The sequence below is a fragment of the Glycine max genome, chromosome 6, assembly GCF_000004515.6.
Source record: "Glycine max cultivar Williams 82 chromosome 6, Glycine_max_v4.0, whole genome shotgun sequence".
Lineage (NCBI taxonomy): Eukaryota > Viridiplantae > Streptophyta > Magnoliopsida > Fabales > Fabaceae > Glycine > Glycine max.
Window position 1 is genome coordinate 44,051,479 of NC_038242.2, and position 144,179 is coordinate 44,195,657.

A 144,179-nucleotide genomic window follows, 5' to 3' on the forward strand; every position below is an offset into this window, starting at 1 on the left:
AACCCATCAAAGACCTAGAAAAATATTTTTTTTAAAAATATTACAGTTAAAAATTCGCAACAAATTTTAAAAAATAGACTAATCAGTTTGGTTTCCAACATCAAAAGGTTTTAGAGAATGTAAATTTGTTATTACACTTATCAATTTAGCAATTACACCACCTTTAGTTCTTATATTTTATTATTAAACATATCTTTTTTATAAAAATAATAAAAATCCTATTTTTTTATAATCTTCGTTACTTTTCAAACCTTTTTTTCATCCTAATTTAACATAAAAAAAATATTAATACTAAAGTAATGAACAAATTACATAAATTTCTCCATAAGTTTACTCTAATTGTACATGTATTCTTTTCATTAAAATAATTTTTTGTACAGTCCTCATATAAGAGTGGAGAAAGTCTTGCCTACACACTGTCCTAAAACTGACGTGTTAGATACAGCCAATAAAAGGTTGCCAGCGCATTAAAATACTTTAAAAATAATTATTAGTTAATAAATTAAAATAAACTAACAAAAACTGCATTTTTCTCTCTCTATAATCTGATACTCCTTCTCCCTCTCTTCCGGCAACTGAGCAAGGGTGATGGACTGCAAATTGACTAAACAGAATTGGTTCATCTGCAGAAGGTGGGCTTCTCATGCGGCATTTGATACACATTTCGGATGAAATTTTCAATGACGAGGGTAAGATTGCACATCAATTCAACCACCAGAGTTAACTCTTCATAATTGTATTCAGATTCTCTTTATGAAGACAATGTGAATTAAAGCAAGAAAAATGTTTATGGGACATTTGGTGAAATTGAATTTTATTATCACCAAGTTATCAAAGAAAAGTCAAGAATAATACAATTTTTGTCAAAGAAAAGTCAAGATAATAGTACAACTTTTGTCACATGTGATTGTCCCATTTCTCCTCTGATTATTATTAAAGATATAAACAACTTCCAGCAAAATATTATCTAATTTTATCAAATTCTAATCATAATTTAATCATAAAATTAACTGATTGAACAAATAAACCAATATCATGAGATCTTCAAAACATTGCATAAGAGTATTGAACATGCATGTCATTTTTTTTTTTTCAATTTCTGTTAAGTGGCCAAGACAAAAGAAGAAAACAAGGATGTAGTGACTCATTCTACAGGCTAAGATTTTCAAATTCATTTAGCAATAATCTCCCTTCTGCTGAGATTATTCCTTTCTTTCTTTTTCCTTCATTTTGTTCAATTTATCCAAATTTGTGCTTCCTGGCCAACGATTCTATATCCCCTTTATATACCCAGCAGCGATATCCGAATTTCTTCACCTCAGCATATGACTCTTTCCTCTCTCTCTCTCATCCTCTATCATATTTCAAAAGAAATCTTCCAAGATATTTGTGCTTGAGATGGAATTTTTCAATGAACGTTTCTCGATCAAGAAAGAATAGGCACATGTGATCTGATTTGTCTAAAACAAGTTCTAGATCTACATCTCCATAAAAATCCACTGGAATATCACCAGAATCAGGATATCTCCGATCTGGACCTGAAACCCCCATCGCTGAGATTGTTTCTTGAGGTACAACGAATATTGTACAAAACGCAACGCCAATCCAATTATGGTGATGCATAACAGGAGATGCGTCTAAGCTTACACAATTTCCCTCATGCTCATTATTGAACCACCTTGGTATTTCACTTCCAGGACTAACACCTCCACTAACATGGTAGAAAGGATATGTGTATAACACCTGGTACAGCAGAGACATCTATATGTTATTTCCTGATTCCTATTCACAAAAAAGGAGAGAAAGATATGGGAAGAGCAAAGGAGGAACATGCAAACCTGAAACAATTGCATCATCCATGAAAAAGCCATGTCAATGCAGCGTTCCCTATCAATTAATTCTGGGCAGTTACACATGTATAATCCTGCTCCTAGTGCACCAGTTTGCAAGTCAATCCGTGAAGGGAGCTCAGGCAAAGATTTCAACTGCTTGCAATGTTGTAACTTTAAACAGACCAGTTTGGAAAGCTTCTTGAGGTTGGGAAGTGTAGCAAAATTGTTACCACTTAAAACAACCATATTAAATTGTTCATTTTGGATTACTAGGTTATTTCACACTGTCTTTTATGAGTTGTAATTATATTTAATAAATTAATAAAAGATTCCAAACTTTTATCTTCATTATTTGTCTTATCTTGTACCTTTAAAAAAATTTATTCCTTCTAGTTTTAGTAGTCTATATTCTAATGTAATGTCGTTTTGTTTAAGTATTTGGATTTCTTGTTTAAGATTCTTAATTTCATTTTGTAAATCCTTTACAGTAATTTGCTCACTTTGAGTTTTAAACCTAATGTATATTTCTTTTATATTTATGGGTTGAATTATTTATTTTCACCTTTCCTCATCCTTTTGAATTAAATCATTTAATTGGTGGAAAAACTCATTTTTTAATGGTGACTCTTCCATCTTATCTATTATATAAATTAGTGTAGATGTTTGATTCTTTTACAATTTGTACAGTTACAGAGTAGGATATAAACGGTAACCTTCTTTGTGACTGTCTTGGTTACTTTGTTATCCTTTGCTATACTATCCAACTCCTGCAATGACTTAAGAATTTTTATTTATTTATAAACCAAAAAAGAAAGGTTGTTGTACTTAGTAAATTTAGTCCCCGTACCTTCCTAAATTCAAATCAAAACTTTATTGGGCCTAGTCAAGGAAAAATATAAAAAATAAAAAAGCTTACATGTAAATAAGTGATACTTATAAACAAAGCCTCTTCAACAGCAGCCACCCAATTTCCAATCATTGTAATTTATAAGGCTTCAATTTCCCTCCATTTCATAATTTCCAATTAAACAGTTTATTTCATTTAGCTAAGAATTCTAACCAGAGAGAGAGAGAAAGAGGATCAACAATGGCTGTCAAAGTTTACATTGTGTATGCATTTTTGCTCTTTTTTTATTAGAAAATATTTTATTGCTATACTCTGTTATCCTTCTCCAATATTTCTCTAATTTTCTTTCCCTCAATTTGTCTTTAGTGTTATTTCCTGCTATATTAAAAATGATTTTTTATTCACCGGGTTTCTTTTACTCTTTCAACGGGTTCTTAAATTTGAAGTCTTTCAAATTTTAAAATTCTTTCCACCTCCTTGGATTTCATGCATTTTTTTTAAATCTTGTTCCTTAGTTTCATTTCGTGAATGAGTCATTTGACTTGAAGTAGTACAATATTGCATGTCCAAAACCATACAAAGTCTTATTCAATGATGACCTTTTATTTATATAGATAACAGAATAAATCACTAACACATTTGTTTTATTTGATTGATTACATTAGTATTATTTTGTTTATATTATTAATTAAGAGTTATTAATTATTTTCATATTATAAAAATTTATTAACTAAAAAATATTTAATATATAAATCTTTTTAATTTTATTTTATACCATTTTATATATTTTTATTTTGAATAGTTTACATGTTTTTGTTTCTATTTTATGAATTTATAATTAAATTTCATAAATTAATAGATAAATTATTTCCATATTTTTTTTAAAATTTATTTTAAGGTACATACTATTTTTATTCTAATTATTAATGTAAAATTAAAAATACTTATATATAAAAAAATTAATTTATAAATTTTGTTAATTTGAGAAAAAAAACTTGAGTAATGATACATAAAAAATAATGTTAATATCCTTAACTAAAGAAAACAACTGTATTATTGTCTTTCTATGAATAATTTTTTGTTAATCATTAGAGTAAAAATAATTTATATATTAAAATCAATTTACAAAAATAATTATGTACAAATTTGCATATTGATTTATGAAATTTAATTATGATTGGTAGAATAAAAAAATGTAAATTATTAAAAAAAATATATATATAATGCTATAAAATAAAAATTAAAATATTTATATTAAATACTTTTTAATTTATAAATTTTTGTAATTTTTTTAAAAAATTAATAACCCTTTTTTAATGATAGATAAAAAATATAAAAAATAATATTATTTTTTATTAGTAAAGTGATGAGTTCAATTTCTATTTAGAAACTTTTTATTTTTTACTTTATTTATCTTTTTCATATAAGTGTTATCAACAACCTACATAAGTTCAACGTCATCTTTAATATGTCACATCAAAGTCAATATTTTACTTTTACTTATAAACTCAAATTATAGTTTAGCCTACAAGAAAAGGTACTCCTATTTTTTCTTTTAATTATTGGAATTTTGAAAAAAATGTTTTTATTTATTTATTATCTGCAAAGTTAAGTATTACATTAATTACTTTTTATCTATTATATTTTTACTTATCTGTTATCTTTTAATTTTTAATTAATTTAATCATACATTTTATTTGTGAAGTGAAAAGAAAAAGAGGTAAAATAAAAAACTTCACAACTATCTTATTAGATTCAAGAAACTTTGTTGTATTTTTTTATTAAAATATAAAAACCTTAAAAAAAACATATGAAAAGGAGTGGAGAGAATATAAAGATAATTATCATCAATAATAACACTACATCAGTGGTAATTGATATTAAAATTTTTAAAAAAAAATATAAATAATTTTATGTTTTAATATTACAATCACGAGTAAGGAATAATAGAAATTAAGATAATATTATAAATTTTATTTAAAATATCATCATAAACAAGTTGATTAATAAATAATATCACAAATCATATATATAAACTAATATTATATATAATCTTCAATCAAGTGTAAATTGAATAAAAGTAACAAGGAATAGTGAATACAAATAATACTAATTTAACATAAAAACAAACAAACAATACTACTAAAGTAATACTGTAGTCTTATGAAAAAATATTAATATAATATTAAGATAATACTCTAATGTAGAATGTAGGAAAATGATATTCGTATCAAATGAAGTCATGCTATATTTTAATACATTAATTTGTAAACTTATCCAAAAAAATTACATTAAAAATTTTAAACTCATGAAAAATAAAATGGGACTTGATTAGTTATACGATTATTGATTATAAGAAATTTCTGCCAATACAAATACTATTAAACAGATAATTCTTCATAATTGTATTTCGATTCTCTTTTTGAAGACAATGTGGATTAAAGTAGGAAAAAATGAAAATGTTTATCACACATTTGGTGAGAATGAATTTTAGCACAAAAACAATTTCCGGCAAAATATTATCTAATTTTACCAAATTCTAATCACAGTTTAATCATAAAATTAATTGAGCAAATAAACCAATATCCTGAGATCTTGCGGTTCAATTTTTATTTAGTCTACAAAACATTGCACAAGGAAGAGTATTGAGTATGCGTGTTATTTTTTCTAGAAATATATTTTAAAGTGACTAATTATAAAAATAAATAAATTTATGCATAGATAGTAATATTAAATTAGTGTAAACTTTTATATTTATTTTATTTAATAATTTTTTCTTAATATTAATTCAACATGTAAAATTAAATATTGCAAATAATTTAATTTTTCATTAATGTGAGAAATTATTGATTTTATTAAAATATACCAACGCTTATTAATGAGTGTTAGTTCTAATTAATATGGTAATAGTATAATGATCTCTTTCATCCCCATTACTAACTTTGTTAACGTGACTAATGAGAAGTTTAATGTATACTCTTTTTTTTTCCTTCAAATCACTAATTTTATTGACATGGCAACAACTTGATATTAAGAAGATCAAGTTTTATATATTATAAATAGATCCAACTTGTTCTAGTCATTTGTCAAAGTAAGTTCAAATTATCAAAATTTAACATATAAATCTCTTTAATTTTATTTTATATCACTTTATATGTTTCCATTTTGAATAGTTTATAAATTTTATTTATATTTTACTAATTTATAATTAAATTTCATAAACTAATATCTAAATCTTTTAAATATTTTTTAAATTGATTTTAATGTACAAATTATTTTTACTCTAATTATTTATGTAAAACTAAAAATATTTATTTATTAAATATATTTTTTTATTTAACAATTTTTTATAATTTTAAAATTATTAAATCTGGACTAATGATACATAGAAAATAATGTTAATATAATTAATTAAACCAAACAAGTGTTTTATTACCTTTTCTATGAATAATTTTACATAAATAATTTGAGTAAAAATAATTTATATATTAAAATAAATTTACAAAAAAATTATCTACAAATTTTCATATTAATTTATGAAATTTAATTATATATTGGTAACATAAAAATAAAAATATGTAAACTATTCAAAATAAAAAGATATAAAATAAAAATTAAAAAGATTTATATATTAAAAAAATTAATTTAAAGATTTTGATAATTTGAAATAAAAAATAACTTGTCTAATGATATATGAAAAATAATATTAATATATTTAAATAAACAAAGCAAATGTCTTTATGATTTATTGTTTTGTTTATGAATAAAAAGTTACTAGCTAGTTCAATTTATATTTAGATCTTTTTTTTATTTTTGACTTCATTTAATTTATTTCAAAATAAGATCCAGGTTAACATCAATATGTCACATTAAAGTCAACATTTAACTTTTAATAATCAACATACAAAAAGTAGTAAAATTACAATTTAACCTATTATAAAAGGTACTCCTTCAATTTTTTATACAAAAAGGACTAAAATTACAAAACATCGTAGGATTTTATGTAACAAGTAAATAATCCTATGATTCGAGTAATAATAGTGTGAGGACTTTTGAGAATAGATATAAGGTTTTGTTTTGCTAGGCCACTATGAAGTAGTACAAGATTGTGCCCACAACTATTTTGGATCGTTGGGCTCCAAGTAAGCTCAAAATTAACTTCAAATTTGACTTAGACTAAAAAAGAAAGAAGAAAAGGAACTCAACTATATTGTTTGGTTAGGATTTTTTGTTAGTAGCGCCAAGGTTTCAAGGTAGACATTATTTTGGAATTATGTCTTGTTTTTGGAGTAGTTTTGTCAATAAATTTAGAGTTTATCAGATCTATTTCTTGTTAATCGTTATGCTAAACATATGAAATTTTTAGTTTCTGTTTTGTCAAGTTAGTCTCATTCCTTGTTATTATTGAACAGTGAGCCATGCAAATTCAATAAAATGAAGAGATATGACATTTTCTTTGTAGATGAACTCCTTATGTGTTGACTTTCAAAGTTAAACTTGTGTCTATCAATAGTTTTTGTTAGATAATATTTTCAATCATCACACCACTCGTGAGCTTGATAAGTGTCGCTTGCTAGCTATCATTCATTTCCAATAATTCTTGCTTGATGTCCAAGGCCCAGCATTTGTGGCCTAGGATGGTTCTTGTGAATTGAGAATAAATCTTAATTATAAGAGTGTAATCTTTGACCAAACAAAAAAACAGTGAAATATTCTTTCAACAAAAATAAAAAAAACATGAAATCTTCACGCATAAAAAAGAGAGTGAAATCTTGCTTGGAAAATTCTTATTTCATAAGACTATTTTAGTAATGAGAAGGTTTGATTATGTTTTCATTCTCTTAATTTGAGTTAATATGATTTTAATCCTTTTTAAACTTTGTTAAGCTAATTCAATCTTCATAACTTTATCAAGGAAGTTTAGTTCAATTGCTTAAGTATAGTGTGTGAGTTGTTGCAAAGCCACTAATACTTGTCTTTGTCTTTGATTCTTACAAATAAAAAAATCTTTATAACTTTAAAATTAAAGAAAATATAATTTGTCATAATTTTTTTACAAACCACATATATTTTTCATTAAAGATAATCTTGTTCAAATATATAACTTTATTATGAACAAAAAAAATCTCTTTCCGAATATTTAATGTAATTGCTTACTTAAAACTCAAATTTAAGAGTCATGACCACTAATTAAACTAAAATAACCCAAATCCAATTAATTCTCGTATTTAGTGGTAATTCATCTATTAATTTTTCATTCTTTTGTAACATTTTAGAATTGAAAATTTATTTGATAATTTCACGCTGCTTATACCACATAGGATTAAATAATATATGTGTAATGTCATGATTTTATTACTTGTCCCAGTAAGTGTTTTATTTTAATTTCAAGATAAAATTTAAATGTTATTTTATGTTAATTGAGATGTTAGTTAATTTAATTTGTATAACTTTGATGTTTTATGAGTGTTAGTGGGCTTAGACAATTCTCGGTCATAAATTTGGTCACAAAAACATGTAAAGGAGGGGTGGGAATAGAAAAAATAGGTAGTTAGATTGGAAAATGGATCAACCACATTTCTCAAAACCCCTTCAAACATTGAAAGAGCTCTCATTTCTATTCATTTCTCTTGGGTTTTTACGCTTGATGTTTTATTCTAAGATTTAACAGATTGTAGTTAATACTAATAGATATAAGATTCAATTAAGCTTTCAAGGGACAGCATTCTGAATCTAGATCCCCTGAAGTATAATGTGAATGATTAGAAAAGAGTTATTAATTTTTTTCAAATTATCAAAATTTAATATATAAATCTCTTTAATTTTATTTTATATCATTTTATATGTTTTTATTTTGAATAGTTTACAAATTTTATTTATAATTTATCAATTTATAATTAAATTTCATAAACTAATATCTAAATATTTTACATAATTTTTTGGTAAATTGATTTTAATGTACAAATTATTTTTACTCTAATTATTTATGTAAAACTCAAAAGATTTATATATTACATATATTTTAAAATTTTAGTTAAAAAAATTGATAATTTAAAAAATAATAACTCTTCACTAGTGATAAATAAAAAATAATTTTAATATAATTAATTAAATAAAAAAGTGTTTTATTACCTTTTTTATGAATAATTTTACGTAAATAATTAGAGTAAAAATAATTTATATATTAAAATTAATTTAAAAAAATGATGTACAAATTTTCATATTAATTTATGAAATTTAATTATATATTGGTAACATAAAAATAAAAGTATGTAAATTATTCAAAATAAAAATATATAAAATAATATAAAATAAAAATTAAAAAGATTTATATATTAAAAAAATTAATTTAAAATTTTTGATAATTTGAAATATAAAAAAAATCTTGTCTAATGATAGATGAAAAATAATATTAATATATTTCAATAAACAAGACAAATGTCTTAATGATTTATTGTTTTGTTTATGAATAAAAAGTTACGAGTTCAATTTCTATTTAAACACTTTTTTTATTTTTCACTTCATTTAATTTATTTCAATATAAGTTTCACGACAACATTAAGATGTCACATTAAAGTCAACATTTGATTTTGGATAATCAACATATAAAAAAGAGTAAAATTACAATTTAACCTATTATAAAAGATACTCTTTCTGTTTTTTATTTTAATTGCTGAATTTTTTAAAATAAAAATGTTTTTATTTATTCATCATCTACAAAGTTAAATATCACATCAATTACTCTTTTGTTAATTATATTTTACTTATTTTTTAATTTTTAATTAATTTATCCATGCATTTATTTGTGAATTGGAAAAAAAAAGATAAAATAAAAAACTTCGCAACTATTTTATCATATTCAAGAAACTTTATTGTATTTTTTGATTAAAACTTAAAAACTTTAAAAATAACACAAAAAGAAATAGATGGAATATAAATATAACTATCATCAATAATAACACTACATTAGTGGTAATTGATATTAAAAATTTAAATAAATTATAAATGATTTTATGTGTATTACTATTAAAGTCACAAGTAACAAATAATAGAAATTAAGATAATATTATAAAATTTATTTAAAATATCATTAAAAATAAATTGATTAATAAATTTAAATTTTTTATTCCTTAGTTTGACTTCCTGATTCCTGGATCGACTGACACGAGAATTTTAAAAAAAAATTATTTGTACTTTTTTTTAGCTGTCATGCACTAAAAGTAAAAAGGACTGAAAACGAGAAATTGCATCAGTCTCTGTTAAACATTACTCAAACCAAACAAGAAAAAAAAAAACAATATTCTTAACCAACAAAGACAGCTACACAAGCATCCCATAACAACCAAAAACCTTATTTTACGCCACCAAGCTTATTCAAAATTTGAAGGACGACTGAAATGAATAAAATGAGAGAAGAAATGATTCTACAGGCTAAGATCCAAGTTGATTGTGTTTTCCTGGGAGGAGCTTGCATCATCTTTTCTCCCTTCTTCTGACATCATTCCTTCATTTTCTTCAATTTCCCCAAATTTGCGCTTCCTTTGTTCATTATCCCCTTTATATACCCAGCGATATCCGTATTTCTTCACCTCAGCATATGACTCTTTCCACTTTCTCCTTCCATCACATTTCAAAAGCAATCTTCCAAGATTTTCGGGCTGGAGATGGAATTTAAAAATGAACATTTTTCGATCAAAAAAGAATAGCCACATGTGATCTGATTTGTCTAAAACAAGTTCTTGATCTAGATCTTCATAAAAATCCACTGGAATATCACTAAAACCCGAGTAGTACCCATCTGTTTTTGAAAAAGCCATCGCTGAGATTGTTTCATGAGGTACGACGAATATTGCACAAAACGCAACGCCAATCCAATTATCGTCATGCATAACATGAGATGCGTCTAAGCTTACACAATTTCCCTCATGCTGATTATTGAACCACTTTGGTATTTCACTTCCAGGACTAACACCTTCAGATCTGTAAAAAGAATGGATCACCTGCAGAGACATCTATATGTTATTTCCTGATTCCTATACACAAAAAAGGAGAGAGAAAGAGATGGCAGGAGCAAAGGAGGAACATGCAAACCTGATACAATTGCATCATCCATGAAAAAGCCATGTTACTGCAGCGTTTCCTATCAAATAATTTTGGGCAATTAAAAATGTATAATCCTGTTTTGTTTCCAAAATAGCTTTCACCAGTTGGGATTTCAATCCGTGAAGGGAGCTCAGGCAAAGATTTCAACTGCTTGCAATGTTGTAACTTTAAACACAACAGTTTGGAAAGCTTCTTGAGGTTGGGCAGTGTAGCAAAATTGTTACCACTTAAATCTAGCCATTCTAAGCAACACATATTTCCAATAGCATCAGGGATTTCAACTAAATTACAGAAACTTAGATCAAGTTGACGCATACATGGAAATATTGGGGAGGAAGGCATTGAGCAACTAACTGATTTTTTATGTTGTCTGGAGTAGGAAGATGTTGATTGGAAATGAATAGGAGCTCCATCTATACCAATCTTCTTCAATTGCCCTGCATCCCTTAGTTCATATAATAACTCGGTGTTGTACAGTTTTACACAGCCAGAGAGATTCAGATATTTAAGAGAATTGAGACCTAGTATGCTATTGGGTAAGCTTTCTAGATTTTTGCAGTTTTTCAAATTCAATTCTCTGAGCTTTTCTAGTAAACCGATGGATGGATCAATGCGTTTGAGTTGTTTGCAGTTTTCCATATTCAAATGATCGAGGTTTTTTAGAAAACCGATGGATTGATCAATGTGACTGAGACTTTGACATCCTTCGAGATATAGCTTTTTAAGAATTAGGTCCTCTCCAAACTGTGGCAACTTGATAAGACTTTTGCAATTTCTCAAATTCAGAGAAGTAAGCTTTCGTGAAAGAACGGACAGACCGATCTCTTCGAGTTGTATACATCCTTCGAGATCAAGCCACTCAAGATATAGGGCATCTCCAATATATGGCATTTTTATTAGATTTTTGGAGCCAGAGAGATCCAAATGCCTCAAATTGGGTAGAGGCTACAATACAAGACCAATAGTAGGAAACAAAATTAATAATGACATTCAGCCTTTCTTTTGTTTCTTTAATTAAATAGAGAAAAAAGGATTATCTTAAGAAAGTTTGCCTTTTTATTTGTTTATTTAAATGAAAACAATATAGAAAAATAATAATAATAATAATTGATATTACCTTTCTATCTTCCCAAAGTTGTTTGATGTTGCTTTTAGGTAGAATCAACTCAACAAGTTTGTCCGGCTCAAAACTTGGTGGCAAACACTCAAAAGGATACTTTACCCAAGTAAGATATCCTAATTCATTGGAAAGCTTAGTAAGTGTTCCTGAATAATTGATTTCGTAGCCAGCGTATCTAAATTTGAGAAGTTTAAGGTTACTCATTGTTGATAGAGCATCCACCCTCACTGTTGGAAGAAAGTGAGAGTCTTCTAAGTCAGAGTCTTCTTCTAAGTCATAGTCTTCTAAGTCAGAGTCTTCTTCTAAGTCAGAGTCTTCTTCTAAGTCATAGTCTTCTAAGTCAGAGTCTTCTTCTAAGTCAGAGTCTTCTTCTAAGTCAGAGTCTTCTAAGTTAGAGTCTTCTTCTAAGTCAGAGTCTTTTTCAATGTCATAGTCTTCTTCATGAACTATGGCCTCAACATTTTCTGTTGCCTTGAACATTGAAAAGAGGAAAGAACTATGGCCTCAACATTTTCTGTTGCCTTGAACATTGAAAAGAGGAAAGAAAATATTAGATATTTAAAAGTATTTACAAATTCTAGAATAATAGTAGGACTTTATATTTAAAAATTATTTTACCTTATTATCCAACGAAACTATGTTGAGATCTTTGAAATCCCACAACCTACTCCACTTCCATGGATTCCAAGGTGATTTTTCTCTAACAATATACTTGCCCAAATTGCGCAAAACGTCATGCATTTCAACTATCCTACGCATGGTTATAAGTGATTTATCAACGAGAACTTGTAGGCCGTATTCGGGATTAAATCCACGAAAATCTAGAATTTCCTTCACATATATCACATCATGATCGTACAAGAAACATGCAATATCTAGAAATATTTCCTTGTGTGTATCCTCCAATTGATCAAAACTTATTCGCAACACATCCATAATACTTTTACTTTCTCTTAAGGAAACCAATGCACTCCCCCAATAAGAGACATCTTTACCAAACAAAGATGAGCCCAATACTTCAATTGCTAAGGGATGACCTTCACAATGTGATAGTACATGAGAAGTCAACGTTTTAAAATCACTCATAATATAATTATTTTTAAATGCATTTTTGCAAAACAATCGAAGAGCATCGGTGTCATCCAATGGCTTCACTTGGTAAATAAGATCTGCTCCACGTGCCTTCAATATTTGTTGATCCCTAGAAATTATAATGACTATGCTTCCTCTACCAAGGCGTTCACGTAACAGATTCTTTCTATTCGCAGTAAACATATTAAGCTGTTTATCTTCTTCAACATTGTCAAGAACTATAAGTGCCTTTGCATTGTGTAGCCTCCTCCATGCCAGTTCTGTTCCATAAGATAAATTCCAAATCTTTAGATTTGTTTCATTTAGAGACTGAGAAAGTAAGTCTTTTTGTACACCTGCTGAACCTTCCAGTCGATAAAGTTTGCTTACGTCATCAATATAACAAGAAGAATTAAATTGATGAGAGATTCTTTCATATAAAGCTCGACCAAGAGTGGACTTTCCTATTCCACCCATCCCAGTAATTCCAACAACTCGAACATCATTAACCGGCCCCAGCTGCTTTGATAATGTAGAAAAATGAGATTCCATCCCAACTAGATTATCATTTCGAAGAATAGAAAATTTGCAACCCACGATTTTTTTTATCTTCTGAACAATTTCATCAATCACTGTAGGTTGTTCCCTAAAAGTTTAGAGAAAACAAAGAATGGCAAATCATCACCTAAGGGAACCAAAACAGAGCGTACATGCATAGAAGAAGATAATAACATATATAGTACTTTTTTCATTTTTAAAATATTATTTGTATTAAACATGTATCTCCAGTTTAAAGATTGTAATAAGTAATACATTCAAGATAACAGCATTAGTAAGAAATGATAAAAATATATTGTATATGCACGTAACAAACCAACAGAAGATTACTTACTTATTTCTGATATCCCAACCAGAGAGACTGGCTACTCGTTCCAGAACTTCTCTCCATGTTGTAATTTCCTTCTCTTGGAACCTGGAACTTTGTTGGTGTTGGGCAAAGGCTTTCTCATAGTCTCCACTCAGTTTTCGCACTTGTGATGGATCAACATCATAGAAAATAGGCAGAAGATGTCTGGTAGATGGTTGAAAGCAATTCCAGATATGTGCTAGTTCACGCAGGCACCAAGTTGAGGAAGCATAGTCCTTGGAAAAGACAACAAGGAAAACATGAGACCCTTCAATGGCTCGTATTAGCTCTGGTGCTATGGATTCGCCTTTCCTGATATCTTTATCATCTTTGAAGGCCTCGATGCCTTGTTTTTTCAGAGCTTCAAAAAGAAAAGCGGTGAAGCTGTTGCGTGTGTCTTCACCGCGGAAGCTCACAAACACGTCATACTCAAACGAAGAAGAAGAAGAAGAGGTGCATTGGATGATGGCATTAGAAGCAGAAGCCATTACAATTGCAAAACTGTGAAGGAAGAAGAACAAGTGTTTGTGGATAGAAATAATGTATGAAGAAATATAAATACGCAGAGTTCAGAAATTTCTTGGCAGCTGCGAGGGGTTGTTGTGATGAAGGGAAAATTGTAGGAAAGTGGTTTTGGGGGCATGCATGTGAAAGTGTCAGCTAATAATTGAATGTCAGCTAGTGTACCCACTTGCTATTGAATGAAGACTTGGTTGATGTTGCTGCTTCATCATTTCGTCGGGGCTTCCTATCAAACTATTTTTTTTTTATATTTTTATGTGTTTTGTGACGAAGGGCATTCATGTGAAAGTGTCAGCTAGTGAACCCACTTGCTAATGAATGTGAGAGGGCTCATGTGACATATCTAACGGTGACGAAGGGAGGTTCGTGGAAAACGAGTTATGAATTTCCCCCTAATAATTGAATTCAGACTTCGTTGATGTTGCTGCTTCATCATTTCGTCGATGCTTCCTATCAAACTATTTTTTTTTTTATATACTTTTTCTAATTGTTACCTTCTCAAAATATCTGGTTATTGAGTTTGTTACTTAAATTTAGGTTTTTTGTTCTTAAGCCATGAAATATTGAAATGTGTTATTAAAGGAATGCTGTTAAAAGGATTATCAAAGATTTTTTTTAAGAGGAGGATTATTAAGATTATTTATTATTAAATAAAAATTTTAATTGTGTATAACCTGTTAATGTAATTTTGTAAAAGACATTATTTATTAAATAATTATTTAATATAAATTCAATATTTAAATAATTACAAAATAAGAAAAATATTTAGTGTGTGTTTAGTTTTAGTTGAAACATTATTCATGAGTTTAAAATTGATTTTGGATATATTCTTAAATTGGTTGGTTTAATATTAGAGAATAATTTAAAATTGATTTTAAGTTTAGAATTAATTTCGCGTTAAAGTAATTTTTGGTAATTTTTGAGTTAGATCCAAAATTTTGCCGCAAGTGTTACTCTAACTTGATTTTTTAATAAAAACATCAAAACATAAATTCAAAATCAATTTTAATTAAAATAAATTATATTTAAGATAAATTTTATCCATGATCATTCAAACATACACATTTAGTCCCCCTTCACTGAATTCCTTCTGGATTGGTCCCTCGTCATAGATGACAACAAAAATATCATGTAGGCAACTCCTTTGATGTGTTCTTCCTTCATTTTAATGGGATAAAGTTGGTCACACAGGCAACTTAATAATGTGTAACTTGGCGCACATGACAGTTAAAGTGAGAAGGGAATGTTTAGTAGGGGTGAAAAATAAAATTGGTGAAAATTAACAGAAGAATCATTTTGTGGTGAGTTTTATAAGTTTAGAAAAAAAAATAATATACAGAGAATTCAAAGATTAATTAAATGGCTAGTCAATAGGAATTTCACGGATAAAGTAATTATTAGTACTAATAATGTAATTAGTAGTAGTACGCATTATCAAGTAATATAATAGTAGTGTTAGCACATTTTACCAATAAAAAAAGGTAACAGTAGTTAAAATCACATAATATAATAAACAAACAAGTTATAGACTCGTACACGGCATGAGTGCAGTAAAATTGTACAAATAATATAATTTTAGACACTCTAAGAGATATTAGTCTCTATAAGTGAAAATATTCAACAATTCCTCAAATATTAATAAAGAAAAAGGGAAATGTTAATTTTAATCACCCTCAAATAGATTTTGATATGCACTTGAGAGAAACATAGTAAATTAGTAATTGTAAATTACCCAAACATAATACATATTTAGTACCCAAAATTAAGAAGCTAATGACAAGCATAATTTCTTATTTGATTACCCAAAATTATATAATATTTATTTTAAAATTAATAAAGATATTGATTGACTTGATGTTTTTTATTTGTCTAAATCATATGTTAAGGGGGAATAATTTTATAACAGTTAGATGCCCACGTTTGATAATTTATGTTTTTATTTAAATATTCCTAAGGTAGAGTTTTTTTTACATAAATAAAGATATACAGAGATTTGTTTCTTTTAAATGTTAGTAAAAAATACTGTTTTTCTTACCTTTTCAACTAAAAGCATTAATACAAAAAAAATGAAACAAAGGTTAAGGTCTTGTTATCCATAAACATTTATTATCTCAGTTTTTGAGTAATTAGATGGAATAACTTCCATAAAATTAATTAAAGTACACGAGTTAATTTTAACATACAAAAAATTCAATTCATTTTTATTCTTCTTTTTCATAGAGTGTATATAGAGAATTTACGGGCATATAAGAAAAGAGTTGTTTTAGAAGAAGAGGACCCAACTTGTAAATTCAACCTATTGCGCTTCCCGCCATTTCAATCATCAACTTCTAACTGTTCATTTCATTTAGCCAAAAGAAAGAATACCAACATAGCAAGAGAACAAAGAGAAGAAGCAAAGAGACCTTCTACGATCATCAATGCCTGCCAAAGTTTATATTGTGTATGCAGTATGCTCACATTTTAACCTTTGTTGTCTCCTTTAATTGATTCTTTATATATGTGTGCACTCGTGTGTTATAATTATAACTTGTTAATCATTATCTGACATGCATGATGCATGCTTCTCAGTATGGAATTTCGTTCATTGGGTTTCTTTTATTTCTTCAATGGGTTCTTAAATTTGAAATCTTTTAGATTTCAATGTTCTTTGAAGATCTTGGTGTCTAACTTTGAAAGATATGATGCATTCTTGCTCTGATTCTGTTTTTCCCTCTGTTCTGTAACGATACAATGGTTTGTTTGATCATTGGGGATGTTGAGAGATTTTCCATAGGAGCCATGAATGCTGAAAGTCTTGTGCTTTTCTATTTTCCCAATTTGCAAGAAAACTTGATTGTGTTCCTGATTCATTGACTTTCTGAATCATTGAACATCTTCTTTGGCATTCCATCATTGCCATTTTCTATAATGAAAGCACATTTCAAAATTGTTACTCAATTAGAAAATAGGTTTTCAGAGCTTGACAAGTTGTAAGCTGTGTACAGATAATATCCATCTACAATGATTTGCAAATATAACAATCAACTAGTTCTTATTTGATATTTAACTTTCCTTTTGTTTTTATCCTTTTACTGATAAACTATAACCTTGGTGTTTGCAGTATCTACCTTTTCATAATGTGATTTTCATTTCCTCTTTCTGTTGTATTGTCCCCAATAATATTGCTCAATTTCCCTTTTCATTTTCATCTTGTACTGAATTATTGACGATGTTTCTATCACCTTCATTTACTGAACGATTTTTTTTTTTTTTTTGCAGGTATTACTCAATGTATGGTCATGTGGAAGCACTAGCTAGGGAAATATTGCGCGGGGCTAATTCTGTAGAGGGTGTTGAGGCCAAACTGTGGCAGGTGTGTATATTTGTTACATTTATCACAATTCCTAATTCAATGCATTCTATTTAGTTATAGCATAAAATTGCAAATAGTAACCAACTAAAGTCCAGTGCTAAACCTTATTCCTCTGTGCCTCTATGGAGCAGATAAATTTCATGAAATTAATCAGCATGTATTGCCCCAGTTGCAGTGGCTCCACTTTAGGTTGATAAATAGTTTTAAACTTAATATCATTGTTGCTGCCATCTGATCTGAATGTCACAAAGTTAGATTCAAACTTTCTGTTAGCTTGGTTCCTTCACTATAACCATATTTTACAATGGCCTTCTGACAGGAGAATTCAATGGCCGTAAGCCCTTGACTGATCTAATAATTTCATGTCCTAAGTTTTGCTATATGTTTTAGCACATAATTCATTTAGGGAAAAATCAATTTTTCCTGCCTTAACGCTTGATGTAACAAAACTTGTGACTGTAATTAATTTGGACACACATTTCAATCATGTTCAATGATTCGAAATCAACTCTATCAAATTTTAAACAAAGTCATCTAGTCTCTATGAATCATAGTATGAAAAAGACTTCCCAAATTTGCTCTTGCTAAATTCTAGAAGGGGATGCAAAATCCTGTTTCACATTCTCCTTTTCAAGAAGGCAAGTAAACATTTGCTCTTGCTAAATGCTGACTATATTGAACATTTCAACCTATGAGCAGATACCTGAGACACTGCCACCTGAGGAGCTTGTTAGGCTGAGAGCACCACCAAAGAGTGATGTACCAATCATTAACCCTTTTAAACTGCCCGTGGCTGATGGTTTTGTCTTTGGTTTTCCAACAAGATTGGGAATGATGGCTGCTCAGTTCAAGGCTTTCCTGGATTCAACTCAATATCTATGGAAAGCGCAAATGCTTGCGTGCAAGCCTGCTGGAATCTTCTATAGCACCAGTTGCCAAGGTGTTGGACAAGAGACTGCGCCGTAAGACCCTCTCTAATCTCAATGTAGTTTCTTAATCAATTCCTATGATATGATTGATGACTGAAATATTGTTGTTAGAAATTTAAGGGAATTCCTCTTGAGCATAGGAAGCCTCTTCTTTTCTAATAATGTGATGTCATACATGATTAGAGGAACAAAACATTTTATAATAAGTTCACATACCTTAATGAAGAGAATGAATTTTGAACTTTTCTTATTTCTATTTGAAGTCATTAAAACAGAAACAAGATTTTTGTATCTATAACTTCAGAAATGTCAACAATTCCAAGAAATTCAGTCTTTTAAGAACACTTCAAAGTGGTTAATTCTTTGGATAAGTTCTAATGTATGTTATTAATGACATATGTAGACTCACATGTTGAACAACAATATCTTACCATTATGCACTAATGAGATTAGAAAATTCTGGAATCTATGACAGGTTTACTGCTATCACTCAACTGGTTCATCATGGAATGATATTTGTTCCAATAGGATACACATTCGGTCCTGGCATGTTCGAGATGAAGGAGCCGAAAGGTGGAAGTCCTTATGGTGCAGGAACTTACACTGGTGATGGCTCTAGGCAGCCAACTGAGCTTGAGTTGCAGCAAGCATTCCACCAAGGGAATCATATCGCCACCATCATAAAGAAGTTCAAGGAAGATGCTCACCCAATTTTTACTCTACACAATAGAGGATATTGATTTGTGTTCTCTGTGCCTGAAATTTTCTATTTTCAGAAGAAAATTCTATGTGCTGAGTTCTATTTTTGTGTTATAGATACACTGTTTAGCGATACTTGCTAATGAGAAGTTTGTTTGTCTTTTCCTTTTGGTTTTAGGCTTAGAAGACACTTGTTCCCTTTTTATGTAATCCCCTCATGAATGTTAGTGCCAACAAACTAGCACATATACATTGAGACATAACAAAAATTGCATAGTTTGAGGAAATTAAACTAGACTACAATATGCTCTGTGTATGCAGGAAGCCACTTCATTTGTCCTAGCAATTGAAAATATACTATGCTAATAATTGGGATATGTATCATTTCAGGTCTAGTGATATAGATTATTGGTTATGTATATACTATTCAAACGTTCCCTAAAGCAAGTTCACTCATTGGAACAAGCAAAGCTAGTTTTATATGAAAAGAGCAAACCTACTTTACCATGCAGCATAAATTTTCATGTCCTTCATTATACAAGTTAGAATATTACATAACTTTTAAACTCGATATTGATTCTAAGAGATAGTTTGCCTATTTTGATATCTACCAAATGAAAATGGCACCTTCTCCCTCAAATTCTATCAGATTCATTTTTGTTAATTTTGTCATCAATTCCCCTCTGCATAGGTTCTCATCACGTGTGCTGTTTAGCAAGTCCTTCTTAAACCTATACAAATATATATAGGCATGATTTAATTTTTATATACTTCATTTTTTATATAAAAAAATCTTTGAGAAAACTATGCACACACACATCAGTATATAATTGAAACGATACTGATTAGACAGTCCATGCGACATAAGTAGGCAGCTGTCACAAAGAAGAGAAATATTCTGATACACATTGATTTTTCTTCACCTTTGATATGAAAAAAAATCCAGTGTCATGTGATTCTCAAAGCTTTTTCGTATTCTTGTCCATTTTTTCCCTTCCTATCATTGGTTTGTGTCCAATTTTCTACTTCTAGCTTTGCGGCATCCAATTCCACCGTTTCTTGGCAAAAGTTATTTGTCTACCCTCATATCTTTTCTCAGCTAGCTAAACTAGCCACTCTCTTCAATTTAAGCAGCCAATTTTTCTGTCATTTTTTTTTCTTTTTCTATATTCCATTGACACAGTCCTTTTCAAACATGATGAAAGTAGACAAGACATACACATGACTAGCTCAGAAAACTTGGAATAGAATCTACAGAAAAGTTTGTTGTGACCTTGTAGTATAACTTACTAGAGCATGTTTGGATTAGATATTTTTTTCTTACACTTCAGTTTGATTGATGGAAAAGGACTGATGGAGTTACTGTTTAAATATCTTTTGTAATTTAGATTATAATTGTTAATATAATTTTAACATAATTTAATTTACATGCGCAGTCAATTTAAAAGTCTTTATATTATCAATTAGATAGAAATACCATGAGAAATATGGCCTTTAAGGTAATTACTGCATGTCAAATAAATAAACTTATCATAAATGTATGATAATTTGTGATTAGATAAGAGAGTAAAATTCTTTTAATCATACATTATTTACTCATTTTAAAAGAGAAAACATTTTTTTATAATAAGTAAAATTTTAAAAACAAAATCAACTATTACAAGTAACTTGATACCATTTTTGTAATTATTCTATATAAAAGCAATTTTTTGAGACGATTCAAAGAAAATACATCTTATAATCAGTTTTCATCTAATATATACAAATATAAATTAAGTTCATTCGTATAATCAATTATAGCAATAATTGATTATATCTGTTATCAATTATTGAAATTATTTGTTTTTCACCGCAGTGATTAGATGAACTTATTGCTCGTTCCTCTGCTCAAGTGCTTATATAAATGCTATACATGATTAGAGTAGAGAAGTGAAAGTTAAGCAAATGTATCTCTCTAGAGTTGCAATGGATGCCATAAAAAGTTGAGAAAAGGCATAGGAATTATGGAATCTATAGAAAATTGATATAGGCCCAAATAATTTGAAGATTCTATTCCTCCTCTCTTTTGGTCCATGTACTGTGGTATCTACGAAATTCATATTGATTAGCAATCATGTTTTAGCACTATGCGACAGAAATTATTAAAAACAATGAAACAATATATCTTATACCAGCTAAAGAACAAAACAGCTCCAAAATAATTTTAAAAAATAAATATATTATTATTATTATTATTGCTCTTGAGTGGCATATTCATGAGAAAAAGGTGCTACAGAATGCTCTTCAAACGGTTAGAAAAACTATATTTATTTTACCATTAATTATTTTCAAAATGAATGCGCTCAATATACGGTTCATTATGTACCTTATAATATATAATTATTACTCCACTCTAATGCTATTGGAGAAGTATAAAGATGGTAACTAATTAAGAAAACAGTTATTGCTAATCCCTCCCATGTCTCTTATTCACTTCTAACAGCTTCTTCCATACTATATACCTTTGTGCCAAATGTTTTCCACATAAATAAGGGAATAGCTTATTCCTCTCATAATTTATTTAAATTAGTTGAATAAACTTTGGTTGATGATGAGATAACCCCTGAAAACATAGTTAAATCATGTACGACAGTTTCTCTAGTGAAGACAAATTTTTGTAGAAAATAATTATTAGACTTGAATATAATGTGGAGCCCCATGACAGACTAGCTTTGTTCACATAATAATGGCTAATGCTTAAATGCTTTATGTTAATTTGAATTAGTTTATGTTCTGATCTTGCTAGAGAAGTTTGAAAGTGAGATTTGTTGGTAAAGTACTTTTTGAGCTGAAGGGGTAATTCTTCCTGGCCCAAGACAAAATAGTTTATAATACTCTCTGGCCAATAGTGTCCAAGTCATACCAAGTGGCAAGGTTTGAAGATATGCCAATCTAGTAAGTTTATAATTCTAATATTATGTCATTATAATATGCCATTCTATTATGCCCTTATGAATTTTGTTGTTATTATGTCTCAATTTTTCTAATATACAACAGCAAAAAGAAGAATAGCATCGGGTCTTATCCCCAACAACCTTTTCCATACATTGTATTAAACCTGAGATATAATTTCTTTTTTTTTTAAAAAAAAATCCTCACTCAACCACCACTTAAGTATGTAGATAAACCAGTTATTTATCAACCAAAAAAAGGTGCGGTTCACGGATTGGTTTATTTTAAAGAAATAATTATTTTATTGCCGATTTTCTTGAATTTTTTTTAACAAATAATTATCCCTTTAAATTTAAACTTGATCCAAAGATTTCATAAGTTAACTTAATTAAGTTTAGTAATTGATTATCCTTTAACAAGGGACTAATTTTATCATTTCAAAGTGGAATCTTTTTATTATTATTATTATCTTTTTACCAAAACGTATATCTTTATTATTAGATATTAAATATTATATGAACAGAGGAGATTAAATATTAGATTCGGGTGACTTTTATAAAATAATCATGTAAGCTTAAAATAACTTTTAATTTAGATTATTTAATTATGTATTTTTTGTTTATCCAGGGTGATAACAAGTGTCTCTTAATTCAAGTCAGACTAATTTTTTTTTATGTGTGATTATTATTGGTAAAAAAGATTTACACATAATAAGAATAAAACATAGATCCTCTTATTTAAATAAATCATTTTTCTTATTAAAAATAAACAAACCTTACATTTCAATCTTATGAGTTACAATTTTTACTTATAGATTAATTAATAATAAGAGAATAAAAATAACATAATTTGATTTCTTATCTTTGTTTTCGCAAACATATGATTAATTTAATTTATATATCATATATATGCTCATTTGAATTGATTAATAGTACACAATAAATAGAAATTCTACTTTTTATTTTTATTTTTATTTTTTTAGTAATATTATGTATTCAACAAATTTGTTTGATTAATAGGGTTAATTTTATATTTTGATAAATTGAGGAAACAATAATCGATTTGATAGCTGCTTCAGCAACTGCAACAAGCTATAACAAAAATTGAAAAAATATTCCCTATGCATAGGTATATAGTCAAAATTTATTTCTTTTATTCTTAAATAAAAAAAAAGCTCTCTTTCTCTTTCACTTAATATATTTTCATTTTCGAGAAAATAATTGATTATTTTCATAAAAATCTTAGAAAAGCTAAAAGAATATATTTATTAAGCGAATCCAAATAAGTACTAATTAACCTTGAAATTATTCCAACTAGATAATAAATTAAAATCTATGTTCAAATTTTTTTACTTATGTGGCCATTAAATTTCTTTTTTAACCATGATATTAGTATAATGTTGTTTTTACTAAAAATAGTAATAATATTTTGTCAGATAACTTTAAACATATATAAGATGATGAATATTTTTCTTTCAATATGATATATTTCATATCTAATAATTAAGTATGATTCGATCATTAATCACTAGATTAAGAAACATAAATTTTGTAAGTTTTCTACAATTTTAATTCTTTTTAGGAATAAGAAGGGAGAATAATTACGTATGCTCACGTCATTTAAAATCTGGACCATTTGCAGAACTTTGCTGAGGATAAACACTTGTGGGTTTTCTCTTTTTACATGTGCTTCCAATAGAAGCCCCTGTATGTGACCATTCATCACAAAACACAAAAGCATGTATGCAAGCATCTCCAAAATATATATGGTAAATGTAAATTAATGTTTAATTTGAACACAATTTTGAAACAAAAAATGAAAGGGGCGCAGTGTGGGCCACCCTCTGACTTCCACTTACATATTCTAAAGAAATAAACAAATCAAAAGTGAGATTTCCAATCAAATGACATATCCCACACTCACTCACTCTTCTATATTTCAATGATACCTCCAAATTAGTTTTTTACTTTTCCTTGAACTAAAGCGGTAGTTCCAGCTCTATTCACAAGAAAACAACAAGAAGAAAAATTAACAAAGCTCCTTTATCATCTTCTGCTAACAACAATTTTTCTATCTAGAGCTTAACCAAGAAAAATAAACAAAGCTCCTTAATTTATCCCTTGTCACTCCTAATCCCCCACGACCCCCTTGTGTGCATGATACATAATTCAACAATTATTAAAAACAACTTACAAATTAATATATATTGTGCTCCAATGGTCCCAAAAATTGGCGGAAATTAATTACCTTACCCTTGCATCATTCTTCATGTAGTTGGTCCATCAATATGACCCTTCTTGTGAAGGGTCATTTCCCTTTCTTCCCTCTCTTTTCAACTCTATATCCTTTTTTTATTAAATAATATCTTTAATTTCCATCAGAGGAAGAACTAACTATACATATTTATGTGTGGCCTTTTTTCTCTCCTGCTCCATATCTTTTTCTTTCATCTCATCATTCCCAACTTGGCCAGGGTTTGATATGACATGCATGTTGTTGTTGTTGTTGTTGTTGCTGAGAGTACTCCTTCCGTGCCACTTTTTGCCACCCATTATAATTAATTAATGAAGCTAGCTATCTGTAAGTTCCTCCAAATGTTGGTGTCCAATACTCAACTGTGGGTTCGTGAGTCACTGGAAATGTACTAGAAACTGGCACCAGACATAGCCCTCGGCTTCTAAGATCCTGCTTTGGACCCTCAGATTCCTTAGATTTTCCAGAACTCTGAAATAAAAAGGACAAACAAAAATACATTATAAACCCTTTAAATTTGAACAAAATTATATATAACCATTAATGCATATAGTGGTTATATTTATATTTCACTCTTAAAGCCTAGTAAACTAACAATACTGTAATACAAGTATACAACTATGAATTTCATGTTTATAATTAAACTGATTTCGATAATTTTTCTATAAGAAAAAAGAATGAATTAAACTCCCCTCATATACTAATTAATTTACGCACTTAATTTTATAAGAGTTATTTCTCATTAACTTCATAAAAAGCAAAGGTATTTGAATCTGTGATAGAAGTATAATGTATTTTATCTTTTTACAGTAGAAGTAAAATTGGACTAAAAAAAAAATCAACATAACAATATCGCGAAGAATTTGACGTTTAAAGATTCAGTAAGTCATTTTGAAGTTAATTTTTAGGAAATGTATCAATCTACGTATACTACCTGCTGATGCTGTATGGGAGCACCACTTTTCATATACGGGGTACTTAGCACCTACAAAAGACAGAAAATAAACAAGATTAAAAATTCGCTGATATTATAAGCTTTCTGAATAATCAAATCATTAATGGGAATTTGATGGGACTTACAGTCACTTGTTCATGGAGGAATTTGATATATTCAATGGCTTCAGAGAGCACTGACGCTGTATCAGTCTGACACAAACACAACATAGCAAAACGATTTTTAAAAACCTCAAATCAATAAACAACATTAGTACAATCACACTTGCCATCATCATCTTTTTTTTTTTTTTTCTTTCTGCTTTCTCATATATCATAAATACACGCAAGAAATCATGGTCATCCACAAAAGATATATTGGAAAAAAGAATCATAGATGATGTTTTTTTTTTTATCAGAAGCTCTCTCACCTTTCCGAAAGGTGAAACCAATTGTTGGAGTGCAGTGATTCTGTCCCCCATCTTCTCTTTTCTCACCTAAGAACAACAACACAAGGGTTCATATATCCAATGTTTAAGGACTCAAAAACCGAAAAAAATAAAAATATAAGGGAAAAAGTGTATATGATAAAGAATAAATAAAGATAGGGAAATTAAAGATAAAAAGTTTAAAGCTAACTTCCCCTTCTTGTTAAAAGGTTAGTTGCACTTATTGTACCTTAAAAGCTGGCAAAGGTGATGGGGTTTCGTTCCTGGGCCTTTTGGGTGCTGCCTCACTTCCACTTTTCTTTACCACACCACCGGAATCTCTAACTTCAGATATATTCTGCAAAACCATGGATGAACAAGATGAAAAGAATTAATTAGACACCAAATGCACTAGTGCCTCATTTCAACCCTAAATAAAATACAAACTTCATTATTTATGTATTTAACCCAGAAAATACGACATTTTTTTCAAAATTGGTATCTACTTAAGTTTTATTTATTTTTAATCCATATAATGAAAATAAAACATATCATCTTCATTTTTTTATGTATACATTATTGTAATTAAAAGAAAAAAGACGAGAAAAAATAAATAAGAAATTAATAAAACAAAAAGGTAAATAGATTTTTAGAGGTTTAATTAAAAGTATCTCAACATATCATCATATATCATGGTTATGAACTTATGATCTACCAGGATCCGCGTAGTGATGAAGTGTTTAAACAGTTTGTATCAAGTCATAAGTTCGAACCTTATCAATATGATAGAACATAAAAGAAAATCATAGTGTTATTTACATGTATGTGCCCTATATGTATGCAAAAATGAAATGCAATACCTTTGATTGTACATCGAAATTTGATGTGGAGAAGGGTGGATGCAAAGAAGGGATGAAGCTGGATCGAGAATCCTTAATAGCAGGCTCAGAATTCGCGTTCCAAAAGGGTGCGTTGTTGGTGAAATGCAACTGATTATTGGGTTGTTGTTTTGGCGGTGAAGCTCTCAGAAACTGAGGAACTTTGGACCAAGAACGCACCAACTCAACATTGGAGTTCAAACCATAGCTTGCTGCTGCTGAGTAAGCAAAATTCATGGCACCACCACCACCACCTTGGTAGGGTTGTTGTTGTTGTTGGTTGTTGTTGTTGTTGCTCTCTTGTCCCAAAAGTCCTTGCAATATTGAAGAAGGGTTCCCAACATAGTCCATCTGAAAAGAACAAGGCAAGCCTTGGCTTGTGACAGTGCTGTCCCCAGAGCTGTATTGAGGAGAAAACTGTGTTTGGTCCAAGGAGAAACCCCTCTTGAATTCGTTGCTTGATGACTCGGCAGAGAACAACTTTTCTGGCCTCCAATGAAGTTGTTGATGATGATGGTGATGGTGGTGGTGTTGAGACAACCCTATATTGCTCCCACTTTCTTGCGGCTGAAAATTGGTATTTGATGAGCTCAAATTCTCTTGCAACATCGACCTGAAACTGCTTTCTGAACCCTTCTCACCTCGGCTATATCAATCAAAACACACACACAAAAGTTAGTTACAACTTGCAAGATTTTTTTATAAAAATAAAAATAAAAAAAATGAAAAGGTTTATGGCCATAATTTCAGCCACAACATCAAGATTTTTGAAGTTGACACGACCATAACAAGACTATAGTTATGGTTGCATCGGCCGCATCTATAACCTGCTTTATATTTTCTTCAATATTATTCCATTATGGTAAGGTAGAAAGAAAAACAGAAAACGAAAGATCCAAAAAAAACTTTATCTTTTTTCTCTTTTAAATTTTTTTTTTGGGGGGGGGGGTATTACTTTAGAGTAATATTGTTGTAGAAGTCTTTGTCTTTGACACAGACTACACTTACAGCTGCAAAGATGCTTGATTCCAGTCCATGGCCTGAGAAGAGAGGCCCAAGCCCATCATGTGCAAGTTGGGGTCATTGGTGGAAGTGGCTGCAGCTGAAGACTCATGATGATGTGGCTGAACTTGTTGAAGCTGCTTCTGGTCATGGAACATCACAGAGGAACCACCTGAGACAGAGTTATTATCTATGGAAGAATTAGAAGACCTTGTTGTTGCCATGTCATGATGTTGCCAAGAAGCTTCATAGCTTCCCATATTGTTGGTGAGGCCAGAAGAAGAAGACTGTGATTCACCACTCTCAAACCTAACGTTTCTTGCTGCTGATTCCCACCAGTTTCCACTTGCTTGAAATTGATCATCTGACATAGCTGATATATATGTTGGGGGGGGATTCACTTCAGTGATCTTCACATAAACATGAAAAATATTTTGATGAAATTAAGGATGCTGGGTCAGTTTTTTTTTTTTTTTTGTGTGTGTGTGTAATGTAATAATATGTGTGGTGCTGTGTGAAGGGGTGAGACTACTAGAAAATGAATGAATGGAAAAAAGGTTCAAAACTTTGGAGTATTTATATTGAGGAGTGAAGGGAGAAAAATGGGTTTGGTGAGGGGAATGGGAACAGTGACAGATTAAAGAGAGGAATATGGTTGACGCTCTTTGACAATTCAGGGGGTGATTAGACAGTGGAATTAAAGGTCATTTTTTGAAATAGGAATTTGGTTTGTTCTTTATTGTTATTTTCTCTGTAGAATTTCTCTTTTTTCTTCATGGCTGGCTGCCGCCTAAAAATATACTAATTTTTTTTTCCGGTTGGGGTTGGGGTTGGGGTTTAATTTTAAAATTCAAAACTAGTTTTAGTCATGAGTTTTTAGTTTTTGTTATTTTTTAGTTTTTCAAAAGTTGTTTGAAATTGAAACCGGATAAAATGTGTCACGTGTTCTATTTATCTTGTTTTATTGTGAAATAATGTAATATAAAAAAAATAATTAAACACGTCAAAATATAATAAGATTGAAAAAATATAATTTTTTTTAAAAAATAAATATATTAAAAAAAATAACACAACCATTATTATTATAATAATAATAATAATAATAATAATAATAATATTGCATATTAGTTGTGATAATGATGACAATGATTATAAAAATGATAGTAGTTGCAAGAAAAGATAATGGTGGTTATAATAACAATGATAACAATAATGTGAATGGAATGGTGATGATGACGACAATAATAAAAATACTGATGATAGTAGTGATGATGACAAAAATAGTAATAATAACAAAAGAGATAGTGGAGATAGTAATGGTAGTGTTAATAAGATGGTGTGTTTTAAAATTAAATTAAATTTACAAATCTTTTTCTGGATTTTCAAAATAAATGTAAAAGTGTACGTTTTAAAATTATGTTAAAAATTATTTTAATTTTATTTTTGTTGAACATATTTTATTTTGGACATTAAATTTAAAAATCAAAAACTCATGACCACCCCAACAAAATCAATTTAATTTATATATATTGTGAGACTTTGATTTAAAAGGGGAGGAGAAAGGAGGAACGTTTATAAAGGGGGATGGGAAAGATTTAAATTACAATTTTATTTTATTAGAGAAAGGAAAAAAAGAGATTCTGAAAATTAGTTACTTTTAAATTACAACGTAGCAAATTATCGATTTACCTAAATGAAAAAGCAAATGAATGGAAAATAATTAGAAATAAACAATGTGGTAGAGATATGGGACGACTTCAACAGGAATACTAGTTGAGGGATGTTTGGAAACTTGGCAGTTCTTCTTGGTTGAAGCCCTCACAAGTTGGTAACAAAGATGAGATGAAGGGCAAATATGGAAGAATATAAATGGAAAGGAAAAAATAAAATTTTCCTTGTTTAGTTCACCAGAGGAGGAGAAGGGAGAAATTTTAAAATTAATTATGGCATCATTTGAATTCTTATCACACAACAATGGAATAAATGATGTAGCAAAAAATATCAATGCAAGTTTAATTAAAATAGATGCACACCAATAACAAACACTATATATATATAGAGTAGAGTATAACAATTTACCTCAACACAAAAGCAAGCAAATGGATGGAGAATAATTGGGAATAGATGATGTGGTAGAGACAGGGAATGACTTCAATGACAGTATAAGTTGAAGGATGATTGAAAGCTCTAGCAATTGAATTGAGCCTTCTTGGCTGAAGCTCTGACAGGTGGGGAATGACAAAGATGAAGCACACAAATGGAAAAATGACACAAAAAGAATAAACAAATCATATACCTAAATTGCAATGAGGACATTTTATTTATTTATTTATTTCGCCTTTTACTAATTTTATATTTTAAAATGATAATAAAGACGTTTTAATTTAGTCTGACTATTTACAATATTAATTTAGATTTGGTTTCGTTTCCCGCTAGTCGAAAGTCGAAATTTAGTGAAGTGGAATTGTTCTTCCATCTTTCATTATTTTCCTTCAACCAATCACCGCTAATATAAAACTTTTTTTTTATAAAATATTTAATAATAATTAGTTTTATCAATAATTACATCATATTCATAAAATAGATGATGTGATAAAAATCATAACGTCTTTTAAATATATGTATAAATAATATTATTTTTTATAAAATATTGACATTTAATAAAATAATATATAGTATATATATAGTATATTTTTTATTTAACAACTAAACCATTTATGTTTCTTACTTCAGCTAGTTTTAATGCTTATAAAATGCAATACATTTTTTTGTGATTCTACCGTTTTTAGTGTAATGATCTCGTTAGCCTGTAAGCTTATTAGTCTATTTAGTTATATATTAGTCTATAAATTTATTGGTCATTTTAACAATAGACTCATTAGCTTCTATGTCTATTGACTTATTTAAAAACAGATTATTTATTGACTTATCTAAAGCATTAATGTAAAGTAAGCTTTTAAATAAACTAGACTAAATCAAACTTATGTAAAGGTAAAATTAAACATAAAGAAAAAAGTTTATAACAAGTTAATAAATGAAAATATTAAAATGACACAAAAAAATGAAAATGAAAATATTAAAAATAAACATTCAACATCTTTAAGAATTTCATTATACACTTTATTTCAAACATTTTACTCCTAATTTTATCGGTAATTTAAAAATAAATATTAAAAATAATCATTCAATATCCTTTTTTTAGAGTCAATGTTTTTTTTTTCAATAGTAACATTCAATATTAAAAATATTAAAAATAATTATGTAGGAATGGACTTATATTATTTCAATAGTAACTTGCTCAGCAATACAATCAAGAATACAAAGATAGTGATGGTAACCAAGCATTCGATATCTTAAAAGCATAAAACGTATTTAACATATTTAAATTTAATTACTAAGAAATTTATTAATAAAATTTAAAATTATTTTTTTAAAATAGAAATTTAGTCACGCGCCCAAATCCAATCTCAATTTAATTACCAGCTTGCCTAATATGGGATTCAACGGGGGGAAATTCTTCAAATTACTTTTTTGCGAGGTATTTTTTTTCGTTTTTTAATCAAAATTGGGAACAATTTTATGAATTATTTAATTCAAGCAAAAGGGCCTAGAAAGTAGCAAGAAAGAACAGAAGTGTGAAGACGCTCTTGGCAATGATTATTTTCCGGCTTTGTGAGTTCACTTTCCTTCTTTCTTCACTTTTTTCCTTTATCAACATAGCCTTTAAAGATATTTTCTATAAATTTTATCAAAATTCCTTTATAAAAAATAGTTAAATTATTTCAAAGCCCTTATAATTTCATTAAATTTTTACAGTTTAATATTTTTAATTTTATTCTTAATTTTGTTAAACTATAAATACTTATCATTTTAATGAAGTTCTTGTATTTAAAAAATTTAAATAGATTCATACTTGTTAAAAATTCAAAATTTTAGAAAAATTATTTCTATAATTTTGGTGAATAACAAATAGACATGATTAGATAAATAAGCTATGAAAACTAACATTTACATTTTTTATACATTAAAATTTATGGAGAAGGGATGAGTGTAGAACATTTACATAAGTATTAATATCTACCTTATCTCAAAGAAATGAGTGTAGATTTAAATAGGTAACTTGTCATAAGTAAAAGTTTATCTTGCTCTACTTGACCAACTCCCTAGAATTACTAGCAAGTTTACTTTTAGTATACAAAAATCACATAAAACGAATTAAATGTTATACTAACCTCAAAAAAAAAAAAAAAGTCCCCACTTCATCTGAGAGGCACACAATTTGTATAGAATTGTCTGAAAATCATATAATCGATATTCTAAAGACTTAATCTTCCTAAGATCATCCAAAACCTCTCAAATATTGCTTAAGACAAAAGAAAATTGAAATCTAACATCTAGAGAGCAAAGCACAATCTAGAAAACTTTACTTGACACAAAAAAATGTGACAATAAATAGTTTAAGTTGAAGACAATAGGCAGCCAAAACAATTGTTATTTACCTGAATGAAAAACCTCGTACCTCAGCAGCGGCAGGGACCTTCGTTGGAGTTTGGCGGTGGCTCACGGCAGCGACGGACTGGGAAGAGCTTTTTGAGGTTGTGCATTCATTATTTTCTACACAATCAACAGCCATTTTCTTTGTTTCTTTTTACAATGGTAGTAATGAAGTTTAAGTTTATGATGCCATGTAAATTTTCCACACTTTTCATAGTTACAACAGTGATTTTACTTTTCATTTGAAATGAAAAAATAACTTTTCAATTCTATCAATTTAGAAAAATAGTATAAAACAAGTTTTTATACGCTTCCATTTCTATATCATGATATAATTTGTAGGACTTTATATGTGGTTCAATTCGTATATCAACGTGGAGATTTTTTGTCAAAGAAAGCTAATTAATGATCTTTGTTCATGATTCACACTTCAGAATTTATTTATTAATGGTTTATTTTTTTCATGAAATAGGGTTTATTTAATTTCAGAAAATATTTTTATTAATAATTAGGATATCATCACATTATTTTTATTTCATTTTCTACCTTTTGAATGTTTTTATTATTTTTTTCATTTCTTATATAATTTTTTTAAAGTATAAAATCTTTCAAATGTTTTTTATTTTCTAAAGAAACCTTTGAAAATAAAAAATAAAATTTTGTAATCTCATCTTTCACATAAATTTTCTCACCTATCTTATAGTTATAAATTTTAATATTCACATTTAAATCAGAGAAGTTCCAATTTCTACTCTCTTTTTCAATAAAGCATCCACATGAGTTTTTCTATATGGAGGATTTATATATATTTTTAGAGCAGTTAATATTACTTAAATCACTCAATTTGAATATAAATTTTACGTTTGTATACATCATACCATATCAATAATGAGAAACGGCACTATGCAGTAACAATGACAATGTAAAATGTTAAATTATTTTAAATAGTCATTCAATAATAAATTATTATCTATAATAAATTTATTAACTTTTACAATAATTAATAACCTTAAAAGTCTTAAAAAAATGATTTGTAATTAGATTATAATGTAAAGTTATTCTACATTATCACTGCATAGTCATTAAACTCATTAAAAATCTAAAAGTAAATTACTGAGGTTTACTTTATTTACACATGTCTCTCCTCATTTTAAAATCATTACATTAGCACCCCTTAATATAATGATATTAAACTATTGTTTGAAAATTAAAAGATATTTAAATTAAATTTTAATTCATTTTTAGAAAAATTTGAAATTATCCTTGGTTTTTAAGTGACCCAATAAAAAAAGAAACACTACTAGAAAATGTTGATTCTACGACGCATATTCTAAAACGGTTATTAATAAATGTCTTAAAATGTGACACGGTGGCATTTTTGTAATTAGGGACAATGTTTTTTGTTTTTACATCGTGCATTCTAAGACAGTCGTACATAACCATCTTAGAATGGTAGTCCATGACATTTTTGTAATTATGGGAAACTTAAACGAAGACGGGTTTGGCTGAAGGGACCATTTTTGTTTAAGTAACCCTAATTAACTCTGCAAGTGGCTCGTTGTCGTGGTCAGTACTTGAACATACTACGTTCAGATCGAGCTGGTGCACTTGTTGTAGTTCGTGTCCTCGAACAAGTCCACTTAGGCGTGTTGTTCCTGTGAGTCCCGTTGTCTTCTTCGGTCGTCGTCAGCCAAGTAAGCACTTACTCGAGCAATGTCTTCCTCGATGCCATTTTTATTTCATGTCTGTGACATTGTGTTTGTTTGTTTTCGATTTGCGGGATAAAAAGGGAAAAGGATCGATTCATTGTTTAATGATGTGTTATTCTCACTTCTAACCCTAGGTTGTTGTAGCGTATTAATACCTTCACCATCCCCTATTATCCACCCTATTCTCTCATAATGAACTCTGTATATATTATTTATGACGAACCAGTATGAATTATTATTTCCCTTTTGTTTTTCTTTTTTTTTCAATATTAAGCTTTATTATGTCTTGGCTATGTAAACTTGTTTGAGACAATTGAGTTTTGTTGGAGTCTTTTATAAATTTTATTTTATCTGGTTTTCTGGTGAAAGAAGTCCACCAATTATTCATTTTGGGATTTCTTGGAATTATTTTGACTTTTCAAATTAATAAATACAATCACATGGCAATAGAGGAAGAGAATGATAATTGCTTTTGCTTCACTAGATATGACTGAATCACACTAGGGTTTAACACATGTTTATGTGTGTGTATATTGGTCTCGTGCTACTGCTCTTGGTCTTCTTCTCCATGTAGCCAAAGGGGAGTTATGCTTTCCATGTTCGTTGTCATCGTCATGCCTTTAGTGTCCGTTGTTGTCATGCCCTACATGTTCGTTGTAGTCACACCATGTTTTCTCCTCCACTTTTTTGTTCGTCTCATATGGTGCTAGGTGCCACGCATTTCTCCTCCACTTCTTATTCTCCATCGTGTTTATGTTCGCATCTCATAGAGGCACGTGTATCCCTTGATGCTTTTAAAATATAACACATGTACCCCTTAAGGTTGTAAAAATGTTACACATGGGGTCTTTAAAAAATAATACAAGTGTCCCTTTGTTTTACAAAAATTTCACCTAATACCCATCTTCCATCTCACTCATTGAATGTAAAAGAAATACAACAGAACAATTGAACATCATTAAAAACGAAAAAAAAAAAAGAAAGAAAAACAACACCATGAATATTAACCCACGAGAACAAACTAGCACTAGTTTCATTGCATTCAACAACATTGTCTTGTAAAGATTCAACAATGGTTTGCCAAAAATAAGAGTTTTAAATGAAGAAAGGAGATGAGAATAATTTCGAGATTAAAATTTTAATAAAAGTTGTGTGCCTGTCATATGATCTAAAAAATAAACATAATTAACAAAAGTTAGGGAGTTTGTATAATGTAAAAAAAGGAGAGAGATGTGTAAATAGTGCATAGATAAGGAAAGATTACTATAATTTACTCTAAATATAAAAAATATATTATGTTTTTAATTTTGAATATCAATCAAGGATAATTTCTATCCAATAAAATATCAATCAACAATGTATCATTTATATAAACTTTTTTTATATTATGTTATTCATAATTTCTTTTAAAGTTATTAGTATATATATACATATATAATTTAAATTCTACATAAATTTAAAATATTAATATCTAAAAATATATTAATTATTGATTTTTTTTTTTGAAAATGTGCTGTCATCATTTTGAGGGGAAAGGAGAAACTGAAAATTATTGAAAATGTCCTTTTTCCACATTTTTTTTCATGATCCAATTCCACAATTCGCCGGATAGTTAAATAGTATGGATTCCAAATTCAACAGGTCGATAAATACCCAGCCCGTGATAATTTTTTTAGTATTTTGATAAAAAAAATTATTTCCATAGGAGACTTTAAAAGAGTGTATAAGAAAATATTTAAATTTATAAAAATATTTATGGCTTTTATATGTAATTTTTTTAATTTATTTTAATAAACTTCTTGATAAAATTTATTAAAATAACGTTTTTAAAATTAGTCTAATAAAATAAATTACCAAACTTATAACATAAAATTTCATGTAAAAAAATTATTGAATACGTATTTAGTTAAATAATTTTCTGAAACTCGCCCTAAATTATGTACACACTTATGCAACTTTGTGACGGTTGCGTACATGAAACCAGTTGTTTCAATTAGAGATTTCATTTATAAGAGAGGGACCTTACACAGTTGTTTCCTTTTCAAACCATTAAAAATAAACAATTTTATCTCTCGAATTGCGATGATAGAATTTCCTAATTTGTTTAATAAGTAGCCAGAGAAGTGAGAAGCACATTCTGTTCTTTCTGTTCATGAATAGTTATTTGAAATAGAATGTGCCGCACAGCATTCAAATGTTGGTCAAGTTCAGAAAAATCCCCCCAAAATAGAAAATTATATTAAAAAAAGAGCTTCATAAATTAAAAAAGGGTCATTTTTTTATATTTTGACAGCTCTATTTGTTCTATTGTTTTCTAAGCAAATTAAAACAGATAAGAGTATTTTCAAAACTAAAAGTAGTGTTTAGAAAATGTCTTTAATTGTAGAGATACATAGTGTTAATATTTCAACCACCTACACGTCAAGGAAATCATTCAGGCATCGGGCTATTCATAATTGTAAAAAAATAATTGAAAAGTTAATTGAAAGTTAAACACTAATTTTGAATAGTTTTTAATTGATTCGTTGTACAAATTGTTTTTCATTGACTCATTTTCAAGTTGATTGGCCTAGCTAGATATTTATATTACTACTACCCCTCTTATTCACTCTTCTTTTTTCACCTTAACATCTTTAAACGTGGAATTACTTTTTTTCAAACCCGAAATGATACAGATAGTCCTATAAGTAACATCATCGTATTCACTTTATAGATTAATTATAATGAAGGCTCGCAACTAGTTGCTATCATATATCTTTTCTCTGAATATTGATCTTACGTTGTTCTATCTTTCTTTTCCAATATCACAAGAATCTTTCTGAAAGGAAAAATATTGTTAGTCTTCACCACTTTCTCCATTTTTATCATCTTCCTCGTTTTGGAGCATAGTAAGTAGATTTAAAAACAACAAATTTCTCTTTTTTGGAACTTCTTATCATCCCCATTTTTTCTAGCTCGTTTTAGTTTTCCTGTGTGTGAGAAGGAGTTAATTCATACTTCCAAAAGATTTTTATTTTTATGTTTTTAGGCTTTTTGGATTACAGTATGTTTGGATTCCCAAATTGCGATTAAACTTGTGAGATTAATATTTGTAACTTATCGGGAAAAAGTAAATATATTTCTAATAATTTCTAGCAAAAGGACTTCAAGGCATTTTTTGCTGATGCAACTGAATCTTTATGACCTATTACATGCCCATCTTGAATGCCGACGTACATATTTATATTTATTTATTTATTGGTAATATTTAATTATATTTATTTCTGGCAGAATTATTTATATTTACTAAAAAATAATTATTATTTCTTCGGTTCCTATTTATAACACACATTCAATATTTTTTTTATCCCTTATTATAAAACTTTATTTCATTTCTCTTGTGTATTAATTATTTTTTATTAAAATACTTTGAATTATCTTTTTTCTCTCATAGGGAGATTGGAGAAGATAAGTAAGTTGTCAATAAAGTTAACAATAAAATTAAAAAATATTATTCTCTCAATTCCTAAATATAATTTTTTTTAAAATAATTCACATTTTTAAGAAAATTGATCAATATTAACCAATAACATTAAATTTATTAACAATTTATATTATTTTGTCAAAATTGTCCTGAAATTTATTGAGGCTGCTTTCACACCTAATTAATTCATGTGTAACGTCTTCACATCTAATTCTTATAAGAGAGATGATAATATATTTATCTTTTAAATATATAGCATTAATTGTAAAATAATAAAAAATATGTATCAGAAAATAATTAATGTAAAAAACAACTTTAAAAAAATCTTATAAAAAGAGATAACTAAAACTACAAAAAGAACCATATAATTATTGTTGAAGGGGATATTGTTTTAGATTCATGACTTGAACCACTTAAAAGGCTAACCCAGTTCAAAGCATTGTATCGCCTCAAAGTTAGAAGTGTTGACCAAGGTCAAACACCTGAATGTAGGTTTTCAAACTGGGACAAATCTGTTATAAGAGGATTGAGGATAGTTGTCCCCACTAAGTTTTTAATTTTTCTCAATATAAGATATGTGTTAGTTATAAATTACCCCCATAACCTAAAATATAGTTATTTTTTATAAGAAGGGAGACACTCAGAGGGACATATGTAGGTTAAGCTCTATGAATTGCCCCATAAGATCATTTTTTTCACTTTTACGAATTTGATAAAAAGAAAAATTCCCTTCATAAAAAAACAAGTGTTAAATCTAAAAATTAAAAGGATAAAATATTAAAATTAGCTAGTATCAATTAAATTCTCTCTTTTTATTCCTTGTATTTTTTTAAAAAAATATCTATTATTTATAAGAATAATTTTTCTTATTACATATATAAGTAAAAAAAATAGTGGGTACAATTATCCCCACAACCTAATAGGTAGATTCGTCCCTACATATAAACTACAACTATCTGGATAAGTAAAACCACAATGAGCTCTTTTTACATTAGTTTTCAATCCACCATTAAACACTTTCACAAAAACCCTCAATTTGATCGGAGCAAGTTATATTGGGTACGCGAAATAAATTCAAAATTTGATTTTGAGGAAAAGTTCCCATTTGGGGTAATACCTCTATAAGCTGGTCCTATGAAAGTGGATCACATAAGGAAGGGTTACCGACAACTTCCTTGAGAGCATTGTGAGAGAAAAAGAGTAAGAGCCTTTATATCCCATCTACCATTAGGGTAATTAATAAACGAGACAACATTTGCATTAAGCATATGATTAGGAATCTTTCTTTTGGTGTCATTATCCATAAATCTATTAGAAGTAGGAATGAAAATGAGTCAAACAGTTTGTCAAGGATTTTTGACTCGACCTATTTAAGATTCGGCTCGACTTAACTTATTTATTATAAAAAAAATCTTTTTAAAAAAATTAGATAAAAAGATCAAACCCAAACTATAAAATTTTTTTGTTAAGCTTGACAAATCGGAATATTTAAGTAATAATAATAATAATAATAACTATTTTTATTATTAAATAAAAAAACTTCTAAAACTCTTCAGATTCTTATAGCTAGAAGTCTGCACTTTAATTTATTGATTTAAGGGTGTATATCTTAAATTATATTTTGTTTGCTAGTTTTATAGCAACTCATAAATTAACGATGATTATCTATACTATTTTTATGACATTATGAATAGCATGATGAAGTGACATAAAGTGATTAAGAGTTCACTTGCATGTGAAAAATTTTCAAAAAGAAAAAGACTCAAACTAAAAGGATAATATAACAAGATTAATACTTTCAAGGAAAAGAATAATTTATAAAGATATTTTGAGACAATTTAAATATTTTTGTTTGGCTATATTAGTATAAATCATCTCTAATCTATAAATTTTTTAATATTATTCTCTTTTTTTTTCATTTTTTTATAATTTTATATTTTAATGACTTGAATTCAATATGATTTTGTTTATCAATTATTTTTGGATTTGTATATTACTTATACGAAATTTTATAACTTTCTTTTTTTTTAGTTAGTATTTCACTAGGTTTTCAAATAATTAATTAATCAAAGACGTCCTTAACCAAACTTTTAAATGGGCTCGTAGACCAAGCCAAACTTTTATGTAAGCCGAGCCGAGCCTTTGAAAAAAAAAAGCTTATGACAGGTAATGAGTCAAGTTCAAGTCTTACGTATTCAACTCAAACCGAGTTAAGTCTAATAAAACTTGATTTGACTCGAAAAAAAGAAATAGATTGGTCGTTCCATACAATCCAGTGAATTCCATTTTGAACATCTTCCCATACCTTTAGAATACTCCTCCAAATTGGTGACATAAAATATGTACTATGTACCTCTAGAATACAATCCTAACCACATTGATATGTTCCCCTTAGAACCTTGACCCATAAAGCACTGGGCAACTAATAAGGCCCTAACCTAATTTCATAATTAAGGTCCTATTAGCATCAAACAACTTTCTAAATCCTATACCTCTTTTCAATTATGGTAAATAGAACTTATTGCAAGAAATTGTATGTCATGACCTATCACCATTCCTATTTAAAATAAAAAGAATAAAAAGATGTTAAAGTGAAAAGAGATGAAATATTTGAATTAAAATAGAGTATAGAGGTGTGAGACGCACACCAATTTTGAAACTCTCTATTCAAATACACCTAACTGAAATTAAACCAAGCACTACCTTAAGGAGCACATTTTTACTCATTCCAATAAAAATCTTTCTTTTTAGCATTTATCATAAACTTAATTTTTTGGTACGTCTAGATAGGTAATATCGTTCATGGAAGGATTTGGGCCTTGCATGAGACAATTAACTTATTAACTCTGTTAAATATATAAATAATAAATTAAATATAAATTAAGTTTTTTCATAATTAATGAATTCTAATTAAATTATAATTTATAATTAATTTTAGTAAAAAAAGCCTTTATAATTAGCATATTAAGTGTACTAATCAAAATTATTAGTTAATAATTTAACAGATAAATTAAAATTATCAATTTGTAAAACTAAAGAGATTAGAAGTTACAATTAAAAATCAGAAAAGTCAAAATCGTAAATTTAAAAAACTAAAATGAAAATTATAATTTAACTAAAGCTTAAAAAAATACCTATAAGTGTCATAAAAAAGTTATGGGCTAATTCGGCTTGGATAATGGAAGAATCTAGACTTGAAGTTAGAGACTCTTTTGTCTTGACAACCTGACATAAGTGTTCTTTTTTTAGCATATCTTGAATTGTAGAGGTTGAAACAACATGAATATAGTGGTCAAATTTTAAGGACGTACACATTTTTTTTCTTACAAATTTGATAAAAAAAAAAAAAGGAAACTAATTCCACCATTTGTATAGGGTCGATTAAATCATGAAAGGAAACACACTTATTTCCTTCTTTTTCTTAATTTTATTTCCTTCTTTTTCTTTTGATGTCTTCGTGTGGAACCTCCATTGATTGGATTCTTTCCCTATTAATCTATTTTCATTCTTAAACCTTGATTGTCAATTTTCTTTGAGGAGGTGCGCATCATAATCTAAATAAGAGTTTGCATTCTTGAACGCATGATTTAGCATATTCCATTTAGGATCGATGGGATCTTCGATGCTTGATCATTGGTTTTGATATATAATCAATTTTAGAAATTAGTTTTGTGACTTTAAGAGCACATGATTATTCACACCAGATTATTTAAATTTTGGATTCTTAAGGGAGTATTTGGTTTGGTTGTTTTGTGTTTTTATTTTCACAAAAAACAGAAAATCGTGATGAAAATGTGTTTGGTTGAATTTTTGAAACATTTGAAAATGAAAAAGGAAACAACCAGACAATGAAAACAATAGAATCTCATTTTCAAACAGAAACTTCATTTTGGGTAAAATAAAAATGCAGTGACAAAGAATGTAATCTTAATCAAATCTAAAAATACAAAAAAGATAAGAATTTAATATATAATAAATTTTTAATATTTTTATTTCTTGAAAACAGAAAACAAGAAGTCAAACTAAACATATTTTTAGAATTTAAATTTTTTAAAAATGAAAATAATTTTCAAAAAATGAAAACAGAAAATGAAAATGTAAATCAAATACACTCTAATATAATAGGTATTTTATTGAAGTTGATTGATGCTTAATTGGTTAATTTTAAAGTCAAACAGCAATTGAATAGAATAAGGATTAGATATTTAGTAACTGATGATAGGTTCGATTAATTTCTCTCCTAAATTGCAATATTTTTTCTTTCTTAAACCCCTTCTCTTCTTTCGTTTTGTTGAACATTCACAATTGGTCAATAACAATAACAAAAATCCCTTAAAAACGACTAAGCTTGTTTATCTTGTATTGCCTGCAGTTTGACTTATAATTTTTTTATCACACTAATTATTTATTATATGTACTACTTTCTCTTTTTACTTTTTTTTCTTCTTCTTATCTCCCTCATTTATATCTCAATTCACCCCAAGATAAATCAAAACGTTTATCATAACTCTTATCTCCTATACACATACAAAAATAACAATAGAAAATACCAATAATGCACAATTTGAAACTTGAAAACAGAGTCAACGAGTGGGCTCCACGCGGCGTGCACGCGTGCAAAGACACTTGGGTCCCAATTCGGATCCCTTTGTAGCTGTAGGCTGCTTTGTTTTCATGAGAGTCAGAGCCTGAAAGTGACACATTTTCAATATTCTGCCGTCCTAATCATTTGTCCAACCCTACCTACCTTCACACTCTCTTCTTATGCCACATACACCTTAACCTCACACAACTCTAAATTCATACAGTGGAACCATATAGTGCAACCTAGCATGAAGGACATAGTTACCACATACTCACATATCCATCACCATAGCCGCTTGAAAAAATGAGAAAAAAAAAATCCCCAATTATGATTTGGCATAAAAAAATGATTGATTCACGTAATTAATATAATATTTAAGTTTTTTAAAATAAGGTTTTAAATTTAAAGTTGTGTATAAAAAAACGTGATTAATTAAAGATATTTTATTAAGTTATCATCATCAGTCAAGTTCTTTTAGTAAAAATAAATTATCAGCAAAGTTGGTATGCACCAATGTCATAATAAATAGTACTGGTTAATTAATTTACATAATTATTCAATGAGGGAACATGGTTGACAAGTGGAGAGGGTCAAACAAAGACATTACACATGTGTACCTATCTATCTTTTTAAGATATACTGTAGTATGCTAGTGTTACAATTTGACAAATTGGGTGTACAACGGCTACATTAATAATGTTCAGATATTTTTTTACCCAATTGATTGATTTTGTAATAACTTGGATTGATGAGAGAATTGAGTGCCTAACCGGATCCACTTTGATAATATCTGTGCAAGTCGTCCCTTGTTGGGAGCCAACACATTGCTTATGCTGTAACGTGGAAGTCACCATGATGCTAAATAGGGTTTACCTATGATTAACAGAATGATAATGGCTCCACTTAATGACCCAGATAATGCCAAAAGAAGACAAGAAAACAATCTCGGACGAATCGACTAATTAAGCACCAAGATCAATTCCCTAACTTCTGCATGCATGCTGCTAGGCCATTTGGATGTGTTGTTTGTGATGGCTTGCCAATTAGCAATCATTAACAAGTTAAAATTGCAACATCTTTTCTTTTTCTTTGAAGAACAAGCTGTATATTTTCTTAAGCTCATTAATTAATAACCTAACCCCATATTAGAGATGATATACATTAACATAAAGTATTTACGAAAGCGATAGTTTTAGTGGATTATTGTTAGGCTTGACTACAAGTATCTTTTACTTAGATATAATCTTATTTGAGTTGGATAGAATTATTATAGACAAACGGTATTATTATAGATATTAACATAAATTAAGTATTGTTTGAAGTGATAGTTTTAGTGGATTTTTTTTAAGTCTAGATTACAAATATTTTTTATTGAATATAATCATATTTGAGTCGGATAAAATTATTATAAATAATAAAAATTTTTCTTATTCAAATATTTAATACTATTGTATACTCATCACTCAAACTCAAAATCTTTAATTAAATTAGAGTAATCTTATACCAATTATTAATAATTAGGTTATACTTTGTTATGTTTGAGCTTAAACTTGATTAAAATACCTGACTTATATAAAAATCTCTTGTGGCCTAAAAGTTTTAGTGGAATTTTAACCTTAACGATATACATCTGATCAATTATATATTAAAAAAAACAATTGAAAAACTTAAACTAACAATTTGTACTTTTTTACATAACAATTTGTACCTAATTCCTGCGTGTTTGGTAAGGGATTAATTAGGTTTTTTTTTCCCCTTGAATACACTCTTTTTCTTGTTTTTTTCTTTCAATATACATTACTTCGTAATTTAATTTCCAATTTACACCACTTTAGACTTTATGCTTTGATTCACACCACTTTACATATTAATGTGGCCAAAGAGATCTGACAACTGCAAACTCAAATAATTTGAATACACTCTTTCTCCTTTTCGTTTTTTCTTAATTTAAAATATTATAAAATTATATTATATAATTTTTTTAATTGGTTTTAAAATTAATTTTATTAAATTAAATTTTATAATTTTGTTTTTTATTTTTTTAAATAAAAATATACAGATAAAGAAAAATAAAAAATGGATAAAATTATAGTACAATTTTTTAGCTATGTTGTATGTAATTTTATAGTTAAATTTATGTGTTGTTGATATTTTGTTTGTTATGTTCGTTAATTAAAAAATAAGAAAATTAGTTAGTAGTATTAAAACAAATTAAAAAACACAATGAAAAAATTATTGATGCATCTGTCTTATACAATAGACATGAAATTTCAAAGTGTGTAGTAACTCAGATGATAGTAAAAAATAATGAAACATATTAAAAAATACAATTACAACACAAATATGACAAAACTAATGATGATTTAAAATATGTTATGCAGGATACATGTCTCTTCTTCTTCTATTTCGATTGCCGACAACATGATCATAATAGAAACAATTGTCTTATCATATCTCCATTTTAAGTTTTTCCTTAGTCAAGTGTAATTGTTTAAGTATTTTATTAATAATGCAATATAATATTCTTCTATAAATAAATTGTTAAACAAAAAGTTTTATAATTTTTAATTAAATCTAATGACATAAACAAACTAATTATATTTAGTAATATAATTTTATTAAAAATAATTATATTAGAAAATTCATATTTTAAATAAAAAATATTCACCTAAAAATATTTTAAGTGAATTAAATAATAAAACAAAAATAATTATATTTAATAATATCATTTTCTTTTAAAAAATAAAAAAACAAATTTATAAAATTTAATTTAACAAATAATTAATTTTAAAAGAAATTAAAAAATTATATAATATAATATTTATATTTTATAATATTTTAAATTTAAAAAAAAATAAAAAAGAGAAAATGTATTCACGTTCATTTGAGTTTACATCAGATCTCTTTGGCCACATCATTTGCAAAGTGATGTGAATCAAAGCATAAAGTCTAAAGTAGTGTAGATTAAAAATTAAATTGTAAAGTGGTGTATATTGAGAAATAAACAGGAGAGAGAGTGTATTCACGGAAAAAAGAATGATTAATTATTTTAAGAAGTAATAATCATTTATTACCTTTTTCTCTTTATGTAAAAGCTTTTGGGATTTTTTTTCCCTTTTTACAAGACTTCTTTCAATTATCTTTTTGTTTATATTTTTTAGTTTTTATTACAATAATCTTAATTATTTTATAAATTTTCAGTCAATAAACAATAAATATTGTAAATTACTCCATCTGTTCCTAATTGATTGATGTTTTAACATTAAAAAAATTCATAATAATTGATGTGTTTAGTTTTTAATAAAGTATTAAATAATTTATTTTAATTTTGTCCTCTAATAATTATTGTTGTCTTGAAATAGTTAATATAGATTTATTGAAATTAAGAAAGAAAAAAGAGATATATTATAATAAAATAATAAATACTATTGTCTTTTACTTGCTTTTTTATTAATATGTGTGAAAAAACCTTAGAAATAATCAAAATAAAATGGAGAGAATAATTAGGAGGTGAAAATAAGCTAGGTTAGGCTTTGTTATGTCTCAACCAAATTTGATTAAAAATATATTATTCAAGTCTGGTGTGTTTATCTGCCAAAGACCTATTTTAAAGGTTTAACATAGCTTATATAAAAGTATGTTGTGATCTATGAGCTTGTTTAAGGTTTACTTTGTGATGATTTAATACCAAAATAAAAGTTAAAACATGTATTTAGACTTTATAAGAATTAAATTTAACATATTTTTAAGTCTAATGAAACATTCATGATAACTAATTTAAAAATATATTTTACAATAAAATTTATAAATAAGACATAGAGTTATGTTTCAATAAACTTATAAGCTTTTAACTTTACTCTTTATATACATCAATATGGTTTTTGCAAAACAAAATATTGTTGGTGATATATATGATTATTCTATGGTTAATTATGAAAAAGAATTAAGAAATATGAGGTCAAAATGCAGTATGCTTGAGGTGTGCAAAGTGACAAACCGATAGAAAAGAAATGAGGGTAAGACATGTGTGAAGGAAGACATAAATTAGTGAGTGATGACCTCCACCACATGAGTGTGATCGTAAAAAAGAGAGGACGGAAGGAAGGGGACAAAACCACACGAGTGAGTGAAGAATAAGAAAGAAAGAAAGAAAGAAAGAAAGAAAGAAAGAAAGAAAGAATACAAAAAAAAATGTCAAGTATAAACCGAACGATTTTTTATTCTCTCTCTCTTTCTCTCTCTTAAGTGAAAGAAGAAACAAATTAAAACAAGGAAAATATGAGAGTGGGAAGAAGATTAAGACAGCATATGTTAGCTTTCATTGGTTGAGGTCCAATGGTCCATTTTTTTTATGTTAATCCGGCAACGTGTTTGACTTGTTGCCATGTCATGTTCAGTATTTTTTTCCCTTTGAATTTGGCAAAGTCAGCCACAAATTAACAAAGGGTAAGATAATGAAACTAAAGTTGGAACACACGCATAGTTCCTTGCACGCCAAAGACCCGTAATAATTTGGTTTACTTCTCTAATTAAACATCATCATCAAACTGTCTCTGTTAACTAGATTAACAGATTCATTAAGGAAATCACTAATTTGGACACATATGCTTTAATTAATCATTTTTTAAGTGTTGACTAATTTGGGTTTAGTTTCTTTCAATGTTGTGTGCCAGATATTTTCACGGAATTGGTAGCAATTAATTGTTGCTTGATGTGATAGAATCTTTGTAGTGCTGTATCAATGAGTCATCTCATTGTTAGCTAAAGAGCTTTGTCATAAGTCAACAAAAAATATTGTAACGAATTTGCACAATTCAACTGATATAATTTCAGAGCTTGAATAACGTTGAGGTGAAGCTTCGCGAACAAATTGGGTGGCCCAGAATCATAGCCTTTGACTTCAATTAACTATAATTTTGCAAAATCAAAGCCATTCTCTCAAATTTTTGAAACCTGAGTAAATTTCTTTCGAAATTTCTTCATCGTAGAGAAGTTATCTTGTCATTTGATACGAAAAAAAATTCCAGTTGATGTTATTTATTTAAAATCATTAATGAAAGAGTGTATATAAGTCGAAGATACACAATTAGATACAGTAACTAATATGTAAAGGGTGTATTCTGTAAATAATAATAATAATAATAATAATAATAATAATAATAAATATTTATTCTGGTTCCTGAAAGTATAAAATAGTGATAAATTTGTGTCTAAAAGATAAAAAAAATTCAAAATTAGTTACTAAATGTGCAAAAAAGGTGACCAATTGATCATGCGTTAAATTTATGAGACCATTTTATTAATAAGTTGTTATGTTGAAGGATCAATTTAACAACAAATTATATTTATCGAGGATTAATTTGACATTAAATTGTAAAGTTCAAGGATCAATTTGTTATTAAATTGTTTGCAAGACCAATCTGTAGCACATTCAAAGATTAAATTTGATTTTTTTTATCTTTTAAATACCAATCTGTCACGACCTCACTTTTTCATACTAGGAATTAAATATGATATCATGGGATTTATAACACTCACACCCTGCTCAATCAACTAACCTAGACTCCATTAGTCACTGCCTCACACTTTCAGAAACCAAGATGGGTATTTACCCAAAAAATGTAAAGGGTGTAAAAGTAAGGATGACCAAAAATATCTATACTCATGTATGTCCATGAGTAATGTTGTGTTTGTTATTAATGAAAGTGGGACGGGTGAAAGTTGATGGTGGTAGAAGGATTAAAAGTGAAAAACAATATGTTTGTTACAAGGGGAAGTGGATTGAAAGTGATAAATTGTCAATTCCACACGGTTAGACTTTCATCTCAAATTGAGATGAAATAAGATGAAAAGTGGTTCAAAAGAATCATTTTTTTCGGTCAAAATTTCCCTTTTTATTTTATTCATGCGTGGGACTTGTCCTTTACCTAAACCTGTGACCAAGCCTTACTCTTTATTCTCTCTTTTGCTGCATGTGGGAATCAATTATATGGCCAAAATTGATTATGTCTTCACTTTTTTTTTCAAAATTGATTTTGATTGCTCTTTAATTTAGGCATACAATGTATTGGATGAATTTATTTAAACAAAAAAATAACTATAAAATAAACGCTTATATAACCATTGTCTAAGCGAGTGGAGTCAAATACAAGTGAATCCAAAATAGCTTAAAGTTGGGTTAGATCTAGTAGCAAACTAAGAGTGAGATTTAGGTAATAGTTAGAAAAGTTTTCATGCCAACACTATATCATATATAAGATTATGGTCTCTCATGATTGTTAAAAAAAAGAGATGGAGGGTAGGTATTCTTAGGAAACAACTAATGTCAAAATGCCTTTATAAATACAGGAATGTGTGATGTAACCAAAGTTGCCACCTAAATCAATCAATTTATTATTTTTTTAGCAATTTACTACTTTATTTACAACATTTTTTCAACTTTTATTTATTTCTTTAATTCATTTTAAACTTTGTCACAATTTCACAAGAGTAGCTTACCATAGACAAATTTAAGGCCACGACAACCATAAAGCTCTTTTGAATGAACTAGGAACTCATTCAAAGAATATAATCCCCTTCTTACGTCAACCACTTAAGGCAAATCAATTGGTTGGAAAGGATGAAAAATGTTGTACTTGGATGAGCTCATGCTCACCTCTTTATAGCCTCATTTATCTCTTTAACATGTTTTTTAATTCCTCATTTCTATTCCTTTTGCCTTCAATTTTTTCTTTTTGCTGTAGAGGTGACAACTGTTGTGTGTTAAGTCTTTGTACATAATTCAGAAAGAGAGAGGGAATATCTTAATTCTCATTACCATTCTTAATGGATTTACAAGATATTTAAGCATGAGCACATGCTATGGCTAATAGAATTCTAACAACAAACTTCTAAAATCTAGTTGAGTTACTTATTCTAACAACCCAAGGTTCTATTTATAAATAACATAGTCATTCCATTTCTTAGGCATTGAAATAACCCTCTTAGGTCTATCTTCCTCAGGATCCACAATCTAATCAATAGGCTCAATAATGTTTGGCACATTCCTATCAATATTCCCCCTTTCAAAATCAACCTTGTCCTTAAGGTTGTAAGCTTTGCACAATTCATCCCATTTTTCCCAAGTAGTACCCTCGAGAGAAAATTCCATCCACTACACAAAAACAAAGTGAGTAGGAGTGCCATCAACATCGGTCACCTTGGAATCCAAAATTGCCAAAGGTGAAACAATGGGGTCATTACCCAAAGTAAGTGGCGGTGAAGAGTCTAATTTAGCATAAAGAGTCCCCTTATGTAGCTTTAGCAAGAAAACATGGAAGACATATCAATTTTGCTTGTAAGAGGAGGATCTAATCTATTAGCCACAACTCTAATACGCTCCAAGACAAAATAAGCCGTAATAACATTTTGAAAGCTTTGTGTATTTGGAGTCAGATACCGTAGTTTGACGATGAGGGCAAAGCTTGACATACACCCACAAATCAACTGAAATAATGCAAACACAATGGTGTTTATTAGAAGAATCATTCATAGTAACCTGAGCTTTCCTAAGATTATTGTAAAGTATGACAAAGATCTCATCGTGAGTTAGAAGAACAAAATCACAAACTTCAATAGAGGATGAACCGACAACATAAACTGAAATAAAGGAAGGAGGCTTCCAAAAAATAATGTGAAAATGAGAGAATCCAGAAGAGGAATGCACAATTGCATTGTAGTTAAATTCAGTCCAAGGCAAGTAACACACCCACATGGAGGGCTTCTGGTGAACAAAAGCTCTAAGGTATTGTTCAATAATACGGTTAATCACCTCAATTTGGCCATTGGATTAGAGATGATAGGACAAGCTCATCCTGAGAAAGGTGCCAGTGAACCGAAAAAGGTCTTACAAGAAGTGATTGATGAAAACTGGATCACTATCAGAAACCAAACTTTTGGGAAAACCATGTTGTTTGTAGGCCATAGAGACAAATAGCTCAATGACACAAGTGGCAGTAAAGTTGGTGAGGAAAGCTCCCATTTGAACCCAATCTGCAAAATGGTCTACTAGAATAAGGATGATCATGAGCCCTTGAGAAGTTGGTAGTCTAGTGACAAAATCTAATGACAAGTCCTCCTAAACACCAGTAAGAATGGGCAACAGTTGGAGTACGCCTGCGAGTTTCTAAGAGCAATAGTTAGTTTATTGACACACTACACATTGAGCAACAAAATCTTGGACATCACTCCTTATGTCAATCTTGAGAAAAATTTCAATCAAATCCTTCAAAGTCTTGGAAACACCCGGATGTCCACCATAGAGGGATTCATGGAACACCCTTAAGAGAACATGGTTGAACTAAGAAGCCAAATTAAGCTAGATTTTACCTTTGTGTAATAACAACTTGTCGCGATAAATGAAGTCAGGGAGGGATGTTGGAGAAGTCAAACACTTGTCACAAAGATCAATGAAGACTAGGTTAGTGTGTAACTCCTTCTTAAGTTCTTCAAGGAAAACAAATTGTGAAACCAAAAGGTGGTGATAGGCAGCCCCGGGTGGCTTGGGGAAGCAACATAAGGCATCTACTTCCATGTTTGAAGCGTCAAATTTGTATTGAATCTCATAATCGTACCCCAAGAGTTTAGATAGATAGTGTTGTTGGTTGAGGGTTTGGATAACTTGGTACATGAGTTCCTTCAAACTTCAATGATTTATTTGAATTACAAAGAATTTTCCTAGTAAACATTGTTGCTAGCACTTGATCATAAAAGTGATAACGTGAAGTTCCCTAAGGTAAGTGGAAGCCTAAAACATGTGCAGATAGAAAAGCTTGCAAAAGTAAGCTATGGGATGCCCTGCTTGAAGAGAATGACACCCATGGCGTACCCTGGATTGTTAGTTTGAAGAAAAAAAAGGCAAAAAGGAGTTTGGCAAGGCTAATACTAAAGCGATTATCATGGTCTACTTAAGGGCCTCAAAGCCTTGCTAGGCTACGGGAACCCATTTGAAATTATCGCACTTCAACAAATGGTAAGGGGTTGATCAATTGCACATAATTTTTTTTATATATATAAAATCTAGTTAGACCAAGGAACCCCCTCAAAGCTTTGATGAATTTCGGAGAAGGAAAATCCTAAAAAACTTGTAATTTGTGAGGATCAGGATCAATAATACAAACAATGACACTGCATCCTAGATATGCAAACTAGGACTAACCAAAAAAGTACTTACCATGATTGAGAAAAAGATGATGTTGGGCGATAAAAGCAAAAACCTAAGCAAGATGCTCGTGGTGAAGCTTAGGGGATGTGTTGAACACCAAGATATTGTAAAAAAAGACTATGAAACTTTTGCACAAAAATGGTCGAAAAATGTCATTCATGGTTGCTTGAAATGTAGTAAGGGTGTTGCATAGGCCGAAGGGCATTACCTAATACTTATAATGACCATCATGAATGTGAAAACTCATCTTTGGAATGTCATGGGTCAGATTCGAGATTGATGGAAGCTCAAGGTTAGATCAAGCTTGGAAAAAATGGTGGCAACTCCCACAATAAGCAAAGGAATCTTGTCCTTAACTGTGAGTGCATTAAGCACTTGATAGTCGAAGCACAAGCACTAAGAACTGTCCTTATTCAACAATAGGACTGACAGGAAATCAAGGTGGTGCTAGGTTGAATCCTCCCAATGGATAGAAGCTTAGCAACTTGACACTCAATCTTAAGATTCTAGCATGAGGATAAATATATGGTTGCACACTCACCAACACTGAATTAGGAAAAAGTGGTCTGATTGACATTGGGGGAGGCAAATGTGTAGGGTTCAACAAATAGACCTTTATAAAGTGGTCTGATTGACATTGGGGTTGGGTTGTGTGAAAGACCCAATTTGTGAACCACCTCTTATTGGATGAAGTTATGTGTTCACTCATTGTCCGCAAGGATGGAAGCTTGGTGGTAGGATATTTGGCCCAAAACACGCAGGGCATCTGGGGCAAAATTACTCGACAAAGCATTTAAGCTATGCTGAGTCGAATAGGCCTCTATTTCTGGTGATGGGTTGGATTCCACATCGCCTTAAAATGGCAACAACTCACCCCAAGTCTTGTTTATGTGGGTTATCAAGGTCCTTCATGACAATCACAAAGAAATGATCTTGCCAATAATGGCTTCGGGAAAAGTTTTAGTCAAAATAAAACATAGGTCCTTCTCACGACAATCGACAATCTCTGCTAGGAATATATACTTGTAACGAGCTCGTGGAGAAGGGGTCGACAAAAATAGAGGGAGCTATTTATGGGTAGATGTATCTACAAAGAGGTCAATTGCTTGAAAAGCTCATCGAAATAGTCAATATTGGGGGCATAATTTTTAGAGGGAGTGTTGTCAACCATGACCAGAGAAGAATAATGAAAGCACCATTGTTGTGTGTTAAGTCTCTATATTCAAGGACATAGAGCCTCCTAAGAATATAATTCAGAAAGAGAGAGGATTCTCATTAACATTCTCAATGGATTTTCAAGACATTTAAGCATGAGAACATGCTATGGCAAAGTAATTCTAACAACAATATTCTAGAATCTAGTTGGGTCACTTACTCTAAAAACCCAAGGTTATATTTGTAAATAGCATAGTCATTCCATTTCTTAAGCATTGAAATAACCCTCTTGTGTATGCTTTCCTTAGGATGGACAATCTAATTAATGGGCTCAATAATGTTGGGCTCAATAATTATTTTCCACACATGTCACATGTTGTTGGTATGTTATAAACAAAGAGTTAGGTAAATAAAATTATTCAACATTTGACGTCAAAATTAGGGCTTGACTGCACTAGATTCTTTAGTGGTTCACCTGCTAATAAATGTGTGCATTTTACATAAACTATAAGACCAAATCTTTTGTTAATTTATTGTTTGCTGACCTTTAAGGCTTGAGTAAGTGGATTCAACCATAGGACCATTCTTGATGGATGTGATATACATAGGGTCAAAGGTTAGTTATGCCATATTTTTGGTTTGAATGCCTTGTAGATTTTTAAGTCATTTACTTGGCCTCCTACATTAAGGAGTATGTTAGAAATATATTATATATAAACCATTCACGAGTCTTCACCCAATAGCTTGAGCTTTTGGATTAATGATTCATGATAGTTTGTACTTGCTAGATAAGTTTATTATTGTTATTATTTTGGTTAAATTAAATACTTTCCCAACCCTTGACACCATTTTTTGTTTCAGGCCTTGCACAAATTTTTTTTAACAATATATCAAATTCCCCATAATTAGTTAGAGTGACAAGTTCCATGGTCTACTGGTCTCTATTCTTTATCAAGTAACATACATAGTATCTTCAACATGGAATATCTGCATACATTGTGACACTAAAATTCATTTTATATTGTAAATTTAAAACCCAGGACATGTATAGACAGCTCAGCTGCAGTGATCAAATTTGATAAGGAGGGTGTCAAGGTTTCTCCTTCATACCTGCAATGTGTTGTATGCATACACTTCTATTTTTATTTTCAAAGTTGTATGCTCTTTGCCACAATTTTTCCTTAGGTAATTTAGGAAGAAAAAAATCTGCCTAACATGTATGATGCTTTTCATTCCTATACAGGCAAGCCAGCCAAAGACTGAATGTTAGAGAGTTATGTTTCAGATCAATTTTTGTTGCAAGTGAGGCCGTTCAAATATTTTTTTTATGATGTGAATAATATGATTTTCTACTTAGACTCTATGCAATAAACTTTTACACAAACACGTATAAGATAATAAAATAAGTTTCTTTTCTAAATTAAAATTAATTTTTATATAAGTTAAAATCATAGAGTTTAGCTCTTTTAATATATTACTACCTTTTTTGTTGTTTTCCCGCTGATTTATTGAAATTTCACATCTAGGATCCTGTATATATATCCTTTCCGAATATTGGATAAGCATATTAAGCCTAATGATATGTATATATTTGTGAATTTTAATTATTAATTATGAACATATTTTCATTTTTGAGCATTTAGGTGTGTTATAAAATATTCACAATGTATCCATAATGTTTGATCTTGCTAAAGCACTTTTAAGGTTGGTCATTTCATGTGGCCAAAAATAAAATAATAAATAAATAAATAAAATCTACATTTGACATTTTAAGGCAGTTCTTAGTAGAACTATCTTAGAAAAATAAAAAAATACCACTAATACATATGTTTTTGTTATTTTTACAGGTGTCGAGGGAAGGAGCCCAGAGTATGAAGAATCTCAGGATTTGAGGTCAAATCCTTTCCAAGGTGGAGGGAATGATACAATCCTAGCCCACAAGGGCATTAGATAGAAGACTCAAAGTAGATTGGACTAGAGATCCAAAGGAAGGCCTAAGAACTGTCTTTAAAGATTATCCTTCTAAGACGGTTCTAACTTAGAACTGTCTTTAAATGTACATTACAACCATCATGGAATGTCATTTTTGCGGTAGTGTCATGATCTATTAAACCTTAAAAAATCAAACTTATCTCTAAAATAGTGGATATCACATTAGATTTGCAATGTGCTTAATGGAGAGATAGATTTTGCATGGAGGTAGGGATATGGGATGTCTAGAATGACAACATGAAGGCTTCGGAAGACGATATATGGTTTTGGGGTTATTTGCTATTAGGTCAATTGGTGACAATGTTGTGTGACTTGATGGTGGAGAGTTGGATGTGCTTTGCAATATAAATAACTAGTTTTGGAAGGAAGTAAATGCTTTTTTAAGGATCAAAACATTGTTATTTTCATGCTACATGCATATCTAATGTGACAATTAATATATGTATTTTTTGTAATGTTAAGTCACCTTCACTAATAAATACTAAAAAGACCGATGTACGTATTCTTTTATTACAAAAAAAGACCAACTTAGTTAAAATATAAATCTCACTACAACTACTTTTTACAGAATTCAAATGATAGATCCTCATCTTTTCAAGAGAAAATAAATATTTACTAAAAAAAAAATCAATATATTGTAGATTTTGGTTTTTGATTGCATGTACGTTCTTATTTGTGGTTTTTCTAGAATGAACCCATAGCCCTATTCATATTTTATAAACTTTATTAGTTCAAAGCAACTTATAGTAAATATATAAATATTGACAAAAGTCAAGCATCTTATCACATGGAGCTTAAAACAAATGTTTGTAACATATGATATTTCAACTTAAAGTAAAATTGTCCTTATGATACATCATTACAAAGTATTATTAGTTTCTCATGAAAAGACTGTGATTTAAGGTAATTTTTTTCCTTCTCTAAAACACTAATATCAACAAGATATTATAGTAATTTTTTCCATCTGAAACACTACATGCAAAGACATTCTAATACTCAAGTCAACAGATTTTCCAAATATAGTAAATGAGAGTACATAATAAATGAGAATAATCAATTTGTATTATCTCAAGAATCTCATCCTTTATATACACATATTCATAAGTCTATGATTCTCGAGTCTTACCTTGAGATTAATGAGAATGCTAATCCATGATTACTTACTAATGAGATCTTGATGATGATTATATTACTTTTAATTAATCATCTTCCCTTAATCTCTTCTAGAGCCATCTTGTTCTCTACTTTGTCTGTTAGAGGACATAGCTGAGGAGTATCTTACCATAAGTATGCATGTTCATTAGAAGATGGGTGCTCATTTGGAGTATGAGTTTATGTACATGGTCGAAGGGGTACCTAAGAAGTGGTTTCTTCAATTTAGGGATCTCATCTACTTAGAGTTTAATCACGTTGATGGGGTACCCAATATTGGTTGAGTAGTCGTCTAGTCATAATTGTTGGGTATCACCGATAACATGGGTTGCCATATTGTAGAGTGCTCGATCATGTTTGAGGGATGTTTGGTCATGTCAATGACGGTTGACTTTAAACATGCATGGTCAAAGGTGACCTATCCATATGGGTACAACACATATTTAATATATTTCATCACTTGATTATATATCATTAAGTTGAGCGTTGAACATTCAAGTGTCATTTACATGTATTTCACCTATCTATTAAACTTATGTTTGCACATTTAGGTCTTTTAATATAAAATATGTGAATATAAAAAGTTATAACAAATAGCTCTTTCATGGATGTGAATGGTTGACACAAAATTGTAGGAATGCAATGTCATACCAAAGACGAATTAAGTGTCTCCTGCATGATGAAACCTTGGCAGATTTCAAAGAAATTGAAATTAATTAATAATCTATTTCAAATAAATTAACAAATTCATTTTTAATCCATTCTGAATTTGTCACCTCATTCATTTTAGACAACATTAGTAAAGGTTGACATCTTGTTAATTTTAATAGCAATAAGGTTATTTTAATAATAATATTTCACACAACTTTTTTATAACAACTTTTTAGCATTCTACCACATTATTGATCTTATTTTATATTTTATTTTCTTTTAATTTCTTCTTGCTTATAAAAATTATTGTGAAAAATATGGTTAGAAGAGTATAAATTACACTAAATACTTTTGAAATTTTGTGAAATTACATGACTGTTTTTTTTTTTTTACATTTACAATGACCTCTCTTATATGAGAGAGTGGTGTAATTTTTTTCAAACAATTAGGATGATTAGTGTAATGTATCAAAAAATGTAATTGTATATTTTTTAAATAATAAAGGGGATTAACCTTGGAGTAAATGAAAACAAGAGAAATTGGTATAATTTTACAAAATCGTAAGAGTGTAATTAGTGTAATTTATTCTAATTAGAATAAAGCCGCTCATTTTTCTTTAAAAGCAATGTTACTCCTTTAATATTACATCTTGTATATTTTAATATTATGTTTGTTATTCACCCACCAAGGATTAAAATATTTTTGGAATAAAAATCCTCTCTCCACCAATCACACACTTTTCCCACTAAACCAACTAAAAATTCCACTTGCCGCATCTCGACAGCCGCATACCTATAAACTATTTGTTTATTTTGAAAAAGATGCAGCCTCACCAAAGGTTCTTTGGCATGTATGAATATAATTTTTTAAAAGACAATAAATATTAATCGTCTCAATTAATAAATATTTTCCTTATAGCTACAAAAAACCCTACGTTTCTACGATTTAGGTAGATAGAAAGTTTCTAATTCCGATAAGAATAAGATCCCTTAATAATTAACTTAATTCTCTAGTGACTTCACATTCTAATTGTTTATAGTTTGTAGAGTAACCAAATAATATACTGATCTTGAGTCTTTCCATGGCCACATCATTATAAGATTGATTATACTCATTGGACACTATAAATAAACACCCCAAGCTTTTAATCTCATCCAGAACCATACATAAATACCCAAAAATACATATCATGTTTTCATCAAAATTAAAATTCTTAATCATGTTTGATCCTTGTGTCAAACCTTTACCAACCGTCTCGCTCGCAAGTGCAATTTTTCTTTAGGGCATAAGAAATATTCTTACGTCAAATTTGGATTTGACGCATGTTTTGCTCAGGTGACCGTTTCTTTTTTCATTGATTTTGGATGAATCTTTGATTTGAAAAATTGTGTGAGTGTGTGTGGGATTTCAACCATTAAGAAAATATAGCGTCTAAGCTAGCTAGGATGAAGAGCATGATTTTGATGGTGATGACGATAAGGAGGTAAGAAGAAGAAATTAAATAAATAAATGAATAAAATAAAGAATTTGACTAGTTATTTATAAGTTAGTGGTGTGTGACCCTAAGTATGAGTTTTGTCCTCCATCGTTTGGTGGGGTGGAGTTGACATGGATCTTGACCCTCTTTGATGAAACATTCCTTGGACTCATTATTTGGCCCGCACTCACTTCGCAAACTTTCGTTATAAAATCTTACAATATTTGAGGACTAACTTTGAAAACTGTTCCTTGTTCTTGTCGTTTTGTGCCCTTATATTCCTCTATCTCTCTTTTTGTTTTTCTCTCTCATCCTATCTTTTGTAAGAAAAAAACGCCTTCTTCTAATTCTATTCTATTCTCTCTTTGATTGCTTTCTCTACAGCTGTGTGATGCTTATAAAAATAAAATATCCTTTTACTAATCAATTAAAGAAGACCTTTCAGAGACCCATATTTGACACAATGTTTTTCTTTCCTCTATTAAACATATAGAATCGCCACGGTCTCCAATTCTTGCTTGCTTTATAATTACAGTTCAATAATTGAGAGCAATTTGACATGTTGAGAGATTGAATTCATTGGATTTCTCAACCTTCTTTTAATATGTGATAAACGAGTTTAATTTTAATAAATTAATAGTATAAAGATTTTTTTATATAGTCGATTAATTAGAATTTATTTTACATATGGTATTTTAAGTAACCAGTATCTTAGTATTGTATTCTGTAGAATTTATAATAAATATAATAAATATTTTAAATATATAAATTATATTTTATTTATAAAAAATAACTTAAATTATGGTACAAGGTTATTTTTGATTATCGACATTTAAAAAAAATATATTGAAAGCCAATCTAGAGATACATATAAAATAAGGTAGATTAAAAATGAAGGATGATAAAAAAGATCAAATATACAAATAAAGATAAGATGACACTAACTTAGTATAGTTGCGAAGGAAATTAGTTTAGCTAGTTGTGAAGATAATGTGTGAAATTCTCCCTCAAAGGAGGATATATTAGTATAAAGAAAATGTTGAGAGTATATAATTTACTAACAAGTTGAAAGAATGAGATTCTCAAATTCCAAATTATTATAATATAATAGTACATTATTATAGAAGTTAATAATTTTTAATTGTATAAAAAATTATTATTGAATAATTATGTCCGTATTCGAAGTGGGAAAAATATATATAAAGTCTACACCAATTAATTAAAAGTATAATAATACATAATAAATGGCGCGTGACAAAAATATTGTCTACCAAATTGCATTTAAAAAAATTATGATATAAAAACTAACCATTAAGAAAGTTACTTTCCAGCGTAATACCTTAATAATATAGAGAAAATAATATGCAAAATAAATTCTATTAACAAGGAATTTCCTGATTGTGAACTGTCTAAGCATTCTAATCTTATTATTAATGAATCAAGACTTAGCTAATTAACTATGATTAGAGGATGCCACCAATGACATTGAGTTGTGTTGATTAGTTTATAAGGCAACAGTGCACAGCATGACCTCACATATACATCATTATTTTAGAAAAGAGGGTATATATAAGGGAATACTTAAGTTTATTTGGCCACCAAGTATGAACACTGAATTTTTGGAAAACAAGTAAAGGCAATGACCGTAGGACCATACAAGTTTTAAGTCATGATGAAAATATGAAGTAAACACATGGACCTGCCTCTTGCATTCTTTTGATTTCCTCACTAGTCATTATTGGAAAAGTGGGCTCTAATCTCATGCCTATTTAAACAAGTTCTTCAATTGCTTTCAGTCCTTTATTCAGAATGAAATAGAATTTAGTTTGTATCTCTTTATCCCTCCTAAAGAAAAAGAGATTGACATTTTTCTATTCCTCCTTTCCCTATTTATGTAAATGTTAAATGATTGGCATTTTGACTTCTTTTACCTTGTGTTTGGATGAGAGATTTAAAAATTTATAGGAAATCAAATTCACAGCATTTTAATCGTCTTGATTTAAATTTCTTTCATTTTATAAATATTTTATTTGGATGAGACAATTCAATTTCTTGTATTTTAATTTCTTTGTTTGGATAAAGTGATTCAATTTCAATGAAATTTAAATTTTCATTTTTAAATATTTATTTAAAAATTAAAATTTTAATATTGAATGAAAATAAACATGAATCATTTTTTAAATAGTTAAATATTCAAAATAAATTTAATGTTATACAATATATAATAATAATTTTTTTAATATTTAATAATTAAATAATCAAAATAATTTTAATGCTAATCAAAATAATTTTGAAGTGAGATTCTGGAAGGTTCTCTTTGACAGGAAACGTAGAAGGGTTCTTGAGAACCAGAGGACTGATCTGTCTCAATTTAGCCTTCTTAGAAGACTTGTACTCGTCCCAATTTACATCCTTGTAGCGACTCAACTTCTTCTCAACCTCGATTTTGTTTGCATCCCTTAGAGGAACCAACCCTCTTATGTTCTTCTTCTTCTTGCACCTCTCGTTAATGGTGATTTCGGTCTCTGACTGAACTTCTCTCCACTTGTCCGGAACCAAATTCTCACGCGTTATCCGCGTCACTTTTGTCCTTGGGCTGGGTCTGTGTTTGGGTGTGTTAGTGGTGAGATTGCTGTCGTTTTGGAAAACGGCGTCGCTTTCGAAGATGCCGTCATCGAAGACGACGCGGTCGCCAATATCGCGATTTTCAGAGTGAGCGTTCTGTTTAGTGGGGAATTTGAGGGATTGAAAGTGGCGGGGAGCAGTGGCGGAAGGGAAGATAGAGAGGGAAGAGAAGAGTACCCGCAAAGAGAGGAGCGCCGCTGGTATGGAGAAAGGAGAGGGGGTGAGTACGAGCACAGAGTGAGTACGAGCAGGTTTTTGGGGGAATTTCATATGACTCAGTTTTAGTTAATTAAAATTCTATTAAAATTTCCGGTATTTAATTTCTTCTTAAATCATTATCCAAACACTAAATTTAAAATGACAGCAATTCAATATCTCATTTAAAATGAATTACTTAGATGAAAGTATCCATCCAAACACACTCTTAGATTTTACAATAAGGTCAATTAAATATTGTCCAATAATACGATGCAATGAAATTTCGATGAGAATTAATAGCATTACATGATAAAAGATTTTTCACCAAAACCAATGAAATAATTGGTAGGATTAACAAAACATCATAGTATTTTATGTAACAAGTAAATAATCCTATGATTTGAGTAATGATAATGTGAGGACTTTTGGGAACAGGTATAAGGTTTTGTTTTACTAGGCCACTAAGAAGTAGTACAAGATTGTGCCCACAGCTATTTTGGAACATTGGGCTCCAAGTAAGCCCAAAATTAACTTCAAATTTGACTTAGACTCAAAAAGATAGAAGGAAAGGAACTCAACTATATTGTTTTGAAGGTTTCAAGGTAGACATTGTTTTGGAATTATGTCTTGTTTTTGGAGTAGTTTTGTCAATAAATTTAGAGTTTATCAGATTTGTTTCTTGTTAATTGTTATGCTAAACATAAAAAAATTTTAGTTTCTGTTTTGTCAAATTAGTCTCATTCCTTGTTATTATTGAGCAGTGAGCCATGCAAATTCAATAAAATGAAGAGATATGGCATTTTCTTTGAAGATGAACTCCTTATGTGTCGGCTTTCAAAGTTAAACTTGTGTCCATCAATAGTTTTTGTCAGATTATATTTTCAATCATCACACCACTGGTGAGCTTGATAAGTGTCGCTTGCTAGCTATCATTCATTTCCAATAATTCTTGCTTGATGTCCAAGGCCAGGTTATTGGCCCAAGGCCCAACATTTGTGGCCCAGGATGGTTCTTGTGAATTGGGAATAAATCTTATTTATAAGAGTGAAATCTTTGACCAAACAAAAAAAATAGTGAAATATTCTTTCAACAAAAAAAAAGTGAAATCTTCACGCATAAAAAAGAGAGTGAAATCTTGTTTGGAAAAATCTTATTTTTTAAGAATATTTTAGTAATGAGAAGTTTTGATTATGTTTTCATTCTCGTAATTTGAGTTAATATGATTTTAATCCTTTTTAAACTTTGTTAAGCTAATTCAATCTTGATAACTTTATCAAGGAAGTTTAGTTCAATTGCTTAAGTATAGTGTGTTAGTTGTTGCAAAGCCACTTATACTTGGCTTTGATTCTTACAAATAAAAAAATCTTTATAACTTTAAAATTAAAGAAAATATAATTTGTCATAATTTTTTTACTAACCACTTATATTTTTCATTAAAGATAATCTTGTTCAAATATATAACTTTATTATGAACAAAAAAAATCTCTTTCCAAATATTTAATGTAATTACCTACTTAAAACTCAAATTCAAGAGTCAAGACCACTAATTAAACTAAAATAACCTAAATCCAACTAATTCATGTATTTAGTGGTAATTCATCTATTAATTTTTCATTCTTTTGTAACATTTTAGAATTGAAAAATTATTTGATAATTTGACGCTGCATATACCACATAGGATTAAATAATATATGCGTAATGTTATGATTTTATTACTTGTGCCAGTAAGTGTTTTATTTTAATTTCAAGATAAAATTTAAATGTTATTTTATGTTAATTGAGATGTTAGTTAATTTAATTTGTATAACTTTGGTGTTTTATGAGTGTTAGTGGGCTTAGACAATTCTCGGTCATAAATTTGGTCACAAAAACATGTAAAGGAGGGGTGGGAATAGAAAAAATAGGTAGTTAGATTGGAAAATGGATCAACCACATTTCTGAAAACCCCTTCAAACATTGAAAGAGCTCTCATTTCTATTCATTTCTCTTGTGCTTTTACACTTGATGTTTTATTCTAAGCTTCAACAGATTGTAGTTAATCCTAATAGATATAAGGTTCAATTAAGCTTTCAAGGGATAACATTCTGAATCTAGATCCCCTGAAGTATAACGGTGAATGATTAGAAAAGAGCTATTAATTTTTCAAATTATCAAAATTTAATATATAAATCTCTTTAATTTTATTTTATATCATTTTATATGTTTTTATTTTGAATAGTTTACAAATTTTATTTATATTTTATCAATTTATAATTAAATTTCATAAACTAATATCTAAATATTTTACATAATTTTTTTGTGAATTGATTTTAATGTACAGATTATTTTTACTCTAATTATTTATGTAAAACTCAAAAGATTTATATATTATATATTTTTTTATTTTTAGTTAAAAAAATTGATAATTTAAAAAATAATAACTCTTGATTAGTGATAAATAGAAAATAATGTTAATATAATTAATTAAATCAAAAAAGTGTTTTATTACCTTTTTATGAATAATTTTACATAAATAATTAGAGTAAAAATAATTTATATATTAAAATCAATTTAAAAAAATTATGTACAAATTTTCATATTAATTTATGAAATTTAATTATATATTGGTAACATAAAAATAAAAATATGCAAATTATTCAATATAAAAAGATATAAAATATAAAATTAAAAAGATTTATATATTAAAAAAATTAATTTAAATTTTTTTATAATTTGAAATAAAAAAAATCTTGTCTAATGATAGATGAAAAATAATATTAATATATTTCAATAAACAAAGCAAATGTCTTAGTGATTTATTGTTTTGTTTATGAATAAAAAGTTACTAGTTCAATTTTTATTTAAACATTTTTTTTTCACTTCATTTAATTTATTTTAATATAAGCTCTCGGTAGCATCAAGACGTCACATTAAAGTCAACATTTAACTTTGGATAATCAATATACAAAAAGGAGTAAAATTACAATTTAACCTATTATAAAAGGTACTCCTTCTGTTTTTTATTTTAATTGTTGGATTTTTTAAAATAAAAATATTTTTATTTATTAATCATCTACAAAGTTAAAGATCACATCAATTACTCTTTTGTTAATTATATTTTACTTATTTTTTAATTTGTGAATCGGAAAAAAAGAGATAAAGTAAGAAACTTTACAACTATTTTATCATATTCAAGAAACTTTATTGTATTTTTTGATTGAAACATAAAAACCTTAAAAATAACACGAAAAATAATGTAGGGAATATAAATATAACTATCATCAATAATAATACTACATTAGTGGTCATTGATATTAAAAATTTAAATAAATTATAAATGATTTTATATGTATTACTATTAAAGCCACAAGTAACAGATAATAGATTTTATGTGTATTACTATTTAAAATATCATTAAAAATAAGTTGATTAATAAATATATTATAAAAAATCATATATATAAACTAATATTATATATAATCTTTAATCAAATGTGAATTGAATAAGAATAACAATAATAGTGAATACAAATAATACTAATTTAACATAAAAACGAACAAACAATATTACTAAAATAATACTATAAAAATGTAAGAAAATAATATTCGTATCAAATGAAGTCATGCTACTGTTTAATATATTAATTTGTAAGCTTACCCAAAAAAATTAAAATTAAAAATTTTAAACACTCAAAAAAATTTAAAATCAAATTATGCAATTTTTAATTATAATGACATTGAATTTTATTCTTAGATATAGTGGATTAAAAATTTAAAACCTGATTTTACGCCACCAAGCTTATTCAAAATTTGAAGGACAACTCAAATGAATAAAATGAGAGAAGAAATGATGATTCTACGGCCTAAGCTTCAACTTTACTATCTTTTCCTGGGAGGACCTTGCATCATCTTTTCTCCCTTCAGCTCACATTTTCTTCAATTTCCCCAAATTTGTGCTTCCTTTGTTCAATATCCCCTTTATATAGCCAGCGATATCCGTATTTCTTCACCTCCGCATATGACTCTTTCAACACTCCATCATATCTCGAAACCAATCTGCCAAGATATTTGTCCTTGAGATGGAAATCTGCAATGATGTCATGTCGATTCACAAAGAATAGCCACATGTGATCTGATTTGTCTAAAACAAGTTCTAGATCTAAATCTCCATATAAATCCACTCGAATATCACCAAACAAATGGAATGGATATTCTGTTTCTGAAAAACTCATTGCTGAGAGTGTTTCATGAGGTACGACGAATATTGCACAAAACGCAACGCCAATCCAATTATGGTCATGCATAACAGGAGATGCGTCTAAGCTTACACAATTTCCCTCATGCTCATTATTCAACCACCTTCGTATTTCACTTCCTGGACTAACACTTTCAATCTTGTATTTCACCTGGTACTGCAGAGACATCTATATGTTATTTCCTGATTCCTATACACAAAAAAGGAGAGAGAAAGAGATGAGAGGAGCAAAGGAGGAACATGCAAACCTGACACAATTGCATCATCCATGAAAAACCCATGTCAGTGCAGCGTTCCCTATCAACTAATTCTGGGCAGTTAAAAATGTATAATCCTGCTTTTCTTGGTACATAATACAATGCTTTAGTTACGAAGCCAATCCGTGAAGGGAGCTCAGGCAAAGATTTCAACTGCTTGCAATGTTGTAACTTTAAACAGACCAGTTTGGAAAGCTTCTTGAGGTTGGGCAGTGTAGCAAAATTGTTACCACTTAAATCTAGCCTTTCTAAGCAACTCATAATTCCAATAGCATCAGGGATTTCAACTAAATTACAGAAACTTAGATCAAGTTTACTCATACATGGAAATATTGGGGAGGAAGGCATTAAGCAACTAACTGATTTTTGATGTTGTCTGGAGTAGGAAGATGTTGATTGGAAATGAATAGGAGCTCCATCTATATCAATCTTCTTCAATTGCTCTGCATCCCTTAGTTCATAAAATAACTCGGTGTTGTACAGTTTTGAACAGCCAGAGAGAATCAGATATTGAAGAGAATTGAGGCCTAGTATGCTATTGGGTAAGCTTACTAGATTTTTGCAGTTTTTCAAATTCAAATATTCTAGCTTTTTTAGAAGACCGATGGATGGATCAATGTGTCTGAGTTTTTTACATCCTTCGAGATCTAGATTTTTAAGAATTAGATCCTCTCCAAACCGTGGCAACTTGATAAGACTTTTGCAATTTCTCAAATTCAGAGAAGTAAGCTTTCGTGAAAGAACAACGGACAGACCGATCTCTTCGAGTTGTATACATCCTTCGAGATCAAGACTCTCAAGATATAGGGCATCTCCAATGTATGGCATTTTAATTAGATTTTTGGAGCCAGAGAGATTCAAATGCCTCAAATTGTTGGGTAGAGGCTACAATGCAAGGCCAATAGTAGGAAACAACATTAATAATGACATTCATCCTTTCTTTTGTTTCTTTAATTAAATAGAGAAAAAAAGAAATAACATAAGGAAGTTTGTATTTTTATTTGTTTATTTAAATGAAAATAATATAGAAAAATAATAATAATAATTGATACTACCTTTGTGCCTTCCCAAAGTTGTTTGATGTTGCTGTAAGGTAGTCTCAACTCAACAAGTTTGTCCGGTTCAAAACTTGGTGGCAAACACTCAAAAGGATACTTTTCCCAACTAAGATATCCTAATTCATTGGAAAGCTTAGCAAGTGTTCCTGAAAAATTGATTTCGAAGCCAACGTTCCAATATCCAAGGTAGAGAAGCTTAAGGCTACTCATTGTTGATAGAGCATCGACCCTCATTGTTCTTGTTCGAAGAATGTCATATGGATCTTCAATTATTATGACCTCAACATTTTCTGCTACCTTGAACATTGCAAAGAGGAAAAAAAATGTGAGATCTTTGGAAGTATTTACAAATTCTAGAATAATAGGAGGACTTTATATTTATAAATTATTCTACCTTATTATCTGACATAACTTTGTGAAAATCTTTAATATCCCACAACCTGCTCCACTTCCATGGCTTCCTAGGTGATTTTTCTCTAACAATATACTTTCCCAAATCGCACAACAAGTCATGCATTCCAATTTCCTCATCCATGGTTATAAGTGATTTATCAACGAGAACTTGTAGGTCATATTCGGGATTAAATCCACGAAAATCTAGAACTTCCTTCACATATTCCACATCATCATCGTTGAAGAAACATGCAATATCTAGAAATATTTCCTTGTGTGTATCCTCTAATTGATCAAAACTTATTCGCAACACATTCATAATACTTTTACTTTTATTTTCTCTTAACGAAACCAATGCACTCCTCCAATGAGAGAAATCTTTATCAAACAAATATGAGCCTATTACTTCAATTGCTAAGGGATGACCTTGACAATGTGATAGTACATCAGAAGTCAACTTTTCAAAATCACTCATAATATAATTATTTTTAAATGCTTTTTTGCAAAACAATTGAAGAGCATCATTGTCATTCAATGGCTCCACTTGGTAAATAACATCTACTCCATGTGCCTTCAATATTTGTTGATCTCTAGAAATTATAATGACTATGCTCCCTTTACCTAGGCATTTACGTAACAGATCATTTCTACCCCCAGTAAACATATCAAGCTGTTTATCTTGATCAACATTGTCAAGAACTATAAGTGCCTTTGCATTGGGTAACCTCTTCCATGCCAGAAGTGTTCCATCACATACATTACAAATCTCTAGATTTCTTTCATTTAGAGATTGAGAAAGTAGTTGCTTTTGTACACCTAATGTACCTTCAAGTCGATAAAGTTTGCTTACGTCATCAATATAACAACAAGAATTAAATCGATGAGAGATTCTTTCATATAAAGATCGACCAAGAGTAGATTTTCCTATTCCACCCATCCCAGTAATTCCAACAACTGGAACATCATTAACCGGCCCCAGACATATTAGCTTTGATAATGTAGCAAAATGAGATTCCATCCCAACTAGATTATCATATGGAAGAGTAGAAAATTTGCAACCCAAGATAGTTTTTATCTGCTGAACAATTTCTTCAATCACTGCATGTTGTTGCCTAAAAGTTTAAAGAAAACAAAGAATGGCAAATCATCACCTAAGGGAACCAAAACAGAGCGTACATGCATATAATAACATATATAGTACTCTTTTCATTTTTAAAATATTATTTGTATTAAACATGGATAATGAATGTTGACCCAATCTCTCTAAGTATCTCCAGTTTAAAGGTTGGAATAAGTAATACATTCAAGATAACAGCATTAGTAAGAAATGATAAAAATATATTGTATATGCACGTAACAAACCAACAGAAGATTACTTACTTATTTCTGATATCCCAACCAGAGAGATTGCCTACATGGTTCAGAACTTCTCTCCATGTTTTAATTTCCTTCTCTTGGAACCTGGAACTTTGTTGGTGTTGGGAAAAGGCTTTCTCATAGTCTCCACTCTGTTTTCGCACTTGTGATGGATCAACATCATAGAAAATAGGCAGAAGAAGTCTGGAAGATGTTCGAATGCAATTCCAGATATGTGCTAGTTCACGCAGGCACCAAGTTGAGGAAGCATAGTCCTTGGAAAAGACAACAAGGAAAACATGAGACCCTTCAATGGCTCGTATTAGCTCTGGTGCTATGGATTCGCCTTTCCTGATATCTTTATCATCTTTGAAGGCCTCGATGCCTTGTTTTTTCAGAGCTTCAAAAAGAAAACCTGTGAAGCTGTTTCGTGTGTCTTCACCGCGGAAGCTCACAAACACGTCATACTCAAACGAAGAAGAAGAAGAGGTGCATTGGATGATGGCATTAGAAGTAGAAGCCATTTCAATTGCAAAACTGTGAAGGAAGAAGAACAAGTGTTTGCGGATACAAATAATGAATCAAGAAATATAAATACGCAGAGTTCAGAAATTTCTAGGCAGCTGCGAGGGGTTGTTGTGATGAAGGGAAAATTGTTGGAAAGTGGTTTTGGGGGCATTCATGTGAAAGTGTCAGCTATTGAATGGAGGGTTCAGATGATGTGAGTGGGTTCATGTGACATATCTAACGGTGACGAAGGGAGGTTCGTGGAAAACGAGTTATGAATTTCCCCCTAATAATTTAATGAAGACTTCGTTGATGCTGCTGATTCATCATTTCGTCGGTGCTTCCTACCAAACTATTTTTTTTTTATATATATTTTTGTCTTTTTCTTTTAGTTGTATGCTTATTGTTGACTGTCGTAAGTGCAACAACATGCAATATTATTTTTCTAATTGTTACCTTCTCAAAATATCTGCTTATTGAGTTTGTTACTTAAATTTAGGTTTTTTGTTCCTAAGACATGAAATATTGAGATGTGTTATCAAATGAAGGCTGTTAAAAGGACTTTCAAAGATTTTTTTTTAAGAGAAGGATTATTAATATCTTAATATTTAGGTATATTTAGTTATTCATACGTGTAACACACATATTTATTTTTAATTTTGTCTAGTTTTATATGAAGTTTCTTATTTCAGTTTGGCTATTGTTTTGTAGCAATTTCTCTTAATTAAGAATCTTGGGACGAAATTATTTTGTTAGAGTGTTCACTTTTTCATAACGTCCATTTTACTTCATGCGGAATCAAGTTAGGCTTCTTTTTCCACTTTTTTCATAATTTTGTTTTTTCATCCAAAATTAAAATAAGTTATTGTTTGCGCGATTGATGATTTGTGTTCAGTTTGTAACATTTTGTTATAATTTAATGTATTTGAGACTTATTACTTAGTATCAAATTTATTATATCCTACCAGGTCAGTCTATTTTGGGGGCAAAATGATTCCTTGAGTTGTGACTTTATGCCAAGTCAATAATCAAATCTTAAACTTTGGTTAAGAGATTTAAGTATTTAATTATCAATTTCATCACTTTATTTATTTAGAATATTCAATAAGGCCTTTTAATTTTTAAAAATTTCAATTAGATTCTTTAATTTTTAAAATTTTCTTAATGTGGTTCTTTAATGTCTAATTGTAGTTTTTTGCTTTTTAAGAATGCCTCAATATGATATTTTTTTTTCCAAATTTGTAATTAATTTCGTCAGCCTCACTTGATCAGAAAGGTTGACCACATTGAGGAATTTTTAAAAAATAAAGAATTACATTGAGATATTTTATAAAATGTTAGCCCTTATTGGAACGTTTAGAAATAAAATAACTTATTCAACATTCTAAATAAATAAAATTAAGCTTCAAATTGATAATTAATTATTATTATTATTATTATTATTATTTACCACCGATTAACTATTTTAATCCTAATGTATCTTTTTGTTAATATCTTAATATTTAGGTATATTTAGTTATTTATATGTGCATGACATAGATTTCCGTCTAACTTTATATGAAGTTTCTTGGGACAAAATTAAGTTGTAGAGTATTCACTTTTTTCATAAGGTTCATTTTACTTCATGCAAAATCAAGTTGGATTTCTTTTTTCAAATTTTTCATAGCTTTGTTTTCTCACCCAAAATTAAAATAAGTTACTCTTAGCGAGATTGATGACTTTCCTTTAGTTTATAACATTTTGTTATAACTTAAGGTATTTAAGACTTATTACTTAGTATCAAATTAATCATCTCCTACCATCAACCTATTTTGGAGACAAAATGATACTTTCAGTTACGATTTTATGCCTCACTCAAGGATCAAATCTTAAACTTTGATTAAGAGATCTGAGTGTCGAATCCCTCCTCTCAATATTTTTTATAATTTGTAATATTATTGATATGTTTAATTATCAATTTGATCACTTTATTTATTTAGAATGTTCAATAAGTTCTTTCTATTTTTAAAAGTTTCAATAAGATCCTTTATTTTTTAAATTTTCTTAATGTGGATCTTTAATGACTTAGTGTAGTTCTTTATTTTTTAAGAATACCTCAAAATGATATTTTCCCAAAATTTGTAATTAATGTCGTGAGCCACTTGAACAGAAAGGACAACCACATTGAAAGATTTTAAAATAATAAAGAATGATATTCAGATATTTTATAAAATGTTATCCCTTATTGGAACTTTTAGAAATAAAATAACTTAGTGAATATTCTAAATAAATAAAATTAAGCGTCAAATTGATAATTTATTATTATTATTATTCTTTTTTACCACTGATTAACTATTTTAATCCTAATGTATCTTCTTGTTTTTTTATATAAAAAAAAAAGTGTGCTTTATTCTTTGCGTATCCTGGACATGACCTACTAATGTGTGTCTAGCTTGACTTGGATTTTTCATAATCATATTAAAGTACTAGTTAACATTTTACTTTACATATTAAATAATTAATTAGAGTCCAAAATTGAATTGTACAATCACAAGACTATAAGTTCCTTTAAGGGTGACGAGTCAATGCTAAGTCCCTTTAAGGACGACGAGTTAATGTTAAGTCCCTTTAAAGGCGACGAGTTAATGTTAAGTCTCTTTTAGGGCGACGAGTTAAAACTATTTTGACAACAATTGAGGAGTCGTGTGTTTTGTACAATTCATAGATAGAGTCTGTGTGTTAAAATGTTTTCTAGGTTGGACCCGAATCAGGAGGGAGAGGCGCTGACGGACTCTTCGGAGTGTAGGCCTTGGGGGTCACACGGTTTGAGTGGTCCTTTAAGCCTATGTTGATCCCATATGGTTGGAGCATTCTCACAAAACACTGTGACCCTGACTGGTCTCCCTATGATATTACCTAGTGAGAGTGACTTAACTTACTAGTGTGTGGTTTGTCTTGTCATGTACTCCTAGGCACTCGACGAGGTTTTTCACTGACATGGTACCACATTGCATATAGGCTTGAGTCTTATCATAACTGTTGCATACGCTTGCTAATTTTTGATTATGAAATTGATGTGTTATTATATCTTGATCGGAGCGTGTGATTCTTGTGTATTGTGATTGATGATTGAAAGGTGAATTTTGAATGACAAAGTGATGAAATAATGTGAAATATGCTAAGTAAATTGTATTTGGCTACTATATGTTGTCTTGTTTCTCTCTAGTAGTTAGGAATGTGATAACTCACTCCCGATTTGCTGTTTGTGTTTGGATCCTGTGATGATCTTGAACTTTGTGTTTGAGGGAGTAGATGAATAGGTGGATGACTATGAAGAACCTCATGCTAGAGGACACGAGAACACAACGCTCTGATAGGATGTGACATTAGGATATAGGTTCTATATTAATTGTATGAAGCTTAGACGACTTTGTTTGAACCGAGATGACTTTATTATTAATTGGACAAGTTTTAATATAATGTAGAAGAAAGTGAATCTGAGCCTTTTACCCCTTTGAAAGACTTGTATTTAAAAATGTTTTAAAAATACTTTTAATTAATATTTAAATTTTTATTCCTTTATTAGTATATATGTGAAGGGTAGAGGGTGTCACAAGAGACTATATAAACAATCTTTTAAAAATAATTCAACGGGAAACTAGAAAGAAAAGTGAGCCAAGAAGCCTCATTTTGTTTAAGTGAGCTAGAGACCAACCGGCGCAAGCTAAAAACCTCTATAATAGGAAATACCAACAGAGTCTGCTTTCAACAGAAAAAGACAAAATCTGGAACATGATAAAAAATAGAAAAATCAGCAGACATTAGAGAAGCCGTGTTTTGCCAAGCAATCGGCCACCTGATTACCCTCCCAAAGCACATTGGAGAAAATAATGTTGCAGCAAGGATGAGTATCATTGCAGACTTCTGATATAAGGTATATACCAACATTGAAGTAGCTTCATTAATAGATATAAAAAGATCTATTACGTACACTTGATATGGCTATGTCCATTCATTCAACCTATATAAGCTAAATCAACCAACACAAAGTGTCATTTTGTATGATACGACATAGGAAAAAAAAAGCATAGAGAAAAGCCTTATTTTTGGAAAACTCTGTATTGTGACGAAAACTCTCTTGACATTGCATCAATTCTAGGTCAACTGGTCAAGCATACTTGTAAATAAAAGCATAAAACATTCTCCATGTCTTTCTTCCTTAACCCGTTAAGAATATACAAATTTTGAATAGAGATTGTTGCACCTCTCCTTACCAAAACGTAGAATACACAACAGAACAGAAAAAAAATATATATGTCACTCAAGAAATCAGGAATGCAGCTTGCTTGAAGACCAAAAAATTTCACAGCTTATACTAACTAAGAATCATCTAATCAAGGATACAAACAAAAACTAAAATTTTGGCTCATAGAATTCAAATAAAAAAATCATTTCAGAGAAACTATGAACATATCTCAAAAGTTACACTTGATGTTTTATTCTAAGCTTCAACATATTGTAGTTAATACTAATAGATATAAGGTTCAATTAAGCTTTCTAGGGATAGCATTCTGAATCCAGATCCCCTGAAGTATAACGGTGAAACTGAAAACTCTTGACACAAAATCAGTTGTTCGAATTTATAGAAATACAGATCCATAGATCATGTAGATGTGAAAATTCACTCCCACTGTACTCGAAGAATAGCATATGCTACTGAAGTAAGATATATTATTCGTAGAATCACACTCACTTAAGTAAAAGTCAGGCCATAACCATCATTTATTTTGATATTATACGTACACATATAGAGTTCAAAGTTCAAACCACTAATAAAGACACATCAACTGCTAGAAACTATAAAGGCTTATATAGCCATATTCCTTTTGAATCCGAAGGCATGTCCCTCGGACTAATCTGTTTCTTAAAGTAGCACCATCAAATATTTAAGGATCACATGTATAAGCATTAAGCAATGCACTTCATCATGCAGCTTTCCAAGAAGAAAGTGGTGGAGTTTCAGAGTCCTTCCACGTAGATAAACCATCATCCGCATATCTATCACCCTTGACAGCATCTAGAGCAGCAAGGGACTCAAGTTCCGCCATTTCTTCTGGTGTTAGTTTGACAGACAAAGCCCCAATGTTCTGATTGAAGTTCTCAAGTTTGGTGGTTCCAGGAATAGGGCACACATCTTTTCCTTGGTGATGAACCCAGGACAATGCAAGCTGAGATGGTGTACATCTCTTCTTTGCAGCCAGTTCATTAACCCTTGCGAATATTATCTTGTTCTGCTCCAAATTTTCAGGTTGAAATCTAGGCAGAGTCTGAAACAGATTAAAACATACGCATAAAAGGTTATATTTAGGTATCATTGATTCACATTTTAAAAGATAACAAGCAATTTAGCTGATTTTACTTTGGGAGTAAGACACAGGATGTTAGGTATGAAAAATCCAATAATCTGGATCTGGGGAAAGCAGAAACAAGCCATAGCATGTTATGACTTATGAGTTATGACATCATATTTCAAATATATGTTATGCTTTACTTCTCTTTAAGCTATCTAATGTTTTCATTCACACCTTTTTTTTTTTTTTTTTTTTTTTACATAAAGCTTAAATAAACAACCCAACTGATTTTGGTTAGGGGTGTGCAAAAATTAGTTTGGTAAAAAAATTGAACTGAATTGATTTTAAACTATTTTAACCGGTTCAGAGTTTTATATTTAGATAGTTCGACTTATTTGAAAATTAGTTCAGAACTCAACTATTTTTAAAAAATTAGTTTTGAATCAAATTGATTTTAACTAGTTTTAAACTAATTATAAGGATCAGACCTGTTTCAAACTAGTTTTTGAACTATTTTTTTCAAATAAAAAAAATTCAAATAAAAATCAGTTCAGTTAATCGAACCTATTTCGTAGGAATAATTCAATTAACATTATAAATTAATCAGTGCATTCCTTTTTTCTTCGACTAGTCTAGAAAAAAAAATCAATTCAATTTAGATCCGATTAAATTTGAATTGATTTTTTTGCACACCCGACCATTGTGCATAAAAAAACAATTTTTTAATGTTTGTAGTTCACAACATAATTTTTGTATGATAATGATATATTGATGGAGTTCACAATAGATGATAAGAATGAATGATTCAACAATAGTATTAATAGGGGTCAATTTGGGTAAGCTAATTCTAAAGGAGTTTTAGAAGAAGAAAAAATGAAATCAGCTTCTTCATAAACTCAATTTAAATATGCACAAATTAATTTATAGAATTTCTCTCATTTAATCATTAATGATAGGACTTAGAACTAATTAAAATAAAAAATTCCGAAGACAGTCAAGGTTAGGAGTCGTGGTCATTAAGGGAACCCAACATTCAATGGTCTTGATTATAAAAGTTCACAATTGGTATGGATTTCAGAATTTCTGCAATAGCATGCTTTTCAACAAACCTGCCGGAAGTCATCTTGTGCCAAATTCTCAAGCAACTTTGTTCCCAATGACAAGAATCCTCGCCCAAGAGGACTATATGCAACAATTCCAATACCAAGTTCCCTAAGAAGGAGAAATTATAAGTCATGAGGTTAGATCCCCCCATATCATTGCAGTGATCAAAGTAGCCCTCTAGAAAGAGAAATTCTAGATAACATAATATTTGTAAATTAAGTCACACCTGCATGTTGGAACTATTTCCTCCTCCACATCTCTTGACCATAGTGACCACTCCAACTGCACAGCTGTTATCGGATGAACTGCATGTGCTCTTCTGATTGTTGAAGCCGAGGCCTCAGACAGACCAATGTATTTTATTTTGCCTTCCTCAACAAGTTTTTTAAGCTCCCCAATCTTACAATACAAAAGTGCATAACAGTACATAAGTGGGGGGTAAAATATATTTCGAATGTAGTAAGTATGTAACTACCCTTAATTACCACATGAATTCACTCAATCATATTAATTGCAAAGCAGCAGTATCTTACATGAAAAATCCATAACCCTTTCAAAACAGGGGATTGAGCATGTGAAATTGTGATCTATAAAAGGGGTTACACTCTATTTTAGGAAAATCATTTCCTGAAGCAAACTAAGGCTTCAAAGTAATACGTTCAAGTAACTAAAACCATTACATGATCAAACTTTCTCTCACAACCCCAAATACATAAAAAAAAAGAGCAAAAATCAAAACAAAGCATAGAGAAAGAGTCAAACCGTGACTTCAATAGGCACACGAGTATCAATACGATGTTGGTAATAGAGATCGATGCAATCGATACCAAGCCTCTTTAAACTGCCCTCACAAGCATCCCTCACGTATGCTGGATCACCACGGATCTCCCATTTCCCTTCAGGATAGCTGATTCCAAACTTGGTAGCCAATTCAACCTTCTTTCTAACCCCTCCCTTCAAAGCCTGCCCCATACAAATATTCACACATCATCACATCAAATCATATCAATGATACTCGTATATGTTCACATATACGGTAGATTCATCGATACCATTAGGACATATCTAGATACAACAACAAAATCGTATCCTACTAGGTGAAATCTAATTACATGAATTTGACCCAACAGAGTTAAAAGCTAAACCTTGAGGAATATATACTGATATGTATAAAATTCTATAAAACAGAATAAATATGTAGTTGCAATTGCAATTATAAAATTCATATTAAGAACACACGATTACCGAAAACAATGAAAATTATAAATCATAAACTAATTGTCTACTTCCTTTGATCTAAGAATAGGAATATTATCGATCTTGTTTCTTTTCTGAAATCATAAGGCAATTTTCATTTTTGGTACGTTGAATTGAATGACATACTTTCATGTTATTATATTATATGATACTCAATCTTTTCATTTTTATTGGATGAGATTTTATGTTAGACTTGTACTCCAACACTTACAAGACTTACAAGATTGGTCCTCAGGAATTTTTATGTCCTGGGTGAACTCAAAAAGATTATACTCTTATAATTATTTAAATTTTATACTTTTTTCTTGTTGACAAAATCATTATTAATTCGTTCATAATCAAGATTTTCAATTGTAACTAGCTGTGCTAGCCTATATTGGATCTTCATAACTTCTTTCAAATGTTTAGATATGTGTCGATAAAGTATCCAAAGTATCAGTATAAAATAGTATTGGATAAGAATTCATAAAGCAAACTAAAGTATGTGTCGTTTCATAGTATCATATCATATATATGCATGGCCAAGAATGATGATGACATGAAAGAACAGTGGCCAAAGAATGAAAAAGAGTGGGAATGAACCTTTCCCAGAAGGAGTTCATTGGTGTGAGGGCCATAGACATCAGAAGTGTCAAGAAAAGTGACACCGCTTTGGACGGCGTGGTGGATGAGTGCAATCATATCGGGCTCTGGCTTAGGAGGACCATAGAATGCAGACATGCCCATGCACCCAAGTCCCTGCATAGACACTTCAAACCCTTCTGAACCAAGTTTCATTCTACCCACTCTCGCCATAGTTACTATATGTAACGTTGTGCTCTTTGTGTGCTTCCACTACCACAGCAAAGGTTGCACTATATTGAGTTGTCTGAATGAACCTGCTTGGGTTCCGAGTTTTTACCTTTTATAATCCAAAAAGTAGCGTGGCGACTTATGGGGTTGGAGAGTTAGTCATGAATATTTGGTTTAAAAATAGCAAAAGTAGAAGTATGTAGGCGAATTTCTGTGAAATTGCGTGTTTCAAGAAAAATTTGTTGCTTTGAAAGTATAAATATTTGAATTTTGCTGATCAATAAAGTTTTTAATGCGGATAAAGTAGCCAAAAAAAGAATTGTAAAGAGTATAATTTTATATATTTTATTAAAAAAATATATTTATTAATTTTTTGAAATTAGTGTCTTAAAAGTTAAAACACTAGACGCACTCATCTTTGATAAACATCCCAGCCTTTGATATATTAAAAAAGAAAAAGAAATAGAAATATATGACACCCACTGTCTCACTCTAGAAGCCGCCGCCAAAACAGTATGTAACTTGGGCCCGTTCTAATTTGGTTATTCTATTAGCTAGTCTTCAAGAGCTTGGAAATCTTACACGTGGTATTATGGCGCCACGTGTCTATTCTGAATCGGGCCAAGTTCTATATTACTACATTATTACATGATAAGTATTTATTTTATATAATTAAAATATACAATAACCGAAATTTTATACATATAAATTATCTTTTGATTTAATGTTAAATAACTTATATTGTAATATAAGAATAAGAATGTGTTTAACTATTAATAGGTTATTTTAAAAAGTTTAAATTTAAATATAAAAAAGCTAGATTCCAAAAAAATAAAGGGTTAAATAAAAAATCATAAAAACGATCTAGTTTTAATTGAATAACAATCACTAAAAACCTCTCAATATATATGGAAACAAAATCTTTCATATTCTCATTTATTGGATAATTATTTAAAAAAAATACTATAAGAAAGGTTAGTTAAGTTTATAGTCCTTTAACATTTTCATATATTTTTATTTTTAGCCCCTCAAATATGTTTTTGTTAATTTTAATTTTTTTATTAAATTTTTTATAGCATTTTTAGTCATTTAAAACTTTGTCACTCGTTTTTTAATTATTCATTTATTTTTATTTTTATTGTTCAAAATTAATCTCAAATATAAAATAAATGAAAAACTAAAAATAAGTAAAATAGAGATTAATTTTTAATGATAAATCAAATGAGGGATAAAAATAGATAATTTCTTTTAGAAAGATTAAAAAATGTTGACATAAAATTCATTGATGACTAAGGGTTGTAAAAAAAATTGAAGGAATAAAAATTGATATAAAAAAGTTAAGAAACTTAAAATAATATGGTATTTTAAGACTTAATTAAGTTTTTACTTCCCGCACCCCATGAAAAGAGCAAAAATACCTTAGTGTGCGGAGACCTTCCTCCCAGTCCCTTTCTCCTCTCTTTCTCCTTTCTCCTCACTCTCGTGGCAAAGTGCGTATTTTTTTTTTTTTTTCCAATTGACATATACTATAGGATAGCCGAATCCCTAAAAAAAAGAACCTCTTCCAGAAATTAATTTATACATGAGTTAATTTTAATTTATAATTTTTTTTACTTTTTTTTTCTACAAGTACTTTTGGAAAAATTTATCCTAACAAATCCTTAATGTTATAAAAATCCTAATTTGGAACACATGTGATTATAGTACTTTCAAAATTTGTTAATCCAAATTAAAAACAAATATAGTTCGTCTATTACTTTGTTAATCCAACCTAGAAACTAAATCTGCCAACACTGTCTCTCATTGTGTATGATACAAGTGAGACGGGAAAAAATAGCATATGGCAAAGCCTTATTTTTGCAAAACTCTGTATTGTGCCCAAAACTCTCTTGACATTGCATAAACTCTAGCTCAAATGGTCAAGCATGCTTGTAAATAAAAGCGTTAAACATTCTCCAAGTATTCACACCTAAATAGTGTGAAACCGAAAACTCTTGGTACAAATTCAATTGCTAAATTTTAATCTTTTATATATAAAAAAAGAAGATCCATAGATCATGTATATGTGAAAATTCACTCCCATTTTGCTCTAAGAACAGCACAACATACGTTTCTGAAGCAAGGTATGTTACTCAAGCTAATATGCAGAGGCAATAATCACACTCACTTCAGTTAGTTTCAAGCTACAGCTTGCATTTATTTTGATATATGGAATTACCTTGAATAGAGTTCAAACCACTAATAAAGACACAACAATTGGTAGAAACTAGAAAGGCTTATATATTCCTTTTGAATTCGAAGGAATGCCACCCCTCATACTGATATGTTTCTTAAAGTAGCAGCAGAAAATACTTAAGGATCACTAATATAAGCATTAAGCAATGCACTTCATAATGCAGCTTTCCAAGAAGAAAGTGGTGGGGTATCAGAGTTCTGCCATAAAGAAAAACCATCATCGCCATACCTATCACCCTTGACAGCATCTACGGCAGCGAAGGACTCGAGTTCTGCCATTTCTTCGGGTGTTAGTTTGACAGACAATGCCCCAATGTTCTCCTCAAAGTTCTTAAGTTTGGTGGTTCCGGGAATAGGGCAAACGTCTTTTCCTTGGTGATGAACCCAAGCTAATGCAAGCTGAGATGGTGTACATCTTTTTTTTGCAGCCAGTTCATCAATCCTCTCGAATATAGTCTTATTCTGCTCCAAATTTTCAGGTTGAAATCTAGGCAGTCTCTGCATGCAACAGATTTAAACATACACATAAAAGATTATATGTATGTATCAATGATTTTATTTTAAAAGATATCAAAGTTGATTTACTTAGGTTACAAGATACAAGATGTGTTAGGTAGGAAAAATCCAATATCATAGCATGTTATAAGATCATATGTCAAATATATGTTATGTTTTGCTTCTCTTTAAGCCATCTAATATTTTTGTTTGGTTATTCAATATCATTGATCTCTACATAGGACGGAAAGGTTGACTATGGAAAGTGAAAGGACAGTAAGTACATAGGAAGTATGCAGAGCCTTAAAAGTAACAGGCAAAAACCAGTGACCAACTCTGATGTTAACAACTAAACAAGCATTTTTTGTACCAACAGAATAAATCAATGCAAACACTTTGAAAAGAAATGTTTTATGGAAATCACATTAGGTAATGGAAGATGTATGTATGTTAGTCTTTTATCATGGTTTGAGGTATGTGTATTTTATTTTCTGCATTTACTTCACTTGGTTATTAACTGATTTATTTCTCAGGCTCTAGATTTATCATGAAAATGCACAATTATATGATTTTTGTAGTAGTTGCCGTGTCCAGTGGCAGCTAAAGGTAAAGCTATTTCTGCATCTACTTATTTATTTCCCTTTGGAAATCCAGATTAAGGACAGGACACATGATATGGTCCAATTGGTCCTGTTTTTGCTTAGAATTCTAAACTGTGTTTAATAGCAGCAATTTGGAAGCGTTTGGAAGAACTAGTTTAGATGAAAAAAGTATATCAACTACTTTCAAGTATAGTCAAACTGAATGCAATAGTCATACACAAAGCTTAAATAAGCAACTGGGCTGATTCTAGCCATTGTGCATAAAAAGATGATTCTTTCTAATGATTGAAGTTAGTGAGCATAATTTTTATATGATAAAGATATACTAATGGAGATCACTATAGATGACAAAAATGAATGATTCAACAACTATTTTAATAGGAATTTTAATCATTAATGATAGAACTTAGGACTAATTAAAATTGAAAACTCTAAAGACAGCCAAGGATAGAAGTTATGGACACTGAGTGAATTCAATGGTCTTGAAATAAACCAAGGTTTCAAAGCAGTGCTAGGAAAGTTGATTATAAAAGTTCACAATTGACATGAATTTCAGAACATCTGTAATAACAAATAACATGCTTTTCTACAAACCTGCCGGTAGTCTTCTTTTGTCAGATTCTCAAGCAACTTTGTTCCCGATGACAAGAATCCTCGTCCAAGAGGACTATATGCAACAATTCCAATACCAAGTTCCCTGAGAATGAGAAATTAAAAGTCATGAGGTTAGAGCCAATATCATTGTAGTGATCAAGTCCCTATCTAGAAAGAAAAACTCCAGATAACATCATATGATCATAAATTAAGTCACATGCACCTGCACGTTGGAACTATTTCCTCCTCTACATCTCTTGACCATAGCGACCACTCCAACTGAACAGCTGTTATCGGATGAACTGCATGTGCTCTTCGGATTGTTGACGCCGAGGCCTCAGACAGACCAATGTATTTTATTTTCCCCTCCTTAACAAGTTTTTTAAGCTCTCCAATCTTTAAGCAAAAGAAAAAATTGAAGTCATCATACATTGTCTGTCTAAACATGTAAACAAATAGGTTTTTCTCATTTCTCATATCAAACATTGACATTATCCGGTGTTAGTCACATAGTGTAATGCAGATCTGTGGGAGTGATTTGAAGTGGGAAAATACATAAAACAAATACATAGAGAAAATCAATAGACATGCATAGTGAAAAGGAGATGAAAAATGAAAACAAAAGCATAGTGAAAGTATCAAACCGTGACTTCAATAGGCACACGAGTATCAACACGATGTTGGTAATAGAGATCGATGCAATCGATACCAAGTCTCTTTAAGCTGCCATAACAAGATTCCCTCACGAATGCTGGATCACCACGGGCCTCCCGTTTCCCTTCAGCTATGTTGATTCCAAACTTGGTAGCCAATTCAACATTCTGTCTCATCCCTCCCTTCAAAGCCTGCTCTATACAAATATGCACACATGGTCACATCTCATCAAATCATGTCTATGATACACATATATGATACGTTAACCTATATGACATAGTGATACCATTATCATATATCTAGATACAACAACAACAAAATAAAAGTCAGCTTATCCAGTTATCTCACCATGTGGGGTTGGATATATGGATCACAGGACGTCATTTGCCATGGCACAGTTGAAAACCAAAGCTTTAGCAATATATCTAGATATGTATAAAATTTTATAAAACAGAATATATATATAGTTGCAATTGCTAAAAACAGGGAAATTTCCATATTTTGTTAATCGAAGGTACGACACAGTTTTATGCTTTTATGCTATACATACTTCTATGTAGCTAGCTGTATTGGATTTTCATAACTTCTTTTAAAGGCTTGGATAATTTACAGACTTGTGTCGTATAGGTAGCAATTATAGTTTGTGTTTCATAGTATCATATTATATGCATGCTCAAATTACAGGTCAGAAAAAGAAAAGAAAGAAATTAGTTTTCTAATATCTCAGTTTGTGGATATCTTTGGTGTAAAACAAAAAAATGGTGGAAACACATCTTATCATCATGTTTTCCAATTTTGTACTTTTATAATTCTATTAAATGTGTAACGAAATGCTATGTTGTCCCTTAAAAAATAATGTCATTTCGTCACCAATTTTTGTGAAACGAGATTGTTTTTTTCTAGAAACAAGATATTCCCAAAGTCAAAAAACATTAAATTAAACCTTGAAACATTCTAATAAATTCTTATTCATTCCCACAACCATGTTAAAAAATTATGACAGAGATTGTTTTAGTTTTTGCTAGAAACATCCCCACAGAAAAAAATTACCAAAATGAGTTTTGTCTCTAAAAAGAAAATAAAAATTCATCTCCATACATACGGACAAAGAATCTAAACCCTATCAGCAAGTTTAAGGAACTCAGTCATCTACCAACTGAGTTAGACTTTATTGATAAAAAAAAGTCATTAAACTAACCCTTGAGGCATAAATAAAATCATCAAAATGAGTTTTATCTCTCCAAACAAATTCTTCTTCATAGAAATAAAAACCCTGTCAGCATGCTTAAGAAACTCAGTTATCAAACAACTGAGTTAGAATTTGTTGATAAAACGAAACGAGATTGTTTTGCTAGCAACAAAATGATAAAATTCTTAAAATAATGATAATTGAGTGAAAAGACATGTAATTAAGGGGGCCGGGGAAAAAAGCACAGACCCAGAATGGAGATATGAAAGAACAGTAGACAAAGAATGAAAAAGAGTGGGAATAATGAACCTTTCCTAGAAGGAGTTCGTTGGTGTGAGGGCCATAGACATTAGAAGTGTCAAGAAGAGTGACACCACTTTGGATGGCATGGTGGATAAGAGCAATCATATCGGGTTCAGGCTTTGGAGGACCGTAGAATGCAGACATGCCCATGCACCCAAGACCCTGCATAGACACTTCCATCCCTTCTGAACCCAGTTTCATTCTACCCACTCTCGCCATAGTTCCTATGTAACGTTGTGCTCTCCGTGCTTCCACTACCACTACACTATATTGAGTTGCCTTGATGAATTTGCATGGACATTAGACACCACGTGTCTATTCTTATTTATAAGCATTAAAAAAAGGGACGCATCCACATTTACCAAGTATGGTTGGAATTATCCCCACTAACTTTTTCAATTTTTATTTATGTAATAGATATGCGTAATTATTAATTATTTTATAATATAAAATAAATTTTAGTCATAATGTAAATATTTCTCTCACAAATTAATACAATTAATGTAATTAATATAGATTTTATATTTATTTTATTTTCACTAAAATCTTAAATAAATTATGTACATAAATATCTTATAAATTAGAATATTTAGATTTTATATTTATTCGATTTTTTGGTTTAATTAAGTACATAAATATCTTATAAATTGGTAAGAATTATTTAAATAATTAAGAGAAGTGCCATGAGTATATATTTGGTTTAATTAAATTGTTAAATATTAAATGAATTTTATTTTATATGATACCTTAATTAATTTATTAATTTTTCTGTAATAGTTTTTGTTATTATTCATTCGTACAAATAAATATCAATTCAACTCTTCATTTAAAATAAATATTATTCTATTCTATTCTACAAATAACTGTCTTGCTATAGTTCAGTGTAACACATTTATCATTTATGGTAATTAAGATAATTATTTAATTTTCAAATATTTAATTATGATAATCAATCTTGACTGGAATATTTTGATTAATTAATAATATAAATATTAATAAATCAAGTAATACTCAAATGTTAATACATGAATTTGTCTGACGAATTTGTATTTTATGAATTGATATCAATTTGTTTGATTGCATTTTACGAATTAATATTTAATAAATTTGATTGATATCAATTTTTTTATCAGATTAATTAGAAAATTAATTTTATCAGATTAGCACATTTAATCGAGGCAATCAATAATAACGATTTCAATTATTCAATCATTCCCTTCATAAAATATTTAATTTAAATAAATTATGACCAATATATATTTTGATTAATATAATTGATCAATAATTAATATAAATTCTGATCCAAATTATTCAAATTAAGATAATTTACTGTATATAAAGATTTAATTTGATTCTATAAGGTAATACGATATGGCAATCCAATCCATATTCATTGTATACAAAATTATTATTAAATTACATATATCAAATCAATTTTTCATTCAAATAAATATTATTCTATTCCATTATGTAAATGAATTTTATTTTGTTATTCATTTTATTAGTGTGTTTGGATGGAGCAATTTAATTTTTCAAAAAATTTAAAAGGGTATTATTTAACTATTATTCTATTTTTGTAAATAATTATCTTATTATAATTAACTGTATCGTATTCATCATTTATGGTAATTAAGATAATTATTTATGTTTGAATTAATTAATTACGGTAATCAATGATGACTAGAATAGTATAATTAATTAATATTGTAAGTATTAATAAATTAATTAATACTCAAATATTAATACATGAATTTGTTTGATGAATTGATATAAATTTGTTTGATTGCATTTTATGAATTAATATTTAATAATTTATGAATGAATTTAATGCATACAAATTATATATATATTATTTTAAATTTTTTTATCATAAAAAAATCGTTCATTTTTTTATCTGAGAGTATAAAAACAATATTTTTAAATTATTATATGTTTTATTTATGTTATACTATTTCATATTTATATTCATTTGTTCTCGGGTATTCATTTTAGACCTAATTTATTTTGGTTATTTACTTTAATTTTTATCATAATTATTGTTTTTTTATGCAAAGAGAATCTTAGATTTTATATTTAATTTTAATTTATATGAATGATGTTTAATTTTACCAAAACATCCTTCATTCTTTTTTAATTTCTAAGTATAAAAAGTTATGTATTTTAAATAATTATATATTTCATTCATGTTGCATTAATTCATATGTATTTTCGTCCCTCACACATGTAATCATATTAAAAAAAATCTCTTTAGGTGATTACTTTTTTTTATTAATCTTAATTAGTTTTACCTCAACACACGTTGATATATTTAAATTTAAATTTATTATATACAATTTTTATATGAATGATGTTTAATGTATATTTTATATAAAAATATTCTTAGTTTTTATTCATTTTTTAATTTAAAAGTATAAATTATAGTTTTGAAAAATTCAATCCATATTTATATTTATTTTTCGCACATGTAATGTACTAGGAAAAATTTATTTGGATGATTAATTTTTTTATGATAAAGTTGTTGAGAGAAAATATTTGCATCCTGATATTATGAATGAATCAGAAGCTTTTATGATGGTGGATAGAATCTGATGATCTATATAGATAAGCATAGAGTTCCCATCTAAACACATCAAAAAATAGAAAATAATACCCATCAATGATGTGTTAAAGGCTAGAAACAAACATTCTTTGCAATAGAGGGATGAGTACTCTCAAATTCATATACTAAATTATGGAAAGAGTTATGGCGGGAGGTTTGTAACATAATTAAATTATGTATATTGTTATGCTGTTTTGATGTACAAAATTTTATCATTTGGTATCTGGTTTTCCTTTACCTAGTTGTTGTGCGCGGGTAGTTTTTAACTTACGATTGCAATGTTTCTTAAAAAACATTTATTGCCTTTTCAAACCGTAAAAGGATTTTCCTTTTGGCATTATATTATGTACATGTGTTTTTGTTGTTGCATATCATATTAGTGATGGTATATTGTATGGAGTAGCCATAGCATCCATTTTAAGATTATAATTCCCAGAATCACATGAGGATTAGTATGATAACTTGTAATTGATTGTGTTTACTATATTGAATTTTTCCATAGGAATTTATTATAATTTTCATGATCAATTAGGATGAAATAAACTTTTCTCTTGATTAACCCACAAATATTAGGAGATGCAATGATAATTTATTAGTTTCATCATAAAGAAATAAAGTGAATTTTTTTGTGTTAAAACCTTAACCCACAAGTAGATTTTGATGACATATTGATTCATATGCATTTTAAACTATTATAAGTATTGATATTTGGTTACATGTTACAGTTTAATCTTTGATAATCTCCAATTATAAAAATGAGGTTCCCATATTGACAGGAAAAATTATAAGCAATGGAAGGAATGAGTTCTTCTCCATTTAGGGGTTGTTGACCTTGACTATGCTCTCCGTAGGAATGAGCCAGCTGAGCTTATAGATTCTAGCACTTCAAAAGAAATTGTGTTATACGAACTACGGGAAAGATCTAACCATCTTTCCATTTTTTTCATGAAGACACATATTTATGCTAGTATCCATGGTTCAATTCCAAAATGCCAAAAAGTCAAAGATTTCATGAAAGCCATAGATGAACAGTTTGAAAGTTTTGAGAAGGTCTTGTCTAGCACCCTAATGTCTAAGTTGTCATCTATGAGGCTCATTGGAGTCGTAGGTGTGAGAAACACACATTATGGAAATGAGGGATCTAGCAGCTCAACTTAAGTCGCTCCAGGTTGAAATTTCGTCATTCATGGTGCACCTAATTTTGAATTCACTCCTATCACGGTATGGTCCCTTCAAAATATCATACAACACACATAAAGAGAAATGGTCAATCAATGAACTTCTAACCATGTGTGTTCAGGAGGAAGAGAAGCTTGCTCAAGAAATTGGTGAAGGTGCTCTTACCATGACTCAAGATAAGGGAAAGAAGGAAAAGAACCATATACCTCTTATTGCCAAAATTAAGAAAGAGTCTAGGTGTTTTTTTTTTTTTTTGTAAAAAAAGGGCACCTGAAGATAGACTGCCATAAACATAAGGCTTGGCTTGGAAAGAAGGGTAATTATTTTTCCTTTGTATGTTTTGAATCTAATATGGCTGATATTTGTTATGATACATGGTTTTTGACTCTGGATCTATGATTCATACTTATAATACCATGTAGGGCTTCTCAAGCCAGAGGGATCCAAATGAAGGTGAGCGGTTCATCTACTTTGGGAATCAGATGCCCTTACATGTGACGGCTATTGGCACATATAGACTTAATTTAGTATCTGGATTTGTTTTTGAATTGAATAATGTCTTTTATATTCTTGAATTTTAGAGGAATTTAATTTCTGTTTCTAGACTTGTTTCTTTGGGTTATTCAATAAATTTTAATGCATCCAGATTTGATTTATTGTTTAAGTCTACTATTATTGGAAATGGTATGTTGAATGACGGTTTGTTCAAAATTAATTTATCTAACATGATTCCATATAATTTGATGGCTACACAAGAAAGTGCTGGTATTAAACGTTGTATCATGAATGAAAAATCATCAAAATTATGGCATAGGAGACTAAGGCATATCTCCATAGAAAGAATTAAAAGGCTAGTGAATGATGGGGTACTTGAGACTCTTGACTTTACTGATTTTAGCACTTGTGTAGACTGCATTAAGGGAAAAAAACTAACAAGACAAAGAAAAATGCCAAGAGAAGTTCAGAAATATTAGAAATTATATATATTGATATTTGTTGTCCCGATATGGACTTGCATGGCCAAAATATTTTATCTCTTTCATACACAATTGCTCACGATACATGTATCTTTACTTGCTTGACAATAAATATGAAGCGTTGGATGCCTTTAAGGTTTTCAAGGCAGAAGTAGAGAAACAATGTGAAAAACAAATAAAGATTATGAGATCAGAAAGAGGAGGTGAATTTTACGGCAAATACACCATGTCTGGCTTGTTGAATCAAAATGGTGTGGTTGAAAGAAGAAATCGAACATTAATGGACATGGTAAGAAGTATGCTTAGCAATTCCAAACTTCCTCATTCATTATGGAATGAGGCTCTTAAGACAGTTGCGTACATACTAAATCGGGTACCAACAAAGGCGGTCCCTAAAACCTCATTTGAATTATTGAAAGGTTGGAAGCCAAGTTTAAAACATGTGTGTGTTTGGGGTTGCACAGCTGAAGTAACAATTTATAATCCAAATGAAAAGAAGCTGGACCCAAGGACCATTAGTGCATATTTCATTGGTTATGTTGAAAGGTCTAAGGGGTATAGATTTTATTGTCCAACTCATAGCACTAGAATTGTTGAGTCAAGAAATGTAAAGTTTCAAGAAAATGATGTGGCTAGTGGGAGTGATTTAACTCAAGGCATTGGTCTCGAGAAAAATCAATATGAGGGAGCAGTTCCTACATCAAGTTATAAGTTAGTGGTTTTTTACAATACTCACCAAAATTGTGTAACACAAGCTCCACATCAAGTTGATCCTATCCTAGAAGATCCAATTGAACAACATCAAACAAAAAATGTTGAACAACATCAAACACAAGATGTTGAACAACCTATTGAACAACAACCAGAAGGTGTGGATGTAACATTAAGAAGATAAACTAGAATAAAAAAAACCTGTAATTCCTAGTGATTATCAAGTGTATTTACAAGAGTCTCAATATGACTTTGGAGTTGAAAATGATCCTGAGTTGTTTTTGCAAGCAATTAAAAATTTTAATTCTAAGCTATGGTATGATGCTATGAAAGATGAATTGGAATCTATGACAAATAATAAAGTATGGGATCTTATTGAGTTGCCTAAAGGGATAAAACCTATTGGATGTAAATGGGTTTTCAAAACCAAGAAGGATTCATTAGGTAATGTTGAGAGACACAAGGTTCGATTGGTTGCCAAAGGATTCGCTCAAAGAGAAGGAGTTTACTACAGAGAAACCTTTTCTCGCGTATCCATGAAATATTCCTTACGCGTCATAATGACATTAGTTTCTCATTTTGACTTGGAATTACATCAAATGATGTGAAAATGGATTTTCTAAATGGCGACTTAGAAGAAGAAGTTTATATGACACAACCCGAGGGTTTTTCCTCTAGTGATGGGGCTCACTTCGTTTGCAAGCTCAAGAATTCAATATATGGACTAAAACAGGCATCACGTCAATGGTATTTGAAATTCCATAGTGTCATCTCTTCATTTGGTTTTGTTGAGAACAATATGGATAGATGCATATACCACAAGGTCAATGAGAGTAAAATAATATTTTTAGTCTTATATGTGGATGATATACTTCTTGCAACCAATGATTTTGGGATGTTACATGAAGTGAAATAATTCCTTTCTAAGAATTTTGACATGAAGGATATGGGTGAAGCATCATATGTCATTGGCATAGAGATCCATAGAAACTGATCTCAAGGGATTCCCTGCTTGTCTCAAAAGGACTATATTAATGAAGTTCTAGAAATATTTTGGATGAAAGATTGTTCACCCGACATGGCACCTATTGTGAAAGGTAATAGATTCAATTCGAATCAATGTCCTAAAAATGAGCTTGAAAGGGAACAAATGAGAAACATTCCATATGCTTATGTTGTAGGAAGCCTTATGTATGTGCAGGTGTGTACAAGACCTGACATTGCTTTTGTGGTTGGAATGCTTAGGAGATATCAAAGCAATCCAGAAATAAAGCACTGGACAATTGCAAAGAGAGTGTTAAGATATCTTCAAGGAACCAAAGATTACAAGCTTATATATAAAAAATCTGACAATTTAGAAGTTGTTGGCTATTCAGACTGAGATTTTGCTGGTTGCATTGACTCTTGCAGGTTGATATCTAGATAAATTTTCATGATGACTAATGGAACAATATATTGAAGAAGTGCAAAACAATCATTAGTTTCCACTTCTACCATGGGGGCTGAGTTTATTTTATTATTTGAAGCGACATCACAAATTATTTGGTTAAAAAGTTTCATGGTGGGTCTACAAGTGATTGATTCTGTTCCTAGACCATTAAAGATATATTCTGATAATTCAACTGCTGTCTTTCTGGCTAAAAATAATAAAAGTGAAAGTCAAAGCAAGCACATCAACATTAAGTATTTAGCCATGAGGAAATGTGTCAAAGCAAATGAAATCATCATTGAAAACATCAGTACTCAACTAATGACTGCAGATCCATTTTCAAAAGACATGCAAACAAAGTCATTTAAGGATCATGTTAAGAGTATGGAACTTGATTATGTCATATAAAGTTCCTTTTTGTAGTGAAACTTTAGTTACTTGTTTGTCTTTTCATTTTGTTGTATACATTTTTGTTGAGAAAGACGTGTAATTTGAACTTAATAAATATTGAACATGTTCATTCAATTAACTTGATATCAAAACTAACATTGTCTCAGTGTTGTAAATATCACAAAGTGTGGGAAGCATTGGACCAATTGAGTGAATGTTAGTTTTGATTTTGAAATCAAATTAAAGTGGTCTTAATTTTTTTCACCCACTTTTTCTGTTTTCTCAACCACTTGACTTAGTCTTGTTTGGTAACAACATTTCAGTTTTAATGATAAAGTTGTTAGAGAGAGAATATTTGCATGCTGATGTTATGGAATCAATCTTCATGATGGATATAAAATCTGATGTATATAAATAGACATATAATCCTTAGTCTAAGCACATAATAAAATAATACCCATTCCATCTGAGTGATTGTGTTAAAGGATAGAAGCATTTTTTTTGCAATAGATGACTGTTGTCAAATTCATCTTCTAAATTATGGAAAGAGCTATGGCAGAAGGTTAGTAACATAATTAAATTATATATATTGTTATGCTATTTTGGTGTACAAAATTTTATCAAATAGACTCATATTTATATTTAAATTAATGAATACATATAAGAATGATATTTATATTTTTTATATCAAAAACATTTTTTCATATTTTTAATCTAAAGGTATAAAAGATTATATTTTTTGACAAGGAAAAAATTATGTTTTTTAAACATTTTCATATTCTATTTATGTTATCCTGATCCATCTTTATATCTATATATCTATATGTCTCATGGGAAACTTATTTTGGTAACTACTTTTTTTTTTATAATAATTAGTTTTTTATGTTAAGACACTCTTAGTTATTTATATTTAAATTTAATTGATAAAACTTTTATATGAACGATGTTTAAATTTATTTTTATATCGAAACATAATTATTTGTTGTTTTAATTTGAAATTACAAAGTATATTTTATAAACTATTATATATTTTATTTATTTTATGTCAATCCATATTTTATATCCTTGTCTCGCACCAGTATCCATAATAAAGAAAATTCATTTGGATGATATATATATATATATATATATATTAATTTATTTTTATTTCAAGAGTCTGTTAGATATTTATATTTAAATTTAATGTATGTAACTTTTATATGAATGATATTTATATTTTTTTGTATCAACATATTCTTCATTTTTTAATTTAAAAGTTTAAAAAATTATATTTTTCAAAACTATTATATAATCTAGTTATGTTATGTTGATTAATATTTGTATTTATCCATCGCAGGATACACATACTTGCACAAATTCATCGAGATGATTTTTTTTTATAATCATTAGTTTGTTTATATTAAGAGTCTCTTTTTTTTAGAGGATATCAAGTGACTCTTAGATCATTTAAAAAAAATTCTTAGATATTTATATTTAAATTTAATTTATGCAACTATTATACGAATGATATTTGTATACATTTTTTTATATCAAAATATTATTATTTTTTAATTAAAAATATAAAATTATGTTTTTTAAACTAATGCTATATATTTTATTTATGTTGTGTTAATCCATATTTATCCATAGCAAAATTATTTATTTTTATGATATTTTTATATAACCATTGAATTTTTTAAGTAAAAAATAGTATATTATATTTATATCACACTAATTCATACTTATATTGGTGTGTATTGCACGATAAATTATATTAGGACTAATCAATTTAGATAATATTTTTCTTATGAACACAAATTCGTGAAAGTTTGAAAGTCAAAAGAATATTTTATTATATTAATGGATGAAAAAAAAATCCCAATTAAACAATTTGTTAGTTCAAATTCATAAGCCTAAAAAATATATATTTTTAGTCATGAAAGTAGTAGTGGTAAGAGTAATTATAAGACATGTATATTCAAATACATTATTTTTATCAACCCAAAATTTTACGTGTTCACAAGAAATTTGGCAAATTTAATTTATAACATGCATGAGGTTTAATTCATAAGATTTTTCTTCCAGACATATAAATTTAGACATTTAACTATGAAAAGAAAATAAGTAAAAGTTACTATAATTTTTGTAGACGTTTATGTTCATTTTTACGGTTAAATATAGACAAAATAGAATCCAAATAAAAATAATCAAATCCTAGTTGGTCCTTTATGTTCATTTAACATATGTGGCATGTTTAATTACGAGCGGGAAACAGAGGAGAGTGCTAAAGGCTTTAATTAATTTTATTCGCGTTGATACTGATTCAACAAATGCTATTCAACTTTTGGAAGATTACGGTAACCAGCAACATCCACGCTACATTTTTTTTTTTTACTTTTTTATTAGGTAAAAAGCTTATTTTACCTTATAAATATTATTTGGCAAAAAAAATTTTATAGTTGGAATGCTACTCCAACTAACAATTTTAAAAATATTAGTTTTTAACTTTTTATAATCTTTTCTTTTTTTATTCTTATGCTCCGTCTTATTCTTAATATAAGATACTTTGAACATCAATTACATAAAACAATAAAAGTAATAAATTCAATTAATTTTATTGAATTTTTTTAAAAAAATATTAGCAATGTATCAATTATGCTCTTATTAGTAATGATGAACTTGTTATAGGTTATTTGAAAGTATCAAAGTCCAAAAGAGTATTATGTACCACTATAAAAAAAAAAGCACAAATACTTATAGTGTTTAATGAGAACAACTAATGAAAAAAAAATAAGAATTTTAAAATTTCTTATAAAAAGAACCATCAATTTCTTCTAAACTTTATCTTATTTGATTTGTGTTTTAACCTTTCTAAATAAGGTACATTTTATAAGATTTTATTATATTTTAACTAACACATAGTCAACATAATAAAGTAAGAAGTTTACTTAAATGTGTTATTTTTATATTAGATTTCAAATATTTTAAGATATTATATAAGATTAATGGTAGAATACACATTATAAAAAATGTAATAATTGAAACTAAACATTATAATTAAATTTATAATTAATAAGAATTACAAGAGTTTAGAACAATTTAAAAAATTAAATTATAAATACCCAAAATATATTTTTGTCAATAAAAATAAACTAAATTTGATATAAAAATATCATTTAAAAATGTTCATTTACGTCATTATAAATTTATCAGTTACTTTAATAAATAATTTTAGCAAACACATAATAAACTAGCTTAATAACTTTTAGCATCCGCCTAAATTTTTATCTTTATTTCAGCAGTTTTTTCACCTTTAGGTTATCCAATTAGTTTAGCTAAATATAGTTTAAGCGGGAAAAGTATATCTAAAATTGTCTTAAGAAAGTGGAATGATGACAAGTAAGCAAAGATATTGGTGTGGCAAAATTGCTTCGTATATAAACTCTCGAGTTTGTGCTTCATAATGTATATATAGGTTTATTATTTTTTCAGTCATTAAATTTTCTTAAATTTTGTGATTTTAGACCTTGAATTTCTTAATTCACTTTTAGTTTTTTTAATTTTTTTTTCTTAGTTACTTTTAGCTTCTTAAAAATCCTGCCTAGGTTAGCTTTGCTATTCTTAACCGGTCTCAAGCCCGGATAAAAGGAGAGGGTTGTGTTAGGCTTTCGACAGCCAACATAAAACTTTGTCGAATCTCTACAACATGGATACAACTTTTAGCTTCTTAATCTTTTTCTGTCCTTAATTTTCCTTAAAAGGACTAAAAATAAGGAAGAAAAAAAAGTTAACAGACTAAAAACAAAAATTCTAAAAAATGTAGGGACTAAGAAGATAGTAAACCGATTATATATAATATTATATAGACATATAATAAATAGATAAAATAGATTAGGCTTGTAATTTTGAGACATTTTTCCACTAGCCCAGAAATAGAGTCTTTGTTGAGTTTTCTTAGGGGTCCTCTAGCTGTAAGCACAAACGATGGGAAGAAGTTCTAAGCAGAAGAAACTTGTCTGGTTTTCTGGAACTTGGAATGAAATTTGAAGTTGATCAATTGGCCTTCTGATGAGAGTTTAGCTTAGCAACACAGACAAGTTCCTTCTGACTGACTTCTTCGTCACTTACTTCACTAGCAGGAGCCAGAGCATCAAATATCCTTATCTTTTCAGAGGACCTTGGAACTTCTTTTTATCATCAATTCATCATATTCCTTCTTTGTTTCAAGACAGCTATTTCTTTTCTTTTTCCTTATTCTTCCTGCTTCAACAATCAAAACTTTAAAAATTCACTACTAGTTCAAATCTCTCTGATAAACAAGGACTATCTATAGTTTTCTCCTTAATATACAAAGGCCGCAGAGAACCTTAAAGGGTAGACATTATGCAATTGCTTCCATCATGGCTTCAAAATTCTTAGAAGGGTAACATAAAAGGAAAGGAAGAAATATCAATAACCAATAAACCACCATGAATAGAAAATACATCCAAGTACAAAATATTTTCTGTTCGAATAGAAACAATCATTAGCAGTTTTTAATTTGTACATCCTTTCAACATTATGCAGTAGCTTCCTTGAGCTGCTTTGTGATGTTGGCAAAGTAATATCCATGGTCGAATGCATGCATCGACTCTATGGAAGTTGGCCCCTCTGTTTCAGCATAAGTTCCTGCACCATATGGACTTCCACCTTTCACTTCCTTCACATTGCCAAACTCATTACTGTATGCAAATCTTATTCCAAATGGAACAAATATCATTCCATGATGAGCCAGCGGGGTGATAGCAGTAAGCCTGTCATAGATTCCACTTCCACACAATGAATAAATAATATATACACTGAGAAATGACAATGCAAAGTCTCTTTATACTATTATTTAATCATAAATTGTTACATGTGATAAGTTTGTTAACTTTTAATATAACGACCTTACAAGCTAATCATACCAACGATGATTTCTAATTGATTGACAGTGTACAATGACATTGTGTGTCTATTAAACTCTTCTACAATTTTCTTACCATCATAATTTCATTCAAATCAGGAAATTGAGGATTAAGAAATTAACTACATTCAAGAGGATCTTACACTGTAGTCTCTTGTCCACCACCTTGGGAACTGGTGCTGGTGATGATTCCAGCGGATTTGCCTGCAAGCCGTTGTGTTTTACACAGTTCTTCAGTTGAATCTAGAAAAGCCTTAAACTGAGCAGCCATCATTCCAAATCTTGTTGGGAAGCCAAAGATAAAACTATCAGCCTCAGGGAGCTGATTGGGGTGAATAATTGGTACAATACTCTTGGGTAATGCTCTCAGCTTAGCAAGCTCCTCAGATGGCAGTGTTTCAGGTACCTGTTTATGTGTTCAATGAAGTTAAGGAGGCATATAATATATATAACACCATCATTCAAAATGAAGGAACATATCTAACAGAATGTGTGAATTCAACTTTGTGAAAGTCAGATGGGAAGAACTATGATGATGAGATAAAATTTAAAAACCAATTATTTATGAAAAAATGGAATGCATAGGGATAGGAACTGCAACAAATGAAACATAAACACATGCCTGCCATAGTGTGGCCTCAGCACCTTCTACAGAGTTAACCCCTTCCTGTACTTTCTTTGCTAGTTTTTCTATATGCCCATACATTGAATAGTACCTGTCAAAGTAATGGAAAATTTTCATATTTTTGTAAAATAAGTTGACAGAAACATGCTCAAATCTTTACTTTAGAATAAAATGAAAAGGGTAATGAAGCAAATGTTATTGGTGACAATACAAAAGACAGAGGAAATACAAATCACGATTAAGAAAAGATGAGGCAAACATCAAGGTTATATAAAATTTATCAGTAGATAGTCTTCTATAAACAGAAAATAAGATATCCTTCAGAAGGTAAGAATAAAGATGATTGCAGTATTTGCAAATCACTGTAGAAGGACCCTATATGTAAAAAGCTGATGATTTGTCAACGTTTGAAAACCAATTATGTAAATTTATTACTCTAAATTTCACATATATCTAATGCTAAAAATGCAAACTTTTACTGCAATCAAATTCATGAATTGTCCCTCGGTACTGTAGTCTCTTGTCATTTGTAAGAGAAAGCTATCTTGGTAAATTAGCTTATTTGTTTGGAAACAATAACGAATAACCCCATTTCCTTTGCTGGTAGGTCAAAACTTATACATCACCAAAAAAGAAAGACTAGCCATAATGAAATTAGTTTACTATGTTCCTTACCCAGAAAATGCTCCTCACATAATCTCAGACTTTCTATCACAACCATCAATCTTTATTATCTCTCATTTTTTTTTTCCATTTTATCCACGGTTTGCATGGTTCATTGTCGGAAAAATCTGCGTGTAATTAATTATGTGAAAGAAACATTCCCGTTAATTAAAGATGAAACATTCCTGAACAAAAATGCATCATATCCTATAGGGTCAGAGTCCAAGAACCTCAAAAGAACATCGAAGTTTGAAAGTCTTCAAATTAAACTATGAAAACTGCTAACCAGTACCCTTGGGGCATTGGTTAAGAAACTAAAAGGAGAAAGATTTTTCTTAATTAAAGAAGTAAAAGAAACCCAGTGAACGAAATTCCATGCTAAGCATCATGATGCACCAATCCATGCAAGGAAGAAAGAACAAGGTACTCAAAATGAATAGAAAAAGAACAAGAAAGAGCACTAACAATGAAATGAAAGACAGTGGAAGACAGAGAGCAATGCAGCACGTGGACATAGATTAACTAGCTATGATTAAATAAAATAAATAAAAAATAATCAATTAGTGAAGACATGTAAGGTTTAGAAAGGTCATACACAATGTAAATTTTGACAGCCATTGGTGATCCTCCAAGTGCAAATCTCTCTCTGTGCTTCTTCTCTTTCTCTCGTTAGTATTCTCAGAATCTCAGGCAAATGAATTGAACAGTGTAATGTGAAGATTGTGAAAAAAGCGGGAAGCGCAAGCTTTATATAATTATATGAGCTTTGCGTTTTTAATAAAATAAATAAAAATAGGGGTAATAAATAAGAGTCCTTTGGGGGTGATTAGTCCGTTTGTGTGTGTGTTTTTTAATGCAAAAACTTATACTCTGTGACTATAATAGAAAAAAGAAAACTTATACTATGTGACTTAGACTTACAAATTTTTCTTGTGGATTTTGTTTGCAGAATTTTTTATTAATTTAGTTTTTTTATCTTAAAAAGATTTTTTTTTTTCAAATTATGTTATAATTTTGGCATAAAAAATATGTTGGATATAGCTAATAGCAATACAGTTTTGTGTATGAGTGTGAAACTCTTTCCCGTTGCTGTTTGTTATGGACCCTGATTCTTATATTGTTACATTGGGGAACAAACAAATTTAATTTGTTAAAGTATGCATAATGTGTTAATACTTAATACAGTTCATGATTTCGCACAAGCCCACAAGACACGCTAGGATTTTCGGTGGAAAAAACAGAGCAATGAAAAAGTAAAGTGTTTTCATATTATCTTTGAAGAAACTAAAAAGGAAAGTGGAAAAATAAAGTGTGACGCCACTTTAGCATTTTATAAATAAATAAAAAGTTGAAGAAGCGTTTCCCTTTGGTCCCTTTATATTTTTTTTCACTGCCACGCTTTGTCTGTATTCACAAATACTTGCTTATCTTTTGCACCTCCACAGTAATACTAACAGTAACACAAGTCGTTCTCAACAAATTTGCTTCCATTTTTGCAATTATAATTTCTTGTCACAAAATGAGGACATATGATGTATTTGTGAGCTTCCGCAGTGAAGACACACGCAACAACTTCACTGGTTTTCTTTTCCAAGCTCTCTCTAGAAAAGGCATTGATGCCTTCAAAGATGACAAAGATCTCAAGAAAGGTGAATCCATAGCACCAGAGCTGCTACAAGCCATTGAAGGATCTTGCCTTTTTGTCGTGGTCTTTTCGAAGAACTATGCTTCCTCAACTTGGTGTTTGCGGGAACTGGCAGAGATCTGTAATTGCATTGAAACATCGCAGAGACGTGTTCTGCCTATTTTTTATGATGTTGATCCATCTGAAGTGAGAAAGCAGAGTGGATATTTTGAGAAAGCCTTTGCTGAACATGAGAAGAGATTCAAAGAAGATAAAAAGAAGATGCAGGAAGTACAGGGATGGAGAGAAGCTCTGAAACAAGTGACAAGTGACCAATCTCTCTGGTTGGGATATTAGAAATAAGTATGTAATCCTCTCTTACTTATTTTCTCGAATTTCTTACCCATTTTTAAATTAGTGTTGAGAGAAACTGAAAGAGGTAACATGCACATTGGGTTGAAATTTATACGTACATGTTTAATGCAAATATGTTAAACTTCTTCTGCGCATGTACCTATTTTGTTTTGGTTCTCTTTGGTGATGATTTTGCATTCTTCATTTTCTTTAAATCTTTAGGCCACAATGCGCGGAGATTGAAGAAATTGTTGAAAAGATAAAATATATATTGGGTCAAAACTTTTCTAGTCTTCCAAACGATGATTTAGTCGGGATGAAATCTCGTGTTGAAGAATTAGCACAGCTTTTGTGTTTAGGGTCAGTTAATGACGTCCAAGTTGTCGGAATTAGTGGGTTGGGGGAAATAGAAAAGACAACTCTTGGTCGTGCTTTATATGAAAGAATCTCTCATAAATATGCTTTGTGTTGTTTTATTGATGATGTAAACAAAAAAAATTAGATTATGGTATATTAGGTGTACAAAAGCAATTACTTTCTCAATCTCTAAACAAAAAAAAAAATTAGAGATTTGCAATGTATCCGAGGGAACATGTTTGTTATGGAGTAGGCTTTACCATGCAAGGGCGCTAATAGTTCCAGTTAGCGTTGATCAAGTTGGATAATTATAGATGTTTATAGGGAGTAGAGATACTCTATTACGTGAATGTCTGGGTAGAGGGAGCAAAATCATCATAATTACAGGGATCAACATATATTGAGGGCACATGGTGTAGAAGAAGTTTACCAAGTCCAGCCATTGAATGAAGATGTTGTTCGATTGTTTTGTAGAAATGCTTTCAAAAGTAATTATATTATGAGTAATTATAAAAAGTTGACTTATGATGTACTATTACATTGTTGAGGGCATCCTTTAGCAATTGAAGTATTGAGCTCATCCTTGTTTTGTCGAAATGTCCTACAATGGAGAACTGCGTTGGCCAAATTTAAAAACAATAAAAGTAAAGATATTACGAATGTGCTGCGAATAAGTTTTGATGAGTTGGAGGACATAGAGAAGGACATATTTCTTGATATTGTTTGTTTCTTCCCCATTTGTGGAGAGCAATATGCAAAGAAAATTCTAGATTTTCGTGGATTTCATCATGAATATGGCCTACAAATTCTTGTTGATATATCACTCATATGCATGAAAAAGGGGATAATTCATATGCATAGCTTGTTGAGCAATCTCGGCAGATGCATTGTTAGAGAAAAATCACCCAAGGAGCCAAGGAAGTGGAGTAGGTTGTGGGATTACAAAGATTTCCACAATGTTATGTCAAACAATATGGTTTTTGAATATAAAATCCTAAGTTGTTATTTTTCTAGAATTTGTAATACTTCAAAAGAACTAATATTTTCTTTTCCCTTTGCAATTTCTAAGGAAGCAGAAAATCTTGAAGCCATTGTTGTTAGAAGTCCACATAAGTTTGCTCAAACAATGAGGGTCGATGCTCAAACGTGTTATCTGGCAAAATAAATTTTTCTGGAAAATTTGATAACCTTTCCAATGAATTAAGATATCTTTCTTGGAATGAATATCTTTTTGAGTGTTTGCCACCAAGTTTTGAAGCAAACAAACTTGTAGAATTGATCTTGTATGCTAGCAACATCAAACAATTATGGAAAGGTAGAAAGGTAATGTAAATTGTTATTCTTTTGCAATTTTGTTTTTTCTTGAAATGAACAAATAGAAAGACAAACTTTCTAATGTTATTTCCTTTTTTTCTCTAATTAATTAAAGAAACAAAAGAAAGGTGAGTGTAATTAGTAACTTTGTTTCCTAATTTTTTCCATTTATAGTAGTGTCTACACAATTTGATATATTTGATTCTCTCTCACTCCAAAAATTTAATTGAGATACATGATTTAATAGAGGCCCTAAATCTTGAGCGGCTAGATCTCCAAGGATGTATACAACTTAAGAAGATTCATCCATCTATTGGCCTTCTAAGAAAGGTTATTGATGCAATCTTCCCTAGAAAGGGACCAGTCACTAGAGCCATGAGCAAGAGGATTGGGCTAGAGCTGCTGAAGAAGGCCCTAGGGTTCTCATGAACCTCAGAGTAGATTTCTGAGCCCATGGGCCAAGGTTAGGTCTAATTATCGTTGTACATATTAGACTAGGATGTCATTATATTTGGTCCTTGTATTTAGGGCTCCATATTGTAGGTAGGGTACCCTAGAAATATAGGATTTTTCAGCCCTTGTATTTTAGGGCACCTAGACTAGTTTTTGTATTAGGGGTAGTTTTGTAATTTCACATGCACTAAGTGAATATTTGATGTGTGTGGTTGGAAATAAATTTAATTGAATTGGTAGAAGCCCAATCCAATTAAATTTTAGAGGGGAAGGTAAGCATTTGCTTACTACACCCCATTACCACATCATATAGTCACACTTTGTGCATGTCCTTCATGCTTTACATGCCTCATGACACCCAAACACACTTAGTGGAGAATCTTGAAATTGATCATGGATTAGTGGGTTGAACCATAACTAAAATTCACTAATCATAATTAGTGAAATTTTAGCTCCAAAGTTTGGTCCACAAATTCAATTTCAAATTTAAGTGAAATTTGAATTGAAATTCAAATTTCCCTCCAATTTTGTGTGACACTTAGACTATAAATAGAGGTCATGTGTGTGCATTTTTTCAACTTTGATCATTTGAATATTAGACTTCAGATTTCAAAGCTCTTTTAGAGCACAAAATTTTGTGCTCTTCTCTCCCTCTCCCTTCATTCATCTGCTTCTTCCTCCAAGCTCTTATCCATGGCCTCCTATGGTGGTGAACTTCTTCTAGACTCATCTTCTCCTTGAAGTGGCATCTCCTCTCTCTCTTCCTTCTCCATTCCGCTGCCATTCATCTTCCAAGAAGCAAAGGAATCCATTGATGAAGAAGATTCTAGGCCTACAAGCTCCAATGGAGCTTACATCTTGTGGTATCAAGAGCATCTTCATCTAGGTGATGTTCTTTTGCTTCCTCTATCTTTTTGTTTGGTGAATTCTCTTTAATTCCTTGTTCTTCATATTATTCTCCATGTATATCCTCCATTGTCTTGTGGTTTGGTTATGTTTAGAGTAGATTCAAAAAAATAAACCGATTAAATCTTAGATCTACACTTGTTCTTGCATTTCTATGGTTCGAATTTTGTAGATCAACTCTTGAATCATGTTTTTGTGTTGATTTTAGGTTTTATCATTTTTCATTCATAATATTCTTGTGCTGAACCTTAGATCTTAATTTTCTTCCAAAATATTGATTAGAAAAAAAAACACAAAAATCTAAGTGTAAATCACTTAATCCATGTTGTCTTAGAGTCATGTTTAGTCATAGTAATTGTCACATTATGTTCTAAGTTTGTGTTGAATTTTTATTTTGTTGATTGAATTCTAGATACATTTGTTCATGTATTCTTGTTATTCTTAGCCTATCTTTTGAATTTTGAGTCTAATTCATGCATGTTATTTAGTTTATAACATGTTCTAAATCAATTCCTGGAAGTAGTATGGTTGTTGAACTCTTTTTTTGTTTTCTAAGATTCCTACATGATGCCTATGATGAAGTTGAGTTGTGGTGCTGAGTTATGGCTGGATTTGTGAATCAAATAAGTCTTAAGCTCTCTTGAATTGTTTTATTCAAGATAATTGAGCATAACCAAACACAAATTGTAACTATCCAAGCCTTAAGCAACATAAACACTACTCTTGATTTCTAGGTTGAAATTGTTGGTGCTGGTAGCTTGAACATACAAAATTGTATAAATTACTGGGAATTGGTCACTACGTGTTTTGAGATGAAAGTTTTACTGAATTTTCTACACATCTGGATCCAAATTATAAAAAAAGAACCAAGCGATTTGGATTAAAGGAAAAAATAAGAAAAATCACACAAGTTGGCAGGAAAATCAGTGTCCAGGAAAAAAAGAGTGAAAGGGAAGTGTGCTTGTTGTTTTGGCTCAAAATTTGTTCTATAATTGGTGCCTCTTTTATACCAATCCTAGTTCTTAAATTTCAATTGAAAATTATTGTGAAAACAAGTGCCAAAACTAGAGATTTCTTGAGTCATTTTTTTTAGTTTTTCTACTCTACTCTAGAGCCATTCTAGGTTTCTCTTTGAGTCCTGGCTTACTTTTTTGTGCTTTTCATTGCTTTAATTGTTAAATAATCCTTGAAAATTTGTCTTGTAAAAAATCTATTGGTTTAGATTTCATTTATTTATTTTTTGTTATTGCTTGTCTCTTTGTTTCCTTGCTTGTGAGTTGCCATATAGGGAATTGGAAAGGAGGATTGGTGTCATATCTTGAAGAATTTGAGTCAAGAAACAAGGGGCCAACCACCTCAAGAGATATTGGACTAAGAAGCACTCCAAATTGAGTGAAACACTAAAGAGAGAATATCCACCACAATTGAGGAATTTTTTCTTTGTAATTTTGTAATTGGCAATTTGCTTTGCTTTCAAATTTTGTAACAAAAAGGCCTTTCATTGGAAGTAAGTTGGGAGCCTCCGCTAGGTCACCCTACTTCCATTTGTGTGTAATAATTTTAGGCAATTTTCCCTTAGGATAGTGAGTGTTTTGTTAGGAACCTTAAATGAGGTCATCCAAACACTCTTAGGATCCACCTAGTTTGCATTTCTTGCATTTTAATTTCTTGCTTACTTTCATAGCTTATGTCCTTTACCCTCCATTGTCAAATCGCCTAGATAGCTTGCCTTTTACCAATTAGTTTTTACCTTATCTTTCACACCTCTTTTAGTGTTTATTTTGGCTAGTTTCAACCATAGTTTCTTTTACCTTTTGTTTTCAAACCCCCAACAAGAAAGAACCATAACTTAGGAACCAACATGAGTCTTCATTCTTCATCTAGTGTTAATGGTGAGGGTTCTACTCCTAAGGACCCATTGTATAAGATATTAGATGAGTTGAGATCCCTTAAGTTGTGGAAATAAAAACAAGAGAGAAAAGAAAAAGGTAAAAAAAGAATGGAAGAAATAAGTCAAGATGAAAGAGAGAAAATAAGAGAGGAAGAAAGAACAAAAATAATGAAAGAAATGAAAAGAGAAAAACATGTCTCCTTTAGTAGTCATGACTCTTGCAAGAGTTTAAGTGGAGAACTTAGCGACTATTATAGAGGGCGCCATAGTTCACATACTAAACATCACTCCCAAAGAAGAGAAAAGGATAGAAGGCCTCAAGAGGTTAACATTAGCCTCTCATATTTCCATGGAAAAGATAATGTTGAGGCCTACTTAGATTGGAAAATGAAGGTTGAACAACTCTTTGCTTGCCATCATATCAGTGAAGAGAGAAAAGTTCCATTGGCTACCCTTAGCTTTCAAGGGTATACCCTCTATTGGTGGACTTCCCTTGTTAGGGAATGAAGGATTCATGGGGATCCTCCAATAGAGTATTGGAATGATCTTAAGAATGCCCTTAGGAAGAGGCATATTCCCTCCTACTATGAAAGGGAGCTTATGGACAAGCTCCAAAGGCTTAGAGAAGGGAGTATGAGTGTTGAAGAATATAGAAAATAAATGGAACTACTCCTTTTAAGAGCTGGACTTAGGGAGGAGGAAAGAACAAGCATAGCTAGGTTCCTTAGTGGGCTTAATATGGAAGTGAGGGACAAGGTTGAACTCCTTCCATATAGGGACCTAGATGAGCTAGTCCAACTTTGTAAAAGAGTGGAGCAACAACTTAAAAGAAAGCCTTCTTCAAAATCTTATGGCTCTCACTCTTATCCAAGGAAGGACCGAGCCCATGGAATTTTGGGGGCTGCACCTTCAAAACCCAAGGAAGATAAGGGTAAGACCATAGAGAAATACACCCCTAAAGCTAGTTCCCAAGAAAGGACTAGCAACATTAAATGCTTTAAATGTCTTGGGAGAGGTCACATTGCTTCTCAATGCCCCACAAAGAAAGCCATGATCATGAGGGGTCAAGACATTTATAGTAGTCAAGAGGAGACTACTTCTTGCCCTTCCTCTAGTGGAAGTGAAGATGAAGTAAGGGGTAAAGAGTCTAGTGAGGAAGTCTATCCCCATGAAGAAGGTGACCTCTTAATGGTTAGAAGGCTCCTTGGAGGTCAATCTTGTGATCTATCTCAATCCCAAAGAGAGAACATCTTTCATACAAGATGCAAAATTTTAGATAAAATTTGTTCTCTCATTGTGGATAGTGGATCTTGTTGCAATTGTTGTAGCACAAGATTAGTTTCCAAGTTGAACCTCACTATCATTCCCCACCCAAAACCTTATAAACTTCAATGGCTCAATAAGCAAGGGGAAATAATAGTTAACTAACAAGTGAAGGTACCTTTCTCCATTGGGACATATAAGGATGAAGTTAATTGTGATATAGTTCCCATGGAGGCAGGACATATTCTTTTAGGAAGGCTGTGGCAATTTGATAGGAAGATCATTTATAATGGCCTAACTAATGAGATTACCCTCACCCATCTTGGCACTAAATTTGTGTTGCATCCTCAAACACCTTCACAGGTGGCCAAAGATCAACTAACTATGAAAGATAAGAGGGATGAGGATGAAAAATTAGAAAAACAAAAGAAAAAGAAGGATAGTAAGGCCTTGTCTTCAAAGGCCAGGGGGAAGGAAAAAGAGGGAAAGGATTCCTCCAAGAAGATTGTTAAGAAGGAAAATCATTTTGCAACAAAAGGTGATATTAAAAGAGCACTCATTCTTAAAAAATCTTTCTACCTTCTCCTATCAAGGGAAACATCCCTTAGCATTGTCACAATTCCTACATTTGAGACCTTACCCCCAAAGGTCCAAGAACTCTTACATGAATTTGGTGATATATTTCCCAAAGAGATACCCCTTGGGCTACCTCCTTTAAGGGGAATAGAACACCAAATAGATTTAGTCCCAGGAGCAAGCCTTCCTAATAGGCCAGCCTATAGGACTAACCCTCAGGAGACTAAGGAGATAGTGTCTCAGATTAAAGAATTGTTGGAGAAAGGCTGGGTCCAAGAGAGCCTAAGCCCATGTGTTGTGCTAGTGTTGTTGGTGCCCAAAAAGGATGGTACGTGGAGAATGTGTACAGATTGTAGGGCCATCAACAACATCACTGTAAAGTATAGGCACCCCATTCCTAGACTTGATGAGTTGCATGGTGCCAATATCTTTCAAAAATTGATCTTAAAAGTGGTTATCACCAAATCAAGATGAAAAAGGGTGATGAGTGGAAAATCGTTTTCAAGACCAAGTTTGGTTTGTATGAATGGCTAGTGATGCCTTTTGGGCTCAATAATGCACCAAGCACCTTTATGAGGCTTATGCATCATTTCTTAAGGGATTTCATAGGTAGATTTGTAGTTGTTTATTTTGATGATATTTTAGTGTACAGTAGGAGCCTAGATGATCACTTAGGACATCTCAGACAAGTTCTTTCAGTCCTTAGGAAAAACACCCTCTATGAAAATATAGAGAAGTGTACCTTTTGTGTAGATAATATAGTTTTCTTAGGTTTTGTAGTTGGTAGAAATGTGGTCCAAGTGGACCCTGAGAAAATCAAGGCCATCCAAGAATGGCCCACCCCAAAAAGTGTGGGAGATATTAGGAGCTTCCATGGGTTAGCAAACTTCTATAGAAGGTTCGTTCCTAATTTCTCTACAATTGCATCACCTCTCAATGAGTTAGTGAAGAAGAATGTGGCATTTACCTGGGGTGAAAAGCAAGAGCAAGCCTTTGCTTTGCTCAAAGAAAATCTTACTAAGGCACTTGTTCTAGCTCTTCCTGACTTTTCTAAAAGTTTTGAGCTAGAATGTGATGCCTCTGGAGTGGGTGTTGGAGTTGTATTGTTACAAGGTGGGCACCCTATTGCTTATTTTAGTGAAAAACTTCATAGTGCCACCTCAACTACCCCACCTATGATAAAGAGCTTTATGCCTTAATAAGAGCCCTCCAAACTTGGGAACATTACCTTGTTTCCAAGGAATTTGTCATTCATAGTGATCATCAATCACTTAAGTACATTCGAGGGCAAAGCAAGTTAAACAAGAGGCATGCAAAATGGGTAGAGTACCTAGAGAAATTTCCATATGTTATCAAATACAAAAAGGGAAAAACAAATGTGGTAGCTGATGCCCTCTCTAGGAGACACACATTGTTTTGCTCCCTAGGAGCTCAAATTTTAGGATTTGATAATATTAGGGACTTGTATGCTTTAGATGAACATTTCTCTCCCATTTACAAGAGTTATGGGAAAAAGGCCCAAGATGGATTCTATTTGGCTGAGGGGTATTTGTTCAAAGAGGGAAAGCTTTGCATACCCCAAGGATCCATTAGGAAATTACTTGTGAAAGAGAGCCATGAGGGTGGGCTCATGGGCCACTTTGGGATAGACAAGACCCTTGTCTTACTCAAAGAAAATTTTTATTGGCCCCATATGAAGACAGATGTCCATAAGCATTGCACTAGGTGTGTGGCTTGTTTACAAGCCATGTCTAGGGTGATGCCTCATGGGCTATACACACCCTTACCCATCCCATCTGCACCTTGGGTAGACATTAGTATGGACTTTGTCCTTGGGCTTCCTAGAACCCAAAGAGGTGTAGACTCTATCTTTGTGGTGGTGGATAGGTTTAGCAAGATGTCATACTTTATACCATGCCACAAGGTGGATGATGCTTCCCACATCTCAAAACTCTTTTTCAGGGAAGTTGTGAGACTCCATGGTTTGCCTAGGACCATTGTATCAGATAGAGATGCTAAGTTCCTTAGCCACTTTTGGAAAACCTTATGGGCTAAGCTAGGAACTAAACTTCTTTTCTCTACCACTTGTCATCCACAAACTGATGGGCAAACAGAGGTAGTGAATAGGTCTTTATCCACCCTTTTAAGGGCTCTTCTGAAAGGAAACCATAAGTCTTGGGATGAGTATCTTCCTCATGTAGAATTTGCCTACAACAGGGGGTTCATAGAACCACCAAGCAGTCCCCTTTTGAGGTTGTCTATGGGTTCAATCCCCTAACACCGTTAGACCTCATTCCGCTCCCACTAGACACTTCTTTTATACATAAAGAAGGGGAATGTAGGTCAGAGTTTGTAAAGAAGTTGAATGAGAGGGTTAAGAACCAAATAGAGAACCAAACCAAGGTGTATTCAACTAAAGGCAATAGAGGAAGAAAAGAGCTAGTTCTTAATGAGGGTGACTGGGTTTGGCTCCATCTTAGGAAGGATAGATTCCCTACTAAAAGGAAATCCAAGCTTAGCCCTAGAGGGGATGGACCTTTTCAGGTTTTGGAGAGGATCAATAACAATACCTATAGGTTGGACCTCCCAGAAGAGTATGGAGTCAGCACCACTTTTAACATTTCAGATTTAATTCCTTTTGCAGGTGGAGCTAATATTGAAGAGGAGGAACTAACAGATTTGAGGTCAAATCCTCTTCAAGGGGAAGGGGATAATGCAATCCTCCCTAGGAAGGGACCAGTCACTAGAGCCATGAGCAAGAGGCTCCAAGAGGATTGGGCTAGAGCTGCTGAAGAAGGCCCTAGGGTTCTCATGAACCTCAGGGTAGATTTTTGAGCCCATGGGCCAAGGTTGGATCCAATTATCATTGTACATATTAGACTAGGATGTCATTATATTTGGTCCTTGTATTTAGGGCTCCATATTGTAGGTAGGGTACCCTAGAAATATAGGATTTTTCAGCCCTTGTATTTTAGGGCACCTAGACTAGTTTTTGTATTAGGGGTAGTTTTGTAATCTCACATGCACTAAGTGAATATTTGATGTGTGTGGTTGGAAATAAAATTAATTGAATTGGTAGAAGCCCAATCCAATTAAATTTTAGAGGGGGAGGTGAGCATTTGCTTACTACACCCCATTGCCACATCATATAGTCACACTTTGTGCATGTCCTTCATGTTTTACATGCCTCATGACACCTAAGCACACTTAGTGGAGAATCTTGGAATTGATCTTGCATTAGTGGGCTGAACCATAACTAAAATTCACTAATCATAATTAGTGAAATTTTGGCTCCAAAGTTTGGCTCCACAAATTCAATTTCAAATTAAGAAGATTCATCCATCTATTGGTCTTCTAAGAAAGGTTATTGATGCAATCTTTCCCAGAAAGGGACCAGTCACTAGAGCCATGAGCAAGAGGCTCCAAGAGGATTGCGCTAGAGCTGCTGAAGAAGGCCCTAGGGTTCTCATGAACCTCAGGGTAGATTTCTGAGCCCATGGGCCAAGGTTAGGTCTAATTATCGTTGTACATATTAGACTAGGATGTCATTATATTTGGTCCTTGTATTTAGGGCTCCATATTGTAGGTAGGGTACCCTAGAAATATAGGATTTTTTAGCCCTTGTATTTTAGGGCACCTAAACTAGTTTTTGTATTAGGGGATAGTTTTGTAATTTCACATGCACTAAGTGAATATTTGATGTGTGTGGTTGGAAATAAATTTAATTGAATTGGTAGAAGCCCAATCCAATTAAATTTTAGAGGGGGAGGTGAGCATTTGCTTACTACATCCCATTGCCACATCATATAGTCACACTTTGTGCATGTCCTTCATGCTTTACATGCCTCATGACACCTAAACACACTTAGTGGAGAATCTAGGAATTGATCTTGGATTAGTGGGCTGAACCATAACTAAAATTCACTAATCATAATTAGTGAAATTTTGGCTCCAAAGTTTGGCTCCACAAATTCAATTTCAAATTTAAGTGAAATTTGAATTGAAATTCAAATTTCCCTCCAATTTTGTGTGACACTTAAGCTATAAATAGAGGTCATGTGTGTGCATTTTTTTCAACTTTGATCATTTGAATATTAGATTTTAGTTTTCAGAGCTCTTTTAGAGCACAATTTTGTGCTCTTCTCTCCCTCTCCCTTCATTCATCTCCTTATTCCTCCAAGTTCTTATCCATGGCCTCCTATGGTGGTGAGCTTCTTCTAGACTCATCTTCTCCTTGAAGTGGCATCTCCTCTCTCTCTTCCTTCTCCATTCCGCTGCCATTCATCTTCCAAGAAGCAATGGAATCCATTGATGAAGAAGATCTCAGGCCTACAAGCTCCAATGGAGCTTACATCAAAATATTTCTGCCCCAAGCTAAAAGGAAGTGAGAAAAAAATATTTTGATGCATAGTCATTATATTGTTGTTATATATCTTCTTTCTCACGTGAGGGCTTGTTGCTTGACTAGTTTCAAGGATTTGTATTCCTTGTTTTGTATTTTCCTTACATTACTTTTCTTCAGTACGGCCAGATTTTGTCAAAAGACTTTTTTTTACTTATAGCAATCACAAACGAGGATTGAACCTCCTCAACAACACTTTTTCTAGTTTGATTGTATTAAAGTTTATGTCGTTAGCTAAGCAATCTCGAACATGTTTCCATTAGCCTAGAAAAGGCTTCAACAACAACAATTTTAAAATAAGAAGCAGTGGTACATTGTCTTCTATGTTCTAAAGTACTGATGACGGTGTCTCCATTGGAGTTTCTATATAAAGCTATTTAGTATCCCTTTGATACACCAGTTGAGTTTGGACAAACATGGGGATGGTATGGTAATGAACTTAGTGGTGTGTAGAAATTGTCAGGAAATCTAGAATTAATCCATGCTCCATTGGCCCTTTTTATTTTTTTTTATTTCTCACTTCTATTGCACAATTTTTTTGCATATATTCACTATTAGCTCATCAGATGGCATGGTTCTGAAATGTGCAAGTGGTTGTGCTTGTTTATTGGCTTCAAAATTCATGGAAAACGAATATAAAAGAAGAAAACAAATATCAATAATTTAATTGAGATACTGATTTAAGGGAGGCCCTAATTAATCTTGAGCGGGTAGATCTCCAAGGATATATACAACTTAAGAAGATTCATCCATCTATTGGTCTTCTAAGAAAGGTTATTGATCTGAATTTAGGTGACTGCAAAAGTCTTACCAAGTTACCACATTTTGCAGAGGCCCTAAATCTGAAATGGCTAAATCTCGAAGGATGTATACTACTCAGCCAGATTGATCCATCCATTGGTCTTCTTAGAAAGCTTACTGTTACGAATGTTGAGTCTTTCCGGATGTTCTCAACTGTATAATATCCGGTTATTAGGTGAACTAAGGGATTCAGAACATTTGAAGAAGATTGATATAGATGAAGAAGCTCCTATTCCCCAATCAACATCTTCCTACTCCAGAGAACAGAAAAATGCAGTTACTTGTTTATTGCCTTCCACTCCAGTTTTTCCCTGTCTGCATGAACTTGATCTAAGTTTCTGTAATTTACGTCAAATCCCTGATGCTATTGGAAATTTATGTTGCTCATAAAGACTAGATTTAAGTGGAAACAATTTTGCTACACTGCCCAACCTCAAGAACCTTTCTAAACTGCATCATTTTCGACTGTCAAAAATTAGTTGGGAGGGAACACTGCACTAGAATGTGTTTTTCATGGTCGATACAACACTTTCAGGTGTGCATGCTCCTTCCCTTCCTCCTCCTATCTCTTTTTGCTCTTTTTTTTTTTGTGTAAGAATCAGAAACTAACATATAGTTGTGTTTGTGGTACCAGGTGAAGTATCAATACAACTTTTTTTATGAGCCTCCATCAGAGGATGCAAAAATTAAAAGCCTTATTCCTGGAAGTGAAATACCAAGGTGGTTCAACAATCAACATAAGAGCAATTGGGCCATATATCGAGTCTGATGGTACCGTGAGAGGGGAATTTAAAATACTTCATAATCAACTGAATCCACGTTTTCTTGTTGAGGTGAAGAAATATGGGTATTGTTGGGTATATAAAAAGGATCTTGAACGATCAAACTTAACTATGATGCATAGCAGAAATCCCTCAACCCAGAAGCGCAATTTTTCAGCAATTGAACAAAATGAAGGAGGAAATAAAGGAAAAAGAAGCAAAGGTAGAATCTCAGCAAAACGTAGAAGGATGCTTCCAACTCCTCCCTGGAAAACACAATCAAGTTGTTGCAAAATCAATTTGAAAATATGGACCTATAGAATGACCCTTACTCCTGCCTTTTATTTTGAGTTTCCATTCACTCAACTCAAGAATCAGGAAGTGACATAAAGAGGAACTGATGCAAATTCTGAATAAGCTTGCTATAAAAAAAATGTTTTTTCTTCTTCTGTCATAGGATGCTTGTGTTGGTTGGCAAAGGATTTTATCTCTTTTCTTCTGGTTGTGGTACTGTGTATCAGAGGGTGATGCAATTTCTGGTCTATTTTGTAACAGATACAAAGCCAATGTATTTTTATAACTGCTATGCTTTTAGTGTTTCCAAATCCATATTTAGACATGTAATATTATGGTTTTCAGGATTTTCTTATCAATCAATATAAGATCGGGAACTCAAACTAATTAAGGAACAAGATTTCTGCCCCAAGCTGAAAGGAAGTGAGGAAAAAATATTTTGATGCATAGTCATTATATTGTTGTTATATATCTTCTTTCTCGCGTCTTGTGTACTTAACACAAAAATGGAATCTCTTTCAGTTTTTGATCCAGACAGCTATTCCTGTCCTCTAACACGTGAGGGCTTATTGCTTGACTAGTTTCAAGGATTTGTATTCCTTGTTTTGTATTTTCCTTACCTTACTTTTCTTCAGTACGGCCAGATTTTGTCAAAAGACTTTTTTTAGTTTGATTGTATTAAATTTTATGTCGTTACCTTACTTTCCTTACCTTACTTTAGTTTGAACCTCCTCAACAACACTTTTTCTAGTTTGATTGTATTAAATTTTATGTCGTTAGCTAAGCAATCTCGAACATCTTTCCATTAGCCTAGAAAAGGCTTCAGCAACAGCAATTTTAAAATAAGAAGCAGTGGTACATTGTCTTCTATGTTCTAAAGTACTGATGGTGGTGTCTCCATTGGATTTTCTATATAAAGCTCTTTAGTATCCCTTTGATACACCAGTTGAGTTTGGACAAACATGGGGATGGAATGGTAATGAACTTAGTGGTGTGTAGAAATTGTCAGGAAATCTAGAATTAATCCATGCTCCATTGGCCCTTTTTATTTTTTTTATTTCTCACTTATATTGCACAATTTTTTGCATATATTCACTATTAGCTCATCAGATGGCATGGTTCTGAAATGTGCAAGTGCTCGTGCTTGTTTATTGGCTTCAAAATTCATGGAAAGCGAATATAAAAGAAGAAAACAAATATCAATAAATAACTAATGCACCATGTATCAAAAAAACAAATCTTAATACGAAACATTTTCTTTTTGAAAAGAAACAGTCATTAGCATATATGCAAACACAAAAAAACAGAACTCACACTACTAAAAAAATTGGTTTCTACGACACACTAACCACATCAGTCCTCCTAAACCGATGTGGTATAATAAGTGGTGGCAATTTCATAATTATAAAGTTAGAAAATGAAGACAGTGATATACAAGCCCGTCTTTGAATTGCGGAAACACTACTTCAACGACATTGCTTTGGTGAACACCGTGGTGGTTGGCGTGGCATTATAGTCACGTGACTGGAACAACACTCTCATGACCTTAGAAGACTTAGTTGTGCACCCTATATGTGAAGATCAGTCGAACAACACTCTCGTCACTCAGTTCGCATCGTGACTCAGCTCTCTACCTTCCTTAGTCATCGTCACTCCTTCGTCACCCCGACTTATGGTGGTCATCATGACTCAGGTCACTCTTTTTGCGGTGGCGCACCCCTAGCCTATTGTGACTCAGGTCACCCCTTCCCGCGCGTGTTTGCCCAAACTGAACCCTAGTTTTGTTGTAAGCTTTATTTTTTGTCCCTCTTTGACATTTGTAGTTATTTTCCGTTTTCATTCTTTTATTGAAAACAGACAAAGAAGCAAACAAACTACTTTTGATTTTTCTACCCATGCTGAACCTTTTGGTAGTATTTTTGAAAACAGACAAAGAAGCAAACAAACTGACATATGTAGTAGTATTTAGTAGTATTTTCTACCCATGCTGAACCTTTTGGTCATACTTTTGATTTTTTATTACATTGTTCAAAAGGTAACACCAATGTAGAAAGCGCAGGTTACTACGTCGTGCCTGACGTCACCACCGATGTAGAAAACACGTTTTCGAAGTCTGACGTCATCCCCGTATTCGAAAGGCACCCTTCTACATCGGTGGTTTGGTTGGCACCGATGTAGAAATCAGTGTAATTCTACAACGGGCGATTGTCGACCGTTGTTGAAAGTTTTTACTTTCAACTACGTTAGTATCAACAACGTTTGAGCACCGATGTAGAATACCCATTTCGACCGATGTAGAATAGCAATTTTCTAGTAGTGTCAATATACATTTAGTACTGAAGCAATTTCTTTGATATGGCAACAATATGGTTCCCTTTGCGGAATGCATACTACAACTCTAACCAATTTGGTGGCCTTCCAGAATATCCCTGCACCATAGAAAACGGACCATACATTTGACAAAATAAAAAGGTTATCACTTAGATTTTGTGTCAGCTAGACTTAAACTCATCCAATTTCTCTGTCGCGAAATTATCCTTCCTTCCTTTTAAAAGTCCTACAGACAATTATATATTAAAAAAAATCTCTTAATTTGATTCTCACAACTAACAATTTCATAAGAATTAGTTATACCCACAAAAATTTACTTGATAAGCAAACTATTTCACTTCTGGATAATTACTATTTTAGTCAGCCCATTTTTATATGACAAATGTTTATATTTATAAAATTAAAATTCATAATAAATATTATATATATATATATATATATACATATATTATGTTTTGGATTTAAAATGAATATGTAAATTGTGGTATAATATTATTTTTAATTTATTAGCAATTTTAAATGTATAAAAAAAACTATTCAATTTATAGATAAAGAGAAAGAGAAAGAGAAATGCATTAAAGGAAATGATGATTAAGAATATCAAATCTATAAATAAAGATAAAATAAGGATAATATATGAAATGAAATACACATCTAAAATAAAGAAGGGGGAAAATGAGAATAAATTTTCAAGTCTTCCATGTGATGATCTAGTTTGGATGGAATCTCGAGTAAAAGAATTAGCAAAGCTTTCATGTTTGAGTTCAGTTAATGGCGTTAGAGTTGTTGGAATTAGTGGAATAGGAAAATGATTTGGCCCTCTTCATTATCTTTAAATTGTTAGGCTACAATTAATATGCTGAGATTGAAGAAATTGATCAAAAAACAATTATCATATTGGGTCATAAATTTTCAAGTCTTCCATGTGATGATCTAGTTGGAATGGAATCTCAAGTAAAAGAATTAGCAAAGCTTTCATGTTTGAGTTCAGTTAATGGCGTTAGAGTTGTTGGAATTAGTGAAATAGGAAAGACAACTCTTGGTCGTGCTTTATATGAAAGAATCTATTATTAATATGATTTTCGTTGTTTTATTAATTATGTAAGAAAAATTTATGGAGATTTCAGTACACTAGGCATACAAAAGAGATTACTTTGTCAATCTCTAGATGAAAAAAAAACCTAGAGATTTGTAATGTATATGAGAGAACATGTTTGTTATGGACTAGACTATGCCATGCAAGGGCACTAGTTGTTCTTGAGAATGTTGATCAAGTTGGACAACTAAAGATGTTTATAGCTAAGGAGTAGAGATTCTCTATTAGTTGAATGCCTAGGTGGGGGGAGCATAATCATCATAATTTCTAGGGATGAACATATATTGAGAACAGATGGAGTAGATGATGTTTACCAAGTGCAGGCATTGGATCACGAAGATGTTATTTAGTTGTTTTGCATAAATACTTTCAAAAGCAATTATATTACAAGTGATTATCAATAATTGACTTATGACATACTATCACATGTACTCAAGGTTATCTCTTAGCAATCGAAGAATTAGGCTTATCTTTGTTTGGTCGAGATGTCTTACAATGGAGAAGTTCATTGGCTAGGCTAAGAGAAACTAAAAGTAAAGATATTATGGATATACTCCGAATAAGTTTTGATGAGTTGGAGGACACGGAGAAGGAAATATTTCTAGATATTGCTTGTTTATTCCATTTAATGTTTGAGCAACACATGAAGGAAATTCTTAATTTTTGTGGATTTCATCTTGAATATGGCCTACAAGTTCTTGTTGATAAATCACTCATAACTATGAAAAAGGGAGTAGTTGTCTCCTTGGCAAGTGTACCAAGTTGCACAAGTAGTATTAAAATGGTAAAATTGAGTATTGAATTCCACAAGGACTATGTTTGTACTCAGAGTTATATATATATATATATATATATATATAATGATTAAGCAATTAATGAATGGAAAATAGTTTTGTGCATAAGAATCAGTATTAACAGAAATAGATTGAGAATTAACAACAAAGCATTAACAAAAAAGTTGAGAAGACCAACGCTTGGAGTATGTGGTTGGTGATGAGTGTGGAACGTGTTGGGGGCTTTGCTACCATGACTTCTCTTGATGTAATCCTTTATTAATCTTTCTCTTTTAACATTAATATGATTATTACCCACATCTTCAATTATATTCTAACCAAGACCCCTCAAGTGAAAGAATCTAAATCCCCTAATATCACCCTCGATCCCTTGGCGATTGATTATTAAATGATTTGCATTAAGAGCGGAGATGCATGAATAGGCTAAAAAAGATCACTCTATCCCTAGATATGACTCACTTTAGATGTTCTTCCCAAGTTCTTAGCATACAAACATTTTTCAATATTTATATCCTAAAATAGTACTTAGATATGACTCACTTGGTGTTTTATTTTGTTTCATGTTTTTCTCGCATTTCGTTATCATTTTCTTCTTTTCTCTTTTTCTACCTTGTTTTTCTTTGTTTTCCTAGGAGGCCCACAAGCTGCCATTGTGGTGTCCCCCCCGCCCCGCACAGCCATCAATGTCCTCAAGGCGGCCTCGTGCCGCTAGACCTTGCACCAATGGTGCCGGGGCCGGGGCGCCACCGTCCATGGTGGTTGCCCCTTTGGCTAAGCCATTTTTTTGTGTGAGGCAACTAGGGTTTTCCAAAGTTGTTGCATAATCGCGGGTTAGGACAGGTCACCCTGACCCGGTTCCAACCCAACCCAAAAAATAAAAAAAAAATAAAAAACAAATTATTGTTTACACCCCGTTTTTAAGATATGCAAATTTTCTTCATTTTGGACCTAATCCATTTTTGTGAGGTCTGAAATAAAATAGAAACCACTATTTACACCCTTTTCTCATTTTGGGTCTAGCCCGTTTTTGCATAAATAAAATAGAAACCGCTACTTACACTCTTTTTTTAACACATGTACCTTTTTTAATTTTTGGGCCTTGCCCGTTTCTGTGAAATCTGAAATAAAATAAAAATCACTATTTACACCCTTTTTTAAAGCATGCAACCTTTTCTCTTTTTGGGCCTAGCCCATTTTTGCATAAATAATATAGAAAACACTACTTATACCCTTTTTTTTAACACATGTACCTTTTCCATTTTTTGGCCTAGCCCATCTTTGTAAAGTCTGAAATAAAATTGAAACCGCTATTTATGCCCTTTTTCTGAATGCATGCTCCTTCTTTCATTTTGGGCCTAGCCATTTTGGTTTTATGTTAAGTCCGAAACAAAATAAAACTAATGATTACACCCTCTATTTTATATATGCACCACTGTCACTTAGGATGGTGACTAGACCCGCCATGTCAGCACTCCGTCAATGTTGGCTAAGTCACAATCAACCCTTTGACTTTATAAATATTAGTGGATGCCTCTTTATTTTATTTTATTTCTTTATTGTCTCTATTGTTTATTTTTATTCTTCAATGTGATTTTCATTTTATCATTGCGTAGTTAGTTAGTTTAATTAATAATGTATTATAAATATCTCCTTATTCATCTTATCCCCCCCCCCCCCCCCCACGTTTCAATCTCGCATCCCTAATTACTAAGTGTACTCCTCACTTCTATTTTATCGCTTTCTATCCCCATTCTATTTATTTGATTTCCTAGTGCTCAATTACTTATTTATTTTTTGCAAATCCGCATTGGCATTCTTTAGTACATGCTTACGCTCTATGCACTCCATGTTGGGTCTCCAACTTGCTTGACTTCACAAAATTTACCACAAAACTAAAGTCTTTTCTAAAAAGGGTAAAATTCTCACATAAATAAACACTCAATTCTCCTTATTCATTCAACGTACTCCATGTTGGGTCTCCGATTTTCTTGGAGGTATTTCAATAAAGTGTGAGTAAATTTTGTGAATATCGTGTTAGGTCTCCGACTTGCTTGACTTCACAGAGTTTACCGCAAAATCAAAATCTTTCAAAAAAAATAATAAAATGAAATCAACCCAACACAGAAGCTCTTTTTCTACAAAGAACTACGTAAGTCTGATTTTCTCATTGCACCTGGGGATACATAAGAGTAAGGGCAAACACCTTGTCGACTTAAAAAAAGAAAAAAAAAACAAAAAATTTCTTATTTTTTTCTAAAAAAAGTTATTATTTTCTTTATTTTTCAAAATAAACAAAAAATATAACTAACATAACTCATGTTCTCAAGGGAAAATAAATAAAAGTCATTTTATTTTTAGCACACTCAATTAAAGGTTGTCGTCTTCATGATGGGCGCATGAGGTGCTAATACCTTTCACGTGCATAAACGACTCCCGAATCCTTTTTTTCTCAGATCGGAAACCATTCCTTATCTTTTTGGTGTTCCCAGTGTTTTCCTTAAATAAACGTTGGTGGCGACCCCAAGTTTTTCTTTTTTTTTGGAAATAGTTTGTCTAATTTTATTTCATCATCACATCGTGGTCCACGTTGCAACAGATGGCGACTCCACTGAGGACCTGATAGAGAGTTAAGCTATTTGATTGAGTGTGCAATTTTATCATGACTTTTTCTTTATTTATTTTCCCTTTCTCTTTTATCCTTTCATTGTGCTTCTGTTCATTATCGTTCCATTATGCTATCGTTCTTTTTATGCTTTTGCTGTTGGATCGAGTGGCCTCAGAATAATTAAGAAGGGGGGTTGAATTAATTATTCCTAAACCTTTAATAATTAAAAAAATTACTCTTCTAAGGCTTTTACTAAGTTGTTAAGAGAATAAGGAGTAGAAGAGAAACTTAACAGAAAGTAAAAGCGGAAATTAAATGCACAGCAGAATGTAAAAGAGTAGGGAAGAAGGAGACAAACACACAAGAGTTTTTATACTGGTTTGGCAACAACTCGTGCCTACATCCAGTTCCCAAGCGACCTGCGGTCCTTGTAATTTCTTTCAACCTTGTAAAAATCCTTTTACAAGCAAAGATCCACAAGGGAGGGATCCACAAGGGATGTACCCTCCCTTGTTCTCTTTGAACCTAGTGGATGTACCCTCCACTCGAACTGATCCACAAGAGATGTACCCTCTCTTGTTCTCAGTCAAACCCAAGTAGATGTACCCTCTACTTGTACCACAAAGGATGTACCCTCCAATGTGTTAAGACAAAGATCTCAGGAGGCTAAACCTTTGATACTTTGTGAATAGGGATACAAAAGAATTCTCAAGCGGTTAGTCCTTTGAACACTTTTGTATAAGGGAATGAGAAGAATCAAAATAATTCTCAGACTGTGTCGTTTTGAATTCTTTGACATGGGAGAAGGGAGACACAAAAGAATTCAGGCGGTTAGTCCTTTGTTCTTTTGGAAAAGGGAGAAGATAGACACAAAAAGAATTTAGGTGGTTAGTCCTTGGCGAATTCTTTTTGGCAAAGGGAGAAAAGAATGAAAAGATGAATAGCACAAGTTTTCAAGGTTTGGAAAACCAGAAAACTTCAGAAAGCTTTTGGTACAAAGAAGAAGAAGAAGTTCAAAGAGATTCAAGGCTTGTAAAGGATTGTATGAATAAGTGTTCAAGATTCTTGAAATGCAAAACAAAGCCTTGCTTTTATAGACTCTTCATGTCTGGTCAAGACAACCATTTAGAAGAGTTATAACTTTTAGAAAAACTTAAAACCAATTTGAAAAAGTCAAAAACCTTTTGAAGAGTTACATCCTTTGATTTATTCAGAAACAGTCACTGGTAATCGATTACCAAATTAGTGTAATCGATTACACAAGGCTTTTTTGTGAAAGGATGTGACTCTTCACATTTGAATTTGAATTTCAACGTTCAAAGGCACTGGTAATCGATTACCAAAACATTGTAATCAATTACAACTTTTTGAAATCAATTGGAACATTGTAAATTCATTTGGAAACTTTTTCAAATCCATTTTGCTACTGGTAATCGATTACAACAATCTGGTAATCGATTACCAGAAAGTAAAAACTCTTTGGTAAACATGTTTTGAGAAAAATCATGTGCTACTCAATTTTTGAGAAAAACTTTTCATACTTATCTTGATTAAGCCTTCTCTTGATTCTTTAATCTTGAGTCTTGAATCTTGATCTTCATTCTTGAGATCTTGAACCTTGAATCTTGATTCTTGACTCTAAACTTTCTTCTTGAGTCTTGAATTCTTCTTGATTCTTATCTTGAACTCTTGAATTGTTCTTGATTCACTTGAGTTGTTCTTTGATTGATCTTTGATTCACTTGAGTTGTTCTTTGATTGATCTTTGAGCTTTTTGTCATCACCTTTGTCATCATCTTTTGTTATCATCATTGTTATCATCAAAACACCTTTGAATCACCTTTTATTCACCATGAAGCTTTGTTTCTACATTTTCTTCGATCTCGTTTCTTTTATTCTTTGTTTCACTCATGCTTTGATCTCGTTTCACTCACGATCTCTTCACGAGTGTCATTATTAACTTTGTCTCCATTATTTACCCTACATTGCGGCCTCTACGCAATTTGAGATGTCTGGGTCTCTCAGGTTCCAAAAATTTAACTGAGATGCCAGATTTAGGGGAGGCTCTAAATCTTGAGTGGCTAGATCTCAAAGAATGTATGAAGCTTAGGCAGATCCATCCATCTATTGGTCTTCAAAAAAGGCTTACTTTTTTTTAATTTGAAAGACTGCATAAATCTAGTAAGTTTACCCAATAGCATATTAGGCCTTATTTCTCTAGAATATTTGAGTCTTTCCGACTGTTCAAAACTGTATAATATTCATGTATTAGATGAACCATGGGATGCAAAGCAATTGAAGAAGCTTTATACAGGTGAAGCTCCTATTCATTCCCAATCAGCATTTTCCTATTCAAGAGCTCATAAAGATTATGTCAGTTGTTCATTGCCTTCCTAGCCAATTTTCCCATGGATGTACAAACTTGATCTAAGTTTATGTAATTTAGTTCAAATCCCTGATGCTATTGGAAATTTATGTTGCTTAGAAAGCCTAGATTTAAGTGGAAACAATTTTTCTACACTGCCTAACCTCAACGATCTTTCCATACTGTTCCATTTAAACTTCCAACATGGAAAGCAGTTGAAATATTTGCTTGAGCTCCTTTCACGATTTGACTTCCAGTCACCATGCGTAAGACAGAGTGGCAGAGTTATACATTTTCGACTGCCCCGAATTAGTTGAGAGGGAACGCTGCACTAGTATTTGTTTATCATGGATGATAGAACTTGCTCAAGTGTGCACGCTCCTTCCAACCTCCTTCTCTCTACTTTTTTGTGTCTAGGAATCAGGAACTAACATATAGATGTGTCTGCAGTAACAATACAAACATCTTAATTACTCTAGGATGGAATATGAAAGCATTCAAAGTGTTATTGTTGGAAGTGAAATACCAAGGTGGTTCAACATTCAGCATGTGGACAGTTTAATGAGCATTGACACATCTCCCGTTATGCATGACAATAATTGGATTGGTGTTGTGTGTGGTGCAATATTCCTGGTACGTCATGAAAATGCTTTAGAGATGGGTCCTTCAAACAAAAAAGGATGATCTCCTTTCCCTGTTGATATTCCAGTGGATGTTTATGGGAATTAAGAGCTAGTTTTGGATGAACTAGATCACATGTGGCTATTCTATTTCACTAGAAGAAAATTCATTGAAGGGTATAATCTCAAAGGCATTCCTTATCTTGGTAGCCAGAAATAGGCAGCTGAGATAAGCGACAAGACAGGTTTGCATGTTGAGGTGAAGCAATATGGGTATTGTTGGGTATATAACCAAGATCTAGTACTATCAAACTTAACTATGATGCAAAGTAGAAATCCATCAAATCGGAAGTGCAAGTAGAAGAAAAACTGATAAATTGTATAACCTTTTTTTAAAAAACGTGAACACTCAGCATCGATACAAAAGATATAGGAGATAATTATATAGCATAGTGTACAATGATTATGCAATAAAGTAATTAAATGTGAATTGATTGTAGATTAGAAAATTCTAAATATAGAATAAATTTCCTAAATATGGTTAGCTGCAATCTGGTTTATTTGTGAGATTGATTTGTGCCACTTAAATCAGATTAGTCTTCCAACAACTTTCCATTATCAGTAGCACAATCATAGAGATCTGGTTCCAATGACTCTTTGTTTCCTTTTTTGCATGATTGTCATTATTAGTAGCACAATCATAGGGATTTGTTTCCAATGGCTCTTTGTTTCCTTTTTTTCATGATTGTCATTATTAGTAGAACAATCATAGGGATTTGTTTCCAATGGCTCTTTGTTTCCTTTTTTCATGATTGTCATTATTAGTAGCACAATCATAAGGATTTGTTTCCAACTGCTCTTTGTTTCCTTTTTCTACATGATTGTCATCTAACAGCTGATTATTGTTAATATCCTCCCTCAAACGAGGCCGAGGTTGAAGGCAGAGTTTGGCCCGAAAATGCATGAGAGTAGCTTTGGACACGGGCTTAGTCAACAAATCAGCAACTTGATCATGGGTAGGAATGTGGTGAGTGACAAGATGGCCAAGAGCAACTCGTTCACGGACATAGTGATAGTCCAATTCAATGTGCTTGCTGCGGGCATGAAATACAGGATTGATGGTCATGTGGAGTGCACTGAGATTATCACAATATAACAGTGGAAGGGATGGTAGTGAAATGCGAAGGTCTTGCAAGAGAAAGGTAAGCCATGTGAGTTTAGCGGCAGTGTTTGCCATGGCCCTATATTCAGCTTCCGTGCTGGAGCGAGAAACTGTGGGTTGTTTCTTAGCACACCATGAGATGAGATTTCCTCCAAGATAGATACAATAACCGGTGGTGGAGCATCAAGTGGTGGGACAACCTGCCCAATCTGCATCAGAAAAGGCAAAAAGATCAAGTGTGGTATGTGAAGTAAAGTGGAGACCTACATCAATAGTTCCCTTGACATATCGTAATATATGATGAGCCATTTGTAAATGCACAATGGTAGGAGAGTTCATAAATTGGGACACAAAATTAACACTATATGAAATATCAGGGTGAGTAAGAGTGAGATATTGTAAAGATCCAACAAGCCCACGAAAGTAACTTGGATCATCAAGGGGAGTGGTATTGGACGTCATCATCATCTTAGCTTCAAGTGGTGTGCTCCTTGGTTTACAATCAACCATGTTAGCTCATTCAAGGATGGTAAGGGCATAGTGTGACTGGGATAGATGAAGACCATCAGTTGTCTGTAGTATTTCAATGCCAAGGAAGTGATGGAGAGGGCCCAAGTCCTTCATGGAAAATTCAGATTGTAGAAGTTTAATGAAGTCAGAAACTAGAGTGGTAGTGGATCATGTGAGGAGTATATCATCTACATAAAGGAGAAGAATTAGTGATCCAATATTTGAGTGCTAAATAAATAAGGATGGATCAGCCTTACTACAAAAGAAACCATATTTAAGAAGAAAAGAACTAAAACGATCAAACCAGGCGCGAGGTGCTTGTTTAAGGCCATAAAGAGCCTTTTGAAGCTTGCAAGCATGGTTAGGGAATTGAGGGTCAGCCATGCCAGGAGGTTGCTCCATGTATATGTTCTCATAAAGCAAACCATGCAAAAACGCATTTTTTACGTCAAGTTGTCGAATGGGCCAACTCTTAACAAGGGATATGGTGATGATTAATCGGATGGTGCCTGGCTTGATTACAGGAGAATGTTTCAGTATAATCTACTCCATTAACTTGATGATATCCCTTTGCAACAAGACGAGCTTTGAGCTGATCTAGGGATCCATTAGGTTTGAGTTTTGATTTGAAAACCCATTTAGAGCCAATAACATGCAAGTCACGGGTGCGAGGAACGAGTTCCCAAGTTTTATTTTTATGTAAAGCCTCGAGTTCTTTGCACATGGTAGCCTTCCATCCAGGATGAGCTAATGCAGAGCGAATATTATATGGGTTACGTGGAATGTCTGGAGATGACATAGTGATTAAGGCATACTTAGGATTTGGCTTTGTAATTTCGTGTTGTGAGCGAGTAACCATGGGATGAGTAGGTACAACATGTGGAAGTTGAGTCTGGGTAGAAAAGGCAGATTCAAGTGGTTGTATTGAGGTAGGAGGTCTAAGCTCAAGGTTTGACTCAATTGGTGAGTGTTGTGACTCAAGGTTCTCATGTTCAGGCAATGAGGGTTGTTCTGGTTGACCAAAAGATGCAATAGGAAGTTGTAAGGCAGGAGATTGCATTAAAGGATTTGCACATGGTGGGGCAGAAGCTGAAACTGTTGTTATTACTGTTAGGTCTGCACAAGAACTGGAGTTAGTATGAGGTAGCCAAGAATCAAATATCCTAACTACATGCTGTGTAGGAGAGGAATTATATGGAAAGAATGACTCATCAAAAACATGTCGTGAGATAAAAATTTTCTTACTAGAAGGATGAAAGCATTTATATCCTTTATGTATATCACTATATCCAACAAACACACAAGGAAGGGTTTTAGGGTCGAATTTGTTACGTCGTGTATCCCAAGTGTAAGGAAAACATTTAGAACCAAAGATACGTAGCAATGAATAGTTAGGGTGTGTGCCATGTAAGACAAAGTAAGGAGTTTCAAAATTAAGAGAAGACGACAGAAGTCTATTAATAAGAAAGACAGTTGTAGTGAAAGCTTCAACCCATAGACATAAAGGTGCACCACTATGAAATAGCATAGTCATACCTAATTCGCGTATTACTCTATGTCTCCTTTCAACTATACTTGTTTGTTCCAGTGTATATGGGCAAGAAACTTCATGTATAACACCTGTTAAATGAAAATGAGTTGAAAGTTTGGAGTTGATGAATTTACCTCCTCCATCAGAATGAAAAACTTTGATTTCTTTGTTAAATTGTTTTTTTAACATATTGTTCAAAAGATAGATAAGCATTAACAAAGTCATATTTATGTTGTAAGGGAATGATCCATGTGTATTTAGAAAAATCATCAACCAAGCATGCATAATATTTGAATTTACTAATAGATAAGACAGGAGCAGGTCCCCATAAATCACAATGTATTTTTTCAAAGATAGAAGAGATAGAGTGTTCAGAAGAAGAGAAAGGCAATTTAGTAAGTTTTCCCAATTGACAACTATCACAAAGATGTTCAGATTTCAAGGTTCCAACTACATCAATTAATCCTTTGTTCTTTAGTAATTGTAAAGCCTTTATTTGAGGATGTCCTAGACGTTGATGCCAAATGTCTGCTGATCCTGATTTGAAACGATTAGAAAAATATGATTCTGGCATAGGGGAAAGAACATATAAGTCACCATTGCGCCTCCCGGTGATAATCGGTTTCCTTATTTCTCGTTCCTTAGCACAAAAATCAACATTAGAAAACTCACAATTAACAGGAAATTGTTTTGGTAGTTGGCTTATAGAAAGCAAATTTTTTGTTAAATTAGGGACAAGTAAGACATCATGAAGAGGTAGAGTAATATTTTTTTGCTTAATGAATGTGTCTCCAATACCATGAATTGGGAGAGAAGAACCATCACCAATAAGCACAGAGTCTGTACCTGAATATTGTTGGATATTACTCAATATATTGGCTTTACCTGTCATGTGATTAGAGGCCTCGGTGTCAGAGGTCCATTCTATTTCAGCAATTGTGTTGTCTAAGGTAAGGGCTGCAAGTGTTTGAGGTATATCATCAGATTGAGTTGGTTTCTTGGACACCCACCAACATATCTTTGCTATATGGCCCATTTTATCACAATATTGACAATTTTCATTTCGATATTGTTCTCGTTCTGTAGGAGTCATACGACATTGTCCGGGTGGTGGAGGATGTCTTTGTTGTGAGCTCATAAAGGTTTGGCTTTTATTTTGGTTCATGGGTTGTTGAGCTTGAAATCCTCTACCAGTTGACGTGAAGGTTTGAGAATTCCTTTGATGTTGGGAGGAAAACTGACGAGATCGTTGTTGTTCACCATAGAAAGCCACTTGAGGAATGCAAGAGTTGTGCGTATTGGAATGATTGGAGAACCAATTGCAACGTTGATCATGGCTTTGGAGTTGTGAGATTAACTCAGAGTATGATGGCCTTGGAGGTTTTAGCATAGTTGTTGCGAATGTTTCATACTCGTGCCCGAGGCTTGTGAGGAGATAGAAAACTTTCTCTTTGTTTGGGACAGGTTTCCCAATTGCAGCAAGGTTGTCGCATAAACCTTTGAAGGTGTGGATGTGTTCACCAATACTTTGATCATCTTCCTTACGGAGGTATGTGATTTGTTGACGGAGTGTGAATTCAGGTTCTTGCGAGTCTTCCGCATATGAATCTTTAAGTGTAGTCCAAACAACATGGGCAGTGTCTAAGCCAACAACAAGTCCAAGTGCTTCCTCAAAGAGTGTTCCAATTATCCACCCTCGAAGAAGACGATTTGTCTTGTGCCAAGCAATGAATTCGTCAATTAATTTTGGAACAAAAGTTTATGTGTTTCTTGTGTCATTGGAATTTGGTGTGGTGTATTGAGGAGGGGGGGGGGGCTGGATCATCATTCATAAGGTGACCAACCAAGTCTTGACTTTCTGCTAATGCTAAGGCTTGTTCACGCCATAGTGGGTAGTTTGTAGGTGTGAGTCTCAGAGTGATGAAATTGCTAATATTTAGAGATGAGGAAGTCATGGTGTGGCAAGGTGTTCACAAAGGCTCTAGATACCAAGAAGAAAAACTGATAAATTGTATAACCTTTTTTTAAAAACATAAACACTCAGCATCGATACAAGAGATACAGGAGATAATTATATAGCATAGTGTATAATGATTCTGCAATAAAGTAATTAAATGTGAATTGATTGCAAATTAGAAAATTCTAAATATAGAATAAATTTCCTAAATATGGTTAACTACAATCTGGTTTATTTGTGAGATTGATTTGTGTCACTTAAATCAGATTAGTCTTCCAACAACTTTCCATTATCAGTATCACAATCATAGGGATCTGGTTCCAAAGACTCTTTGTTTCCTTTTTTTGCATGATTGTCATTATTAGTAGCACAATCATAGGGATTTGTTTCCAATGGCTCTTTGTTTCCTTTTTTCATGATTGTCATTATTAGTAGCATAATCATAGGGATTTGTTTCCAACTGCTCTTTGTTTCCTTTTTCTGCATGATTGTCATCCAACAGCTGATTATTGTTAATACAAGTTTTTGGCAATTGAACATATAAAGAAGCAAACGAAAAATCTCTACAAATCAGAGAAAGGATGGTGCCAACTCCTCCCTGGGAAACACAATCAAGTTGTTGCAAAATCAATTTGCAAATCTTGGCCTATAGAATGACCCTTTCTTTTGCCATGTATTTTAAACCACAAATTGCCAATATATCATCAGAAATTATGCAAGCTTCAAGCAAAAGAACAATGGCAAGATTTTCATTTTGAGTTGGCATTCACTCAATTCAAGAATAAAGAAATGACTTAAAAGGGAACTGATGCAAATTCTGATTCCTGAATAAGCTTGCATACAATGAGGTTTTTGGTTATCATAAAATGCTTGTGTTGGTTGGCAAAGGATCTGTAAGAATTAATGTCTCATGTGAGAGGCATGTGACTTATGTAAGGACTAATAAGTAAATAATTAACGATTAAGGACTAAATTGTAACTGGGCTTAATAGGAGAAGTTTCTAGAGCTAACTGCTACTTGATGGGAGTAGTGGTTATAAAAGGGGGTTAATACCCACTAACGTGAAATAAAGTCCCCTTCTTGACCAGAAAAGTGTTCTCTCTCACCCATAGCCATCACGAACGGAGAGAGGCAGAAAAGAAATGCCAAAGGAAGTGAAATCTTATTTCTCTCCTCTTTCAAGGAAATCAAAGTGCACCGGAGAGAAGTTCCTATGGAGAAAGATACAAGTCTTCCTATGGAGAAAGGTACACATTATTATCTATTGTTTTTTATTAATTGTTTGTGAGAATCATAGGTTTCAAGATCCTGTTGTTTCCTATCATTGATAGTCTAGGAAACCCCTTAAGAATTTTTACATGTGGTATCAGAGCATGTGTTATGAAATTTATGATTCTCTAAGAATGATTTAATTTCTCTCAATTATGCATGAACCCTAATTATAAAATTTAGGGATAATTTAATTTCTCTCAATTATGTATGAACCCTAATTATGAAATTTAGGGATAATTTAATTTCTCCCAATTATGAATAAATCCTAATTATGAAATTTAGGAATTTTATTTTCCACTACATGTATTGTTTTATTAGTAATATTTTATTATTGTTGAATACCAATTTTTGGAAAAAGATTATTTGAAAACTTATGATTATCGGAGAGAAAGCTCTACGGCATGTATATATTAAATTTGGAGAAAGTTTTTACTTCTAATGGTGAAAGAAAGGAAGTGTGCCATTAACGTAAAGATTCAATTTCAATTTTAAAAAGATGCGTAGGTAGGTTTGTTGTAGGGAAGAATAAGAAATTTTGGAAATTGCTATTTCCAATCCCACTTGATTTTTTTTCCGAAAAATTATTGTTGAACGTGATTAAAGAATTGAAAGTTTATGTTTTGTAATTAAATTAATGTGAATGTTTTGCAATTATTGGTAGCGGTAAATATATGTGTATGCTACATATTTGCTTGAACGTGTTTGAATGCAAAAACACAAATAAATGCAAATATTATTTTATGGCCTGGAATAAAATTAATAGAATGGCTATGAATTGTTAATAGCAATAAGTATGTGCAGGCCATATATATTTGGTTGGAATTAAATGTATGTTGAATTTGTTAGTCACCAAAGTGACCAAATTTGTAAGGTTATTTAATTCCAAATTAATGATTATTTCAATTATACTTGGTTGGAATTAAATGTATGTTGAATTTGTTAGTCACCAAAGTGGCCAAATTTGTAAGGTAATTTAATTCCAAATTAATGATTATTATAATTACTCATAGAATAATGGATGCTAAATTATATAATTATTGGTTTATGGGTAATTGAAATTCATTGTTATAAGGCATTTATGGATCGCCCAAAGGTTGATTAGTTGTTCTTATAATTAATGAATATAATTGTAGGCGATTTGTGTGTATCATTAGTTTTATTTATATGCCCAAAGGAAATAGATACTACTAATTGGTGCATATTTAATTGCCAAATAATGTTAAAATTTTATTAGCATCATTATGTTTGTATGTTGTGTGTTGGTGTATCACCCAAAGGAGAACATCAATATACATTGACCGTTATCTGAATGAATCATATGTATGACATGTATTTTATGTCTCAAAACACTTATGTGAATTTTATTATGTAATACATGTTTTGAATTCATTGGATTCTTATGTATCATCTGTGCCAATTTTAATGGGCTTAACTTCTCTGACTGAAATGAGCAAGTCCAATTTCACCTCGATGTTTTGGATCATGATCTTGCTATGTTGGAAGAGAAGTTTGTTACTATTATTGATGCTAGTGGCAATGAAGAGAAAGTTCATTATAAAACTTGGGAAAGATCTAACAGACTCAGCCTAATGTTGATGAGAATGACTGTTGCAGACAGTATTAAGACAACTCTCCCTAAAATCGAAAGTGCTAAAAAGTTTATGGGATTAGTGGGAGAGTATTCTCAAACAGCTGATAAGTCTGTTGCTGGGACATTAATAAGTACATTGACCACCATGAAGTTTGATGGTTCACGTACTATGTATGAACATGTCATTGAGATGACAAACATTGCAGTAAGACTTAAAACCTTGAGAATATAATGGTTGTGAATGAGAACTTTCTTGTTCAGTTTATTCTAAACTCATTACCGTCTGAGTTTGGCCCGTTCTAAATGAACTATAATACCATGAAAGATAAATGGAATGTGCATGAATTGCACAGTAAGTTAATTCAGGAAGAAACGAGGCTTAAGAATCAAGGAAGTCACTCAGTCCATTATGTAAGCCACTAAGGGAATCAAGGAGCTTGAAAAGAAATTTATGAAGAAGCATAATAAAGGCAAATGGTCATTAAAGAACAATGACGACTCTTTGCAAATCCAGAAGAAGGTATCAAAGGGCAATAATTGTCAATTTTATAGGAAATCAAGACATTTCCAAAAGGATTCCTTAAAGTGTAAGTCTTGGTTCGAAAAGAATTGTGAGCTTAATGCTCATGTATGGTTTGAATCAAACTTAACTAAAGTTTCCCATGATACATGATGGATTAATTCTGGATGTATGACTCATGTTTCTAACATTATGCAAAGATTCCTTACAATCCAAACCATAAGCCCAAATGAGAAGTTCATTTCTCATAGGGAATGGAGTGAAAGCTCCAGTGGAAACAGTTGAGACTTATCGTTTAAAACTCGACACTGGACATCGTTTAGATTTACTGGAAACTCCTTATGTACCTAGTTTATCTAGGAATTTAGTTTCATTATCTAAACTTGATGTTACTGCATACTCTTTTAATTTTGGTAATGGATGTTTCAATTTATTTAAGCAAAATCATCTCATTGGTATTGGTATTCTTGTGATGGTTTATATAAATTGGAAATAGACAGTTTGTATGCTGAAACTATTTTAACTCTACATCATAATGTTGACACTAAACGTAGTTTAGTGAATGAACGATCTTCTTTCTTGTGGCATAAACGTTTAGGTCACATTTCTAGAGAAAGGATGGAAAGATTAATAAAGAATGAAATTCTTCCTTATCTAGATTTTACGGATCTAAATATTTGTGTGGGTTGTATTAAGGGAAAACAAGCACAACATACAAAGAAAGGAGCTACAAGAAGCACTCAGCTTCTTGAAATTGTGCATACTAATATTTGTGGACCTTTTGATATTAGTTTTTTCGGAAAGGAAGGATACTTTATCACCATTATTGATGATTATTCACGTTACGATTATGTCTACTTACTGCCCGAGATTTCTTAGACAATGGATGCCTTAGAAATTTACTACAATGAAGTAAAAAGGCAATTAGACATAAATGTGAAAATTATTAGATATGATAAAGGTGGTGAGTATTACGGAAGATATGATGAAACTGGGCAACACCCAGGTCTATTTGCTAAGCTTCTTCAAAAACGTGGCATTTGTACACAATACACAATGTCCGGTAGACCATAACAAAATGGTGTATCAGAAAGGCGTAACAGAACTTTAATGGATATGATTAGGAGTATGTTAATCAATTTGACTTTACCCGTATCTTTGTGGATGTATGCCTTGAAAACTGTCATGTATTTGTTGAACAGGGTTCCTAGTAAGGCAGTTCCAAAGACACCTTTTGAACTGTGGACAAATAGGATACCTAGTATAAGACACCTGCATGTTTGGGGTTGTCAGGCATAAATAAGGATTTATAATCTACAAGAAAGAAAATTGGATGCAAGAACAATCAGTGGATATTTCATTGGTTATCTAGAAAAGTCAAAGGGGTATATGTTTCATTGTTCTAATCATAGTATGAGAATTGTCGAAACTAGAAATGCAAGGTTCATTGAAAATGATGAAATTAGTGAGAGTACAGTTCCATGAGAAGTGGAAATTAAAGAAGTTAGAGTGTAAGTCCTTTTAGTTTATGCCTCTAACAGTAAGGTGATTGCTCCTTCAGTTATTGCTACAAAATTAATGAAGAGGAGTAACACAATAATGAACCCATGATGCATAATGAACCTATTATGGAAGAACCACAAGAAGTAGCATTAAAGAGGTCTCAAAGAGAAAGAAGACCAGCTATTTCGAATGATTATGTGGTATACCTACATGAAACAGAAACAAACTTAAGCATTAATGATAATGATCCAAATTCGTTTTCATAATCTATAAGTTGTGATAATTCTGAGAAGTGGTTAAATGTCATGAAAGAAGAGATAAATTCCATGGAACATAATGGAGTTTGGGACCTTGTAGAATTACCAAAGGGTTGTAAGAGAGTTGGTTGTAAGTGGGTCTTCAAGACTAAACGTGATTCTCATGACAACCTTGAACGTTACAAGGCTAGACTTGTTACTAAGGGATTTACTCAGAAAGATGACATTGATTATAAAGAGACGTTTTCATGATCTCACGAAAGGATTCTTTCAGGATCATCATGGCATTAGTAGCCCATTATGACTTGGAGCTACATCAGGTGGATGTGAAAACTGCCTTTCTAAATGAAGATTTAGAGGAGAATGTTTATATGGACCAATGTTAACTCGTTGGCAAGTGTACCAAATTGTCACAAGTAGTAAAGTACTCGGAAGTCCGAGTGTCGAATCCACAGGGATTTTGTGTTGTACTTATCTTGGATACTTTTCAATTTATAAGGGAATAAAAGAAAAAGTAGAAGACAGAATAGAAGGTAATAATAGTAAACTATAAATAAAAAGCAAAAGAATTAAAAGCAGAATAATTAAAGAGAGAATTCAATGGAATGTGAATGTTAGGACCTAGCATGCCTTGTTTGCCTAGGATGTATGAGTTTATGATTTTTCTTTATCAATTTAGGTGATTCTATTCTACCCACATCTGTTCATTTACTTGCCCCTGATTCCTCACGATGACACAAGCCTATTTTATTCATCTATCTTCCAAATTCCTTTGCAAAGACTCAACAAATAAAATGCATGAAGTATGAATTCTAGATGTTTGCAAGAATGCATGGGCATAAAATTATCATTCTATTCCTAGCAATGACTTTCTTATGAAATCCTTTCTTTTTGTTCTATCAGAAGTTACCCTCTTCCGAGTGTCTAACCTCTAAAACTAATGCATGCATACCTTCTTTAAATCTTATTTAGAAGTTACCCTCTCCCGAGTGTCTAACTCCTAAAAGAATATAAAGATGAATAATGCAAGATAAAAGCAGAAAAGATAACAGAATAGAAAAACCTGGAAAATAATCTTGTTGCATTGATAAATATGAAGTACATCATACATCGCTTGGCCATTGAGGGCTTTACAATGAAAGGGGTGAAAGAAAGATGATAAAAAGAGAGAAGAGAGTAAGAATTCTCAGGCTTTAAGTAGTAGTGAGAGTGCTTTGAGACTTGGTGTTTTTCTCCTTGGCCTGACTCTCCATTTATAGCTGATGAAGTGGACTTGGGCTTGATTCAAAAAATCTTCCTTATCTATCTTTTTTATATCTTTTGAATCTTGTAAATCTTATATTTCCTATATCTACAAGTCATAGATAAGAAAAATATCAATTTATATCTTTTAAGCCAAAATTAACTGCTAAATAAATATCTTTAAAGATATTTTCAAATTAGCTCATATTTAGCAGTTATCAATATCTTTTAGATCTTGTAATCTTATCTTTTCATATCTGCAAGCCATAAATAATAAAAGTATCAATTCTTATCATTTAAGCCAAAAATAACTGCTAAATAAATATTTTTAAAGATATTTTCAATATATTTTTATTATAAAATAACTCATATTTAGTAGTTATCAACCAACCAATATTTTCAAAGATATTTTTAATATATTTTTATTATAAAATAACTCATATTTAGCAGTTATCAACCAACCAATGGGGTTCTCAGTTGAAGGAAAGGAACACATGGTCTGCAAACTAAAGAAATCAATATACAGTCTTAAAACAAACTTCCCGCCAATGGTATTTGAGGTTTAATGATACCATTGTTTCCTTTAGATTTAAGGAAAATATTATTTATCGGTATATGTATCTAAAGGTCAGTGGGAGTAAGGTTATTTTCTAATTCTGTATATTGATGATATCTTGCTTGCAACAAACGATCTTGGTCTTCTTCATGAGACTAAGAAATTTCTGTCTAGAAACTTTGAAGTGAAAGATATGGGTGAGGTAAGCTATGTGATAGGGATAGAAATATTCCATAATAGATCACAAGGATTGTTGAGATTATCTCAGAAAGCATATATCAATAAAATACTAGAGAAATTCAAGATGGAAAGGTGTTTAACATCACCTGTTATAATTTAGAAAGGATATGGAACGAAGACAAATGGAAGCAATTTGTATACATCAGTTATTATTGCATTTGAAAGCTGAATTTGTAGTATGTTTGAGGCTACAATTCAGACTAATTGGTTGCGGAACTTTAATTCAGGGCTTGGAATTGTTGACAATATGGCTTGGCCGCTGAAAATGTATTGTGATAACTCCGCAACAATATTTTTGTAAGAACGACAAGTACTCTAAGGGTGCTAAGCATATGAAATTGAAGTACTTTGTCGTGAAGGAAGAAGTTCAGAAACAAAGAGTGTCAATAAAATAAATTAGCACAAACCTTATGATAATTGGCCCTTTGAATAAGGGATTACCACCCAAGACATTATAGAACATGTTGAAAGTATGGGCATTATTGTTATTGATGATCATTAAGTGTAATTTATCTTATGCATTTTAGTGACACTCTGAGCTCAATTATGATATGTTTTTGATTACCTGTTTTCTATGTTTGCATGCATGTTTGTGTTAGAGTAATGTTAACAGGTTTTGTGTTGAATGAAGACATTATGTTGGACCAATTATATACTCCTAACTAATGGTCATATTAAGGAGAAGACTAATTTGTAGTACATGAAAGGGACTATGTCGATTAGATGATGTACAACCGCCATGACTCGAATTGGTTCATATTCTTAATCATGAAATTATGATGTATCCAATGTACAGAATAATTTAGTCATTTTTAATGTGCATTATGTTATTTAATCTATTTATTTATTTAATCTATAATGTTTATTAATGTCACATGAGCCAAGTGGAAGAATGTAAGAATTAATGTCTCATGTGAGAGGCATGTGACTTATGTAAGGACTAATAAGTAAATAATTAACGATTAAGGGCTAAATTGTAACTGAGCTTAATAGGAGAAGTTTCTAGAGCTAATTGCTACTTGATGGAAGTAGTGGTTATAAAAGGGGATTAATACCCACTAACGTGAAATAAGGTCCCCTTCTTGACCAGAAAAGTGTTCTCTCTCACCCATAGCCATCACGAACGGAGAGAGGCAGAAAAGAAAGACCTAAGGAAATGAAATCTTATTTCTCTCCTCTTTCAAGGAAATCAAAGTGCATCGGAGAGAAGTTCCTATGGAGAAAGGTACAAGTCTTCCTATGGAGAAAGGTGCACATTATTATCTATTGTTGTTTATTAATTGTTTGTGAGAATCATAGGTTTCAAGATTCTGTTGTTTCCTATCATTGATAGTCTAGGAAACCCCTTAAGAATTTCTATAAGATCTTCTTTTTCTTCTTCTTCTTTTGGTTGTGCTAATGTTTTCCAGAGGATAATTCAATTTCGTTCTTGTCTATTTTGTAGCAAATACGAATCTAATGGGTTTTATAATTCATATGCTTTTAGTGTATCCGAATCCATGTTTAGACATGTAATATTATGGTTTTTAGTCTTTTTACCTGTTAGTGCAGAGTTGTATAATGTACAAAAAGAAGTAAAAATAAGAAAAGTCCTCATGTCAATCAATCAAAGAATCAGGAGTTCTAACTAATTAACAAGATTTCTGAGCAAGCAGAAAGGAAGTGAGGAAAAGTATTTTGATGCAGAGTCACTATATCTTTTCTTTCTTCTCTCATGACTTATGCACTTAACACAAATTGAATATCTTTTACATTTTGATTCAGACAGATATTCCCTTGTCCTCTAACATGTGAGGGCTTGACTAGTTTCAACTTTCAACTTTCAAGGATTTGGATTCTTTTAAGGAAAAGAACAGGAAAAATAAATAGTGACATTACCAAACACTCTCAACTACAATGTTTTGAAAACTGAATTATAGATTGAATTGAAAGACCTCAAGATGTTGATTTGATTTATTCAATCAGTTATATTTTTTTATTAAACTGTGATTAGTTTTTGGTCAAATTTGTTCATGGTACAAACAGTTAAATTTATGATTAAACTGTGATTAGTCTCTACCAATGTTACAGAATGTAACTTCACTTAACCTCTCTTTCACAGTCACAAGGAAGTCGTTTAAATATTTAACAACACAGAGGAACAACAACAAATAGGAGAAATTGGGCAATCATGTGCCTAAGAAATTGTCATCATACCTAGAATTGCATTTAAATTTAAAATAAATATTATTCCTTGTTTTGTATTTTCCTTAGCTTACTCTTATTCAGGAGGGCTTGGTTTTGTCAAGACTGTTTTTGACTTATACTAGATCACAAACGAGGATAGAACCTCTTCAGCAGTGCATTTTCTTGTTTGATTTTCCAAAAAATTACTTTATAAGTAAACTCTATTTATGCTCTAAATAATTAGTATTTTGTTTCTTAGTCCTTCAGTTTATTAAGAAAAAGGAACTCTAGCTAATCCAATCATAAGGTTAGTAAAGTCTAATAAAAAATTATTTTCACTAAAAATCAAACTCGCCCAGATAGTATCTTAGTTTGCCATGATAAATATTTATATTTGCATAATTAAAATTTATAATATATATTATAATTAGGATTTAAAAAGAATATTTAAATTGTGATACAAAATTATTTTTTAACCATTAAAAAATTCTTTAAAAAAATTATGCAATTTAAAAATAAAGATAAAAGAAATAAATTAAAAGGGGATGATGATTAATAAATAAGGATAAAAGGAGTATAATTTGAAAGGATGAAAGAGAAATTTTAGCAAAATTATGAAGGTAATATGTAAAATACACATGAAAAGAAGGAGAGAGAGAAAGTATTGAGAATAATATAGAAGTGGGTAGTTTATATATAATAAAAACTACTTGCTATGTTAAAAAAAAAAACTGCATACTAAAGTTCTATAAAAAAAAAAAAGTTTGAATCGTACCCAACAACCACTTAAAAAATCTGATACACTAATTATGAATTCGGAAATGCTTAATAGTTCGAAACTGATTTCATAAAATAAGACCACTTTTAATATTCTTTCTTCTTAATTATTTTTGTCTTTATTCCGAAGACCTGAGCACAAGACTTTTTTTAAAAATATTTAAATTCATTTATACTCGGACCAACAATATGTCAATAGTGGATGAGCTACATGATAATAGATAAGTTAGATGAATTTTTTTCTATCAAAAAATGTTTGATGATTTTTTTTATGTAAAATATTTACCTGCTTTGTTTATAATTAATTTCTATCATAGAACATAATTGTAATATATTGGTAAGTTAAATGATTAAAGTCGTAATATTTGGTAAAATTAATGGTTAAATTAGTTGATAGATATAATAGAATATATTTATAAGTATTTTCATACAAATTATATATATATATATATATATATATATATATATATATATATATATATATATATATATATAGAATATATGACTTGTTTTAAAATGGTTATTACTTTAAATAATTTAAACTATTTCTCATCTCAAAATATAAAATAATTAATTTTTTAAAATCAAATGAGTTAATAAAACTAAATTACAGGATTTGATTTTTGTAAATAAGTTTATTTTTTTAAAACGAATTTATATTCTTTGCTATTTTTTTTATCCTGAAAAGACCTAATATTAGATTTTTTTTAATTTCTATTTACTTGTTAAATCATTTTATATGCAAAATTCACTAAATTTGTGACTCTTTTTTGTTGAAACAGTTGAGTTCTATAATTTTTATATAAATAAATATAAAGAGATAAATTTTATGTCTTTAATTTGAAAAAAAAAATCAAAGCCATGTGATAAAACTTAGAATGATCATTGTTTCGAAATGATCAAATTGACCTAGATTTAAATATAAAAGACTATAATAAACTTAAAAATATAATAAATCATAATGAATTTTAAAAATAAGACAAAAGCGGATTAAAACTATTATTTAGAGAGGAAAAAAAACGTTATAAGCTATGGTAACATAAAGGTTGTTATCTCTATTCACTATAAATCAGTGGTAAAGACTTCTCAAACATATATACCCTTACTTACCTCACGAAAATTAAGTTAGTAAACATTACAAGTTAATACCAATAGTATGATACATCTTCAACACAATTCAATTATCACTACTAAAAAAAGGGTTTTTTATGACGATTAATAAGTACATTTAACGACGGTTATCAACCGTCTTTGTTTAAAACATCGTTAAAACGAAATTGATTTTTATGACAGTTATTATAATAATCGTCTTTGAATGTATGAACATTTCAAAGACGGTTATTAACTAATAACCATCTTTGTATATTGTGTTCAAAGACGGTTATTTTGTAATAACTGTCTTTGAATGTCAAAAGCAAGAAACTTGCAAAGATGGTTATTAATTAATAACCGTCTTTATATGTTGTATCAGCGTTTACATTCAAAGACAGTTATTTCGTAATAATCGTCTTTGAATGTGAAAACCAAAAATCTTTCAAAGACGGTTATTTTATAATAACCATCTTTAAATGTCAAACAAAGAAACATTTCAAAGACAATTATTATGAAATAACCGTCTTTGAAATAACCGTCTTCGAATGTCAAAAGGAAGTAACTTTCAAAGACAGTTATTTCATAATAACTGTCTTTGAATGTCAAAAGTATAAACTTTCAAAGACGGTTATTTCATAGTAACCGTCTTTGAATGCCAAAGTGAAAACCTTTCAAAGACGGTTTAGCTTCTTAGACCACGAAAATAAAACTTCTTAGACCCCACGCTAATAAAGTTAATCCTAACATTAGATATTTTTTGTCCAATACTAAACAACATTCTTTTGTGGTGAATAATGTGTTTCCCTATATAGAAAATAAAATAAAATTTATAGAAAAAATAACAAAAATAGAATTAAGACAATTTAGCCAAATCAACATTGGCAAACTATATGTATGATCAAGAAATACATTGGGCAAATATAAAATCATGATGAAATTTAAGTACAAAATTAACTTCAGCCTACATATGCAAACTAGTAGAATTATACATCTTTCTCTCTTATTTGACGTGGGAAAACCTTGAATTTGGAGTCTTCCAAGATAATGGATCAAACTTGCACCTGCAACTGGAGCACGTGATTAGCAAAACGGTTTTTGTCAAATGATGTGGGATTGAAACATGGAAAAAATAAAATGTACAACGAGATATTTACAATGTATTATTAATTAAACTAACTAGCTAGGCAATGAAAAACAAAAAGAAAATTATATTGAAGAATAAACAATTGAGAATATAAAAAAATTCAGAACCATTCATTAATGTGTATAATTATTTTTATTTTTTATTTCTTTTTTCTTTTTTTTTGTCAAAGTCAATTGACTTGGACTTAGTCCACATTGACAGAGTGCTGACATGACATGTCAAGTTACCATCCTAAGTGATAGGGGTACACATATAAAGAAAGGGGGGTGTAACCATCCATTTTACTTTGTTTCATACTTCACGAAAAAATAGGTTGGGCCCAAAATGAAAACAGTGCATGTGTGGAAAACAAGGGTGTAAATAACATTTCCATCATATTACAAGACATAGCAAAAATGGGCTAGGCTCAAACAAAAAGAGTGCATGTATGGAAAATTGGGTGTGAATAGCCTTTTCTTCATATTATAGACTTTGCAAAAATGGGCATGTATTAAAAAGGTGGTGTAAACAACAATTGTTTTTGTTTTTGTTTTATGTTTTTTAGGGTTGGGTTGAAACCAGGCCAGGGCGACCTAGCCCAACCCGCATTTAGGCATCAGGGTTGAAACAATCCTAAATGACCTAACTCCCCAAAACATTGCATCTCCCCAACGCCACTGGTGCATGGCGTCGCGATGCAAGGCTGCCATGTGAACAACGGCGGTGGCAGCGACGCAAAAATGGCCCACAGTGGTGGCGTAGAAGAGGCACCGAAAAACTAAAGAGGGGAGAAATGGAATGCGAAAAAAAAACAATAAAAAAAGGCAACATAATCATGTACAGACCTCACTGGCGACCATGGAGCTCACCGGTGAGAGGAACGATGAAGCTACAGGCAAAAACGAGAGAGAAAAGAAAAAAAAAGAGAAAGACGTAGAAGAAGAAGAGAGGAGGGAGAAGAAAAGCTTGAGAGAGAATGAGGGAATGAGAAAATCACCTTCGAATCCCTTTTCCTTTTCTGATAGAAAATCCAAATGGCACCGCCTGGTTAGTCCGTTTTCTCTCCTTGTGACCCATGCCTCCTCTGTGCATTCATTCCCATGTATCTTCCTTCTTTTTCCTTTTGATACACTGTTGTCCCGTTTTGATCTAATGGGCTCTCTTTTGAGAGTCCAATAGGCCACCAAAACAGTTTTTTCTTTTTCTTTCTTTTTTTTTTTTTTTTACTTTTAGTGTTCTTTTTTTTCATTTTTTTTCTCATTCATCTTTTATTTCATGTTTTCTCTTCTTTTTTATACTTTTTTTCTTCTTTCTCTTCTATTTTTTTTTTCTCATTCATCTTTTATTTCACGTTTTTTTCTTTTTTTTTCGTTTCTTCTTTTCTTGCTCATTCATGTTTTTTCTTTTCTTATTTTCTTTATTATTTTTTTTATATCTTTTTTCTTAATGCTTTTTCTTTTTTTCTTTTCTTTTAGAGGATTAGGGTTTGGCATCTCTATTATAAAAAGATAATGTGGTAAATAAAATAATAATGTTATCATGTCATGTCATCATTTTGATGATATATCATTGCATCATCATGTCATGTTAGCAAGAATATCACCTCATCATTAAGTTATAAGGATTAAATTCAAAATAAACATAACTTTCAAGGATTTAAACAAAAGAAATTGACATATTTGCTGTAACAGCCGTTTTTTTTTAATAAATAAATAATACAGTAATAAGTTAATAAATAAATAAATAAAAATATAATTAGGTCATAAATCTCCACTATATAAACCAAATGTTAACCTAGAGCAGCTTTTACAAAACACTTCTGCCCCTTTTTCTTTTCTGACGCACAAGAACCCTAACAGAGCAACCAGAGGAGGAGCTCTAGAGAGCACCAGAGACGCCACCATTGCTAACAGAGAACATTTAAGCGACTACCTCGAGGTAAGGGATGAGTTACTCATGCTTGGGAATTAGAATGAACATGTGTAGGGATCCCTAGAGGATCAATTTTTGGGTTATTTTGGGATGTTTATGAATTTAATTATGTTTTCATGTTTAATCGCAGATTGAGTGTGTTTGATGAACCAATTGGTGTTCTGTTGCGAGTTTGTTGTAGTATTGATGTGTTCCTGTGTTAGGTGTGTATCTTAGGAATTAGAATTCTTTATAATTAGCATAAAAATTGTGTGGTGGTGATTTTGTTTATACCAGATATGTTGGTCTTTCAATCTTGTTCTTTTTTTTTTATTTTTTTTTTCACACCGCAGTGTATACATGTACATATATATCGATACTATTTTTATATTTTATTTCACGTGGGTGATTTCTCGTCATGAAATTCGTATGTGTAGGGATCGTTGGATAAATGAATTGGCTAAAATCATTTAAAGAAATTAACTTAAGTTGTATTCACATTGTAATTAGGCATTTTCTTGGTTGGTAACTTAGTTGAAATATTTTTGAGCCTTAGGAAACATTTGAAAGTATAAAAAAAATGGTTTAGTACTCTATTTATTTTTGTCTTAGTGTATTTCAAGTAAACACTTTTACTGTGATGTGTAATAATAATAATAAATAAATAAATAAATAAAAATAGGGTTATAGATATTATTGTTTCATAGTGATTATTGTTGTGACTTTATAGATTAATTGTTATAGAAGTTCTTTTTATTTATTTTGCTGAATTAATATATTTCGATTTAATTTATATTTTGTGATGTCAAGTAAATGTTACTATTGAATCATATGTGTAGGGTGCATGAGATGCAATAAATTATTTTATTATGAAAATGTGATTGAGATGATGTGTAAGTGATAATCAATTGATACGTGATGGATTGTGAATTACATGACTCTTGAGATGTTGTCTGTTTTGAATTGTGAGCCATGAATTATGTAATCACACAACTGTAAGACCCTTTAAGGACGACGAGTTAATGCGGGATGAGTTGTGATGAGATCCACTATGGGAACCCGACGAGTTAATCACTTGAGGCGCACTGAGTTAAAATATATATATTTAAAAAAAATGTACAATCGAGATTTTGAAAACAATTGAATAGTTGTGTGCATTGCATAATTCATAAGTAGAGTCTGCGTGTTCAAATATTTTTTTTTTGGGTTGGACCTGAATCAGGAGGGAGAGGCCCTGACGGACTCTTCGGAGTGTAGGCCTTGGGGGTCATCCGGTTTGAGTGCTCCTATAAGCCTGTGCCGATCCCACATGGTTGGAGCATTCTCGCAAAACAGCGTGACCCTGACTGGTCTCCCTATGATTTCACTTAGTGAGAGTGACCTGACTTGCCCATTGTGAGGCATGTCCTGTCATGTACCCCTAGGCGCCCGACGAGGTTTTTCACTGAAAAATGGTACCACATTGCATGTAGGCTTAAGTCTAGAGTATTTGTTGCATAACGCATGTGTTTGACTTTCATTGGATTAATAATTGTGGTTTGATGTTATTTTCTGGAGTGGATGAACTTGAATGGATGTGCATAATATGTGTGATTTTGTTGAAATGGTGTTAATTATATAAATTCAGTTGTAAGTATTATATGTTTCACATGCTCTAACATTTTATCATATATGAATGTGATAACTCATTCCCGGTGTGTGTTTGTGTTTGGGCTGATTGTCATTTGTTCAGGTGAGCCATCATATGATGAATCCCATGTTAGAGCCAGAGAGACTTAGTCTGTGATAGAGACATGCTCTGATAAGTGTGACATTGGGGCATATGATTTTCTTCGCATGATATATTTTTCGTAAACGATATAGTTGTGTTACGTTTCTGTTTAATTTTTTTTTTATTATTCATTCAGTGGACGACCTTGTTTTGAGCCGGGATAACTTTGTTGTTTTTATTCGAACAATTTCTACTATGTTTTCATAAAGTGAATGTGAACCCTTTATCTTTTGAAATCAATTTAAAGTCAATATGTTTTAAAAAAAAATCCGCATGATTTTATTTCCTTGTATTCGTTATTTGTGAGGGTAGAGGGTGTTACATTTAGTGGTATCAGAGCAGGTCGAACCTTTCGGCCATGTGTGTTATGAGTTTTCTGTGTTTCCTTGTGTACTCTGATGTGTTGTATTTGTTTTGTTTGATTAGAGGTGTACTTTATTGTGTTGGTATATTTTTTTTTCAAAGTTTTGTTTCTTGCGTGACATAGGAAGTAATGGCTGCAAGAAATGAGCGAGAACGACTTCTTACCGAGGCCTTGAACAACTTGGCGCAAGTTATGGCCAATCAGGGAGGCGGTGGAGGAGCAACTATGTACCATGGTTTAGATCGCTTTCAGAGGAACAACCCACCTACCTTCAAAGGGGGTTATGATCCTGAGGGTGTTGAGGCTTGGCTGAAGGAGATTGAGAAGATCTTCCGGGTGATGGAATGTCAGGACCATCAGAAGGTGTTGTTTGCTACTCACATGCTAGCAGATGAGGCAGAATATTGGTGGGAGAACACTCGCCCACGTTTGGAGGGAGCAGGTGGTGCTGTTGTTCCATGGGGAACTTTTAGACAGACTTTTCTGGAGAAGTATTTTCCAGAAGATGTGAAGAATAGAAAGGAGATGAAGTTCCTTGAGCTTAAACAAGGGAGTATGATGGTGGCAGAGTATGCAGTGAAGTTTGAGAACCTTGTAAGGTATTTTCCTCATTATCAGGGGGAAGCTGGGGAGAGGTCCAAATGCGTGAAATTTGTCAATGGCCTACGACCAGAAGTAAAGATGATGGTAAATTATCACGGTATTCATAACTTTGCACAGTTGACCAATATGTGTAGAATCTTTGATGAAGATCAGCGGGAGACGACTGCTTTCTACAGGAATGCCAATGCTAGTCATGGGAAAGAGAAGAAGCCTATGGCTCACAGTCGTGCTAAGCCATATTCTGCCCCTCCCGGGAAATATGGAAACCATTCTGGGGGACAAAGGACCAGTGGAGGACATCACCTAGCTGGTGGGAGTTCTCAGTCAGTTAACAGAGTGTCTCAGCCTGCTGGTGGAGGTGGTGGTGGCGCTTCTGTTACACCTGCTACGCCAATCCGGTGTGCTAAGTGTGGTAGGATGGGTCATTTTGCTCGTGAGTGCCCAGATAGTGATGTGACTTGTTTCAACTGCCGGGGTAAGGGCCACCTCAGTACCAGTTTCCCACATCCGAGGAGGGAGAAGATGAGTGGAAGTCTGAATAACCAGAACTGACGACCAAAGACCACAGGGAGAGTGTTTGCTCTTAGTGGTGCTGATGCCGCACAGTCTGATGATCTCATTCAAGGTATGTGTTTCATAAGTCAAGTTTTCTTGGTTGTATTGTATGATTCAGGTGCGACCCATTCATTTATTTCTTGTGTCTGTGTTGAAAAACTTGCCTTGCTTGTGTCTTCCTTGAAATTTGACTTGATTGTGAATACACCTGCTAGTGGGTCTGCTTTAACTTCTGATGTGTGTTTGCAGTGTCCTGTCATAATTTCTGATAGACAATTTCTTGTTGACTTAGTTGTTCTA

At 31.1% G+C, this 144,179-nt stretch overlaps 10 protein-coding genes and 1 pseudogene across 10 annotated transcripts; 3 read left to right on the plus strand and 8 right to left on the minus strand.

Moving 5' to 3' along the window:
* Positions 1-1,033: 1,033 nt before the first annotated feature.
* Positions 1,034-2,081, minus strand: LOC102667399 (uncharacterized). Its single transcript, XM_006582671.4, has 2 exons — positions 1,839-2,081; positions 1,034-1,743 (listed from the first exon to the last, which is right to left on the minus strand). Exons 1-2 carry the CDS (start codon positions 2,076-2,078, stop codon positions 1,348-1,350), a joined length of 636 nt encoding a protein of 211 aa, XP_006582734.2. The 5' UTR covers positions 2,079-2,081; the 3' UTR covers positions 1,034-1,347.
* Positions 2,082-9,924: 7,843 nt separating this feature from the next.
* LOC100499653 (TIR-NBS-LRR type disease resistance protein) lies at positions 9,925-14,355 on the minus strand. Its single transcript, NM_001250874.3, has 5 exons — positions 13,866-14,355; positions 12,521-13,619; positions 11,900-12,373; positions 10,771-11,727; positions 9,925-10,679 (listed from the first exon to the last, which is right to left on the minus strand). The coding sequence occupies exons 2-5, from the start codon at positions 13,523-13,525 to the stop codon at positions 10,104-10,106; spliced, it is 3,012 nt and encodes a 1,003-aa protein (NP_001237803.3). The 5' UTR covers positions 13,526-13,619; positions 13,866-14,355; the 3' UTR covers positions 9,925-10,103.
* A 2,780-nt stretch (positions 14,356-17,135) lies between these two features.
* Positions 17,136-19,672, plus strand: LOC100796760 (NAD(P)H dehydrogenase (quinone) FQR1). Its single transcript, XM_041016168.1, has 4 exons — positions 17,136-17,242; positions 17,664-17,757; positions 18,457-18,719; positions 19,162-19,672. Exons 1-4 carry the CDS (start codon positions 17,136-17,138, stop codon positions 19,424-19,426), a joined length of 729 nt encoding a protein of 242 aa, XP_040872102.1. The 3' UTR covers positions 19,427-19,672.
* Positions 19,673-24,344: 4,672 nt separating this feature from the next.
* On the minus strand, positions 24,345-28,455 carry LOC100797286 (transcription factor bHLH123). The gene is made up of 7 exons (XM_003526103.5): positions 27,817-28,455; positions 26,791-27,454; positions 26,181-26,288; positions 25,934-25,999; positions 25,650-25,715; positions 25,504-25,554; positions 24,345-25,040 (listed from the first exon to the last, which is right to left on the minus strand). Exons 1-7 carry the CDS (start codon positions 28,179-28,181, stop codon positions 24,891-24,893), a joined length of 1,470 nt encoding a protein of 489 aa, XP_003526151.1. The 5' UTR covers positions 28,182-28,455; the 3' UTR covers positions 24,345-24,890.
* A 20,618-nt stretch (positions 28,456-49,073) lies between these two features.
* LOC100797834 (ankyrin repeat domain-containing protein, chloroplastic-like) lies at positions 49,074-60,585 on the minus strand. Its single transcript, XM_003526104.2, has 3 exons — positions 59,967-60,585; positions 49,500-49,546; positions 49,074-49,214 (listed from the first exon to the last, which is right to left on the minus strand). The coding sequence occupies exons 1-3, from the start codon at positions 60,583-60,585 to the stop codon at positions 49,074-49,076; spliced, it is 807 nt and encodes a 268-aa protein (XP_003526152.2).
* A 3,625-nt stretch (positions 60,586-64,210) lies between these two features.
* On the minus strand, positions 64,211-68,457 carry LOC100778550 (TMV resistance protein N). Its single transcript, XM_003527247.5, has 5 exons — positions 67,835-68,457; positions 66,456-67,566; positions 66,059-66,358; positions 64,995-65,888; positions 64,211-64,903 (listed from the first exon to the last, which is right to left on the minus strand). The coding sequence occupies exons 1-5, from the start codon at positions 68,332-68,334 to the stop codon at positions 64,412-64,414; spliced, it is 3,297 nt and encodes a 1,098-aa protein (XP_003527295.1). The 5' UTR covers positions 68,335-68,457; the 3' UTR covers positions 64,211-64,411.
* Positions 68,458-73,049: 4,592 nt separating this feature from the next.
* LOC100779078 (probable aldo-keto reductase 2) lies at positions 73,050-77,025 on the minus strand. Its single transcript, XM_003527248.4, has 5 exons — positions 76,591-77,025; positions 75,514-75,714; positions 74,978-75,150; positions 74,757-74,859; positions 73,050-73,623 (listed from the first exon to the last, which is right to left on the minus strand). The coding sequence occupies exons 1-5, from the start codon at positions 76,801-76,803 to the stop codon at positions 73,282-73,284; spliced, it is 1,032 nt and encodes a 343-aa protein (XP_003527296.1). The 5' UTR covers positions 76,804-77,025; the 3' UTR covers positions 73,050-73,281.
* A 1,947-nt stretch (positions 77,026-78,972) lies between these two features.
* Positions 78,973-83,130, minus strand: LOC100779962 (probable aldo-keto reductase 2). The gene is made up of 5 exons (XM_003527250.5): positions 82,879-83,130; positions 81,371-81,571; positions 80,950-81,122; positions 80,727-80,829; positions 78,973-79,533 (listed from the first exon to the last, which is right to left on the minus strand). The coding sequence occupies exons 1-5, from the start codon at positions 83,089-83,091 to the stop codon at positions 79,189-79,191; spliced, it is 1,035 nt and encodes a 344-aa protein (XP_003527298.1). The 5' UTR covers positions 83,092-83,130; the 3' UTR covers positions 78,973-79,188.
* An 11,476-nt stretch (positions 83,131-94,606) lies between these two features.
* LOC100780853 (NAD(P)H dehydrogenase (quinone) FQR1) lies at positions 94,607-96,987 on the minus strand. The gene is made up of 4 exons (XM_003527252.5): positions 96,965-96,987; positions 95,704-95,797; positions 95,225-95,487; positions 94,607-94,929 (listed from the first exon to the last, which is right to left on the minus strand). Exons 1-4 carry the CDS (start codon positions 96,985-96,987, stop codon positions 94,695-94,697), a joined length of 615 nt encoding a protein of 204 aa, XP_003527300.1. The 3' UTR covers positions 94,607-94,694.
* An 834-nt stretch (positions 96,988-97,821) lies between these two features.
* Positions 97,822-99,274, plus strand: LOC100798716 (toll/interleukin-1 receptor-like protein). Its single transcript, XM_041016665.1, is given in 3 exon segments — positions 97,822-98,311; positions 98,313-98,356; positions 98,570-99,274. Coding segments are annotated over 3 exon segments (747 nt in total). The 5' UTR covers positions 97,822-97,888; the 3' UTR covers positions 98,850-99,274.
* A 15,364-nt stretch (positions 99,275-114,638) lies between these two features.
* On the plus strand, positions 114,639-116,298 carry LOC113001891 (disease resistance protein RUN1-like; annotated as a pseudogene).
* Positions 116,299-144,179: the final 27,881 nt, after the last annotated feature.

Coding starts and splice junctions, on each gene's coding strand:
- LOC100797834 (XM_003526104.2), bottom strand. CDS start 60,585: ATGAAATTCCCCCAAAAACCTGCTCGTACTCACTCTGTGCTCGTACTC. Junction 49,547..59,966: donor CTTCAAAATTATTTTGATTA/GCATTAAAATTA, acceptor GCATTATTTCAG/TTGATTTGTGGGTGTATGTC. Junction 49,215..49,499: donor GCCCTCATCGTCAAACTACG/GTATCTGACTCC, acceptor GTTTTTGTGTAG/TGGATGGAATTTTCTCTCGA.
- LOC102667399 (XM_006582671.4), bottom strand. CDS start 2,078: ATGGTTGTTTTAAGTGGTAACAATTTTGCTACACTTCCCAACCTCAAG. Junction 1,744..1,838: donor GGATGATGCAATTGTTTCAG/GTTTGCATGTTC, acceptor CTGCTGTACCAG/GTGTTATACACATATCCTTT.
- LOC100797286 (XM_003526103.5), bottom strand. CDS start 28,181: ATGTCAGATGATCAATTTCAAGCAAGTGGAAACTGGTGGGAATCAGCA. Junction 27,455..27,816: donor AATCAAGCATCTTTGCAGCT/GTAAGTGTAGTC, acceptor TGATTGATATAG/CCGAGGTGAGAAGGGTTCAG. Junction 26,289..26,790: donor ATTTCGATGTACAATCAAAG/GTATTGCATTTC, acceptor ATGGTTTTGCAG/AATATATCTGAAGTTAGAGA.
- LOC100780853 (XM_003527252.5), bottom strand. CDS start 96,987: ATGGCTGTCAAAATTTACATTGT. Junction 95,798..96,964: donor GCTGTCAAAATTTACATTGT/GTATGACCTTTC, acceptor TTACTTTGACAG/GTACTATTCAATGTATGGGC. Junction 94,930..95,224: donor GGTGGACAAGAGACTACAGT/GTAAGATCCTCT, acceptor AATCTATGACAG/GCTTACTGCTATCACCCCGC.
- LOC100779078 (XM_003527248.4), bottom strand. CDS start 76,803: ATGGCGAGAGTGGGTAGAATGAAACTTGGTTCAGAAGGGTTTGAAGTG. Junction 75,151..75,513: donor GTGTGCCTATTGAAGTCACG/GTTTGACTCTTT, acceptor TTGTATTGTAAG/ATTGGGGAGCTTAAAAAACT. Junction 74,860..74,977: donor GAAATAGTTCCAACATGCAG/GTGTGACTTAAT, acceptor TCTCCTTCTTAG/GGAACTTGGTATTGGAATTG.
- LOC100499653 (NM_001250874.3), bottom strand. CDS start 13,525: ATGGAATCTCATTTTTCTACATTATCAAAGCAGCTGGGGCCGGTTAAT. Junction 12,374..12,520: donor TAGTTTCGTTGGATAATAAG/GTAAAATAATTT, acceptor TCAATGTTCAAG/GCAACAGAAAATGTTGAGGC. Junction 11,728..11,899: donor AACTTTGGGAAGATAGAAAG/GTAATATCAATT, acceptor CTTGTATTGTAG/CCTCTACCCAATTTGAGGCA.
- LOC100796760 (XM_041016168.1), top strand. CDS start 17,136: ATGGTTTGTTTGATCATTGGGGATGTTGAGAGATTTTCCATAGGAGCC. Junction 17,243..17,663: donor TTGCAAGAAAACTTGATTGT/GTTCCTGATTCA, acceptor TTTTTTTTGCAG/GTATTACTCAATGTATGGTC. Junction 17,758..18,456: donor TTGAGGCCAAACTGTGGCAG/GTGTGTATATTT, acceptor ACCTATGAGCAG/ATACCTGAGACACTGCCACC.
- LOC100779962 (XM_003527250.5), bottom strand. CDS start 83,091: ATGGCGAGAGTGGGTAGAATGAAACTGGGTTCAGAAGGGATGGAAGTG. Junction 81,123..81,370: donor GTGTGCCTATTGAAGTCACG/GTTTGATACTTT, acceptor TTTTGCTTAAAG/ATTGGAGAGCTTAAAAAACT. Junction 80,830..80,949: donor GAAATAGTTCCAACGTGCAG/GTGCATGTGACT, acceptor TCTCATTCTCAG/GGAACTTGGTATTGGAATTG.
- LOC100778550 (XM_003527247.5), bottom strand. CDS start 68,334: ATGGCTTCTACTTCTAATGCCATCATCCAATGCACCTCTTCTTCTTCT. Junction 65,889..66,058: donor AACTTTGGGAAGGCACAAAG/GTAGTATCAATT, acceptor CTTGCATTGTAG/CCTCTACCCAACAATTTGAG. Junction 64,904..64,994: donor GGATGATGCAATTGTGTCAG/GTTTGCATGTTC, acceptor ATGTCTCTGCAG/TACCAGGTGAAATACAAGAT.